Source organism: Lagopus muta, chromosome 1 (assembly GCF_023343835.1).
Source record: "Lagopus muta isolate bLagMut1 chromosome 1, bLagMut1 primary, whole genome shotgun sequence".
In the NCBI taxonomy this organism is placed as follows: domain Eukaryota; kingdom Metazoa; phylum Chordata; class Aves; order Galliformes; family Phasianidae; genus Lagopus; species Lagopus muta.
The window spans coordinates 183700250-183843490 of NC_064433.1; the positions used below are offsets into that span (position 1 = coordinate 183700250).

The 143241-nt window shown below is 46.9% G+C and overlaps 3 protein-coding genes across 5 annotated transcripts in view; 1 reads left to right on the plus strand and 2 right to left on the minus strand.

The window, feature by feature from the left end:
- Positions 1-6699, minus strand: part of ENDOD1 (endonuclease domain containing 1) — a 10585-nt gene extending 3886 nt beyond the window's left edge. Inside the window, exon 1 of the mRNA XM_048937371.1 lies at positions 4685-6699. Coding sequence (XP_048793328.1) covers positions 4685-5005 — 321 coding nt within the window. The 5' untranslated portion in view covers positions 5006-6699. The remainder of the gene's footprint in view (positions 1-4684) is intronic.
- Positions 6700-19059: 12360 nt separating this feature from the next.
- On the plus strand, positions 19060-33837 carry CWC15 (CWC15 spliceosome associated protein homolog). The gene is made up of 7 exons (XM_048937489.1): positions 19060-19163; positions 20905-21043; positions 23083-23195; positions 24338-24426; positions 25271-25381; positions 32770-32888; positions 33498-33837. The coding sequence occupies exons 2-7, from the start codon at positions 20913-20915 to the stop codon at positions 33625-33627; spliced, it is 693 nt and encodes a 230-aa protein (XP_048793446.1). The 5' UTR covers positions 19060-19163; positions 20905-20912; the 3' UTR covers positions 33628-33837.
- Positions 33838-49651: 15814 nt separating this feature from the next.
- Positions 49652-119927, minus strand: AMOTL1 (angiomotin like 1). Of its 3 annotated transcripts, XM_048958602.1 has the most exons (15): positions 119786-119927; positions 111222-111357; positions 109966-110016; positions 96100-96246; positions 92997-93891; positions 81544-81826; positions 74625-74769; positions 73468-73557; positions 66540-66685; positions 60182-60331; positions 57130-57320; positions 55742-55867; positions 53763-53989; positions 53041-53310; positions 49652-52415 (listed from the first exon to the last, which is right to left on the minus strand). In XM_048958602.1, exons 2-15 carry the CDS (start codon positions 111304-111306, stop codon positions 52312-52314), a joined length of 2910 nt encoding a protein of 969 aa, XP_048814559.1. In that variant the 5' UTR covers positions 111307-111357; positions 119786-119927; the 3' UTR covers positions 49652-52311. The 3 variants fall into 3 exon arrangements, with proteins under 3 accessions (XP_048814559.1, XP_048814568.1, XP_048814577.1); XM_048958611.1 differs by lacking the exons at positions 109966-110016; positions 111222-111357; positions 119786-119927 and adding an exon at positions 103913-103996 and having other exon boundaries at positions 49653-52415; XM_048958620.1 differs by lacking the exons at positions 96100-96246; positions 109966-110016; positions 111222-111357; positions 119786-119927 and having other exon boundaries at positions 49654-52415; positions 92997-93663; positions 93768-93883.
- Between the last annotated feature and the right edge of the window lie 23314 nt (positions 119928-143241).

Below are 143241 nucleotides of genomic sequence, written 5' to 3' on the forward strand. Positions count from 1 at the left end.
CTCACCCCCTATGGTGAAGGCACTTCCAGTCCTTTTAAGCATTTGCTGTCTCATCTTTAGTCAAATCCAAGCAATGAAGAATGAAAGGCATGATCTGTAGGATGCCTGAGGTAGGCATTTACCTGTCTCCACTGAGTAAGTTGGACACCACGGCAGATGACCTGAATTTCACTGCCTTTAACACGGTCATTTTTCTGAGCTAAGGGCTTGTCATTAGCAGTCTGAACCTGATCTTTAATGACCTCCCAGAGTCCTGTGGGTGAGGAGACTTTGTCATCACAGGTCCTCAATGGAATCTGTGCTATGAGCTTGTGTCTGCCCTTGCCACCGCGTGGAGCCAGAGGCAGTAAGAACCCCTCCCAGCACCTTGCACAGAGCTATGCAAGGAGCTCATACACAGCAGGAGCTGGAGCACTGGGGCACCATGGTGTGTTCAGGGCTTTCTCAGGTGACTGCAGCTCTCCCTGCTCCTTAGACACTCCTCTTGACACTGCAGCCTCTCCAGGTGGGTGCGCCAAATTGCTCTTTTCTTCCCCAGATCAGAGGGCAAGCATGTTGGTAGGAACTCTGTGGTGACAGGCAGCCTCTGGCAGTCGCTGCCTCCTGAAATCTGTTTCTTATCCCAGCACTGCACTGACCCCATTACATCTGCTCTCTTTGCTCCTGGCCTCTAGGCTGTTTACTGCACTGTATAACACGTTTTGGAGATGTACACAGCAGACAGTTCATATTCTGCCCTGAATCAACCCCCCAATCACTCTCCGTGATGCCTGGGATCTCCTGGAGTGTGCTTGGACACATGCCTACCATCCATGTCCTTGAAACCTTACACGGAGCTGGCACCCTCTCAGAGCTGCAGCTCCCTGCATCCCCTCCTCTATGCTCTGTGCTCGGTGTGTGCAGCTATCCAGCATCCTCACTGCACGAATCGAGGTCTGGTTGCTTCTCGCAGCAGCCAAGTCCCTGCAGCCTGGCCTCAGGGCTGTCTCTGCAGCAGGGCTGGATACAGTGCCAACATGAACCATTTCCGAGGGCTGCACTACCCCCGGCTGCCTGCTAGGAGGGATCTTGCTTCGTCTTGAAGGCTTTTTGCTTCGGGACTGGAAGAATTTCTACGTGCTGATGCACAAATCTCAGCGGTTTTTGTTTGTTTGATTGTTTGTTTGTTTGTTTGGGCTTTTTTTTTGCTCAGGCACCTACAGCCTTCTTGACAGAATAAGAAAAATGGTGAGGGGAGACTGAGGTGCTGTATTTCAAAGGCATACAGACCTGAGACTGTGCAGCTGTTTCCTTGCACAGATTCCCCAGCTGCATGGGCATAGACTTGAATTTCTCTGGTTATGGGCTGATGCATGCATACCTGGAGGTGCCTATCAAGCAAATATGTGCTTGCTTTGCTGTTCAGCTCCAGGGCTTTGCACATACCATTGGGATTGTTTGTATGCAATTAAGAAAGAACATAAAAAATGTGGCTGTGTGCTGTACATGCGTAAGACTCTGACATCAGTGAGTGCTTATAATAACTCATATCATGGTCTGTAATAACTCACTTTTCATGCCTCCTGTAATCCAGCTCCAAAGGCAAGCTGTCTCTAGCACTGTATCTAACCTGCACACAAGCTGCCTTCTGATTCCCACAGCCTTTGGTTTGTGTTGCAGCAAGAGCACATCTGCATCCACGGGCCAAGCGTGAATCCACCTGCCAAAATACCCTGCAATAGCTTGGGGTGAGGCCCCAGCAGACAGGTAAACAACTTGACCCAGTGAGGATTTAAAAATAAATTATGCATCCAAACACCTGTTTGGATTAGAGCCCAAGCATTATCAATACAATACGTGCTTCATGAAGTGGGGGTTGCCATTCTACAGAAGGGAGTGAACCTCATGCTCTCTCATGGTCTCTGTTACAGGAAGCTCAAAGTGGCTCCAGAAGCACGTTTCTCCTAATGACCAAGGCTGACAAGAACAGCAGGTCAGACGTAGCTGTGATACAAATCCTGCCTTGGTTCTCTGGCTGATGGAAGTCACCAGATGAAAACACCAGGACATTTATCCAGCCTATCCTGGACTAGAAGAGAAGAAGCACCTCCAGTGTCCTTCATTTCTGCCAAGTCAAGATTCAGACCAAACTATAGGCTTTCAGACCGAAGTGGCTTGCTCTTAAACCTAAGAATCACAGAATCATTCAGTTGGAAAGGATCTCTGAGCTCCCCTAACCCAACTGTCAACCCACCCCCACTATGCCCACTGACCATGTCCCTCAGTGCCACATCTGCACAGCTTCTGAACATCCCCAGGGATGCTGACTGCACCACCTCCCTGGGCAGCCTGTGCCACTGCCTCACCACTCTTTCTGATAAGAAGTTTTTCCTGATATCCAACCTGAACCTCTCCTGGCACAGCTATTGCCTCCTGTCCTAAAAGAAGTCAGCAACAGAGCAGGTTTGTGGACCCAAGTCTCAAGGCATCCCATCAGTATCCTGATAATCCTCCTGCCCTCTCATTTTTTAACAGTCCTGGTTGCTAGATTAACTCACTGTTTCCAGCTGCCAATCAGCTGTGGGTTGTCTTGACGTTCCTCTTACTTCTCATCTGATGACTGCCTCAGTATTACATTTGTATCTGGTACACACATTCCTGAGGAGGTAGGCATACAGGGTGTGAGACAGAGCCCTCACAACTTATATCCTGATCTATTACCAAAAAAAAGCATATGACAACCTTGAGTCACTCATCAGAGCGCAGAGAGAATTTTTATAGCAATTTTCCTCCTGCTTTGTCTATCTCCATGTGGGTGTGCATTCACACATAAAAAAGCACATAGCACTGTGCTGTTGGTACCTGGCCATCTCAGTGTCAGCCAATGTAATCCTTACAGCCTTACTGCAGAGCAGGTGTTGTGAAGACCTTTCTTCACCATTTGACTTAGCCTAACATGAGGAACGTGAGTGACAGACAAGAAATCTCTTCTCCACTTTCTCCTCTTGCATCAATCTGGACTGAAGCCTTGCTGCCCAGTGAAGGCATGATCCTTCTAGGCCAGAAAGAGCACCAGTGCCCTGTCCCACCACCAATAGTCTTGCTCTAGCCTTCATCCCACCTGCCTCTGCAGCCCCATAAAGGCTTCAGCATTGATTGAGCAATGGGCACTACATCCATTACATCCACTACATCCACTACATCCACTACATCCTGCTCATCAAAACCTTGGGTAGGGGATTATGGTAAGCAGGAGGGAGACAATCTCTGTCCTTTTTCCCTCCATAATGCCACCTGCTGTAGCACAGTTTCCTCTGTGGTGGCCATACTGGGACCTTTCCTTAGCTGACTCCTTCACTGTGGTACAAAAGCACAGCTTGTTTAGGAAGCCTTTCACTTTCATAAAATCATAAAATGGGAGGACACTCAAAGCTAACCTCATTTCAACCTTCTGCCATGGGCTGGTTGCCCCCCACCAGCTCAGGCCGCCCAGGGCCCATCCAATCTGGCCTTGAGTACCTCCAGTGATGGGGACCCACCACCTCTGTGGGCAGCAGTGCCAGTGCCTCACCACCCTCCAAGTTAAAAATTCTTTTTAACATCTAACTTAAATTTTCCCTCTTTTAGCTTAAGGCCATTCCCCCTTGTTCTGGCACTATCAGACCATGTAAAAAGTTGGTTCCCTTCCTGCTTGTAAACTCCTTTCAAGTACTGGAAGGCCACAAGGAGGTCTTCCTGCAACCTTCTCTTCTCCAAGCTAAAATTTGTGATGCTTCTTTTGCCTGGAGCCCCACATCCTGACCACCAGTCAAGCATGGCTGTACACAGAGCATCCCTTTGAATGTGCATCATCATGTCAGTTGGGAGGCTTTGTAGTTGAAAAAGAAGGAAGCAGGCAAACAAACAGCTCAGAAAACAGCAGCCAAAGGAGTAGAGAAGGAAGCAAAAGAGTCCAGGGGATTATATTTTTTCTGAGCACCTGATCCAGCTGTAGGTGTCCCTGTTCACTGCAGGGGAGTTGGACTGGATGGCCTTTAAGGGTCCCTTCCAACCCAAACAATTGTATGATTTTTCCTGCTTAGCACTAATGGCAGCAACTCCATAGAAGAAAAGTCCTCAAAGCTCTCAGCAATTTGATGCTGTCACCATCTGGCATCACCCCAGAACACAGCCACTGCCTCCCATGGGCTACACAAGGTGGGAGGCCACAGCAACTTGAGGCAGAGCCAGCCGATGGCTTCTGGGGCTGAGCAGATTTCTGAGGCAGGAAGCACAGAGCGTGGGGAGCAGGGTGAGCGTGAGGCGGTCAAAGCAAGAGGGTTGGAAAAGAAGGGAAGCCGCTGCTGGAAAGCCTCCAGGCCTGCCCGAGCAGGTGGGTGAGCCAAACCGAGGCTCAGCAGGCGGCACGTCTGCCTCAGGTGCTGCAAGTGTCAGAGCAGCCGACCCCCCCGCGCCAGTTGTGTCCCCGCGCAGCGCGGGGAAAGAAACTCCAGGCTCTGCCCGGCACGCAAAGGCAAAAGGGCAGCTGGGGCAGGGAGGGCTCTCCTCTCCCCCACGCCGCCCTCGCACCCAGCTCTCCCGACGAGCTCTTATCCATTCACTTTCAAGCACAGAAAAATCTAAGCTCGGCATCTGCTGGGGGTTCACGAGCATCCGTGGGGCTCCGTGGCTGGGAGCAGCCCCGCCGCGGGGGAAGCGGACCTACCTGCGGCTCCAGCAGCCAGCTCTCGTCCGCCTCGCTTCGGGCTGCACCCGTGTACTTGAATGCGGAATAAAGAGGGATTTTGTCCTTGGTGCTGTAGAGGGTTGCAAAGCGCGGCTCCCCGTTGTACTGCTGACAGATCTTCACGTGGAAAGGCTCGGTGAATCCTTCCGGTGGGACTCGGCCGGGGAAGAACACGTTACACTCGGCAAAGCCGGCTTCGTCCTTGCCGACGACTCTGCCCAGGGAAAAGCTCGGGAAAAGCGACAAGCAGAGCAGACACAGCGCTGACATCTTCACGGTCCGCTCCTCCGGGCCGGCCATCCGGGCTGGGTACGGCGCAGGTCTGGCGGTGCGGAGAGAGGCGAAGGCCGGCGGGCGGCGGTCCCTGCGGGCGGCGGGCGCTGCTGCCGGCGGCGGCCACGGGCGGTGCCGCGCTCACGCCCGCTGGAACGCCGGGCAAGCCGAAATCATCGCGGCTGACTGGGAGGAGGAGGAGGAGGAGGGAAGCCCTCGGCTGTGCCGTATGTAGCAGCGGGGTGTGGTGTCTGCATTGCAGCACAGTCCCCGGGAGGAATTTTGGCTGACGCAGCCAGAACTGTTCCTGGGGCTGCCGGGGGGGATGCCGCAAAGTCAGGTTCGGAGCCCAGAAGAAAGGGTGAGCTGCTGTCCGCAGCAACCAGCCTGGCCGAGGGACAGCGAGGAAGGGAGAGAAGGAGGAGGCAGCGGGGTGTCAGCGAGGCTGGGAACACGCTCTGCGGGGAGAGTAGCTCCGTGCCATGCTTGGCCAAACGTAGAGCTGGCAAAAAAAAAAAGATAATGCAAGGACTGAAGCCACTCCTCGAGTTTATGATCAGCTGTTACCTGCCTGTGAGCCTACAGCAGCTACTGCTGGGTTAAAGAATGACTGTGCTAACTGGGAAAGTTAATGTTTTCACAGCAGTGGAGTGGAGAGACTACGGAGTATCTCAAGATCAAGAAAACTTGCCTTTCCCCACCCTAGAAAGTGCGTACGACCAGATACACTGCCAATAACTCACTCCCGCAGCTTAAAAAAGCCAAGGTGCCATAAAGGACACTGTCACACAAAGCTGTCGCATTGCTACAGCGACTTCCAAGCAGGAGTCCCCAAGTGCCACCAATTCTCAGCTGCTCTGCAAGAGGCTACATGACACACAGCCTGTATTGCGAGCCATGCAGTGGGATGGATGTCAGGGAAGGAGCCTGTAAAAGTGCTACAAATAGCTCGGGCTCTGAGACTCACTTCTGCACTCAGGGATGGATTCCTGAAGCAGCATAGCAAAGAAATACGTCAGTGCCTTTTCATGTGATGTTATCAGCTCGGGGAGACAGAGGCAGGCTGGACAGGCTGGGGAACAGCAGGAAGTGCAGCCAGTAGCTTGTTTGGTTTCCAGGCAGTGGCCTGGTCACTCAGCCCTGGCAGAAAGAATTAGTCATGTGCAGAAAGATGATGGGAATGGAAACACGTGCGTGGCTCAGCCAGAGCACAGCAGCTCCAAAAGACAGGCTCAACATTTCATTCCCCTGGGTGTAAAAAAGGCTACTGAGAAATTGAATGCTGAAGCTAACTTGAGCTGTTTGGTGTTCATCAGATCCCAGGCTTGCAATTATCTGGGCAACAGAAGGAAATATTTTCCCCATGTTCTGAGCCATGTTCTACAGGGAAAGCAAGGCAATGCAGCGCTTCTAAGCATCCCACTCTGACTGATCTGCATTATACCAAGCTGAGCATGGTCCCAACCCAGTGTGAAAGCAGGTTGGGATGCCTCAAGATGGGCACAACAACCAGCAGCATGCTGAGCAGAGGGATCCTTCTGCCAGGAAACGGGGATGTCCTGCCTCCAAGGGCACCTCAGCCTCAGTGTGATGCATCAGCATTCTTTCCAGTCTCAAGGGCCTCTTATATGCTTTTGGGGAACTGCCTTTCCGGGCTGTGAGGCTGCTCTATGCCTGCCTATTTTTTGCTGCATGTACCAGCATGTAAGTAGCACTAGGGATTCTGAAGAGTGTTCAAGGCCAGATTGGATGGGGCCCTGGGCAGCCTGGTCTAGTTTTAGATATGGAGGTTGGCAGCCCTGCATGTGATTGGGGGGCTGGAGCTTGATGATCCTTGAGGTCCCTTCCATCCCAAGCCATTCTATGACTCCATGATTCTATGATTCCATTATTCTATGAAGAGTGCTCAGGATCTCCTGTTCCATGCTGACTACCAATATGGGCACCAGCATGGATCAAGGGATGATGATACTGCCATAAACCTGGTGAGGCTGGCACTGAAGGCAAGCAGTTGTGCTTGATGTGATGGAGAAGAGGGAGCCCATGGAAGGTAAAAGAGACATGCTCATAGTACCATAGAATCATGTGAGTTGGAAGGGACCCTTAAAGGCCATCTCCCCTGCAATGAACAGGGACACCTACAGCTAGATCAGGTGCTCAGAGCCCCATCCATCCTGACATTAAGTATCTCCAGGGATGGGGCATCCACCACATTTCTGGGCAGTCAAAGGGACAAGAGAAAGGTGATGTATCAGCAGCAGGTAAAGGTGCATGGGAGGAGAGGAGAGGCTGCACAGCACAGATTGCATGCATGCTGAATTTGCAAGGCATACCAGAGAGAAAGTGGGGGGAAGTGATTTGTGACAAATTTTGGAGAAAGGACAAGAAAAGAGGCTCTAGAAAATGATGTTGACCTGGAGGAAGAGAAGGAGATTGAGCAAAAATTAGTTGATGAGATACTAAGGAAAGTTTAAGAAGGGAAATGGATAGAAATAGATGTGAAGAAACCCAGAGGGGAGAATGGGAGGGGTTAAATGAACAGATGGGAGAGAGCTGAGGAAAGCTGTTTTCTGTGAAAAGAAAATGAGGAGAACAACGTGAAGATGGGGAGACAGAAAGGAGGCTTTCATCCATCTTCAGTGACCTCCTCTTCCTGAGAGTCTCAAGCACAAAGACCAAACAATCCTGAAAAACATGGCAGTATTCAGCCCTGTAACAGCAGGAGGCCACTGGCTTGTCTGCCCACTTTCCCACACTGTGCCTCCAGCCCGGTCTCTCTGTTCACATGGTTGACACTGAGTTTGCTGCAAATAACTCCTTTCTCCTCACATGCCTGACCCTGCTAGCCTAGGCTTCCCAAGCATACTTGACTCCAAGTATTTCTCCAGGGCAGATCTCTTGTCTCCAGCTATGAGCTCTGGGTGGGCACCCAGACTGCATGTGACTGTCCCATTCTATTGGGAACAAAAAGGAAGAAGAAAGTGATTCAGTGGAGACACCACTGTCAAAGATTTGGCTCAGAGCACGGCAGTCCCAGCAGACACGCCACTGCATGTCAGAGAGCACATCTGCCTCTTCCTTGTCTCATGGGGATGGAGTTTCTTGCTAAAATTAACTCAAAAGCGTGGTCTGGGAAAGGAGCCCAGTGCTGAGCTAGGGAGAAAAGAAAATCTGAAACAGTTTCTGTGTTAAAATGAAGAGATCCAAGGATGGGAGGAAGAGGGGTAGAAGGAAGATGATCATCTATTTGGGGAAGCAAGGCACTGTTGCAATTTTGATTCCCACCTTAAACCAGGTCTTTGTGCCACTCTCTGCTGCCTGCTTGTTAGATGCTCACACAGACCTCTTCACACCTTCCCCATGGCATCCCTCACGCTGGTCAGCATCACCAACAGTGCTGCTGCACTGTCCTCCTCTTGCCATGATTCTCACAGCACAGGGAGCACCAGCGAGAGTAATGGCCTCAAGCTGCACCAAGGGAGGTGCAGGTTGGATATCAGGAAATATTTCTTCTCAAAAGAGTGGGAGGCAGTGGCACAGGCTGCCCATGGAGGTGGTGCAGTCAAGAACCATGGAGCTATGACAGAGGAACATGGGCAGTGGGCATGGTGGGGGTGGGCTGATGGCTGGACTAGGTGATCTTAAAGGTCTTTTCCAACCTTCCATGATTCTATGAAAGACCACCAGACATCTCAAGGCCAGGGTATCAGGGATGCAGACTTGCACATATAACAAATAAAAGCGATAAAATCCTGAGTCCACATCCTTCAGCACTTCATCGTTAGTCTTCAGACTCAAGAAATCTCTATTAATTGAAGGAACTAGAAAATACGACCAGAGGAGTGACTGAGAAATTTGAGATTGTTTAGTTTGGAGAAAAGTAGGCCAACCTCCTTACTTGCTCCTTCCAATTGCATGGAAGGAGGCTGCAGTAAGGTGGGTATTGGTCTCTTTTCTCAGTTGAGAAGTGACAGTGATGCAAGGAAATAGCCTCAAGTAGCAGCAAAGGTTTAGAGTGGATATTGGGAAGAATTTATTCACAAATAGGGTGGTCAAACATTGGAATGGGCTGCCTGTGCTGGAGTTGCCATCCCTGGAGGTATTTGAGAGCTATGTAGATGTGATGCTAAATGATGTGGTTTTGTGGTGGGACTCAGTAGGTCACGTTGATGGCTGGACTTGGCGATCTTGAAGGTCTTTTCCAACCTGGATAATTCTATGATCTGGACAAACTCCAGGCTGTTAGAGACTAGCACAACATATCTCCAGTGTTTGACAGCCCAAGTCCTAGAGGAGAGAAGGCTGTGGGGTGACCTCACTGCAGACTTTCAGTAACTAAAGGCAGCCTATAAGCAGGAGGGGAATCAACAAGGTAGATAATAGCAAGACTAGGGGAAATGGTTTTAAGTTGAAGGAGGGAAGACTTAGGTTGGATATCAGGGGGAAGTTCTTTACTAGGAGAGTAGTGAGGTGCTGGAACAGCTGCCCAGAGAGGTTGTGGATGCCCCGACCCTGGAGGTGTTCAAGGCCAGGTTGGATGGGGCCCTGGGCAGCCTGGTCTAGTATTAAATGGGGAGGTTGGCAGCCCTACTTGCAGCAGCGGGGTTGGAGTTTGATGATCCTTGAGGTCCTTTCCAACCCAAGCCATTCTATGATTCTATGATAAGTTGGATAGATTTAGATTTTGAAAGTACATGGCAACATTTTTAATAGTGTGAATTTTAACTACAGAAATGAGTTATTTAAAGATGTGCCGAAAGCTCAACAATACAAGTTTTTAAACCAAGATTAAAAGAGATGATAGTTTGTGTGACAGGCAGTTTGCACAGCCACAGCAGTTCTTTCACATCTTAAATTTGTTTGGGACAAGAAAGTCACTCGAATGCTGTTCTTCTAGGTGCTACTACTTACTTTTCCTCATTGCCAGCATTCGATCTTTTCACAAGCGTGGCGTGGCTCAGCCAGTGCTGAGGCTGTGCTGTGTGGAAGCCAGGTGTGAGACGGCTCCTTACAGGCTGCACTGGCAGAAAACCCACGGGTGGGACCACAATGAGAGGCACAGGCTTGTTGCACTTGCATCATCTCTGAAGAGGGAATGAGCAAGCCATGATCTTTCAGAAAGCTAAACCTGCTGGGGGGGCCCAGCTGTAATCAGGAGGCAGACAGCAGCCGCACCCAGGGCTGATTGTCTCCAGCAATATTTGGCACTGAGGAGTGGGAGGAGGAGCGAGGAGGTTTTCCTCCATGTCTCGTTGCTGCAATGCACCTCGAGGCTGCTGCAGGCATATGTTAGCATCACATTTTCCACACTGTACTTCTGGCTGTGCTACTCTTGGGCAGCACTGCCTTGGGATGGATCCAGACACGAAGAGCAGAGCCACCATTCCTGGGATCCTGTCACTGCCCTGAGCACAGGCGGAGCTTCAGCCATCTGTGTGTGCACGGCAGCATGTGTGCAGTGGGGATCTTCCTCTAGAAAACAAAGGCAGCAATGCTTCTGGGCACAATAACTGACCACAGTGAGGAAGGAAATTCTAGTCTTAAATTAGTGCTTTAAATAAATGAGTGGCTGTTTGAGAACACAGGTTAAAATAGAAATGCAAAACTCCAGGTCTCTGGAGAGCAAACCTGGCAGAGCTGTGGTTTTAATTTATCTTAAAAGAAGAAAAGGATTTTGCAGCCTCTGTTCTGGGATCTGCTACAGAACTGTTACTGATTATTTACACTGCCTGTTTTGACTTTCTTTGGAGGTGTTTTAACATGTTTGTGGCTGTGTACACTTGTCATGCTTTGCAAAGGGCATGAAAACTTTGCTTGTCCTCATCTTGTGCAGCCATGAATCCTTTCCTTAATGCAGGCAGTCTGTGCAAGCCTGTTCCTACTCTCTTAACTTCAGCATCAGCAGCCAGGAGGCCAAGGTTTTAGTCCTTCCTCCTTCAGTAGGCAAGCAGGGGTTGGGGCCAACCCTCCTTCTCCACTCTAGTGCTCCAGTCACGGTCGTGCTGCTCTGAGCAATTTCTCGTGCTGTTGGGCTGTGCATGAAGCCTCCTGTTCATATCATTAAAGTACTTAAATTCTCTATTAAATGTGCAGTAAGGACATGCTCATGGCTCAGCAGGGACCACTGCAGTCCCATTAAGCATCAGCCTCTGTACCATGACATGATGCTCTCCAGGTCCTCTGTGCAGCACCCCGGAGGACAGAAGCCCTGTGCGCACACCTGATCCTCTGCACCCAGCAGTGCAGCACCACTGCATGGGACATCACTGAGCCATCCTCGAGCACAGCAGGATTGAGTTGCTAAGTGCATGCTAATGCAGCAATGAGTGAGCAGTAAGATCAAGGTGCTTCATGTGAGCTTTTGCATGTGAGCTGCAGCACAGAAGTGAGATGGGCTGCTTGTACTGTGCTCATTTCAGGCAGTGGGCCAGGGAGAGCAGGAAAGGGAGGAGAATGCTAAGCTCAGTATCAGTTGCTACTACTCAGCAGCGGTGACACGGAAGCAGGCAGCATCTCGCCAAGGAGAGGCAAACGTGCAGAATGCCTGCACAAGGCCCTGCTGGGGCACCTCCAGCTCCCACAGCACTGTGCTCAGCCCTGGCTGGGGCAGCTGGCCACTGCAAACCCTGAGCCAACCATCCATACAAGGCTCAGTGTCAAGTCTAGCTCAGATGTTGCGGTTCTTATGGTAAAAATACAAATGGAAGCACCCTCATGAGCACATCCCTGCAGCACTATGCTCAGGCCTGGAGCCCCCAGCACAGGAAGGATGTGGAGCTGTTGGATCGGGTCCAGAGGGCCATGAAGATGCTCAGAGGGCTGGAGTACAGAAGACAGGCTGAGGCAGCTGGGCTTGTTCAGCACAGAGAAGAGACACCAAGGAGACCTCATTGTGTTGTGACAGTACCTAAAGGAGCCTGCAAGCAAGATGGGGAGGGACCCATCATCAGGGAGTACAGGGATAGAACAATGTGAAATGGCTTTAAATCAAATGGGGTAGATTTGGGTTATACATTAGAAAGATTTTTTTTTGCAGTGGTGGTGGTTATATGCTGGCACAGGCTGCCCAGAGAAGCTGTGGGTGAGCCATCCCTGGCAGTGCTCAGGGCCAGGCAGGATGGAGCTGTGGTCAGCCTGGTCCAGTGGAAGGGGTCCTTGCTCATGGCAGGAGGGCTGGGACTGGATGATCACTACGGTCCCTTTCAATCCAAACCATTTTAGAATTTGGTGATTCAGTGATTCTGTTATTCTATAAAAGCTCTCTGGGCTTCGTAACACAGGAAATCAAACCACACCCTGCTGTTTTATGGGATATTGTACCTACAGGTCTCAGAGAAAAAGCCTTTGGTGCTTTATCCACCTTTTTATAAAGAAGGAACAGCGCAGGACCTTGGGAGCGGGGGTTAACTTTTGCAAGGTTCCCAAGCTAGTTGCTGTGCTGGGAGGAAATACAAGTTTCTTTTTCTTCTGCTTATTGCAGGCTTCCATAAGCAAAGGCTCCCCAGAGGTCTCAGACCTGAAATAATGTGAATTGGAACAAAGAAAAAAGGAAGAATCAACCTGGCATCTCTTCACTTCTACATCAAGAGCGCGTTGTTTTCCAAGCTGTTGTTCTTTGTTTTCACTTGACTCTGAGTGAACTGATTTCTGCCCACACCCAAAAGGAACAATGCGGGTGTTTGAGACTGCTCCTGACTCTGCATTGCCTCTAGACTGAACAAACATGTTGCAGAGTGCAGGGTCAGTAGCTAAAGGTGGGCTGTTGCAGGTTAAGAGGGATTGCTGTTGGTTGACAGCAGTTGGAATCCTCTTAGTTATTAAATTGTCATAAATTAATATGGCATCTTTGGAGGACGTGGGAACTGATCCTATGAGCTTGAGGGCTGCACTACTGAAATGCTGCTGGAAAAGAAACTCAGCCAGGTTTTAAATGGGTCAGGATGATGCATGGCTGTTTGCTCTTCTTATAAACTCTTCCTCGCATTCCTGGTTCAGAGACTCACTATAAACTAGGAGAGTCCATGCTTTCATGCTGGCTACTCGGTTCCTTGCAGCCCCATTTACAAAAAATACTTAGCTGCACCTTGAATCTTCCAGTAACAGAAATTTTAAATCCAGAAGAGTCTCATCCAACTGAACTTGTCTGGTCTGGAGAAGAGGAGGCTCCGTGCAGCTCCCTGAGCAGGGGAGGCAGACAGAGGTGCTGGACTCTGCTGCTGGGAACTGGTGGCAGGACAGGAATGGCACAGAGCTGAGCCAGGGGAGGCTCAGATTGGACATTAGGAAACATTTTGTACCATAAGGATGGTCAAACACTGGGACTGGTGGCTGATGCCCCATGCATCCCTTCTCCATTCTGCCTGATAAGCTGCTTGTGGGGTGTTTCACTGGTATTCTTTGTTCCATATCTACACAAACAGTGAAAAAACCCCAAGAGAGTCCACAGCAGCGTGTGGGCAGCAGGTCCTTGCCTCCTGGATGGGCGACACAATGCTCATTTGGGTGTCTGGGCATCCAGATACTGAAAGTCCTCCCAGACAAGCAGGGACTGAGTCATTGTCAGCCAGCTGAGAAAAGGATAAAATTAGCTTCGTCCTTAGCAGAGCTGTTTGGCTAGTAATTCACACAGTGAGGTATTTTTGCCTAACGCTGGATGCAGCTATCGAGAGAGGTATCGCCCAGCAGCTCATCTGCATATAAACATCACAGGGCTAAAATTAATTGCTTTGTCCGAGCTCAAAGAAATTATTTGATTCTGCAGAAACAAGAATTCCTCCACAGGAACGAGCGTGTGCCCAAGATAGAGAGCAGCAGAGCTGTGTGCTCTTCAGTGCCACCCATGCCCCCAGCACCCTCCTCCCTCCCTTGCTGAGTGCCTTTGGGCTGACATCACTTTGTGGGTGGGGAACTGCTCCAGCACAGCCCCACGGGCAGCAGCTCCCCCAGCCCTCCTGCCCCACTGTGGGCTCTTCTCCATGGGCTGCAGCTCTAGCCTGCACTGCTCCTGCAGGGGTATCCATGGGCTGTGCCTCCTCAAGGCCTCATCCACTGCTGCACCGTGGGCTCCTTTATGGCTGCACATGGAGACGTGCTTCATGTGGTGCCTGTGGGCTGCAGGGGGATGGCATGCTCCTCTGCGGGCCTCTCCTGAAAGCTTAGGAAGGGCCTAGTTCATGTTCTTGCCTGTGCCTTTTCTTGCAGGGAATTCTTGCTGACTCCTGGATTTTTCTCTGTTGAGAATCATTATAAAGTCTCTTCCTTATTGCAAAGCCATTGTCAGATCACGCTTACTTCAAGAAGCAAAGACAGATAGTAGTACAGGGGCTGTGACTGAGTACAGAGGCAAACAGCCAAAGAATCAGTGGGGTGGGAGGCAGATGGGAGGAGTCTGAGAGCTGGGATGATTCTGTAAGCACACAGAATAGCAGCAGCACAAAGGTTTCATAGCAGTACAAGAGTTTTATGGCCCCACAGCAGCACAGAGGGCATGATGGTGAGCAAGCCCTTGGAGATGCCTTCATCGGAAAACAGCGCCATGCTGCCTCACCAGCTGAATCACAGCCCAGCCAGACCTCTGTTCTTTTCCCAATCAAGGAAACAGAGACTTCCCACCAACTTCTTTTAAGGCTGCTGTTTGGATGCTGAGCATTCCTGTGCTGGGCTGCCACTGCTGACAGTTCCCTGCAACATCACCAGGGCAGTGAGAGGCTCAGTCCTTGAAAGAACACATGTCCCAAGGAAGGAAATGTGCTGTGGCCATGCAAGCCACGTCCTGAACAGCAAGACACAGGTTCTTACAGGAAGGGTGGCAAGGGGAAAATTCCAGCTCAGACATTTCCATTTGGGCACAAACCTCTGCTCAGGTCGAGGACATGCTGGTGTACTGCTCACAGTCCCACATGGCTTTAAAAGCACAGATCACATGCAGTGTTGCTGTACCTGAGGGTGGGCAGAAGGTGATCTCAGAGCCTACAGTGCAAGAGCCAAGGATTCAGAGAAGGAAGTTCCCTTGTTTAAGTTCCCACCCTGAAAAAAAAAAGAAAAAAAAAAAACAAACAGTGGAAAGCAACAATTAAATCTACAAGTAATGTTAAAAATGGAAGAAATGAGGAAGAGATGGCAAAAAATACACATAAGAAACTTTAAAGAACAAAAATATGACACAGGAAAGAGGGGGATAAATCCCTGCTTTGGCAAGACAAAGAGGGGCTTTTTGAAGTCCATTAGAAACGTAAGAAATCTTCATAATGTCAAAGGCCAAGAAGCAGATGAGAAAAATATTAATAAGTCTCCAAACAGGCACAAGGTTTATGCAAACGTTTTTGTTCTCTTTTAGGAAGTGATGCATTCTGCAGTCCTTTGGTAATCTCACAGAAGGACCAACATTTAAGATCCATACATATTTGCAAAAGTCCCAGCATCCTGGAGCACTGAGATAACCAGAGAATGTTGGTCTCTTGGTATGAACCTTTAAAATGTCTCTGGATACAGGAAAGCTGAAGAGAACAGAAGCCCACAGATTCTGGGGAGCTGCTGTTCTTCAGCAGGAGTTTGAGTTTGGTCATAAAGAGGCCCTGTAAATGTAACAAATGGAGAATTCATGACATGTTTGATTGGTGGTGTCATTATGATTGCAAAACAGGGACTTTGCTGTAGGAGCTGCACCCCTTGGTGTGTGTGTCAGCGCCCAGAGGAAGTAACGTGGTGGTCTCTGTATTCTGCATTTGCACTGGTGATCTACAAATGAATACAACATTGCAGTAAAAACATTAACAGGTACCATCAAGAATTTGGGAGGGTGACTAAGAGACCATGGCAGTGATACCACAAGGGTGGTTTTTTTTCAAGCCAGATGCATTTAACACAAGTAAAGATGTCAGTTCATCTAGGATCAAAGACTACATGACTTTTTTTAACCAGGAAAGCAACAGACCTGGAAAGAATTTAAGAATCAGCAAGACTTGCATCTGCATTGGAGTGCCCAGAGCAGTGGTGTGGGGAAGAAAGCCAGTGTGATTCTTGGGTATATAAACAGCTGCATAGAAAGCTATCTTTCTATCTGGAAAGGGATCTTAGATCTCCAGCTCACCTCATGTGGGGTTGATGTCGAAAGAGTTCTCATACTTCTGATGATGATAAGTTAGAAGGAGAGGAAGAAAGAGCAAATAACTGGTGGGAAGAAGGAAAGGACTAGAAGTGGCCAGTCTGCTTACCTCATGCAAAGGTAGTTACAGGACTAGCTTACAAAGTGTAAATACCTGGTGGGAAAATGGGCTTTTCACATTGTGCACAGCAGATACCCAAGGTTGAGAAGAAAGACAAATGATCTGAAATTAAAAGTAAACAAACAGCCATTTTGAACTGTGAGGATAATTAATCACTTCAGGAAATCGTTAAGGGAAGCAGTGAATTTTCCTGCTTTTCATGTTACCCGTGCAATTCAGAATCTCTCCCTAAGAGTTGCCACAGCCAAATTGCTCAGCAGAGGAATAGCCAAGGGTGTGTCTGTGGGGAAATAATTGGTGCAAAGAGGTACAAGGCTCGGAAAGACAGCAGTCTTTGGTCATGAACTGGTCTGACCAGAGCAAGCACAGGAAGGTAAAAGACCTGGGATTTTGTCATTGCTTTTTTTTTTTTTTTTAACCTTATCTGATGGTTTACGATCATGAAAACAGGGCCTGGAATGCAGAAATTCCCACTTACAGACAAGTGGCTACACCACTGAATTTTATTGTGTTGCCTTCTCCATACATGCTCTCATGAATGAATCTTTCATTCTTTCCAAGAGAAGCTATGAGAGAGCTCTCCCAAGGCTCCATCCCTCTCTCCGTGCAGTGAAGCCCCAAGGCAGGGCTGTGCTGCCCAACAATTCAGGCAGGCCCATGCTCCTCATCCCAGGAGACCACGAGAAGGCAGAGGGGCTGCCAAGGGAGGACCTTCACCAGTGCAGAAAAAGAAGAAAGCCATGCCAGGTTGCTCAGGACCTGCTCTGGGGGTCCCTGCTTGAGCAGGAGTTGGACCAGATGGGCCCAGATGTCCCTGTCAACCACAGCCATTCTATGATTCTGTAAACATACAGAGTTTGGGCCACTCTTGAACATGTTTGGGGTTAGTTCAGATCTAAGAAGCTTAGCATCCTGCTCACGCTGAAGCCCAACAGAAATGAGATATATTCCCCAGTTCAGTGAGCAGGAAGCTTTCATTAATGATATAATGATTATCAATAAAGAAATTAATTAGTTATTAGAGACCTTTAAGATTAAAAGTTGTGGACCTGTGAAGGTTCAGTTCTACTGCAGCAAGACTGAGGTGGGATTTTTATGGAGTCCAGACTCAGACACCTCAACTCCTCCAGGATCTCTTCTTCAGCACATCTTCTAAGGAAGACTTTGACCACAGAATGTGCCCATAGCTGTTTTTACCTCATATCTATACTCACAAACTGGGAGGAAACACCTCAGGGTTGCAGGGAACAATTCTGGCCAAAGACACCACAGCTTTCCTTTATTCAAAGATCAGAGCAGTCAAATTAGTGTAAGAGCTACTTCTGATTTAAGGCTCAAAGGTAGATAATAATGCATATACAAATAACACCCACCATCAGAGGTGGATGCGCTGATTCAGCTTGGAAAGCTGGGCTCCATCAGAAGAGGGGTGGCCGGCAGGGACAGGGAGGTGATTGTCCCTCTCTACTCTGCCCTTGTGAGGCCCCATCTGCAGTACTGGGTCCAGCTCTGGGGTCCCTGATACGAGAAAGACGGAGCTGTTGGAGAGGGTCCAGAGGAGGGCTATAAAGATGATCAGGGGGCTGGAGCACCTTCCCTATGAAGACAGGTTGAGGGAGCTTGGCTTGTTCAGCCTGCAGAAAAGAAGGCTGCAGGCTGACATCATTGCAGCCTTCCAGTACCTAAAGGGAGCCTAAAACAGGACGGGAATCAACTCTTTGAAAGGGTAGATGACAGCAGGACAAGGAGAAACGGGTTTAAGTTGAAGGGGGGAAGATTTAGGTTGGATATCAGGAAGATTTACCAAGACAGTGGTGAGGTGCTGGAACAGGCTGCCCAGAGAGGCTGTTGATGCCCCATCCCTCGAGGTGCTCAAGGCCAGGTTGGACGGGGCCCTAGGCAGCTTGGACTAGTATTAAATGGGGAGGCTGGTGGCCCTGCTTGTGGCTGGGGAGTTAGAGATTCATGATCCTTGAGTTCCTTTCAACCCTGGTCATTCTGTGATCCTGTGATTTCAGGTTGCTGTGATTCATAGTCTGCAGCCTGACACTGATGAATTCCTCACAGGAATTCAAGGAGGTGACACTATTTCTCTGTACAGCAGGGCCCACTTCTTCCAAGGGCTTTCTCTGAAGGCTCCAAAGGGTGTGCTCTGCCATTAGGTGCTGGGGCTCCTTGTGTAGTAGCATCTTTGGAGACCTCTCGTGGGCTCTTTTCAAAGTCGCATGCTGTGTGAGGGGCTGCCCAGGAAGAAGTTTCCTTTGGAGATGCATCGAAGTTTGACATCGCATGAATCACCGAAGTTTGATAAGCTGAAAGCAACAGCAAACACAAGAGAGAGACTGCATTTCAACTCTGGGTGATGTGCTCTCACACGATGGCTTTTTTACAGACAGCAATGAACATACCCCAGGTTAAGGGCATCAGCTGTGGGGAGCTGCTAGCTGGGAGACAGGCCCAGGTGACGCTGCTGACACAAGGACTGGAGGGCCCTGCTCCTCTCTCCAGCTCGTAGCCTGGACTCGTTCCTCCCCCTCAGTTCTCAGACTCATTTGTGACAGAAGCCCTGACAGCGGCTTGTCTACACGGGTGAGGCAGCTGGAGCTCCAGAAAGGGTGAGAAAGGCGCGAGGGGATCGGCCAGGCACAGCCTAGATGGCCAAAGCTTGAGGACAGCGGGGCAAGGAGCAGCTCGCACCGCAAGCCCAGGCCGCGCGGCAGTGGAGGCGGAAGAAAGCCGCCATCGCTACTCAGGCAGCAACAGCGCCTACTTCCGCCTCGGTAGCGAACATGGCGGACGCGCTTCCGCAGAGACGTAAGAAGTCCTTCCGGTCTCCATCTCTATGGTAGGTTCTCCTTCCGCCGCTCTGCTCTATGGCCGTCGCGCAGGGCCTTGTGGGTAGTGGGCGGGATGATGGCGGTGGCGTAGGGCCTGGCTGCTCAGCGGGAGGAGATCCTGAGGTCAGAGGCGGGGGTTGAGGGGACTGAATCGGGGGTTCTGGGCGTGGGGAGGCGGTGGGCGGCCCGGTGGGACCGGAAGGGAGGCTGAGGCGGTGGGGCGGCCTGGCTGGGCCGGGCGTGTGCCGATGGACGCGGCTTGGCCGGCCCGGCGTTGTGCGGCACTGCAGGGGCTGCTCCAGTGCTGCTCCGCCGGAACCTCAACGGAGCGAATGGGCCCGAGTGGCGTCAGGCGGAGTGCGGGTCCCTTACGGCCCAGATGAATGGATGAGCCCAGAAAGATGCTGCAGGGGCAGTTTCCGTGGGATTTGGTAATGCTCCATGGGTGTACGCAGTCGGGCCGGGGCTTGAACTCGGAGATCCCTTCCGTTACCTATAAATAACACAGATAAGTCCTGGGGTCACGTCTTTCTTTGGTCGTGGCTCTGCACCAAAGCCAACAAAGCCTGCCGAGCTCCGGTTCACCTGCACAGAGTCACTACAAGTGTCTGCAGTTGGGGGCAGTGAGTGCGGGCTCGTGCTGGCTGTCTCTCTTCATGGAATCATAGAATGGATTGGAAGGGGCCTCAGAGCCCACCCACATCCAAATCCTGCCATGGGCTGGCTGCCCCTCACCAGCTGAGGCTGCCCAGTGCCCATCTAGCCTGGCCTTGAGCAATTCCAAGGATGGGACATCACAGCTCTCTGGGCAGCTGTGCCAGGGCCTCATCACCTTCTGAATGTCTCTTGCTTTTAAGTCCTTAGGCTGTGCTTATGGATGTGTGTGTGCTGGTGAGGCAGAAATGTGTGTAGTTTCATTTAACAGACTGAAGGTGGCACTGATGGATCACCCAGGATTTTTGTTTGTCTGGTTGGTTTTATTGTTTTGGTTTTTTGGTGGGTTGTTTTTGCCTTGGTGGAATGCCCTAAACTTTTGGCTCTATGGTTTGGGCCTGCAGGTCTGCAGTGCTGAACACAGTGTGTGCTGACAGCTGTTGTGTAGCTGAAACTGAGCTGAGCCCCTTTCAGTCCTCTGCCATACCTGCACTTCTTGGCATCAGTTATTTCATTATTAGATCCTGTTGGTGCTGCGTGAGTTTCTGTAGTTTCTGTAAGAGAGTTGGTGAACTTCTGTGTTTGTCTGAGGAAGGTGTTTTGTTAATTGCTCTTAATTCACATAAGCACTTCAGAAGGTTTGCTGGCCAGCTGGAGCTTTGCTGCATTACCAGTGTTGATGCTGTGCCTGTAATGGAGAAATGAACCAGGCCAGGACAAGGACTGAAGTTTAGAATGTGTGACCATTGTCACTGTTCAGTTATCAGCACCAGCACGATACAGTCCACGTTGGCTGGCATTTGTGGTGATAATGCTAAAATATGCATAATTGAGAGATAATTTCCAATAGGCTCTCATTTTTGGCTGTGTTTTTTCCAGAGGGGAAAGAGTTATACTTCTGCCAAGACTTAAGGATAGGAGACTGGCTCCTGGTGTTTTATCCGCTTTTATAAACAGGACCTCACATTCTTATTGTAGTCTCTACCATCTTTCAGACATGTTGGAAAAGACTTCATTTTTAGAACATCTGAGTAGAAGCTGCCAATTAAAAAAGCTCCTTAAGCTTTAAGGCTCGTGTGCCAAATGATAGTTTGTATTGTGTAGTGGAATTTGCTGTTGCTGCAACAGTTCCAGGAAAATCGTAGCTTCTGGTGAATGTCTTTCACTTTAAGTTACAGTAATGACTGTTTTTTTGCCCTTGATTCTGTAGTTACTAAAATGACGACAGCAGCAAGGCCAACATTTGAGCCTGCAAGAGGAGGAAGAGGAAAAGGTGAAGGAGACTTAAGTCAGCTGTCCAAGCAGTATTCCAGCAGAGACCTTCCCTCTCATACTAAAATCAAATATAGGTAAGTACTGTTATTGTCTGCTTGCAGCAAAGCAGGCTGGGGATGTTTCACTGATCTCTTTCTTTTTGATGTGGCCAACACTCTGAATGTTTTTTTTCACCATAGATATTCGTTTGCTTGACATTCAGCAGACACAGATATTGTGCAGCGGTGCTGAAACTGCACATCTCAAAAGCAGACTTAGGAAACTGAATGGCTTGCAACTGATTTGGAAGGTTTAATTTTAGTGGTGTGGATAACTGCCTGTGGAAGTGAATCATGAGGAGGTGATGTGTAGAGATAAAGCATTTCAGGTAGTGGAGTGAAAAGGGTTGGGAGCATACAGAGACAGCTGAGCTGATAAGGTGCTGTTACTTGCTGAACAAGATGGATAAGAGATATTAAGTTGAAAATGACATGATTTTCCATCTTTTAAGACATATGTTGGCAAAGAACTGCTGGAAAAGAGCACTAAGAAGAGGCAGGGCAGCATGAAACAGCACTTGGACATTAGTAGGTGTTGGAAGAGCTGATGTTAAATACTGGAAGAGGTTCTAGAAGAGTCATTTGCTTCAATTGGTGTGAAAAATAATGGGATTTTATATGATTATTATCCTGTGTTTGGAATGCTTAATAATTTGTTTATATTCTTTTAAGATAGCATGAAATCTGTAGTCAGTGTGCCACTTGGATTTAACTGAATTGTATCAGCCTAAAAATAGTGTGGTTTTTTTTCTAGCTTAAACTATTGCTTGGGTTTTACTTTCTTAATGCAGATGTTCACCCTTTCACTGCTTCCCTCCTGCCCATTTGAATAACTTTGAAGGTGACATGGATATGGGAGTTGGAATGTTTGGAGAATACCAAAAGCAGGAGCACAAAACGTGCTGTTAAGGGAAAAATGGCTGGTGGTTTGTCTCTTTAAATAGAGCAGGAGTGTGGAACACCAGTCTTGTTCTGAAAGGAGTGTGTGGGGAGAAATACATACAGGAATATGCAATGTGTGTGGTAACAGATCCCTGTGAGTCTGTGTGTGTGTGAGGGGGCATTAAGTGTCTTAAGTTCATTCTGGTAAATATCTGATACAAAGTTGTGTTTGCTAATTTGCCAGGACTGCATCAGTGAAATCAGGAAAGATTTGGTATTTCAGTCCCACTCTCCCATGCCTCATTGGCACAGGGCCTGGGGGGATTTTTGCAGCCATGTCAGGGATTCTGAATTCAAGTTTTTAATTATAAAAGCAAATGAAATGCTTCAGCATAAAGGCAGCTTGTGCACACTGTGTATTTGTAATGACTGGAGCCTGGGTTTCTTCCAGGCACTCTTATTTCCAAACCTGAGTTCACAGTAAGGTGAAAGGAATTGCTGCTTGTTTTTATTCATCAGTTCTTCTCAAGTCTTCCAGAGAAGTTCAGCATGTTCTACATGGAACTTAGTGTGACTTGAATATAAGTAGTCTGTTGATTTTTGCCTATGTGTATTATATAAAAGAGGGGAAAAGATGCATTTGCAATGTATTTCACTAAAGCTAGTGTTGTGCTCATTCCCTTCATATTCCCTCTGTATTTCCTTTTTTTTTTTTTTTTTCTTTTTTTCTTTTTTTCCCCTGCAGTGGTACATTGTCTCTTCTGTTTTATGGGGAGAAAAGATTAGAGAACAGCAAGCTCTAATTTTGGTCTTGCAAGCCTGGGAGATTTGTTTGCAACAGCAGTGTGAGATGATAAAATGGCAAAGAGTAAACCAGAGTGTTGGTAGGTGTCAGGTTGGGCACTGAATTTGTACTGCAGAGAACAGATGTAGAACTACCTGCAAAGATCTAGGCATGTGCAAAAATGTGTGTAGATCTTTAAAATTCATTTGAGAGCCTCTGGAAGGAGTGTGTGTGTGTTTGGTGCTCTTGTGTGTGTAACGCAGACAGAGAAAGAAGCGTGTGTCCACGTGGTACCCAGCTATGTGCAGAGAGTAGAAACGTTCACCACTGGATTTATTGGCCTCGTTTGATAAATTGCTCTTAGTTCCTGATTGTCATCTTCAGCCTTTTCCCCTCGTTGCTGTTTCAGACAGGCCACTCAGGATGCTCCCGAAGAGGTGCGTAACCGTGACTTCAGAAGGGAGCTAGAGGAGAGAGAGCGGGTTGCTGCGAGGGAAAAGAACAGAGACAGACCAACCAGAGGTAAAGCCCAACCCCTAACAACCAGATCTCAGTACCTTCACGTGACGCTGCTCTCACACAAAGTTCCATGTTGTAAGTTTCTGAGTTGGACACTGTTAGAGAGCACAGTGTGGGATATTGGCCTGACTTTTCCAAGCTGTGGACCTGCAAGGGAGTGCTCACTGGCTTCGTGCTAGCAAAAATCCTAGGCCAGCCAGCAGGGAAGCATCAAGCAGGCCAGCTGATACAGAATGGCTGTAATGAATTGGCAGCAAGTATGTACAGTTAACAGAGAGCTTTTTCTTTGTGCTTGGACAAACAAGACAGGAAGGAAAAGGGGAATGACTCATCTTCAACTGTTAGAGCAGCAGAGAAGTAATAAATTGCTTTTTAAAGTATCTGATTCAGTTCATGTACTGTGAAGTGGGAATTAAAACAAAAATTAAAGTTGTTTGTTATTTGTTTGAGAAATATTCATTTTTTTAATACAAAGCTTGACCAAATTTAGGTACTTCAGTACCTAAATTCTGAAGTGTACAGAATCACAGAATGGCCTGGGTTGAAAAGGACCACAGCGATCATCACGTTTCAACCCCCTGCTATGTGCAGGGTCGCCAACCACCAGACCAGGCTGCCCAGAGCCACATCCAGCCTGGCCTTGAATGCCTGCAGGCATGGGGCATCCACAGCCTCCTTGGGCAGCCTGTTCCAGTGTGTCACCACCCTCTGTGTGAAAAACTTCCTCCTAACATCAAACCTAAACCTCCCCTGTCACAGTTTAAGACCATTCTCCCTTGTCCTACCACCATCCACCCTCACAAACAGCCATTCCCCCTCCTGTTTATATGCTCCCTTCAAATACTGCAAGGCCACACTGAGGTCTCCCTGCAGCCTTCTCTTCTCCAAGCTAAACAAGCCCAGTTCCAGGCTAAAAGATAAGGTTGGGGATGTTAGTGCTTTGTTTGGGGATGCCTGCATGGGAGGAATTGGCATAGGTGTCAGTGCTGAGGGGTGAGGAGAAACTAAGCATAAGCTCGTATTTCTTACTCTAATGCAAGACAACTTATTGATGATTTTTTTTTATCAATTTCTGACTTTAGATGCTGTTAAATTAATTAATTTAAAACAGCACAAAGCCATTTTCACTTATTTTAATCTTATAGAACATACAACATCATCTTCTGTGTCTAAGAAGCCTCGGCTGGACCAGATTCCTGCAGCAAACCTCGATGCAGATGACCCTCTAACTGATGTATGCATTCTTCTCTGTCGTCTTCCTTTCATTGTCCTGTTTTGGGGTTTTGCCACTGATAGAACATGAGCTTCTAGATATTTAAGAATATATATATAAATTAAGAGTTGTAACTGAGAACTGGTTTGGGGGTACTCTACATCCAGTTCCTCTGTTCTGATGGAAGTCCATAGTAGTTTTACACTGCAATCAATGGTCTTTTTAGAAGGGGGGAAGGATGCTGTGACTACTAGCATACAAGAACTGGGGAATTGAAGGTACTGCTTAAATTATTGGTGTTTTTTTTAGCCTCAGTCAGAATTCCCCAAAGGTAAAGCAGTCGAGATACGCTGATTGTCTGCATAAATAAGGAGTTCTTGGCTCCTTTCCTTGTGTTGATGTGTTGGAGTTGTTCAGGTACTGACAGCATGCTGATGTTTGTTTTGTTTCTAACAGTGCTATATTTGGTCCCAGCAATACTGGATGAGGTATTTAGGCATACAATTATAATGACTTGTGTTTCAGTGATTCAGAGTGCCAGCTCTCTGGGATCTGTCAGGAACATGGCGTTTGAATGATTAAAAGATAAGAACTGCAGTCATCTAAAAACACAAACACTTATATTTTTCTCTTTATGGTGTAAGAGCAAACGAACCATCTGTATTATATTTGCTGCTCCTACGAGCACTGGTCCCAGCTTCAGAAGTCAGCCTTAGCTCAATGCACCTGAACTGTCTGGGGAACTTCTCATAGTTCTTTTTTCTCAAACAAGAGGGACATCTCTGCAGTCAGTGTTCAGAATGAAAAGCTGCGTCTATGAATTTCACATAATAAACTGTTTCTTCTCTGCTTTTGTTGCTGATAGGAGGATGATGAGGATGATGACCTGGAAGACAGTGATGATGATGACACTGCAGCTCTTCTGGCTGAGCTGGAAAAAATAAAGAAGGAGCGAGCTGAGGAGCAGGCTCGGAAGGTAACATCTCACTCATTCCCATTAAGGAGCATCTGGTTGTTTTTGCAAATGTGCGTAGTAAAACTGTTGTGCCTTAAATTCTGAGCACAGGTGAGAACTGGTAAAGTGAGTGCCAAGCTCAGAGCTGGCACAGTACCTCAAAACAAGCTTCTCGGGTCAATCTGATGGCTTTGTTCTTATGTCTAATGTATCAGAAATACTTTCTTTAGCAGACATGTTTATGGGTGTTTTGCTAAAATGTTTTATTTACTTTCCAAATGCTTTGTAGAGGCATTTGAGTTAAGTTAATCTTGCTTTTGACGTGCAAGTCTTTCTCTGAAGACTGGTGTCATACCAAACTGTAATTGTACTGGTGACCTACCCATGGCATCATCCAGTGGAACATTTCCTTTGTTAATCAGCTTTTTTGAAGCAAGAAATGAGATTTTTAGAAAAGAATTAAAAATACCAGCATATTCTTTGATGCTTCTGATCTTCTTACATTACTACTGTGTTGCCTTGGCAAGGAATGCCAATGGAAACTATAAAACTGGAACTGTTTTGATATGATTATACACAGGTGACTGTATTTTGAAAATATATCCACAAAAATGAAATGAATTAATTTCCATAGCATAATATACAGCCTTGTAGTTTAACTGCTGGTGTGGTTTTTCAGGAATGCTCTCCACTAGAGACAACTGGCAGTAAACTGGGCATGGTGTACAGCAGGAAGTAGGAACAATTAGGAAAGAATAGTGTTTTAGCTGCTGTAGGCACAAGTGGCCACTCTTGAACCTAGGGAGTTCTAGGCCAGGTTGGATGGGGCCCTGGGCAGCTGGTCTGGTATTAAATGTGGAGGTTGGTGGCCCTGCCTGTGGCAGGGGGGTTGGAGCTTTGTGGTCCTTGAGGTCCCTTCCAACTCTGTGATCCTGTGTAAGGAAGTCTGCAGTGGTAAAACACTTCAGAAGGTTAAAATGTGTACCGTGCTCCTTCAGTGTAGAAGCTTTCCTGTAGAAGTCTTTTGATTCTTGAAAGTAAATCACATTGTGCAGAAACAAGCACCTTTCTCCATTGGCCTGTAAAAATCGGGAGTGTTACACCTACAAAACTCTGAACTTGTCACTAGAGGGTGCTAAAAGCTCTGAATTCTTTAGTTTGGCACTCGTTCTGTTTTGCTGTGGTTTGACTGGTGTTGCTCTTTGCTTTCCTGGCTGTTCCCCACCCACCAGAGGTAGGGCTTGTTACAGCGCCCAGGGCTACATGCAAACTCCATACACACAATGACTCCCCTATTTCATCTGTAAAGTGACCATTAGCCATTTGTAGTAGTGCATATTTTTCATTGAGTGACAGTTAATTAAAATTAACCTTAAAAATTACCTCATGAGAGATGACGTCTTGTTGAATAGTGGGCACTGTACTGTAGTTGGAGTTGTATTTTCCTGGGGTTCTTTGGAGTGTAGAGAACAGTGATGAAAAGCAAAGACCAAAGCAGAGTGCAGCATTGGAGTCTTCAGTAGTAAGGCTCTCCTGAGAGAAGGTCTGATATTTATGCTGGCTTTAAGGGTGTGATCTCTAGATTATGCTGTTACCCCTGTCCTTAGCATAAGGCATTACTGACAAAAAGCTTTGTGACCAATTTGTGTAAATCTTTTTCCTCATGATGTATGTAGATTTCACATTACCATGTCTTGCAAACTGTGATTTAAGCCTAATTTAGTAGGTAACTTTATGTTTGTTATCTGGTTGACTTCAGGATAACATCTCATGTAAACTCTTATGTGTAGCTGCTGTTAATCCTAATCCACTTGGAAAAAAAATGCTTCATCTACTGAATAGTAGGCAGCTTGGGTAAAGTAGTGGCAAGGCCAAAGGGAAAGAGCAGAGTGAGTTCTTCACATTCTTACCTTGTTCTCCAATCTGTGCTGTTCTGTGGGCAGATGAGTTTGCCTGTGAGCGTTCTTGGAACAGGACAGAACGGGTTGAGTATAGTACTGTATCCCAAATTTGTGCTGTATGTTATTTTTTTCCCTGATAATTACCCTAAAATGCTAGTGCAGTTATTTCTGAGACTCCATTTAAGGTAAATGGCTTATTTTAGTGAGCTCCTTTTGCTCATTGCTTTGGTGTCTCCTGCTTAAGGATCCGCGGAAGAAGGGCTGTTTATTCCAAAGCACATTTCTGCTCAGGCAGCTGAAACTGGAAGCCAGAGGCAATGCTGTCTTTCACTTTGTCGTGTTCTCTGGTCGATTCTCTCCTGTGGTAGTACCAGTTTTCCTCAGAAACCTCTAAACCTAGTTTTGGTAAATGCTGGTATTAAGAGATTCTTTCTTCATGGCATAAACAGAAATACCGGAGTGAAGGAAGTCGTTTGTCAACCAAATAAGAGACTACTCAAAACCTGCTCATTTCTCAAATTCCTTTGTATTCTTTAGAAACGTAAAATAATCATCACAAATTAAAAAGCTGACGGAGAATGGCATTTGTTCTGGCTTTCTTCCTGCCCTCTGTCTCTTCAACCCCTCTGGTTGTTCCCAGTGGAGATGGAGCCGACCAGAACACTTCAGTTCTGGGAGCTGTTTGTGTGCCATAGTTCTGCACGTGTCTGGAGCTGCCCAGCATGAGGACTGCTATGTGTGCTGACCATCCATGGTAGGGTCTGCTGGGAATATTCCAAATTCAGCATTGCAGCAGTCTTAATTTTCAGTTCTCGAGTGTTTCCTTAAAAGGTAAATTGAAATAATTAGAAACAAACTCAAACCATTGAGCAGCTGAACACATGTGCACTGCTCCAGCAGAGCTGTTTCAGCTTCCGATCCTTCTATGCTTATCTGAGAACAGACTGAAAGTTTTGGCTTTGTTTTCTCGCAACTTTATTTCACAAAGTGCTGTTCTATAAGTAAATGTCCCACTTTACTGATGGCTGAAACAGACCTTTGCTCTGTTCTGTGTTTTAGCCACATCCTCAACTTCTTCCATCTAAAACATGAAATGAATTCCTATGCATGAACTCTTTCACTTAAATTAAAAGTGTATAATTAAAACTAAAGTAAAAGGTAATGATTAAGAAGGATTTCAGTGAAGAGGCCAAGGAGATGATCAGGTGTATTTCTTCATAAAGTGTTTGTGAGATGTGCCAGCAATCCTCATCCTTGTCAAGAAGTAATGGTAATGGCCCATCTTTTGTGGGAAGGATGGCATCAACTCTGCATAGAGACACCACAGTTACAAGTGCCTTGTATGTTTTTTTTGTGGAATTTCAGTCCATTATTTGAGTAGAGTTAGTGACTTACGTAGGATTATATTACTGGCATGGATTAAGTCTTTTATTAGGTATTATTAGATCTTATTCCCCATTGCTAAAGGCAGTGCTGTTGTTTGTTGGTCAAAAATGAGCATTGGAATAACATTGTGTTGTGTGAGTTTTAGCCTTCAGTGCAGTACAGATATTTTGGGTTTTTCTTGCAGCAATTCAGAGTCTGCAGAAACTGAGCAAGGTAACTCATGGTAATACAGTGGAATCATTTCAGCACTTCCCTTTGCTCTGCACTTAGGATTGGAACAGTGCTAAAAAAAAAAATAAAAACTGTGGTAACAATGTTGTTTTTCTTTATTTTGTGGTCAGAAACAAATATGCCATGGGACTGTTATTCTTGCAGCAAGATAAGGAATAATTTCGGTTTAGATTTAGTTTGGATATTGTGGGGAAGTTCTTTACCAACACAGCAGTGAGGTGCTGGAACAGCTGCCCAGAGAGGCTGTGGATGCTCTGCCCCTGGAGGTGTTCAAGGCCAGGTTGGATGGAGCCCTGGGCAGCCTGGTCTGGTATTAAATGGGGAGGTTGGTGGCCCTGCATGCGGCAGGGGGTTGGAGCTTCATGATCCTTGAGGTCTCTTCCAACCCAAGCCGTTCTATGGTTCTGTGAATAACTGTTCAGTTAAGGTTAATGTAGTTCTGTCTGCTTTTTCCCTAACTGATGTTGCATAGCAAGTTCAGCTGCAATGGATGCTTGCTGTGACGTCCCATCCATGTGGCGTCATCTCCATCTGCTTCCTTGGTTTGTGGGACTCCCTCTGCCTGCTGACCCCTCACACCGTAATGTTCCTGTTCTGTTGCCTTTACCACCTGCACAGTGGCAGCAGAGGAAGGAGTTACTTCCCAACAACAGGGCTGATTTCTGGTTCATCCCTGCACAACACACTGCTGTTGCAAAGCACAACGCAATGGAAACGCAGACAAAGGTGTCATTTTAAAAAAGGATGATCTGAATAGGGATGCACTGTTTGCTCCCTTAGGCCTTTCTTCTGTTGTAGGCTTGCTGCATCCATAGTGTTTTAGCTTAATATGCCTTTGTTCGAGCACACAAAAGAACAGTGCTGGCTTTGGAGCACCCTGAGCCTGTTTTACCAGCAGCTGTGCTTTATCTGCCCCAGAGGTGTGAAGCTCAGACAGCTGGGAAGGTTCTGTCTGCTCTGTTCCATTTGATACAGCCCGTGCTGTACCACTGGGAGCATCCCAGCTTTCAGTAGAGGAGTGGGCAGTGCATGATTTATGTGGAAAATTCTGAAATGTAATGAAAACCTTTTTTGGCTGGAGGTGAGGAATTCTACAGCTCTGGCCAGAGTGCATAAATCAGTTTAAGTGCAAATGTCAACTTTACACCACTGTGAGTTATACCTTGTATTTCCTCTGTGTCATGTCTCTAGGATACAAGCTTTAATAAATAACCCATTTCTTAATTCTTGCATACCTTCTTTGGGAGGTTTTGCTGAAGGCAAATAATAGAGAACTCCTGAAGGCTAATCTTCAGAATTAGCCTGCTGTCTAATGCAGCAGCTCTGTTGAGATGTCATCCAGCCTTGTGATGAGTGAGCTAGCAGGAGTGCTGGGACGTCGTTGTTAAGTGACTGAACCTGATGATGTCTTACTCAACACCTCTGTTCTCTGTGTGCTTCCAGACTCCAATCTGTTGGCCTTTAATCACAAAGATAAGTCAGTGTGGTTTGTTACTGCTTCTGCTTGTGCTGCCTCTGCAGGTCAAAAGGAAGCTGGGGTCTGTGTGTGAGCAGAGCTGGGAGGCAGCCAGTGGTGGCACCAAGTGCCATGGGGCTCTGCAGCATCGCTGTCAGCAGATATGGAAATGGATCTTTGAAAAGAAGATCTGTAGATGTTTTCAGTCGCTGCCATCACTATAGAAGAGCCAAATGGGGATGCACATACAGGTTGTTTCTGCAAGCTTCCGTTCCACTGCGATGGAGGTGCAGTCAGTGCAGCAGCAGAGCCTGGAGCACAGTGAGCTCCTGGTGTGTGAAACTCATGGGGAGCAGCACAGCTCCTTTAGAACCTCACTGTATTGTACTGCTCCCTGCTGAGCTGTGAGCTTGGGTGCCTGCAGGCACATAGCTGGATGTCGATGTCTTCCTCTGGAGCTGCGTCCTGCCCTTTGACCACTGCTTGCAGCATGACACTTACAGGTGCTGTGGCATTCTTCAATTTCAATTTTTTTGTCACCACATTTTTACTCTTGAGTCTGACAGTACTTCTTTCATTATCAGAAAGCAAACTCCGTGATTGATGGAGATGGAAGGATATTATGTGGGTTACGCAAAACAGATAAAGTTATGATGATGCCTAGCATGCTGCTTTAATGTCTGATTATGGAAAAATGAGACATGCAGCTGTGTGACTCTGGGTCAGTAACTCTGGGTCACTGCCAAGGTTCATGTCACAGAAACCTGATGTATCGTGCTCTGTGTACTGCCTTGAGAAGAGTTTCCCTACGATTCAGCTCTAAGACAGGCAGCTGCTGTGGCAGCTTGAGAAGAGTTCTTTCTGTAGAAGCATTTGTCAACTGAGAAATACTGAGTTCTTATATTGAATCATATCATAGAATCATAGAATGGCCTGGGTTGAAAAGGACCACAATCATCATCACGTTTCAACCCGCTGCTATGTGAGGGTCACCAACCACCAGACCAGGCTGCCCAGAGCCACATCCAGCCTGGCCTTGAATGCCTCCAGGCATGGGGCATCCACAGCCTCCTTGGGCAGCCTGTTCCAGTGCGTCACCACCCTCTGTGTGAAAAGCTTCCTCCTAATATCTAACCTAAACCTCCCCTGTCTCAGTTTAAGACCATAGGAGAGGTGCTCCAGCCCTCTGATCATCTTAGTGGCCCTCTTCTGGACTCTTACTGCAGCCAGTTTCTCATGAGTATTGTCCAGTATGATACTGGACAACACAGGGGAGCATTTGCATGTTAACATCCTGCTGTAGGTTTACCTAATGGCCTTAACAAAGAATCTGATCACCTCTACCTGTAAATCAGCACTGATTTATTTTATTTGTTAATATATTTTAAATCCAGCCTGATATATATTTTATATAATTTAAATATATATTTAAATTTAATTTATATATATAATATATAAATTTATATATCATTTAAAAATATATATATATATATATTTTAAATCTGCACTCAGAAAATCACCTTAATTTATTGTCTCCATCTTTTCATTTCTATAATAGATACAAGCAATGCATTGAGCTTCCTGCTGCTCTAATGAGTCTTGAGGATATTCTTTTAAACTGGATGCAGAGAAGGGAAACGTGGTCATCCCAATGAGAGAATTCTGCTTTCCTTCTTGTAATCCAAAGAGCAGCCCTTGTGATGCATTTCAAAGGGCCCTGAAAAATGTATTGATGTAAAATGAATGTTACACAATCATTTTGAAGTCTGTGAGCGTGTAAGTCACCAATTTAGTGATACATCTTGAAATGTGGGCAGTGAAATCCAGTTTGTGTTGCCAGTAGTGCAGAGCTTGGCTTATGCCTGAGATACACTTCTAACAGTCGATCTTTCTGATCCTTAATGTTGGAACTCTTAAATAGTTTTTATTTATCCACTTAGTTTTCACCTTACATTTCCTAGTGTTCTTTTTAATTGGTCCCTGTGGAACTGGTACTTGTCAAAGCCAAGCAGAGTGCTCAAGGTGATAGCGGAGTTCCACGTTGCTGGAAGGTTCCTTCCACCTACTGAATATTGTATAATGCATCTTCTTTTCTCATGAGGATAGGGAAAATCTTTTAATCTGTATGCAGTTTTTCTTATAATAAAAATGTAAATGGTAAATCTAGGATTTGACTGAATGCTTGATGGAACATTCGAAATAAGTAGAGCAGAAAAGAGTACTGCTAGATCAACAGTTTATTAGCGGTGTTAAGCTCTGTAGTGTATCTTCTGTCCTTATTCTGCTCATGTGCAAGTGTCACATGCTCTGAGAAGGCTGAGCTGGGAATTAAAGCTATGAATGTATTTGCAGCTAAATTATGTTTATCTTTCCCTATCAACTAAACTTAAAAAAATGGCCCTGAAATGTAATATCTGTCAATTTCTGGTTCTCAGGAGCAAGAGCAAAAGGCTGAAGAAGAAAGGATTCGGATGGAGAACATCCTGAGTGGGAACCCACTGCTGAACCTCACCGGCCCAGCACAGCCCCAAGCAAACTTCAAAGTGAAGAGGAGGTACAGTGCAGTCTGTGCTGTGATATCCATCCCTGATTCTCTCTTGTTGCTCTGAGAGTCTGTTAAATGTCATCATTTCCTTGCTCGAGTCTTGCAGCAATGTGATGTGAAATGAGAACACTGCATATAGTGGTTTCTCTTGCTCATTTCTCAGACGTTGTTCACATTACTATGAAAAGCAGGAGGACCAGTTTTCCTCAATTTGATGTCATGCTTCCATTTAAAAATACTACTTTTATTTTTTGAGTGACCAGAATTAGTAGATGATGATCTTTTCCTAAAGAGGATTCTTGTTTACACATTACATTACTTTTGTGTTCAGTAGAAATCGGGAGCATTGAAGGCTTTCTCTGCTCTGTTCAAGTGCCTGCTATTTTCTGCAAAGTTAAGGTAACCTTCAGTGCACTGATATTATTGCTTCTAACTCAAGACCATTTAAGAGATGACTCGCTTCAGAAGAGCAGATCTTTTCTTTGTGAAGCTTACAGTTCTCTCCCAATGACGAATTGCTTGTAATGCATTGAAATAGGAAAGCCAGACTGTACTTAAATGCTTTTTGTAAATAGCATCACGTTGATTTACCAAAGTTAAAAACATCTTTCTTTTCAGGTGGGATGATGATGTTGTCTTCAAGAATTGTGCCAAGGGCATAGATGAAACAAAGAAGGACAAGAGGTTTGTGAATGACACTCTGAGGTCAGAATTTCACAAAAAATTCATGGAGAAATACATCAAGTAGTGCAGTTTTATGTGCTGTGGTGCTGACGGATTCAGCAGGTTGTTCCCCCACTCTCCCTTGGAATTCAAGGCTGAATATTTGGTCATAAATTCCTAAATGCTGTATCGAAATTGTCAACAGCTTCATAAATAATAACTGCTGTGTATGGAGTTTTATTCCTTCAGTATGCTTTCCTTTTTGTTTTAATTAAACCAGTTTGTGTTTCGTGAGTGTTCTTCTGTTCACAAGAATTTACTTCTACTGTCCTTCTTGTAAATGGTGGCAAAAACTGTTTTGCAGTACATATTGCAGTTGTGTGAAGTGCTTTCCACAACTGCCTGCATTTGTGGCAGTGGTGGTTTGTAATTGTGTGAGTGCTGCTCTTAACAGGGAATCGCCGAATGTGATGAGCAGTGTGAGCAAAGTGGCCTTGCTTTCTCTTAATACCTATTTACACACACAGTTAATCTTCACTTGTAGTTTCTTTATATTAGCAACCAAATCATAGCTGTGTGGGATAGCTCTGAGTTCCCAACCCTGCAGCTTCTGGGCTGTCTTGGCTCAGTGTTTCTGGGGCAAAACAACATAGTGCTTGGGGCAGCACTGAGTGCAGAATTCTCCTGGGGGCCTCAAAGGCTTTTCCTCTTTGCTGAATGATTCCAGTCCTTCAGGCACAGCCCAAGCTCAGTTGTGTGTGTGTGGTTCAGTCGTGATGGTGTTGTTGGAACCTTGAGTGGGTGATCTCATCGAGATGTCATAGTACAGTGACATATTGAAGTGGACATTTGAAAGATGACAACATAACTCAAGATTGATGGAAACACCTCAGTTGTGAAGGGATTTCTTTCTTTTCCTCTCAAGTCACTTTGGTTGTGTTTCGAATCTTGGCCAAGTGACGCGCTGGATACAAACACAGCCTTTACAAAAGGTGGTGTAACACTCAGTGTAGTTCATTCTGACCATCTTTTATAGTAATAGCATTCTTTGCAAGCTTTTAGTTTGAAAATACACCTAAAGTCAGGTGTTTTAAGTGAGTAAAGGCTAAGAATATATATATATACTTGTATCCTGCGAGAGGTTTTGCTCCTTACAGCTGTATTTCCAGCCCCATGAAGCAATGCATAGCATACTCTTGCCAACAGCTTATACCCATGTTTACTTGGAAGAAAGATTTTCAACGTGCTTAGGGTCATGTGAGCTCCTGCAGCTACTGGAGGAATATGTGCTTGTGTTACACGTGCTACCTGCCTCGTGACAGCACCGCTTCTCGAGTCAGAAAACACATTCATAATACTTCATAATTCTCTCTTTCCACTGCAGCCACTAAAACCTCGGTAGACAGGCAGTGTGATTAGAGGGAGGGGGGGAAGAAAGTTGGGAGCTGCACTTGTCCAAGTCTGGCATTGGGGGAGCAGCTGCTGCTCTAGGTCTGACCTAACAGCACTGCTGTCATGGCAACTACAAAAAATAATTGCTGCAGCTGTATTACGAGATGTAATCCTTGTGCCAAAGTCAGCGAGTAAACATACAGCTTCACTGGAGGGGTGCATAGCTGAAACACCACAGGTCAATGCATTCATAGAAACTGTAAGTGCATAAGCTGTCATTTCTATTCCTGAGATGCTGCAACTCTTTTTGTAGAGAAATCAGTACTTCTGGGAAGTGGGCTGGGCCCTGCTGGCTGAGCTCCTGCTCTGTACACAGCTGTTCCTGCAGGTGGAGGAGCACACGTCCCTTTCTTCTGCAGAACACAGAGGTGTGCTTGGCCGTGTTTTCCTGTAGCTCTCTCCCTCCTTTGCTCTGGAGAAAGAGCCCCACAGATCCTGCACCTCTGTGAGCTTTTGTGTTTGTACTGCTGTTCAGCAGCACCACTGAATTTGCAGATCTTGTCTCTCGCCTCCTCTCCCAGAGCTTTTGCACACAAGTAGGCAGCTAAGGAGTTCCAAGCCTTAACCCTCCCAGGGTTCTGCATGGTTGACCACTGAGTTTTCTTTATCAGTTGAGAAGTTGTAAAGCACTGGGAAGAGCACCGTGCTTTCCAGATTTGTGCTGTTACTGATGCTTCATTTTCTGTTGTGCTTCTAACGCTCATCTGAGAGAAGTCAAACAGTTTGTTGACAAGCGACTGTGAGATCTTTAAAAATAAAAACAAATCAGTTCTTGAGGTTCTACAGCTCTGCTCCTAGCATGGATTTTTCCAGGAACTTCTGTTTGGTTGGCAGATAACTTCCAACAAAGGAAGTTTGTTGTTACAGCAACAGACGTGGGAGACAGTGAATGTTGTGCACTTGAAGGAGTAATGTTTCTACACTTCTAAACATCAGGACTGCTTAATCATGCATGTTTGCAAGCACCACCTCAATGTACTGAAACTGGTGGCTCAGAACAAAGCTATGTGCTTTATCAGCTGTTCCCCTCTTGCTTATTCTTATCTCCAGCAGTACAGTTATCTTCACAGAACTGAACTATAAACTATAAATGTAGAACTGGAACTGAAAAAGAGAACCCTTTTTCTGCAGACACAACAGGAAGACTTCTAAGTACGTGGTATTTTGTTGTTATTTTTTTGATTCATTTTGTTTCCTAAAGCATTGTGTTTGAAACTTTGTCTTGAAATATGTGAAGGGGTTGTTAGCACCAGGGGTAAAATGTAATGACAGTCCTGCAGTGGGGTCAGCTGTGCTGTGTCCAGACAGAATTTTAAGATGTTCAGCATCTATTTTTATTCCTTGAGCAGATGAGTGAATATTAAAGGCTCTGTACTGCGCTCAGCCATGTTGTGATGTGCATTTGTCACAACATCACCTCATCAGTGGCACCGCTGAAGCAGAAGCATCCAACACTGACCCCCCAAGTGTTCCTATTGTGGCCGTGCTGCTGGACCTGAAGGTCAGAGCTGTGCCAGAGGGGCTGCTGGCATTTTCTTTCTTTCTTTCTCAGCATTAAGTGCTCTGCACTGCAGACTCTGAGCGTGGTAAGAAAATGCCCACAGAAATGTTCCTTGTGAGGTTCTCCGTGCCACCGCTGCGACCTTCAGAACGAGACTGAGCTAGCTGCTGCTCAAATACAAGCCTTCCTGATGAGTTTTGTCTTGCTCACTTGGGAAAAAAATTGACATGTTTTCCTTAAGAGATAAAGCCTATCCTTTGTTGTAGGTCAGCTGCTTTTTCTCTAGGCAAACTGACGTTTGTAAACTGCTCTTTCTTCAACCACTACGGCCTCACTGCTGTTCTTACCATCACCCAAGGTTTGATTTTAATGTAAAGAGGCACTTCTTGAAATGTTACACTTCCACGGGAAAGGCATCTCAGAGCTCTTCTTTTGAACTGGGGATAAGCAGAAAGGAAAACGTTTCCTTAGGTATCCCAAGTCACTTATTTAAAAAAAAAGCAACAACAAAAAGAAACACTGAATTCTGATGTCCATTGGTCAAATGTTGCTGTTATGTTGAGATACTTGAGGGCAGCTTAACAAGCAAGAGGGAGAACGAATTCTAAATGGTCCTTTCCTATGAGGAAAGGTTGAGGGAACTGGGCTTGTTTAGCTTGGAGAAGAGAAGGCTGCGGGGAGACCTCAGTGTGGCCTTGCAGTACTTGAAGGGAGCGTATAAACAGGAGGGGGAACGGCTGTTTATGAGGGTGGACAGTGACAGGACAAGGGGAATGGTTTTAAACTGTGACAGGGGAGGTTTAGGTTAGATATGAGGAGGAAGTTTTTGATACAGAGGGTGGTGACACACTGGAACAGGCTGCCCAAGGAGGCTGTGGATGCCCCATGCCTGCAGGCATTCAAGGCCAGGCTGGATGTGGCTCTGGGCAGCCTGGTCTGCTGGTTGGTGACCCTGCACATAGCAGGGGGTTGAAACTGGATGATCACTGTGGGCCTTCTCAACCCAGGCCATTCTGTGATTCTATGATATGATCCTATGATAGTGATAGGACAAGGAATCATTTTAAACTAAAAGAGGGGAGAATTAGGTGAGGTGTTAGGGAGAAATTCTCTACTCGGAGGGCAGTGAGGCCCTGGCACAGGCTGCTCAGACTGGGGTTTGGTGATTTAAAGTAAAACTGCCTGCAATTCTAGTATGTCTAATGCAACTCTTCACTGGAAGGGAGACTGAGCTAAATCTAAATGGATTAAATTTCGTAACCCAAATCTCACTTTGCATCAAACCCTCCAAAATGGAGGGAAGCTGGCAGTGTGCAGAAGATGGAGAAAAGAAGCAGAAAAACACAGGGACATCTAATTGCCCTCTGTTGGAATCTGTAGCAATCAATAGTTTGAATAGGAAAAGATGATTTCTAAATTGTGCTGTCATACAACTTTATCAGACATCAGACATCTGTTAGAATAGATTTTATGCAAACAGAGACTGTGAAGTAGGCTGTATTCTGAGGAGCTTCAGAAGTCAGGGTGGAGGGCAGGGTGGGGATGCTGCTCAGTGGCACCAAAATTGTGTCTAGGGGCTGAGTGTGAGCTCTGCCTCCTTCAGAGTGTGGCTGCTTCTGTCCCTGCAAGGCTTCTCCTCCTCTCAACTCTTCTCTTAGAAATCCTCTTGCTAGGAGGCTGCATTCTTTGTTCCTTTTGCACCAAGTTATTCCAAGGGGATGGGATTTCAAGCAGTGACAAAGGTTTGTTTTTACTGTATTGGAAGAACAAACAGTAGGTTAGAGCTGGAGGAGGATGGATTGACTTGCCAGCCTCCTTACTGTGTATGGGGTTCATCCATGTCCCCTGGAGTGTCCACTTGGACTTAGGGACAGTTGGGATTGGTGAAGCATTTGGGTGCTTCAACAGCTCTTCAAGAGGCTGTTAAGTAGACTTTCCCCAGCAAAACCTTCTGCTAGCAATGTCCATCACGTGTTTAACCACAGGCTTGCTTTGGGCTGCACAGTGCAGGTGGTTAACACTGGGATTTGTTCTGCAGGATGGTAGTGCATTAGAACATCTTTTTGGTCTGACTTCCAGGGCTGGGTTTGTGTCAGATAAAAGCACATGCAAGCTGATGGTGATGACAACAGATCAGTTCTCTGAGAGCTTTAGCAAGTATTTCATGTTGAAAACGTAGCTCTTTTATGTACAGATCCTTTATGTTTGCCTTTCAAATGTAGGCTTTTTAAAAACATCTATTTTCAACGCAGGCAGTGGGAGAGAGTTTTAGGGAATCAAGGACCAATAACTAAATAAACAAAGCAGATTAAAGTCCTTCTTTATGTAATACCCTTTCTGCCATTTGCTCCAATAACAAATAAGAGCTAGCTGGTGCTAGATGGAGGCGTTAGAGCAGCAGATGGTGATCAGGACTCCTGCCATCTATTTTCAGCCACCAGCCCAGGATGGTGGCCTGGTTTTCATTCCCCTGGTCTGACTCACACTGCAGAGCTGCGTTATTTGTGGAGCTGGGATCTTCCCTCCTTCTGGGCCTCTGCTGAGCTACAAACGGAGATGAATCCTGCCCTGTGAGGGGTGCTGGGTGTCATGGCACACTGCTGCGTTGTGCACTGCGCCCCAGTGGCATCTCCTATGAGACATGAGGGTGCAGGAGGTCTGAGCTAACCCTGCAGAGGGTGGAAGCACTCATCTCCAGTCCCTTGAGTGAGGGATTGGTGCACCCCTGGGGCCTCTGGGGACTGCTGGCACCCCAAGGTCTGCTTCTCAGCAGAGGGCAGAGCTTGAGAGGGTCCCAAGTTAAATGGAAGGGGATGGGAGACGCTGATCAGGGCAGGGATGGGTCTACTTGATTCACACAGACATAGTGCCTGCAGCGTATAATGCTGCTGAGCAGAGGAGTCACCATGAATGGCGTTGCAGAGACCAAAGCCCATGTGGCATTGCCCATCTGAAGCTGCTCAGGTGTTTGAGTGAGAAGTGAGCTGGGCGGAACACTGGAGTGAAGGGCGAGTGGGAAGAAGCCTCACCTCAGGTCTCTCTGGTTTCCTGCCCTTTTCCAGGCATCCATTTGCTGCTGAGTTGCCCAATGGGTTCAGCTTTAGCAGAGGTTGGGTGTGTGACAGGGCCTAGCAAACAAGAACTGCCGCTGCCTTTGGCACAAGGTTATATTGAAATCACACGCTGTCAAAAGCAAATAGTTCAGCTCCATTAGCAGCAATCTGTCCTGGGAACTTGTTATAAATTGTGCTCTTCCTTCTTACAGAGAAAGATTAACAACTCCTGACTGCAGATGGGTACGGACAAACCTTTTCTTTTTGCTCTGCTGTGGGCTTGGCTGGCTCCTCTTTGGCTTTTTGTGGTGTGGTGCAGTTTTGTCACTTTCTTTGGCCCATTTCTCCCTGTTTCTCACTGTTTCTTGTCCTTGCTTCATTTGCATGCTGCCTTTCTGACTTATCTCTGACCAACAGTGTTTGTCTTGCAGGACAACTCAGTAGCAACAAAGAGCAGCACTGGATTATTCTGTTTAAACATCAGTTTAAACATCATTGGCATGTGTTTTCCTTACAAAACATCTCAAAAGCAATGGAAGGACGGTTGAGGCCGCTGCAGCACACACTTATCCACGTGCCTCAGGCTGCCCGTCCCTGGGGCTCCTCCTTCCCCATTGCCCCCCTCAGCAGCCCCTGCACTTCTTAAGGGTTTGTCATTTTAGGAGCTAAAATGAAATTAAAAGTGCTGAGCTGAACACACATTTCAACTCGCTGCTTTAGAAGGGTCAAAGAAAACCCAACTCCAAGAATGAAAAAGTGAGTGTTCAGCTTTCATCAAAGCTGCTGGCATCTAGGAAGGCAGTTGGGTCATTGCAAAGTAGACAGATACTCCAAGTGTAATAACATTTAGAATAACACATGCTTACCCAGCGGTCACGTTGTATATGAAGTTCATTTCTATTGAGTGAGGACCTTTTCCAGGAATAGAACTCTTTTTCTTTGGCAATTCAGAACTGCACTTCCTTTGATGGTGGGGGCAAACACACAAATAACTGTGCTGTGGGCAAATCTGAGCTGACCACAGTCCTCTCCTGTTTGGAGGTGGAAATATCACAGAGAGGGCTGTTCTGGCACACATCTGATGTTTCAGCATGCAGGTGTTGGTTGGACCGGGTCCCCAAGGTTGCACCAGGCCAGTGTGGGCTCACAAGGCACAAGGATTCCAAATCACTGCTCCAGATCCTCTGCCTCCCCCCCAAGCATTACTTTGATAGCTCTGTGGATTAAAGAAATGGGTTTTGCTTTATCCACAGCGGGGAGCCAGCTTAAGAGCTGCACCAGTGCTTCAAGCCCCTCCAGGAGAGCAATTAAAGCCATGGAGTCATGGGCCTGCTTCCAGCCTCGAGGCATTGCTGGCTGCTCCAAGGTGTGCTGCCAGGAGTCAGAGCTGATTCTGCACCTCTGGAAACTGCGTGGATTTAGGAGTCTGGCTCTGAGCACCTCCTGCCCTCATTGCAGGCGCTTGGTGCTGCCCAGGTGGGACTGAGTGGTCCTTAGGCTGTTTCTGCTGTGGCTGTATGACATACCATGATGAATTCTCAACTCCCTTTTCAGTTTTGCTCTGCTGGACGGCCTTGCCTTGTTGCCCATAGCAACATCTGCTTGAAAATAAGAGCTGTGACAAACGGATGGGTTTGCTGGTGGCCATGTGAGAATGGTTGACATTATTAATGATAGCTGTTACTACTACCACTGCTATTTATAGCTGTTGGGGCCATGCAGCAACTATTTTTGCTGGGGATGTGGCAGTGTGTGACTCAAAACAGGGTCACCCAGATGGCATCTCTGCGAGCAGAGCAGCAGTCTGGGGCAAAGGCTCAGCAATCACGGAGGGGCTGATTTCTCTCCTGTTGCCTCAACAACTGCTTTTCTTGGCAGGGAGCTGGTGGAAAGAAGCCTGCAGTGTCAATAGGGAATCCTTTTTTTCCTGGAAAAAAGACATATACACGTCAATGTGTCCAGGAGAGCCAGAGTGGCACATCATCAGGGCTCAGGCTGTGACTCAAAAGGGACAATACTGCTTGGTGCACAAGTCAGAAACGTCTTCAGATGAGCTGAGCTATGCGAAGTGGCTCATGGCTTTGGACATCTTGGTTTCTAGGAGACCCTGGTTGAGCTGTTGAAGACTGCTCTGTGCAGATAACCTGTCTTCTCCAGTCCCACAGAATGTTTATGATCGTGGCCCCGTTAGTCCCCTTTCACAAATTACAGCTGGGTTGTGGCATCCATCAATCCATACTCAGAGGGCACTGATGCCCTGGCACAGCTGCCCAGAGAGCTGTGGTGCCCCATCCCTGGAGGTGCTCAAGGACAGGTTGGATGGGTCCTGGGCAGCCTGAGCTGGTGGGGAACAACCAGCCCATGGCAGGGGTTGGGCCTGGGTGAGCTTTGAGGTTCCTTCCAACTCAGGCCATTCTGTGATTCTGTGATTGCAGCCAGATAAATGGGCACAGAGGCACAAGTGCTGCACAGGCAGGCTGGATCCAGGTGCAGCTCTGGATTCCCAGTTTAACTCATTTGCTCAGGGCTGCCCAGTCAGAGGAGGAGCACAGCAAAAGCTGGCTTCATCCTTCTTGACAGCTTGGGGTGCTCCTAAACTTCCATTTTTCTGCATGCAGTTAAAAAGCAAGTTACTGTTGACAATGATGAGCTGACAAGTTCTAATTAACAAATGATAGTTGGTTTCAGAACAAATCATATTTTGAGGGAATGTGCTTAGAGGAGGGGATAGACTTTGGCCTCACCAGCTTTCAGTTGTGATCATTTTCCTTTTGACTGTTCACCTCTAAGCAATTTAGTCTGTGAAGCTGAGGTTACTCATCCTCAAGTGAAGATGCTCATGCTCACCTGTGGCTCTTCCTCTCCCCTCCAGGACACTTAGCAAACATAAGCTGTCAGAAGGCATCACACCAATCCACAGCTTTCTTAGCATTTATATTTTTCAACACATTTTTCCCAAATCACCTTAAGATCCTTCTGGAGGGGCGCAGAACAGCACCCAAATCTCTGTGGCACCATCTCCTGCTCCACTACCCTGGCACACACCAAGCTCTTGGTGTGCAGGAGAGAGGACCACAGCGGTGTCCACCTGGAGGAGGACGGAGGTGGCCACCACCTGTCCCCAGGTCTGGTGAAAGCAACAGTTCCATTCAGATGTCCCTCTGGTTGTTCCCATCCTGTTGGGGTTACTCATCATGTTGGGTTACCCACCTGCTGTAGTTTCGAGCTCTGCCATCCTGCACTTGCTCTGGAGGGTCCCAGACAGGAACTGAGGTATTTACAAATGGAAAAACTGCAGAAAAGGAATGTGTTAATTTGGTGTTTTCTTTCTTCAGCACTTGAAACTGCTATATATTTGCCAATCTTCTAATGGACATTGCCAGTATCTATGAATTCGGGATTTTTGTCCTGCTAAATTCATCCTGTTTCTATTATTCCACTTTACAGGATTGTTCAGTTCCTCCAAAATGAAATGCTTGCTGGTTGGTTGTTTTTTCCTTTTTTGTTTTGTGTTTTCCTTCAACTATTACATATTTATGTTACCACAGATTCCATCAGCATGTTATTCATTGCACCAGCAGCATTTCCAGAAATATTAAATATAACCCCAAATTCACCTTTGAGGCTCTCCAGTACGTTTCTCCCTTCAAGTTGAGAAAACCTTTCTGAAGCTGAGCACTGATCTCCCTCTTAGTCCCTGTGCTTCCCCTCTCAGTTTCCTCCCACTGGGGATGGTCTTCTTCATTTTAACTGACAATTTCTCATGGGACAGCGTAACAAAAATTTGGCCAGGCCCAGATAGAGTTGACTGACTGCCTCTCCTTTGTCTAGAAAATCAGTTATTCAGGAAAGCTCTCAGAGTTCTTGGGCAAGAATTTCATTTGGCAGACACCATAGACAAACGCAGAAGTAGTTGCCCAAGGCATCTTCCTTGCTTTCTTAAATTACTGTTTTCCAATACCGCTTCTGAAACATCATAGATTAATTTCAGATACTTGCTGTTGGACTTAAAACTCGATGACCTGACTCTTCCCTGTCTCTGGGGTGGAGCTGGTCCAGTTCTTGCAGTTTGTAAGCACTTAGCTCTTTCAGATTTTCATTCCCTTCAGATGTGGTCATTTCCATATCCTGATGTCCCTCATTCATCTTCACTTTGTGCTGGGATCCAAGATCCTTTTTCTTCCCAAAGGCTGACACAAAACAGCCACCTCATTTGAGGGATGGAGTTCAGTATCTTTAAGCTACACCACATCCTGGGCACACAGAAACCACATTTCTTTGTTCTCTTCTCATTTGTGACTCATGAACATTTTACTAGTTGTTTTAATTTCCTCTGCAAGATCGAACGCAGCTTGACTTTGGTGATTCTCATGTTACCCCTACACTTCCTGACCTTTAACATAAAATTCTCTTTGCTGGTTAATTAATCCCTTTTTCCATCCACTGCAGGCTTGTGGTTATTCCTAATTTTGTTTTTCTGGTAATTCTTCATTCAATTAAGGCATTAACCTTTCCCCTGAGAGCTTTCCTCTCTTGCCTGGGATATACGATCCATATTGTTGTAAGTTCAGTTGATTTCTCTGAATAATTCCCTTAATTTCTCTAAATTCCCCCTCTGAAATGTTAACTTCTTTTTGATTTGAAGGGAGATGCCTTGAGGGCTCCTGATCCAGGATATTTTCTATGACAAAACAGTTCTGCGAAGTCTTTATCTCTTAGCAAAGCAAGTGCAAGGTGTTGCACTTGAGTTGAGGCAATCCCAGATACAAGTACAAAAAGGGAGAAGAGCTCACTGAGAGCAGCCCTGCAGAGCAGGATTTGGGGATCCTGATGGACAAGATGGACATGAGCCAGCAGCGTGCACTTGCAGCCTGGAGGACCAGCAGCAACTTGGGCTGCATCAACACAGAAGTTGCAGCAAGGAGAGGGAGAGGTTTGTTCCCCTCTGCTCTGCCCTCATGAGGCCCCATCTGGACACTGTGCCCAGGACACAAGACGTAGAGCTGCTGGAGTGAGTCCAGAGGAGCGCCATGAAGATCAGAGGGCTTGTGGACCTCTCCTATGAAGAAAGGGGAGACCAACCCCTTTTTTTACACAGTTTGATAGAGACAGGACAAGGAATCGCTTTAAACTAAGAAGGGAGGTGTAGGTTAGATGTTAAAAATAAATTCTTTACTCAGAAGGTGATGAGGCCCTGGCACAGCTGCCCACAGAGCTGTGGTGCCCCATCCCTGGAGGTGCTCAAGGCCAGGCTGGATGGGCCCTGGGCAGCCTGAGCTGGTGGGGGGCAACCAGCCCATGGCAGGGGTTGGGGCTGGGTGGGCTTTGTGGTCCCTTCCAACCCAAACCATTCTGTGACGCTGTGATTCTATGATAAAAACAAGTAAGAAAATAATTTCCTTTATCAGATATTTCAGGGAAGAAACCAAACTGCTGTGTCCAGGAGTTGCTGCATCTCACAATGGCCAGCAACATGACGATTCATTCAGATCTTCATTAGAGACTTCCGTGCTTGGTATCATCAGCTGTATGACAACAGCACAGCACTCCCTGTCCTTACCTGCATCTAATGACAGAGGAAAATGCCACCACTACCCTCATGCTGACTTTTTGTGCTCCCATTTCCTTCCTGTCACTGCTGACACCACCTAGATACCTCCTAGACAAGGCATGCAGGATGTTGTTCCTCTCACACAGACTCATGCTCTCACTAGTGCATGTTTCTGAGTAGCCATAAGGTCCACTTAATCTTCTCCACCTCTGCAGCTGAGTTTGTGTCCCAGCCATCATTTCCCACACACTTGCCCAGCCTGACCCCTGCTGTTTGCCTGATCTGCAAGCTGCCATGACAAAGACCAGTTCTGCTTGATAAAACCTGCCCCTTTGAAAATGGTTCTGTCGGCTTTTCCTTTCCTCCACCAGGAATCTTCATCAACCTAAGATCCTTACATCATGCTTTGCCTTTAATGAAGCTGTCACCTCGGAGTACCTGTAGGTAATTGGTTGGAATCTGGGTCCCATCCCCAAGCTCAAGGCTACAGATGGTTCCAGTCCAGCTTCCATCTTCACTCTTGTCTTCTGGCCTCCTCCTTGCCTTTCCTATGTTGTTAAGCTTTGGAGCTCCCTCAGTCTGCAGCAATCAGAGAGTTTAAGGGGCTTTGAGGCTTAAGGAAAGGCTGAATCCTTCCTTCTTGGGGCCTAGGAAGCAAGGTTCTGTCAAAAATCTGCCCCACTGCTGCCACAAGTCAGTCTCTGCTGCTAAGCTGAGCGGAACTCTGTGCCTTGCCAACCTGAGACCAGCTCAGTCCTGTGGCCTGAAACCTCCAGGGACTTTACACAGGGGCTGACTGCCCCCATCTTCTCAGTGTTACGGTTCTTTTCACAGCTCTATGACCTCTGCTGGTGAGGGGCCCAGACACAGGTCTGGAAGGAGCGGCCTGGAAGAGATGGGAGGATCTGACAGGGACATGCTGATAGAAGTGGTTGCTCACACCACCGTGCCCCATGCTGCCCACCACACAACACACAGCCCCTTTGCCCACTCAGTTCATCCTCTTTTCCACAAAGAACTGCCAAGAGAAACCTTCAACGCAGAGATCCCCCAGAGGGACAGTCCACGTAATTGCGTTTGTTGTGCAACCAAACTCACCGCTCCTTATCCTCCGATAAGCTGCCTTCAAAAAAATGGTAAGGAAAAATAATGCAAAATACCAGATTTGGGCTCTTTAAGAAAAGCAATTGCTGCTGTTGATGGGACGGTTCTCCCTCCCCTGCCCCCTGGGCTCCTGCCAGCAAGCTGGGGAGGAGCTGTGCGTCCCAAACATCTCCTCTGCTTAGGGCTTCAAGTGCATTTTTCACATGGGAAAAAATCTTGTAGTGTAGTGTCCAAAGGGAAAGCTGACGTGCTTTGGGTCAACATTGCCAACTCCGAGCAAATGTTTGCTTTAAGGAGGTGTGTGACATTCCTTTCCAAAACCAAAGGGAACCTGGTCTTCAGGAGCTCTCTTGAGTTTTAACCAGCTGAGTGGACGAGGAGGCAAAGAGGACTTCCAGGACTGCGTAGTTAAACAAAAAGTTTTAAATTACCAGCCAATTCCTGTGAGCATACTGTTGTGTTCCCTGCATGCAGAACTCAAGCCCAGCGCTCAGGCCCAGGTGTTCTACCTGGATAGGTGCAAAAGGTGCTGATATGGCCACAGCCCCTGGTCACAGAGGGGTGACAAGTCTGGACAGACAGCTGAAGCCAAAATCAAGCTCTTCTCCTTCAAATGTTTCTTTTCCATTTGCAATGAACTGAGTTTCTTATTCTTTCTCTTACAGTTCCCTCTCCTCTCCTCTCCTCTCCTCTCCTCTCCTCTCCTCTCCTCTCCTCTCCTCTCCTCTCCTCTCCTCTCCTCTCCTCTCCTCTCCTCTCCTCTCCTCTCCTCTCCTCTCCTCTCCTCTCCTCTCCTCTCCTCTCCTCTCCTCTCCTCTCCTCTCCTCTCCTCTCCTCTCCTCTCCTCTCCTCTCCTCTCCTCTCCTCTCCTCGTTACCATTTCATTTATTAAGGATGGGGATTAAGGAGGCCAGTGGGGTGGGTTAGGCTGGGCCAGTGACATCTGGGTACATCTGGGTAACATAATAAGGAGCCTCCAAAAGCAGAGGCTTGCCCAGTGATAAAAAGCCCTGTTGTGGCATGGAGGAGCACTGTGCAGCACCTAATGATGAAGGTGCTTTCAGAATGAACAAGCCAAGGGAGCACCCAACTTCACTCACCCCTCTCTCTCCCACCACTTCATCCCAGAGGGATTTTGCCTGCGTTCATGCGTTAAATCCCAGGCACAGACCCCATTCAGGCGCTGTGCCCAGCTGTCCCACAGGAAGTCTGGCATTCCCACAGGGTCACAGGTTCAGACATAGATGGGGACTGAGACAGGCTGGAGTACTGCAAAATAAAGAAGTACATTAAAAGACATTGCAGCAGAGCAGGTTTGTGCATTGATGTGCTACTCTCCATGCTCCTCAGTGAAGGAGTTCTCCCCCAGGCATTCACAGCCCTACACTTTCTGTTCCTGTATAGGGATCAGTGCTGAAAAATGCCATTTTTTGTTTGTTTGTTTTAAATGTTATTCATATTTCAGCTCTTGGCAACACCCATTTGCTTTAATGGGCAGCGGTAGATTCCCGTGCCAGGTTCTCGGACTCAGCTGCTACTTTTCACTCTACTTCTTCAGCTAAGGCAGATGCTCCTTGCGCACCCCCCAGCATGAAGGCACAGACCTTCAGTTCTGCTTGGATATTCCTCTGCCCTACAGCAGCGTGGATGTGCTGCCCTGCTTCAAACCAGCACTGGCTGAGGACCAAGAAGGGCCACGCAGGGTTACCCCGGAAAATATGTGCTCTGCTATTTTATTCATCTGGAGCTGAAGTGGTTGGTATGAAAGAAAACACCCCGTGGGGCTTCATGCCTCGAGTCAATGGATTCCTGCTCCTTTTATAGCTCAGGAATGCCAGCGAGCTCGGTTGGTGTTTCAGGGCTGTGAAGGCACAGCTTACAGTCTGGATAACCATTAATCACAGCAGCACAGTGACAGCTGTGCACCTTCTGCTGTGCTTTCAGATGTGGGCAAGGATGAGTGCTTCCCAGCCAACTGAGATCTCTGTCCTAAAAGCAACAGAGCCACAAGGAGATGGGCTTCAGAGTCTGTGCGTAAAGGGTCTCAGCTCCCCACAGGCCTCTGCTATATCACGGCAGTGCTGTGCATTTTCTGGGTAGGCAATCCATCAGAGTACCCATGTCAGAGGGTGCTGAGAGCCCCCAGCAGGATGCTCAGAGCCCAGCTTCACAGGTTGGGCTGCATCCAGCTCCCAGATTCGGGACACCTGGCAATGACCATCCTCCCAGCAAGGGAGATGTTTATGCTTGGAGTGTTTCTACCATGGTGCTGACAGCACTGGTGGCGCTAGCACAAACCTCGGTGGGTGATGTGCTCCGTCAAGTCCAGCTCAGAGCTATTTAAAGACACGAGGAATCAGAGCTTCTCAAGAATGCAGCTCACCGGTGGTTGGACGTTTGTTCCATTACAGCATGGGAGGAGAAAGCCTCTATCCCAGCAACCGACCAGAAGAGGAGACACGTAGCTGTGCAGCATGCTGAATCCAAGTGGATCATGAAAAGGTCTCCTCATTTGGGGCTGGATTGCTCTTGATTTCGGAATGCTTCTAAATGGTGATTTTGTTGATGGCTTTAGCTCTTCCGAGTTCTGTCCCTGTCTGTGCTAAGAGGACGCTGCCCCTCGCTTACTTCTGGGAAGCCTCAGTCATTAGTGACTTGGACATTTCAACAGATCACCTCTGGAAGTTTGCTATGTTGCACTATTTTTTCCAGAGGGTAATATGCAAAATGTACTTAACCTGCAGCCTTAACCTGTTACCGAGGTGAAGGCACAATGCAAAAATGGGATGAACCATTACAGCTACATACCTGAGTGCAGCTGGTGTTGAGGCTTTTCCCACCCCAATTCTGCTGTTGCCTCCATTGTTTTTTTTTCTTTTTTCTTCAATGAGAAAACAAAGAAAAGAAGCTCTGAATAAAAGGAGCTAACTCCCCAGCCTTGCTGCTCAATCCTGACTCAAAGAAAGATGAAAAGCCAAAATCTAAGCAACCATAGATTTCTATTCTTGGTAGTAAAAGGCCATCACAAGTACCCAGATATAGGAGGATTTTAGGTATCTTTCCCACATCGATCCAATGCCTGTCAAGCAAAGAAGTCCCAGACTCACAGGAATAATGAAAAAAAACCTACAAACAATGGGAGTGCTATGCTTAATGGGAATATCTTAATGGGAATATAGGGCCAAAGTATATTCTGATGCTCACCAAAGCACCTTGACATTCCAGCTTGATTTCCTTCAGGTAAAGCTGATCTGACTGAAACCATCTCAGGCTTGGCAAAGCTCTCTGCTTTACAGACCTGCTGACTCGGTGCCCACACACCACTGGTGCCAACAGCCATGGAAAACAAAGGAGGTGCAGCCTATGGTCAGCCAGGTCTGACCACTTCACTTAGCACACTGGGTGAACTGTTTACAAATTCCTTTCTTCTTAGGGACCGAATATACTCACGTTGGAAAAGTGAAGAAAGAAACACGTTTATACATTTATTATATACAATATTAAGGCACGAGTTTAAACAGCAAAGAATTGGAAATCTTTGGCTGACCAACAGTATCTATATTTGCTGTGGGTGACACGTAATGCTGCTCGTTTACCCACCTATGTACAAACGACCCTCCAGCTGTACAACACTGTACACCAACTCCTCTATACAACCAACAACAATAAAAGAATGACAGTATTTTACAACGAGTTCCCAACATTGCCTGGAACGGCTACAGCACCATTTCCCAAACCACCATTCAGTTCCAGGAGCTGGGAAACCCAGCAGGAAGGCAGCAGTGCTCCATGCAAACTATTCATGGTTGGTCTGCTGGGCAGCACTGGCTGTGAGCACACCTTTGATGGCACGTCCAGCTGCCTGCCTCTACAGAAGTCATTAAGCAGTTCCATCCAAAGAAATAATACAGCCAGTAATGACGTGCTGTGGGACTCCCAAGCAGCTGGGTATCCTTATTTCTTGGAGCAAAATGATGGCGTATTTACTGTCATTTTCCTGCTATCCCCTCGCTTTGCCATCCTCCTGGCCCAGTCCCAGCTGGGCAGCGCTGGCATGCGTGGGGTTGGGAGGTGCCCACCTGCAGCCAGCCACAGCCACACGCAGGCCTGGCCTTTCCTTACGACCTTTAAATTAACTTTAGAGGAAAAATAAAATTATTTCACAAGGCATATATTAAGCGGCACAGCATCTTCAAAGGAGTTTTACACATTTGGTTTTGCAAAGCTGCTACTACTGGAAACACACAGCTCTCCTGACGGCACGACCCACCTAGCACTGCTGCATTAACAAGTGCAAAAACCAGAAGGAAGGCAACACCAACACATCTGACTACACACACACTCAGGTAAGTGCATGGACTCAGCATAGCAATTTTGTTTTACAATGAAGGTATCTCACAGCCATGGGGCTCCAGCACCTGCAGCCTTTGGGGTTGCAAGGACTTCAGTTTTCAGCAAAAGTACAGAGTAAAGTGCCTGATGTTCTCTCAGTGTTTCTCCTCCTCTTGATGCCTACAGGAAGGGAGAGCCTTGAGCCAGTCCTGCACACACGTGTATCCAGGAGCACCCATTGCTTTTCCACTCTACACAACTTGGCATAAAATCCCACCACCCTTTCGCCAAAGCTAAATTCTTCCTGATGCCATAGGGGCACACTAGAAGATTTGGGAAGAGAAAAGCCAATAGAAAAATATCCTGGAGAGGAAAAATTCCCTACCAGCTTTTTTTTTCCCCTACTAGGAAACAGAAGATATGTTTTGAGTAACATTGCTGTGAGCTGACTGTCTTACAGACAGGTGCTACCTCCTACAGAAACCAAGGGCTTAGCTAAAAATCAGAAACGTTTTGTCTTGGGTGAAGCAGGCTGAAAAGAGCCCACAGCTCAGCACACAACAGGTGATGCTCATGCACTGCTTTGCAGTTAAACATTCCAGGTTCAGTCCTGCACCTCTTAATGCAGAGTCCCACGTCAACCCAAAAGGCAGGTCTGTTTGCACAGGGAATGTGAGACTGAAAATAAGGAACTGTTCCTGTCCTGTCTGCAGACACTGCACAGTAAGAAATATCTTCTGACCTCACATGCAAGCTTGGCTTAGTTCATTGAAATAACCGCAGAAGGCATCAGTGGTTTCTGTTTTCTTCCCATCTCTCCCGTGTAAACAGCCCTGAAGAGTTCCTTGGGCTACACTCTGTTACAGTTTTGTGCTCAGATTCTCACTTGCTGAAACCTATGTGTAGCATCTGGCTCTGCGTTGGGGCAGCAGAAGATGCACTGAGGCACCTCACCTCCTCCATCTCTGCCCTGCACAGCCCTGTGGTGGAACTGGCTGGATCCTCCTCTGACTTTCCTTCCTGAAACTTTCCCAATGTTACAAAAGGGAACAGCAGGGTAATCTCCCTCCTTCACGTTCTTCCTCTGTGGAAATTCCAATGAGCAACTGCTCCTATCAAAAAACAGAAGTCTCAGCAGACTCGGAGTTTGCAAGACACGAATATTTGCACTGTAATCCGGCTCCAAGAGTAATACTTGCCTGGCCAGGCAGAGGCACCTGACCTGCATGTCAGGAAAACCACACCACACCACTTCAAATGAATACTTACAAGAACCTGCCGTGTACATCCACACACCAATAATTCACTAAAATCCAGCAGTGAATACTTTTGAGAAAGGAATCAATACTGAGGAAGATGCAAGTTTCTCCAATTATTGTCAGATGCTCTGCTGGCCTCGGAAAAGCCAGGATTTGGCTCCTGTCCTGGCTGCAGAGGCAGCAGAACAGAAGCACCCTGTACACCCAGTCTGTAATCTTCCTTCTCCACCAGAAAATGCAGTTTCCTCTTTCCTCAATGACCATCTTCTCGGGCCACCTTCGGTTTTCAAAGTCCCCTTCCACTCAGAAAGTCCTGAACACTCATCTCATCTCTCCTCTTGGGTCCTCTTTATCTCTCGCCCGGTCCCAAGTCTCTGTGTAACAGACTCAAGCTTCAATTCAGGCACAAACTTTCTCCTTCCTTCTTCAAATTCTCAGTCAGTTTTTAAGGTTGGCACACCAACGATGTCCTTGGACGTGGATGTATGCCCACGAAAGCCCAGACACCATCCTCTGCTCAGATGAGGACTTCCATCATGTCTGTGTCTGGAAATTCAGGCTTGTGGAGCAAGCTGCTCACCCTGCCTTTGCTGTCGGGCAGCTTTCCGTGGCTGGAGTTCTCTGCAATGGAAACAAGGCAAAGTCAGTCTTCAGCTCAAATCCAGTAACGAATTGCCCGAAGTAAATACAAGACCTTTTTTTTTTATTTTCCAAGGGAGAGGTACAACTGCGTGGCCTAAAGACTGAAGGCCAACTGGAGGGCAGGAGTCCCATAAGCCTCCCTGCACGAGGAAGGCCACAGTAACCCAAAGTTTCAAGCAGTTAAGGTATTCAGCCTCACTAGTGGCAAATAGGAAGTTTCTAGGGGGAGATTTGCTTTTAAGTAGAAAAAAGTATAAGAAACTGACTTTTTCAAAATTGCATTTGCAAAATATGTCTCTCCTTGATAAGGATGCATGCCAGCAGTTTCCATATTCCAAGAATAACTGAAGTTGTATTTCTTTACAGAAAAACCCAAACCGTAACAACAAAACATTCTCCATTTTACTTTTTAGCCATATGTTTCTTTTAAAAACCAGGTGGTGCTTTCACTAACCATGGTTTAACCACTGGTCTGTATCCTCATTAGCATGAATGACGACATTTGTCACCCTGAGGTATCTCAGGGAACAAGCCAACAGGTCAGGGGAGCTGACACTCCACCGCCGGCCCTGCTGCCCCCAGGTGTGCTCCTGCCAGCACTCACCCAGTTTCTCCCCAGCTGGCCGTGCCCCCGGGGGCCGTGGTACCGGGCTGTGTGTCGGGGTGGTGCCCAGCCGGCCACGGCCGGGGAAGGAGGCGGTGGCGGGCCAGAAGAGCTCGGTGTTTTTGTCGGTCTGGGTGCTGTTGTCCTTGCTGCCCGTCTTCACGTGGGAGGCTGCTGGTGCCGGCACGGGTGCACACGACAAGGAGGGCAGAGGGGGAGGCAGCGTGGGGCCCGGCGGGAGCTCGTGGTGCTCCTTCCCCAGGAGCAGCCCTGGAAACACACCGAGCGCAGCCATATCCAGCTCAGTCAGAGGTACTGCCCCATACTCACCCCGGAGCTACAACCCCCTTTTGCACACCCATCCCAGCCATACCCTGGGGCAGGCACACACACCTTCACACTCCCATTGCACACGGCATCAAATGCATAGTAAGATGAGAGGTAACAGCCTATAGTTGTGCTGGGGAGGTTCAGGTGGGGTATGAGGAAACACTTCTTCTCAGAAGGAGTGGTGAGGCACTGGCACAAGCTGCCCAGGGGGGTGGTGCAGCCACCATCCCTGGAGGTGTTCAGGAACTGTGAGATGTGGCACCGAAGGACGTGGTGAGTGGGCATAGTGGGGGTGGGCTGGGGTTGATCTCAGAAGTCTTTTCCATCCTTAACAATTCTATGATTCTCTGAAGCGATGGACTAGCCAAAGCTTAACCAAAACCACAACTCACCTATGCTTCCCTTCCAGATCTTCTCCTCTTTCTTCTCCTCAGTGATCTGGTTGTTGGTGAGCGAGGTCTGGCGTGAGTGTGTGCCCGCAGCAGCAGCAATGGAGGGCACGGAGCGAGCGGGTCGCAGGCTGGCACTGTCGGCTTTGCCGGGATCCTTCCGTGAGCGTTGCTGAAGGACCTTGATCATGGCATCCTTCTCGATTATTTTTGCATGGAGATTCTTTATTCTGCCAAAATACAAATGTTGTGCTTACAGGGCTGGAAAACAAGTTTATATGGGCAGCAATCTGCAGCCAAGGGTAGCAGGACCGCTCCCCAGGTACATGCCCTGCTGCTCTGTCATCTCTGCTTTTACATGACCCGGATGAGGAAGCTCCCTGCAGGGCTTCTAAGGGATAACTATGCAGCCTGAAACAGGGAGCATTTCTGGCTATTAGCCCCAAACAGGTTTATTTTGCATGGTTAGATGAAATCACCTATTGCTGTGGCTTTACCAACACAGGAGAAGCAATGGGAGCAATATCCTGACTGCTGTGGATTGCTACCTTCACTGAAATAACACAAAAACACAAGCAACATTCCCCCACTGCCACCAAATCCGGAATCCCTCCCAGCTTGGCAGACTGCCACAGGGAGGAGTTTGCCTCAGCATTATCTGAATGAAAATCCTGAGTTAACCTCGTAATTCAGGTCTGTTGGCAGCTGGAGGAAAGATTTGTTGCTAAAGTGATGGAAGGAGTTCCCTTTGGTGCCTATGGCAGCTGGGCTGGGCTCCCGGATCCCACTTAAGCCCTGCAGAAACCATCTGTTTGTGGTGTGCAAAGCTGGGACCCCAAAGACCATAGAAAAAGTTATCTGAAAATTCTCTCTGGGAATTATTAACAACTAATCCTACTGTATCTTTGCTGATGTACAACATACGGTCAAATCAACTACGTTCTGTGGAGCAGTGAAAGCTGAAACGCCACATCTGAAAAACTTACACATGCAAGGGAGACAGACAGTAAGATGCCTTTAGTTTTCATAGTCAGATGTCTAATTTGCAATGAAAACACAAAATCCTAATCCATTCTCCATGAACTCATTGGCAAAACTATTGCTTCGCTAGAAGCAGGGTTAGCTTGCATGTGTGAGTGGAAAACAGAAACCAAATCCAGTAGAAACAATCATCTGCACTTTCCATGAGCAACACATACACTGTTTTATAGAATTGTCTGCAGACTTGTCATTTTGTGGGAAAGACAAAAACGGAGCATGGATTTCAAGTGATTTTTCATTAAAAACCTAGAGACATCCCCAAGCACTCCCAAGGGATCCTTACTCATCAGCAGACCACTTTTCTCCAAAGAACAGCTGGGATGACAAGTGCAGCCCCATGCTCTAGCACCCATGTATCTACACAGCCATGTTTACACTGGTGTGCTGAAAATGGAGAAGTGCCATTGAACATTACCTGTGTCCAAAGAAGTGTATGCTATACGTTCTTCTACTGCTGGTAAATATATATATATATATATTTAGAGGTGTTTGGGGGACTAAGTTTTGCAGGCTTACTGCTAAATGCCATGTGAATGCCACTCAACACAACTGAGTGTGCACAACTGCACAACTGAGTGTATCCGGAAAGAGCAACAAGCAGGCAACTAAGGAGAGCAGACGCTCTACTTGCTGATTATGTAGGAGTGGGATTACAACTTCAGCTTTTACAAAGAGATGCTCTTGTTTCCAGAGGGGGATTTTCAGTGAGATTAGGCAAGTATTTAGCTTCCTTGCATGCCAGCCTACTTTTAATATTGGAACAACCTCAATTTTTCAAGGTCAGTTTGGATGCAAGGCTTTGGTGCAAGTAGAGGAAGTTATCTAAGGACAGCGAGGAACCAAAGTGCATCCTGATCCCCCTTCCCAACACCCCACCCCACCACCCAAGGGAAGGAGCCCGGTGGGGTGACTCCAGTCCCAGCCCCACAGCAGTTCCTTACGTGTACTCCATGTCCTGGCAGCGCCGGTTGGCCTGCACAATTTCCTCCTCCTCCTGCCAGCCCCGTGCCTCCAGTGTGCTCTCGCCATAGCTGCCGTTGTGTGAGTGGCTGGGGGCCGAGGTGTCCCTGGCAAAGTGATGGGACACAGTCAGTTGGGCCCCTTGGACCGTGAGGATGGGTTTTACAAGAGAGGTTGGTGCTTGCAAAAAAAACCCAAGCCAAATCTCACGTTTGAAGAGTAATGATTGACTGTTGAAATGGATGGCTATTGGTTGTCTCGCTGTGGTGTACCCTCGGATCTGGGTTAGTCGTTAACGGTGTTAATAATTAGGACCAATGCTAAAATCACAACTGAGCCCTGTGAGATTAACAGCCATCCTGCAGGATGAGGTGAGACATCAAGAGGACTGACTCACCCAAACAGTCCCAAAGTCACCAAGGCTGCACCATGAATGAGAAACAAAACTGCATGCTTAGGAAGGTGAAAAACAGAGGAAGTGCTGTCCAGAAGTACAAAAGGAATGCACTGTACTGAGATCAGCACACAGCCATATTTAACAAGGCAGATCTCATCTTAGGATGTATTCGGGGGATTTGGCTCTAAAGAAACAGGGGTGAGACATTAATTATCCTGACCCATCATTGTCGGAGACTTTGCTGCAACACATTGTGTGCTTTGGGGCACCACACTTTGACACAGACAAACTGGAGACTACCCAAACAAAAGCACTGGGAATGGGAAGGGGTTCCTACAGGACGCATGAGGGATGGCTGGAGGAAGCGGCTTTAGTTCAGGCCAGGAAGATACACCAAAGAATGTGTGTCTTCCAACATTTAAAAGGCTGTTATAACGCTGCCAGTGACCTGTTATTCATCTTGCACACCTGAGAAGGACAAGAATAAATTGAAGCAATCTGCAGCCAAGAGGTTTAGTTTAATGTTAGGAGAACTTTTTTAATTTGAAGCTTAATGAGGCAGTGAAACAGAAGACTTAGGCCACAACGCTTCCCTTGTTACAGGTTTTAAAATGAGGTTATAGAAACAGCAGAATGTGGGCTGGATGCAGCTGATACCAGTAGCTCCAGCTGTGTGCTGTGCATAACCTGTGAATAACCTCACCAGTGCTGAGTAATTTGGCATCCTTAGCTTGGTTTGAGCTTGGTGCCTGGGTTTGGTAAACTTTTGGACATGACCAAAAGGGTAAATTCTGTCTTTAACCAAACTGTATTTCAGAGGTGTCACCTCACTGAGAGATGTATTAACTCTGCTGGAGAAACAGCATGGAAAGGCAAAGCAAAATCCAGCCTTGGGGAAATACCCATTCCTTATTCCTCCCCCACACTTTCTGCTGCAAATAGTGCTGCCTGCTCACAGCAACACCATCTCACCTCTCCGTTGCAGCCGTGGCTGCAGCATTCATGGCAAAGTGCCTAATGGTGCTCTCCTCCAGGTACTTCTGCTCCCACTTGGTCATGTCGGCTTCCAGGGCCAGGATCCGCTCCTCCTTCTCCCTCACCAGCTCCATCAGTGCCGGCGCATTGTACTCGGGGAGGCTGCTGGGCTGGAAGCTGCCCTGCCTCTGCCGGAGCAAACAGCCACAGGTCATAGAATCACAGGATATCCCAAGTTGGAAGGGACCCGTAAGCATCATCGAGTCAACTCCTGACTCCACACAGCACCATTCGAACAGGACAGGACCACCACCTGACAAGCACAGGAGCTACCAGCCCTCATTCTCCATATGGACAGCTCAGCCTTGCATTAGCACATCGCCACAGGGGCTGTGTTGAGCCACCTGCACAAGATATTGGATTGCAGGAGTCTGGGCAGGCTGCCAGGCTGCCAGATCCCTCGATGCACAGGGATTCTGTGGGATGCACCAAACCAAGGCAAAAAGCAATAAAGCTTTAAAACATATTCTTCTTGCCTGCCTCTGCTGGTACATCCCAGTCTAGCAGTCCCTGGAGATGCTTTGTGAGGGCAGCAGGAGACTTTCCACCCACATGGGCAGAAGATCCCCAGAAGCTGTGAGGTGGTTCCCACAGGAGGCAGACATGCAGCCATGAATGTGGAAGAGCACTCTGGATTTATTCTGATCTACACAGGTTTATTTTGCTCTGTTACAGGCACTTTTAACTACAGCACCCAAGCTGCAAGTAAAGCTGCCCTGAGCTCCTTGGTGGAGATGGGGCAGAAGAGAAAGCTCTGGGAAGATGTCATTATGGCCTTCCAGTACTTATAAACGGGAGCGGGACTGACTTTTTACATGGTCTGATAGTGGTATGACAAGGGAGAATGGCTTGAAACTAAAAGAGAGGAAATGTAGGTTAGATGTTAGGAAAAAAAATCTTTATTCAGAGGATGGTGAGCCAGAGAAGCAATGGTGCTCCATCCCTGGAGGTGCTCAAGGCCAGGCTGGATGGGCCCTGGGCAGCCTGAGCTGGTGGGGAGCAACCAGCCCATGGCAGGGGTTGGAACTGGATGAGCTTTAAGGTCCTTTCCAACCCAAACCATTCTATGATTCAGTGATAAGATCCAGCTCAGAGGCTGGGTGGAATGAGCCCATACTGGGAGAATGGGCACAAAGCTCTGTCAGAAGTCAGTATAAATAAATGGTGAGGTTTTTTTAATAAAAAAGCAATTTGTTACAGTTCACAGTGTACAATATTATGCTAAGGGGAAAATCATGTTCAGCTCTTCCTTCTAGACATTTATCTGCTGGTTACAGAAAAGAAGAGACAGCAGAGCAAGACTGCAGCTTTTGGCTTGATGCAGTAATGACATGTTTGGAAGATACTTTCTGGAATAGTGCAGTAGGGAATAACCCTTAGGAGCAACTGCTGCAACCTCTCCTGCAAACCAGCCAGTGCACTCAGATACTGTCAGACCCCCGGCAGGAAGGCAATGTTTTGGAAGTACAGTTATGGGCTGTAAAACAGAGCCCTGCGGTGCTTCACTCGCAGTCAAAACATCTGCCAGCCCTGCATGCTCAGCCTGCAACTCCAAGTCAAAAGGATATTTTTTGGTCAATGACATTTTTTTGTCAAGACAATGACAATATGCTGTTTGGACTCGCTTGGGTCAGGGAGCAGAAGAGACTGGTTCACTGTCTCCTTGCATACCACATCTCTTCTTGTTGGTGAAGAGGAGAAAAAAGCTCTTTTCCTCTGTGTTGAGAAACAATTTGAGTAGATGTAACTCTGCTAAGAGAGACAGATCCGACTGAAAACACTGGGGCATCACTGCAAGCACCACGATTTGTTGTAATGCTGTGTGTCTCATAAGGCCAGAAGTATAAAAATATCCCAAAGTCTCCCCATCAATACTGATAAGAGATGTGAAGTCAAAGAATCTTTGTTCTTCAAATTCTTTAAAGAGGACTGGTGTAGGCATGCAGGAGCTATGGCAACCTAAAATGCAGTTGCTAATTGCAGATCCAAAAAAAAAACACAAAGAAGGCAAGTTACAGAGGCATTTTTCTGACAAAATCATAGACACAGCCAGAACTCCCGCAGCAAGGACTTGGGTGGGAGTCCATCCCAGTTACCTAATCTATCCATTTGTCCTTCTGTCCCAGCCAACAAAGCCTTTTCTAGTTCCACACAGAATCATAGAATGGCCAGGGTTGGAAGGGACCTCAAGGATCATGAATCTCCAACCCCCCTGCCACATGCAGGGCCACCAACCTCCACATTTAAAACCAGACCAGGCTGCCCAGGGCCCCATCCAACCTGGCCTTGAATACCTCTAGGGATGGGGCATCCATCCAGTTTTACCTTCGCTTACATTTATTTTTCTCAAATGATCTTTCCTTTCCACCAGCATCAGCATGTTATATCCCTGAGTGACTTATTTTTTAAGTCAGAGAAGAGCAGGCTAAGAAGCAATTGAGAAAAGCTACTGAAATACAGCATACAATTCCATGATTCTGTGAAAACCCAGAGGATGTCTGTATAATCTGTTTGCAAACTCCCCAGGAGAGGTTGTTGTAACAGATGAGTTTCTTGACAGATATAGGAGTGAGCCCTCCAGGAGTTACAGCAAAATCAGCCTTACTTATGTTGCTGTCTTTTACCCAGGCAGAGGTTTGATAAATGTGGTGCATCTGCTCACTCTGCACTAAAGCCAGTACTCGTGTATTGGGTACTTGGTGCTGGCTGTGAACTGGAAATCCTCCCTGAAACCTCCTCATGCTTTTTTTCCCCCTTTTCACAGATAGCTGCGCCTGGGGACTGGGGAGAAAGAAGAGTCCAGAGTACCACTCAAAAGAACAACTGCATAGGACACAAGCTACCTCCAGCAGCCCCACAGCAGAGTTCAGCCATCATCCATTGGAAACCAAGGGCTCCATGGGCAATCCCAGCCCTAAAGCAAGGTGACTCTCAGAAAGGCTGAGAGAAGGCTCTGTGCTGAGTCCCACACAGGCTATCCCTGCCTCACCTGCTGCATGCGCAGTGAGTCCAGCTCCCGCTCCAGGCGTGTGCGCAGCCGTCGCTCCATCTGCTCCCTCTTCTCACAGGCAGCCTGAAGTTGTGTCAGTGCCTGCTGTAGCTTCTCCACCTTCTCCACATAGGCCTGCTTCCTACGCAGCTGCAGGTCACAAAATAGAATCAGAGAATGATTAAGGCTGGAAAAGACCACTACGATCACTCAGTCCAACCATGAACCCATCCCCACCATGCCCACTAACCATGTCCCTCAGTGCCACATCTACACACTTCTTGAACATCTCCAAGGACAGTGACTCTACCACCTCCCTGGGCAGAGAATTTTTTTCCAATATCCAGCCTGAACTCATACTGAAGGAAGCAAAGGTTGGTTTGGGGTGGAAGGGACCTCAAAGATCGCCTAGCCTAAGCCCCTACCATGGGCAGTGACAGCTGTCAGTAGATCAGGCTGCTCAAAGCCTCTTCCAACTCTGAACATCTCCAGGGATGGGACATCCACAGCTTCTCTGGCAACCTGTTCCAGCCTCAGAAAGTGTGGGTTCTCCTCCTCTACCCCAGCTTTCTGTCATGAATTTTGTCACTGATACTGAAAGTTTTGGGGGATTGTAGCTTCAAGCTTGAAACTTGATTTAAACTTCTGATTTGGTGAGAGTGAATGCCAGAACTTTGCCAACACCAGTCAGGCCCATCTGCAACCTGGGTGGCAATAGGGGTGTTTGGGGTCATTGCTACAACCACCATGATCCCATCTGGGGCTTCTGATCTCATTTATTAGCACTCTTGTTTGGGAAGCTTTTCAGAAGCAAGATAGGAGGCAGAAAAATGCATTAACCCTCAGTGACGCTGATGAACTACTAGATATACAAGAGACTGAGAGCTGCCTAGGCCAGAGCCAAGACAGTATTCTGGAGCCTATCTTATTTTTAAACACTTAAATTGCTACTGAACTGCAATGTGAGTTCCAACAGACATTTTTTTCCTTGTGTGATGCTGGATTTGCTTAGGTTTCCTCCCAACAACTACAGTGATAATAAAATTGATTTTTCTTAAAATTCTTCTTCCTCTATCTCAAATCCATCCAGGTCACAGATGGAGTGAAACTGCTCACAGCGAAAGCAAAACTGGTTGAAGCAAAGTTCTGGCTTCCCATCCAGAACCAGCCACCTGCAGTGTGACCTCCCTAGCCCTGCTGTAATCTGGGCTAATGCTCATACTCCCACAAACTGCAGAAAAGCACTGAGATTATAATCCCCGCTGGTGTTTGGCAGCAGTAGGAAGACTGCATTCCTTGGGAGCTGATGACTGCAAAATAGACACACTGGTGGCTTCTTAGTGAATATGCTGTTTTGCAAGTAGAAAAGTGCCTGTGCCACCTGCCAGCTGTGTGAGCACAGATCCGAGAGGTGACGTGGGCTCCCAGCCTTCATCCATGTCCCCACATCCTGCTGGGTGCTGAGCAGGATCTATACCACGTCAGCCAGAGTTTGGCCTTGCAGCAGCCTTTTAGGGCTCAGGATTCACTCACTTATGCATGAGTGCTCCTTTGTATACGTGGGTGAGGCCAAGCACGTTTACTGCCTTAGCAATCAATTTTGTTAGATACGCAACAAGACAGTTCCCACATTCATATACTTATAGGAAAGTTCTTGAACCAAATCTGACCTTTTTTCATCCTGTCTGCAGATTTGTAAGAAATATTTCATCCACGTGCACTTAAGAAGCAAAGTACAACATGTTGTCACTGAAATTAATGGGCTTGCTAGTTGCTGTGAGGGAGGAAGGTTGTAATCAGAAATACATGATTCTAAGCTCCACTGCCTTGCGGAGTCCCAGGCTCAAAGGAAAAATGGCTGGAAGTTACCTCAGCAGGTACCAGTCTATCCTCCTGCTACCAGATAGGATCAATTCTACCTAAGTCACTGGCTGGAGAGCTGGGTCAACCCAGCAGGTTGAAGGAGGTGATCTTCCCCCTCCTACTCTGCCCTGGTGAGGCCACAATGGGGGTATTGTGTCCAGTTCTGGGCTCCCCAGTTCATGAAAGACAGGGGACTGCTAGACAGAGTTCAGCAGAGGACCACAAAGACAAAGAGGGGTCTGGAGCATCTCTCTTATGAGGAGAAGAGGCTGGGAGACATGAAAGTGTTCAGTCTGGAGAAGCTTGAGAGGGGATCTTATCAATGCTTATAAATAACTAAAGGGCCAGAATCAAATGGATAGTCCTGGGGTCTTTTCAATGGGGCCAGGTTCTTTTCAGTGGTGCTCAGTGACAGACAAGGAGCAATGGGCACAAACAGCAACACAGGAAGTTCCATAAAAACATGAGGAAGAACTTCTTTACTGTGAGGGTGACAGAGCACTGGAACAGGCTGCCCAGGGAGGCTGTGGAGTCTCCTTCTACTCAAGACCCACCTGGATGCCTACCTGGATGCAACCTGCTCTAGGGAACCTGCTTTAGCAGGGGCTGGACCTGATGATCTCCAGAGGTCCCTTCCAACCCCCACAATTCTGTGACTGTATGAAAAGCTGGTGGACGTCTGTATAATCTGTTTGCAAACCCCCCAGGAACATGGACACCACAGCCTTTCCCTACAAACGACTTCATGACCTATTTTCCTTTGCTGCTTGAAAACTTTTACCCTAATGCCTAATCTGGCTTTCTCTTTTGCAATTTAAGCAAATTACTTCTTGTTCTGCTTCCAAAGTGTGATCTACTAGAGCAAGAAGCACTTAATGAAACAATTCACGTATTCACAAAATCAGCAAACTTGTCTGAATGCTGCTCTTGTCCCACTGGTTAGGAAAATAAAGATGAAGAGCTAAGGCCAAAAGGGGCTGATCCAAACCTTGTGTCCATGAAGCAAAAAAGTCTGAGAGACCAGTGGGTCTTATGAAAAAACTTCTGCTCTGGGAACTAAACTCTGGTTTGAGTTACAGAATAGTGATTGGGAAAAATCTATGGATTTGACTGTAAGAGATGGAGGATTCACTGACTTGCTACGTAGGTTGTTTCCATGTTAATGACTCTTTTCTTCTGGCCTGATTTGCTCAGGTTTAGCTCCCAAACACTGCAGCTCATTATCTCACCTCATGTTAAAAAGCGATGTTTAATCTGGCTGACAGCAATCTCTTCTTAATCTTCATGTGTACGGACCCAAGCTCAGCCGTCTCTTAACTTTAATTGTTCACAGCAAAGAACATCTTCTGGGCTTCAAATAAATTCTATGGCTCTTTCCTGACCTCGCTCCAGTTATTCAGTCGTTTCTCTGACACAATTCCAGCAGCAGTGTCTAAATGACATGTGGTGGTAATACCACCTACATACTTTTGAATTAAATCCTTCTACTAACAAGCACTCAAGATAATGTAGATTTACATAGTATATTATGTTAATTCAACTTAGCAGCTGCTGCTTATTTCTCTTGATTTGAAAAGCTTTTAAACTCAATTACATTTTGGTGCTACAAGAAATCTATGTGGAATTACAAAGCAGTGCATGAGGTACAACTCAATAATAATCATCACCTTTATGTGAGTGTTTGTTTCTTTCAGTATATCCCAAATTATAACAAGAATGCCTGGTTTGAGATGAAGACTCAAAACTTGAAGATTATCTGGTTTGCATAAGTGTCAAACTGATCTCCAAGAAGTGGAGATCGTTAAAAAAGTGGTCTCTTTTAGTGGTGGAACAGACCAAAAGCAAGGGAAAGTGCAATGAGGAGTTTGGGTACATGCTGACAGTCACAGTTTAACCATGCAGTGCCCAAGTTGCTTGGCACTGCACTGCACTGAAACCACAGTAGCTGTGAGAAAGCTCATTTAACTCCTCTTAGAATGAAAACCACGTAAGCACTACTAGCTTAACATGGGTCTGCTGAGGCTGAGGGCTCTGACTAACTCTGGGAATGTGGTTGCATCACATTCATTCACTGTCAGCCCTTGGATCTAACATGCTCTAGGGCACGTAGGTTACCACCTCTGCAACACCTAACATGCCCCAGACATGAGGTTATCATCTCTGTAACACCTACTGTGCTCCAGCCTTGAGGTTACCACCTCAGTAACACCTAACATGATCTGGACAGAAGGTCCCTAACCCACCTTGAGCAGAAGATCACTTCCTAAGGAACACCAAACATGTAGGACCTTACCAGATCTCTTCACCGGAATATTTGTCCTCTCTCAGTTTAACTTGTAATTCCCATCCAGCAAAGGCATATTTTTCTTGGAAGACTAGGCTAGGAACTGGCAACTGCAAAGCTTTAAGACACAGAGCCTCGAGACTGCAAATGTATTTACAGGTTAAGGACAGCTTTTTATACCACCTGCCTGAAAATCTGTGTTTATGCTTCTGCTGCCTTCACCAGTGTGTGATTAGCAAGTTGGTATTACCTGCCAGTATCACACTGACACTGTGGAGCAGCCAGAAGCTAAACATGTTTCTTCCCATTCCTTGTGTGATGCTGTGTTTGCAGAAGCAGATACTGCTACCTAAAGCATTTCTTTATTCAGCCACTTTATAAGAAAATGTAAACAGAAAAGCTCTGGGTACCTTTAAGGCAAACAGTATCAAGTGAATAATGGACAGATGAAAGCTATACTAGCTCCTGCAGCTATCCCAAAGGGACTGCCCTAAATACACTGGGAAGATGAGCAGTTTAACAGAGGAGCACTTAATCTTAATGGGATCCTCTTCCTGCTGCTGAGTGTATTTGCCAGAGGCAGTGGAGTTTTAAAAATGTTTTCAAACAAGAAGTCAGAATGGTCTAGTGGCCAGGAACGATACAGCATTCACCTTCAGTACTTGAAAACCACCAGGTTGTGAGTTATCATTAATCAGCCTACAGGAGGGTCTGCCTTGAACTGCACCAAGTTACTTGCCCACTCCTCGCAAGACAACTGGAAGGATTCATCCCCAGGCCAACCTCTGTGAGAGTGCAGCTAGGAAATGAGGCACCAAAGGGAACAGAGCTGACCAACCTTATTACTCTCTTCCAGTACCTGAAAGGTGCTTACAGTGAGAGCGGGGTTGGTCTCTTCTCACTGGTGACAGGTGACAAGACGAGGGGAAATGGCCTCAAGTTGCGCCCAGGTAAGTTTAGGTTGGACGTTAGGAAACACTTCTTTACAGAAAGTGTGGTTAAACATTGGAAGGGGCTCCCTAGGGAGGTGGTTGAGTCACCATCCCTGGATGTGTTTAAGAGCCGTTTGGATGTGGTGCTCAGAGAGATGATTTAGCAGAGGGTTGTCAGAGTCAGGGTATCATGGTTAGGCTGCAGTTGGACTTGATGATCCCTGAGGTCCCTCCCAACCTGAGTAATTCTGTGATTCTACGACCATGCCAGCATTCTGTGCTAGGTGAGCATTCTTCCCCTCACTGATGGAGCCTGCTCAGACAGTCAAAACTTTTAATTTATTCCCCATCAAACATCTTCCTTCTCTGTTGGTCCCAGGGACTGATATTTCAGGGTCAAAAAGTCCTATTACAACAGTCCTGTCTTATCTGCCAGAGCACACAGGCTTTCAGCTAACTATTATTTGCAACTTCTCATTGAAGGTCCGTAAGGAACACAATAAATTGAAATGTATTGCTCTCCAGTAACAGAGAACTGACATCACTCTTGGTTATTGCTAATACCGAGCATTATTTCCATTTTGAACTTGCTTAGCTTCAGATCCAGCTACTAGATGTTGTACTGTATTTGCCAGTTTGAAGAGCCCTCTATTCTTAGGATTTGTCCTCCTGTTTGAATACTGATTTTCACTATTGGGCTTACATGACCATTTTTAAGAATGCCTTGGGGGTTTTGCATAGATGACACTTTGGGAGTCTTATGGTACAACAGGTTTTTTCAGCTCTCGGATAAATACTGTAGCTCCAAATCCTGAGGGTCTTGCCTGCAGCCAGATCAGCTCATTCTTTGAAGACCACAATTCACATGCAAAGTTGCTAAGCCCTAGACTGCTGTGCTGCGGTCCTGGAATTCTCTGGGGAGATACGGGATGTACCAGGATCACATGTTTATATCACAGCTCTGAATCAGTGAGTCAGATTTTTGTTTGATATTTCTAAGCCCTACCAATACCTCAGCCATCAACTATTTCAGCTTAGAGATGCTCCTGATTACATGTTGAAAGCTCTGCCTTGAAAACATCTATGGTTGTAGTCTCCTTTAATTGCTTTCCTGGCTCAGTGCTGTACTGCTATGCATTTTCTCTGCTGGACAGACACCACATGGGAGCAGGAAAATGTGCCACATGATGGCCAGAATAGATTCCGGACTGGGATGGAATAAGTCTTATCTGCAAGCTACCATTAGCATCAGAGCAGAGGAATGATGCCCACGCCTCACCTCCTCTTCCAGTTTGATGACTTTGGCTTGAGCATTGTTTAGGGCCTGGTCAAGGATTTCAATGTGCCTGCGCTGATCCTCATTGGCAGAGCGCATGGCTGCCAGCTCCATCTCCAGCTTCTCCTTCTCTTTCAAGTGTTCCTTGTCTGGAAGAAAGACAAGAACATTGTGGATAAGATTTAAAATGACATCAAAAAATAAAGCTAAGTTCAGTCAGCTCTTCTCGCAATTTTCCCTCAGCAACAAAACTCACCATCAATTTTGCTGACAACATACATACTGAAAAGCTCAGCTCCACCTATATGAAGTTCTTTACTTAGAGGGCGGTGATGCCCTGGCACAGCTGCCCAGAGAGCTGTGGTGCCCCATCCCTGGAGATGCTTAAGGCCAGGTTGGATGGGGCACCGGGCAGCCTGAGCTGATGGGGGACAACCAGCCCACAGCAGGATGGGAACTGGGTGATCTTTAAGGTCCCTTCCAACCTAAGCTATTCTATGATTCTGTGATCTATCTCTGCTCTGACAGCACTGAGAAACCACTTCAGGAAATACAGATATTGCAATCTGACTGCTGGATCTCCAGTGTCAGACTACAAACAGTTAATAAGGAGAGGAACAGGGGATGGAAGTTTCATTCAGTGAAATCTGAGATTTCAAAATCTGGCCTTCGTTCTGAATCATGGCAAAAATAGAGCATTTGGAAAGCCTCCAAGAAAGAATATTTTCTCCAAAAATTAATTTGGCACCAATTAAACCTTGTTTTGACTTTTGACTTTTTTAAACCCGGTATTACAAAATGCATTTTTTTTAACTGAAGCAAAAAGTTGCTCCAAAACCAGCAAACTGTGGAAGATCTGCCTCTAACATCCAGTCCCCCCAGCAGGGACACTCAAGTCACGAAGGCCCTCCAGCCACCTCCCCACCAGTCACTGAGGAGGGACAGGACACCTCACATGGCTTTTTTCAGAAGCAAACTGCCCCCTGAAGGACCTTATTCTTCCTTAATCATAAGCAGGATACGATCAGCATTAATTTACTCCCTCTTCATTGTGTCTGCAGTGAGGGGAGACGAATACGGGCTGAGCCATGTGGAGGAAGGCATGAATGGCTCAGGTGAGCAAAAACCCATCTGGCCACCTCTCTGTTTGTCCTAAAAGGAGAAATACAGCACTCAACAAAAACAGACCCAGAAGCAACACAGCAGATCAGCCTCTGCACAGCACTGAGACTGCTGGGCACTCTACTTTGCCGACCAGCACTGGGAGCCATCTGAGGAGGACATGGCTTTTGGCTTTCCACACTGGCCAGGAATTTTAAATCTGACACACAGGCCTCATCATTCAACACATTTACTTTGGTCTGATTCACCAGAAGAAACATTACTGTCTATTGTATGAAAGTGTAAATCTGGGAAAATGATCAAGCAGCTCATTTCATTAGAGGGTGAAGAAGCCAGAAGACAAATGCTATTTCAGTCTTGTGGCATTCAAGCATCTCATGCTAGGACCATGCTTGCTGTGCTCTGAGCTTGAAATCTGCCATATGAGGACAGTGTGCACAACACCAGGACCTGAGACATACACTTATGACTCTCATCCAAAGCACTCCAAGTAAGTTTTCTATTCCCTCCCCTAAAATGAGGATAAGATCATGTTGTACACAGAATGACTGCTGAACCCACTGGAAAGCTGGCAAGAAAAATTTGCCTAGCAGCACTTTCCTACACTGTATTAATTTTTAGTTAGAAAGGACTTTACTGAATATACCTCAAATTCTCACACACATACAAGGCATCCTTGTAAGTAAAAAAATTAGTTTTACTGTACTACACTGTGCATATCCCTTCAATTTTGGCATGTGATTTTTACCCAACAGACTCCAGCTAATAACTATTCCTATTTTCTTATGGGTCACTGCCACATCCCATTAATAGTGGCCTTCTATGACGGTGTAACTGCGCCAGTGGACAAGGGAAGAGCCACTAATATCATCTATTTGGACTTCAGTAAGGCCTTTGACACAGTTCTGCATACAGACCTCATGCTTTAACAAAAATTTTTGATCACATCAGTCTTGAAAAGAAAAAGAGAAATGTTTTTATTTGCTTACATCAGCTGAATGAGTGCCCTCAAAGCTACCCATACCTAAACACTATATTATATCTAAATATCAACTTATCTGCCTAACTTAGCAACCATATCAGTATGCCTTGAGCTGTTTTTCTCCTTGCTGCAATACTGCAAAGCAGTGACACTGACAGCCTTTAAGGACACTCCTTGTTCCTGTGGAATGACTGCTGCTGGCGGAAGAAATTATATCAAATGACAGCAGTGGGAACAGAATTTGCCTGCAAGAGATTTGCTGAAAACAGGAATCCCTCACATACCACATTCCTTGAGGTGTTTCCAACAATCTCTTGTACACAGGTTTATATTTCCCCATGATCACTCTTTGCTCACAGCTGTTAATTCCAACGGTGCTCCAGTGACCATCACTTTCTTAAGCAAAACCTGTGAGACTTCTTAAGACTCCCATCAGTCTTGCAACTCCCAACATGGCAAGTGAGTGGAGGAGCTCCATTGCCTGACATCCACAAGTATGGGCCTATATGACAGCAGCAGTTGCCAGTCCCCAGCAATCTGGCTGATTCACCAGGATGGGTTGAGGCACCAGAGCTGCCTGTTCTGCTCATCCACTTCCATCAAGACTAGGGCAGCTCTGGTGGCCCTGTGACTCCACCTGCAGTGATCAGCAGAAGGACAGGTAAAATCTGAAGTGAGGACAGGACCTTCTTGCCCATTCTAAAGACATTAGTGATTATCATCCCAAAAATATGTAGAGTGAATGAATAAATAGATCCCATTCACTAAGTTTGGCTGTACTGAAAGGAGATTTTTCGTAGCTTTAGTAGATTCTTCACACATTAACCAGGGCCATGTTGCCAGGTCAAGACTTTGACCAGGTTTGCCAGGTCCATGGAAGCAGCACAGCCAATGTTCATCTGTCCCTCTGCCCTCTGCAGCTTGGTAGTGATAGTCTGGGCCAAGCCAAGCATGAAGCTGTAAAGTAGGACTGAGAAATGAAGCATTTCTTTCTGTTCTCACTCTCAAGTCCCAGTGAGAAAGCTGGAAAAAAATCCCACACAAAACAAAAATAAAAAGAAGATAAGAATGTCCTCCCCAGATTTATCAGGCAATGTATTTAACGGGAGGGATAACCAAAGGCTCACTCTCAAAAGAACATTTCTGAAAAGCAGGAGCACAAATGTGAGTCACCATCTCTTTTCAGCTCATCCACCATCCAGGATGGGAAGGATGAAGCCTCTCTGTACATTCACCCCAAACACCTCTGCAAGGAGCAGCTCCCCGTGGAGCAGGCTGAGCCCTGGCTGTTGTGTGCACACCACAAATGCAGCTGCATTCGTACAAACTGCGCTCCTGTGCTGCAGAAAATGAGACAACACAGGTCTCCCCCACACTCTTCTCAAGGCTGCATTAACCCCTGCATGCTGGCCAAACGCCAGAGGAGCTGGCTACAAAATGCTCCTCGTGCAGTTTTGCTCATAAATGGCACGTTCCTGGCAGCTCTTGCAAATTTCTGCCATGTAAAGATCGAGGAAAGGCTGAGAAGCTGTAGGAGTTGATGCTCGGGGGAGTTGAGGTCTCTGGATTCATTTTCTCATATGGTGATTAACGGGGATTTTTTTGTGGAATTAATAGCTGTAATGAATTTCAATGTATTTAGCAAGTGGTTCAGTGTGTGGTTACTCATGGTCACTGACCTAAGGGATGAAGAAGAGTTTCAACTCTGTCCTCCATTATCAGAGAAAGTCACTGCATGGTAGCTTTCATTATCCTACAGAAGTAAATCCAGCAGCTCAAAGATGCTTTGATTTACAGATTGGGCACTGCCACTTCCATGTAGCAGTGAAGCTGTGGTGCCCCATCCCTGGAGGTGCTCAAGGCCAGGTTGGATGGGCACTGAGCAGCCTGAGCTGGTGCGGGGCAAACAGCCCATGGCAGAGAATTGGAGCAGGGTGGGCTTTAAGGTTCCTTCCAACCTAAGGCATTCCATGTTTCTATGATTCTATGCCATGAAGCAGAAGCCAGGGAGAGTTTGACCTTCACAAGTTGAAAACTGTCACTGGTCTTCTATTCCACTTTCTTTTGGAGAGCAGGGGAAGTCATGCGGAACAGATGTTTTTTTTTATACAACACACTCTCTTCAGGCTCCTGCTCCCTGTGCACATGCCCTTGTTCTGGGGAAACGAGAGCAGCAGCTTCCCCATCTTCCACGTGTGCTCCTCAGGGCTGTGAAACAACAGAGCAAGGGTTTCCCCTTCTTTAACTCCCAGAACTTGCACTGATTATTTCCTATTTTAATACCAAAGGACTTTCAGTCTGCCCAAAACACCACTCTGAAAAACATCTACTGAGCGTTTTTTTGGCTAGGTTCATTTGATGGGAACATTTCTTCATCTGGGATTTTTAGGCTGGAGATATGTGCACAAGTGCTGCACAGCACATCCACAGCACACTGCCACGAAGCACGAGGCTTTACTATGACACTATGAAAACTGTCTGCACATCCCCACTAATGGGCCCAGAGCCATGCAGGGTAAACTCAGATGGATGCAGTCTCCAGTCTGCCTCAGACACCTGAGAAAACAGTCCCTTGGAGGAACCCCTGCTCTGACAGAGGGGCTCTAAGTCCAGAAATCCCAGAAAAATACACAACATTCTCAGACTCCACCAAAATAAATTCTTCCTGTGATACGCACGCCCTAAGTTTTCTCTTTGTCCTGTGCCTTTGAAATCATCCTCAGTCTCTCCCTTTTTGCAGCACCTGTCTCCTTCTGCCTATAGTTCTTCTGATGCTTGTATGGGCCCAGACACCTTCATCGGTCACTGCTTCATGTCTTTCCTTAAATGAGCCCTTTTAACTGAAAAAACATCACATCATTACGATGAAACTAACAGGTTGTGAGTTCTCTACTGTGCCACATACTATGGTAGCATTTTTCATTCCACACAAATGCTGAGCACTTAATTCTTTGAGGTGTGCAGCCTGGCTTATGATAAAGAATAGGAGCTGTTGTCACCTTCTGTCCCCATCTCAGAGTGCATGACTGCGCAGCACTGCTGCACTGCTGACAGGGACTGCTGCAAAGAACTGAGAAGTGATGCCTGCAAGGCATATTTCAGGGTGCTTTTCCTATTAGCAGAGTTCTACCACAATATTAATTCTGTGGTTGAAAAAACAGAGCAAGCACAAGACCGGCTTAAAAATGATAACATTTAGGAAGGTGCTAATGTTGGAGTCTTTCTATGCAGCTTTTGGTTTGGGGATGTTAAAGGCCATGTTTTCAAGTTGTTTTCCATAAACTTCTGAGCCCTCAGAGGAATGTTTGAGGCTGATACCCTGCTATCGAGCTCATCACCGTATGCCACAGCAGCCCTGAGAACATGACTGAAGGGGAACCTGCTTTACATGTGCCCACTTTTCTATTCTTGGAAGCGCTCTGCATCACATTGGTAACATTTAGCTCTCTGGCCTGGACAGGAGAACTCCAAGCATTCAGCCTGTCTTACGTGATAGGATCCAAAAAGCTATATTTGCTCATAAGCTGAGGATTGATGGCAGCAATACGCCAAGTGCACAGCACGAAGTTTTACTGCTTGATATTTAACATTAGAAGCACAGAGCATGTTTATATGCTGGAAAACAACTCAATTCAGTGCATTCTGGGGATTTACCTCCCTTTGCTGATACCATCACACATAAATACTGCCAGGCTATCTCTATATGAAGACAGCAGATCTCAATCTGCAATTTGCTCTGTGCAACGTACCCTGTTTAAACTCCAAAGGAGACAAATTGACATAGCAATGCTATTTTCTTAACAGACCAACCACTTAGATGCACAGCAGTATCTACACGCTCTGGCAGCATCTGCTAATATAGCAAAGCTAACACAGTCATAGAAAAGGTAACTAGATTCTCTTCTATTGGTGCACATACGCACCAATCTGCCAGCAGTGTTGCTGTGCTGGTGTCATTGGCACAGGTGGGAGCTACAAGGAGGTTCACCTGCACTTGGGCTGGCAGCAAGGCACACTGAGTGCTCTTAATAACTCGCAGTTAGAGGAGATGGCTGGCTCTCAGCTAACAATTTGCAGTTGCAGCTCATCTTCCAAGAAAGCTCTCGGTGCAGTAAATAAAACAGCATGAGCTGTACACTGGGTTTTGCTTCAGTAGGATTTAAGCCCACAAGGGCTTGGTCAAGCCAAGCCTTTCAGAATGCATACTACAGGTGCTCAAGATATTTAAGAGGTGATATGTGTCAGACAGCATCCAACTGCTCAGGTTTTGGTTTGCTTGGTCATCATCAGCACACAGTGGGACATGCTGCAGAACTGTGCTCAGTCATTAAGGAAGCCTAACATTTGATTAGAAGGGGCAGCAGAAACCATGAAATCTTTGTTTCTGTAGCCCTTTGAGAAAATGAAGGCCCAGCTCTGCTCTTCCACCTGCTAGTCAACCCATGGCACTGGGTTTTGACACAAGTCAAAAGAGGTTGCTCTGAGCTTTTCCCAGCCAAGAGAAGAATTTGGCATCTCTAAAAATTATGTTCTTTGAAAGATGATTCCTGCAAGCAACACTCTGCAATTTCAGATAAATATTTATCAAAAATAAACTAAGTTATGATACCATTAACTCCCACTGCCTGATTCTGGAGCTCAGATAAAAAAAAACACTCCAAAACAATCCAGTCTGCAGCTTAAATCAGAATATATGATGAATTAGCTGACTAGAACCAAGCCATAAGGAGAGTAAGAATTAATAGCAAGGCATTTACCTTCACTTCAGTACATATACATGGGTGTGTACACATATGTACCTTGAAAACAGATTAACACAGTACTCACTCTGAGTGACATAAAGGCCCTCTGTTGACTTATCCTCATGCCCATCGAAGTCTCTGCTGGCAAGCTGCCTGTTGGCTGTCTCCAGTCGTTCTGCACAAAACAGGAAATAATTTAAGTATAAATATATGTATATAAAATTGTAGGCCAACCAAAAAAATAAGATGTGTGCCAGCAGTACAGTATAAATAGACTCTCTAAAGGAGAGTGTTTAAACGGAGGCTGACACATACATAAAAGATGAGACCTTTGACCTCTTCCATGAAGCTGTGCTGTTCAGACTTACAGAAGCTGGGGAGGGGGGGGAACCTCCACCATCTGCAGCTAATATGTCCAAGCAGTTCATTTCTCATGCTGTCCAAAATGTGCAATACACTTGCCATCTGACTTCACCCAGCTCTACAGGGAGATGGGTAACTTTCTACGGTGGAATGTGGTGCTGCTAGATGCCCTGGGGGAAGGCAGACACCTTGGTGACACCAATCCTTGGGATCCTGCTCCTTTCCCATGACAGGGATTCTGCAGGCAGGGATGACTTTCTATTGGAAGGGCAGCTAGAAGAAGGACATGACTTCCCTGAACCACTGCCAGCTGCCTTTTGGCACCCATCTCCACAAAACAGACCAGTCAGACTCCTCGTAGGAGTCTACACAAAGCATTTCATTGCATGAAGACGTATCCATGTAATCCATCAGGCACCTGGACAGGTAACAGTTACTCCATTTTCATTCCCAAAAGGATATGCTCTCAATTTCAATTGTTTTCAGTACTAAAAAGAGATACCCTTTGATACTTGCTACTTCTTTGCTAAGATGCTGAACTTTGAGATATATGGGTTACACAGTGTTGGTCTACGCAGGAACTTGCTCACTAAGCTCACTAAGGTTGGATGCGACTTTGGGACTGGCAGTCAAACTGACAATTGCAAGTACTACATGCAAAGGCATCATTCAAGGCTGTCTTTCATATTTTGCCAGAAGGTTTGTCTACAACCAGCGGAGTGACAGCAGTTCTGTCTTATGCCAATAAGCAGGGCCTGATTTCTCAAGGTTATCTAAAACATGTGAAAATACTCCTCTAAAGCCTGCTACTCTGGAGTTTGTGGAAAGTGAAGCACCACGTCAGCTGTGGAAAAAATCAAACACACAAATTTAACATACCACGGAGATCCCTGTTGAAATCATGAAGTCTCCTAATTTCTCCTTCCAGTTTGTTTCTCATTGCTTTGTCCAGAGACTCCCTCTTAGTGGTGGTCTTGACCAGGCCCTCATAAGCTTCTGAAATCCTCTGAATCTCTATTTCAAACTAGAGGAGAAAGAGGAGAGAGAGCTCCCATGAAAGCCCAGCAGGAAAGCATCCCATTCTAGCATTCACAGAATCATAGAATGGCTTGGGTTGGAAAGGACCTTAAATACCATCCAGGTCCAGCCATGGGCAGGGTTGCCACCCATTAGACCAGGTTGCCCAGGGCCTCATCCAACCTGGTTTTGGAACTCTCCCAGAGCATTTTGATGGGGCACAGGTGCTGGGGCGATACCTGTGCCGAATGCCACACCAACCACTGGCTCTAAAATGAGAAATCCTACACATCACCAGAAATGTTATAGGCTTGACTCTGACCTGATTTCAGCTCTGAACTACTGTAGTCCAATCCTTTATTTCCTTGGCTGAAGACTGCTCCGCAAAGGAAGAAACTCTCTACAACAGACCAAAACAATTGTTTCGGATTTCCAATCTTTTAAACACAATCTCCTTGACTTCTGGAAAATTTGTATCATAAAACCTAAACCCAAAAGACTGACAGGAGGACAACTCCAGGCAGGCTTTTGTTGTTCTGGTCAAACAGATTCAGCTCTTTTAATCAGCTAGATTAATGTAAGGTATTACAGCTCAGCTGAACTCACCGCTGAAGGAATGATTAACATCAAGGTGGGAATCTGCTCCTGCATGCTTCACTCTTGTGTTTGTGGAGAAAAGCCTGATAATGTGCATGGGCTGGAAAACCAAGAGATATATATAGCCTTCCACATACCTTTCTAAATCTGGTGCTTTTTTAGCTCCTTCAGCCATTGGTGGGATGGACTGGTGATTTGTGAAGCCAGAGTGCAGGCCCACCTCTACCTAACTCCCTCCAGGGCTCATTAAGCTTTAGCTTTAATTTGCCAGCTGCAGCATTAGCAGAATACAAGCTCCAGCACCAGGGATGCAGTCACCCCTCAGGAACCTAAAGGCAGGCTACAGCAGCCTGAACCCACACTTCCTTGATGCCAGGGCCAGACACAGCCTTAGGCACCTCTGATCCACACACAGAGCAAAGCCTGTAGAGCTTGCACCTAAGGGATGCTGGGAATGCCCAGTTCCCCAGATTTCTGCTGTCTGCTCACTTAGGCACAAAAACTAAAACAAATGAGAAGATACAAAGCCAAAGACACCAGCACTGACACCACCCTGTGACCCCCGCACCTTTGGATCAGCAGCTGACCTTGCTCACACCACATCACCTATCTCACACAGGTGGTGATTTACCAGCTTGCAGGTATTTCACACACACAGGCTGCTTTCCTAAATGCGTGACAGTATTGGAACCATAGGCACGTTAATTTCAGCCAGTAATTCTCTGTGGCTCCATGAGGAGATTGAAGTGGTTTTATCCCATACTGTGACACTTTTTCTTAAGTGAACTACAAACCATTATTCTGACTTTCCATTTTTGTTTTTCAAAGCAGGACCACCAGGAAGTCCTGCTACATTTCAGATGATCAAACCTAGAAAAGTAGGTCCCTCCTTTTTCCACTCTGCTGGGACAAGAACAGACAACAAATGTGTTTCCACCATGGGGACAGCACACTCGGAGGAATGCTGCGTCAAACCTACCTGCATTGCTGTAAAGCACATGCAAAGATTCCTTTTATCCTTTCCTGGCAGTGAACTTATTTCCCATCAACAAGAAATCAGTATTAAAAATATCATGCACTAGAAAAAATCTTCATTTGAAACTCAGCCTGAATCTGACTGTGGTTCAAAAACAGACAAGGAGTTCTCTTTTGCATGGAATCAAAAACTGATTTGGGTTGAAAGGGACCTTAAAGACCACCGAGTTCCACCCCTCCTACCATGGATAGGGACACCTTCTACTAGGCCAGGTTGCCCAAAGCCCTATGCAATCTGTCCTTTTTGAGGGATGTGGTATCCACAGCTTCTTTGGGAAACCTTTTCCAGTACCTTGCCACCCTCTAAATAAAGCAGTTCTTCCAAAAGTCTCATTGACATCTCCCTCCTTTTAGCTTAAAGCCATTAGCTCTTGCCTTATCACTACACTTCTGGATAAAGAGCCCCACTCCAGCACCTTTCTAGTGTCATTATGTGTATTTTTCCTCACACACATAACAACACAAGCTTATACAAGCATGAACTTTCATGAGAAAATCTGTTTTGTGTGAATTTTGCAGAATCAGAGCATATCAAGTAGTTACTCAAATAACAGCACCATTGCAGCTACTTAGGGCTATGGCTTTTCCTTTGGATCAGTGTGACCTCTGCTAGCTTTACTCCTGCAAGTAGTTAGAGGCTATCTATACTCAAGCTACCCTGCATCATTCTCTGTGACCATTTACAGAAAACAAGCTTCTCTAACTCTCCCTTGGAACAAAGATTTGGCTCAGCAAAATTAATTTTCAAGGCATGCCCCTTTATTCATAACATGATCCCAGGAGGACACCGTGCTCAGTTGGGTGCCCCAAGACCTTTTGTGCTTCCCTTCTCACACTCAGCTGTTATCCGAAGCAGACGATGCCTGCTCCAGAGAGCTCCTACCACAGCAGAGCAGATTTTCCAACACAGCAGGGATTTCCCCAGCCCAACAGCCCTGCCTCACACTGCTGGTTAATGTGGGGGCTCTGCTCTGCTCAGTCTCTGCTGAGATACCCATCTTTCCCAAAGGACGTCACCATGCAAGCTTCCTCCATCCACAGAGGCAAAGACTTCAGCAAAAACCTCCATCAGCAATGAATAAAATTACAGGACAGCAGAACAGTTATAAGTTATGCTGACGTTTCTGAGCAGCTCTGAGACTTCCTTTCTTTTCTTCTGCTGAGGCTGCATCTAGAACTGACCTACTCAAACAACCTCCAGAAACAGCATGGGAAAGCACCAGCCCAGCAATTAAAGCTCAGCAAGGTTTGTCCACCAAAAAGCAGCAGAAAAAGCAATGCTCTGCTTTACTGAAAAAGCTAAAAATAATGTGCGCCCTTCCCCTCCAGCTCTTTTTGATAAGAAAACCAGACATCACATCAAGCAGCACAGGGATTAATCACTGCCTTGTACCTCTCTGCAGAATGTCTGCTCAGACATAGAATCTGACAGCCCTCTGGGTTGATCAGCTCATGTGAACGCTCGGGGAGCTCTGCGTCAAGCTGATTTTCTCTGATTTCTTCTCCTAATTCTGTTAAGAGAATAGAAGTGCAGGGAGGGCTGCCCTACCTAGAATAACTTTGGTACACACAGACAAAAAGAAGTACTTCTCATAACTTTTCCACTTTCAGCAACAGAGAAGATCTTCCACACCTAACACACAGACTCCATTGGTTTTTCAGATGTGGTGTTCAGCTGTGGGAACACAGAAGGACCTGCCCTGGCCATGTGCTCAAACACGGAAAAAAAACCCAGATAGCATAATGTGTGTGAAGGTTTTGGTTCAGGAAATTTTCCTGAAGGAAGAATGCACTTGAGCATGGGTTTTGCTTTAAGAGTCTGCTTACATTCCCGCAAAGTCAATGGGATTCGAGTCCACACTGTTGACTGAAGTGAGACTTCAGCCCCATGCCTGAATACCTTTCTGTTGGTGTCTGATGCAATCAGCTTGCAGGGCATCCAAAATAAAGAGCAAGCCATTTCTAGGAGTGTGAAAGGGAAGCTGAATGTTTTTAGGGCATCATACATAGCTTCTACTGAACAACGCAGCTTTTGTGGAATTAATAAATGGAATATTTACTTTTGCCCACAAAGGCCATGGGGAAGCCTTTACAGCTATACTCACAAGTAATGCTGCTGAAAAAATGTTTGGACTAACTTTAGGAAATTCTGTGAATACAGCACAGAGGAGGTTGCAAAGTTAGCAGCAGCTACAAAACAACATATCTCTTTTTAAACCTTTCTGGACTTTCTAGACAAAGATTTCCCCAAATCTGGGTCTTGAGACATGGTCTCTCAGTGCTGGCTCTCCTGTAGAAATGTGTCTCTGATATAACACAGCACAGAAAAACAGAACTCCTAAATTCAGAGAGAGAAGACCAGAAGCCTAATGTCATTTCTGCCTATGTGGTGGGAAGTCATAAATGAAAGAGTAGCACAGGTTCCTAAATTAGAATGGGAATTAAAATAGTTCAGTTGGAAGAGACCCAGAAAGACCATCTAGGCCAATTGCCTGACCACTCCAGGACTAACCAAAAGTGTATTATTGAGAGCATTACCTAAATGCCTTTTGAACACTGACAGCCATGGGGCATCAACCACTTCAGTGGGAAGCCTGTCCTAGTATCTGACCTCTCTTACAAGTGACCGGACGCATTCACTCGCACCCTTTGAGCTCGGCCCTCCAGCCAGTTCCCTTCCCAGCCCAGGGTGAACCTCTTCATCTCACAGTTGGACAATCCATGCAGAAGGATATTCTGCTATGAGGTACTCTATCTAATGTCCAGAAAGATTACCACTGCCTTCTTTTAATTCACCAAGCTTACCTTACCATAGAAGGAGATCAAATTTAATTAAAGGAGGACTTTGCCATCATGAAGCCATGTCGACAATGTCTGACAATAGCATTATTCTGTGCCCTTCAGTAGCACCTAGGATAACTTTCTCCATGGCTTTTCCAGGTACTGAGTTTACACTAACAGGTCCGTAGTTTCCAGAGTCTTCTTTCATGTCTTTCTTGTAGACAGACTGCTATCTTCCAATCAGCAGGAACCTTCCTGGACTCTCAGGACCTTCGGTAAATAGTTGAGAGGGATCCAGCTATAACATCTGCTAAATCTCTCTGTACTCTGGGATGAATGCCATCCGACTCCAAGGATTTACAAGCCATCAGCTGATACAACTGGTCCCTTACACTTTCCACGACCATAAATGAAAAGACACTGCTCCCCTCAGTCACAATCCTCCAACTCAGAGGACTGGGCAACTCAAGATCTACTAAGGCAAAAAGAGGCATCCTTACTTGTTAGGTGTCCATAAAGTATCAGCTCAATGTTTCCTTTTTGCTATTGACATAATTCTGTTGTCTGACACCACACTGGCCAATATCAACCCAAACTGAATTTGTTTTTTCTTGTTTTCTCCCCGCAGATGAGAACCACAGCTCTATAATCTTCCTGTGAAGCCAGATCTTGCTTCCAGAGATCATATTCTTTCATTTTCTTAATAATTACCAGGAGGAGTTCCTTATTCAGCCAGACCAGTCATCTGTCCCAATTGCTTGCCTTGTAGCACAGTGGTGATTGCTGGTTCCTGGGCTTTTAGAAGGTGGTTCTCCAAAACTGATCAGCTTTCATGAACCCCTAGACTCTCCAGAGCAGATGCAAATGAGTTCCCTGAGAAGCTTAAAGTTTGCTCTCTTAAAATCCAGGATGACAATCCTGGGGACTGTTATTTCTCATTACTCCAAAGATTTTGAACTCAACTAATTAATCCATGATCACTGTCGCCAAGAGAACTTAGCTACCTCCACATCTCCCACAAGGCCTTCCCTATTCTTAAGAAACAGATCCCAGAGGGCATCTTTCCTAGCTGGCTTACTAAATACTTGTGACAGGAAGTTATCTTCAGTGTGCTTTAGAAATTTCCCAGACTTGCCTGTCAAAGCAGCATGGTATTCAGTTTATGTAAATAATTCATACGGTCCTGGGCCCCAGGGACCCAAAGCCAGCAGGCTTGGGAGCACCTCTGCATCAACTTTGGTGAGACCCCACTTTTAAGCAACATCTGCTTTATCTAATTTTCAACTGTCTTTCCTTGTCAACCCAGGCAGTGCATGAGACATCACCTTTCTTCGCTGAAAATGCCCACTGTGCATACAGGAAAGAGGGTACAGGAGCTCTCCACAAATGGGTTTTTGAGCAAATATTTACCAGATTCATTCAGATAAAGTGACAGTTGTTTTTGAACCAAAACATTCAAACACACCTATCTAAGATTAGCTTTTAGGAATTCAGAGCAATCACTGAAGACCTCTCTGATAATCTCACTATCCAAACCATGTCTTTTGGTTGTCCAACCACACCAATCTTCAAACCACATCAACCCCATCACTGTCTGCTAAGCCTTCATAGAGTGGAGTGCCATGCTAGCTCATTGTATGAAACACTCAGGATAGCCATGGTCGTGCTCTTCAAATGCTTCTTGTATACAGCTCTACTGCCTGTGCAACTTGGCTGCCCTAGAACACCCTGCCTGCATGAGGCACATTCCAGCAAAGCTGTCACGGAACATACAGCTTGGGTTGTAAGGGACCTTAAAGATCATCCAGTTCCAATATCCCTGCTAAAGGTCAGGCTGTCACCCAGTACATCAGGGTCCCATTCAATTTGGCTTTGAAAACCTTCAGGAATGGGGCATTCACAGCTTCTCATCCAGAGGGTGGTGACACACTGGAACAGGCTGCCCAAGGAGGCTGTGGATGCCCCATGCCTGCAGGCATTCAAGACCAGCCTGAATGTGGCTCTGGGCAGCCTGGTCTGGTGGTTGGTAACCCTGCACAAAGCAGACGGGTTGAAACACGATGATCATTGTGGTCCTTTTCAACTCAGGCCATTCTATGATTGTATGATTTTCTGAGCAATCAGAGAAGGATGGAAAGTTCCCAAATGAAGGATGCTTGATGAGCTGCCTTGCTACACCCTACAGGCAGAGGAGCCTGTGGGCACCGGGGCACGGTATTACGCTTACGGGACACCACCACTGAGAGGCAGTGGTGAGAGACTGGTCGCTGGTATGTTCCCATTGCAGCAACAGAGCCATGAACAATCTCTTGAGGAACCCAAATGCAGGAGCACTGAGACTGTTCCCTATCCCCACACCTCCACGTACCTTCTGCAGCTTGTCTGCCTTCTCATAGTACCCCTCCAGCTCCTGCCGCAGCACGTGGTTCTCCTCGGAGAGCATCTCCACCATCTGCTGCGCCCTCTCCACGATGGCGAAGGCGTCGGGTGTCAGCTGCTGGCCAGGTGGCACAGGTGGCTGGGCAGTGGAGGGGGCTGGCAGTGGAGGCAAGGAGCCTGGAAGCAGAGGGCCGGCAGCGGAGGAGGCCTGCGAGGACATGGGGCTGTGCTGCTGGGCCGGCGGCGGCGGGAAGGGAGGCTGGCATTGTCGGCTGCAGGAAAGCACAGGCAGGGATGCGTTAGAGCTGCTCACCCTCAAGATGCACGCAGGGGCTTCCATATAATTACTGCAGGGTTTATTAATAGGGTTATAACTGTACAGTCATGATTTAGTCGCTCCTAAATACCAACAATCGCAGCAGGCACTGGGTAAATTGTCTCCTTGCCTGTTGTTGACACTGATGTATGCATCTGGTGCGAAGGGATAAAGGAAGCATTGAGTCAAAAGCAGCATTTTTAACAAGGTGCACAGCTAATATTTCAGCCCTCTGCCAGCCTCTCCCTGCCCCCACCTCAGCACAAACCCCACCACAGAGCAGCTTAAGCCCACGGCTGTGACTGGAGCCCAAGGGATGCATTACTCACCTTTCAAAAACTGCCCCCTGCCTGGAGCGAGCCGAGGGGCTGAGCGGCCAAATTTGGAGGTGAAAGGAAGTGATGTGAGCAAAGCAGTGTCCCTGCACGACTTTAGTGAGCATCAAAGGGAAGGGCTGCTGCAGAGCTGCTGGAAGCACAGCCTGATCAATCATCCCATGCAGTGAAAGCTGGGTGAGACCTCATTGTGTCACTCCATGACAAATGGCATCCATCACCCACCAGCCTTATACCAGGGAGAAGAGCTGGTCCCAGCCCTTGCAAACTGCTTGTGGGCTGTGCTTCCTGGTGATAGATTGCTCTTTAATCCTCCACAGCCAGTTGGCAGTGGCTGGAGGATAACCCAGGAGCACGTTTTGGCAGGGAGGGTAATCCTGAAGCTGGTGCTCAGGTAGGACCACAGTCATGGAATGGATTGTGTTGGAAGGGACCCCAAAGATTAGCTAGTTGGGCAGGGTTGCCACCCATTAAATTAGGCATTTGATCAGACCACTCAGGGCCCCATCCAACCTGACCCTGAACACCTCCAACAATATGGCAATACCTCTAGAGAGGGGGTGCAAGTCATTCCCTGACTTCCATTCTGCCTTTCACTCCCGCAAGATCAACAAGCAATGCAAACCCTCTTTACAAAGGGAGAACTGAGGCAGAGAGGAGCTCAAAGCTTCTCCCATCCCTCCAGACACACCCAGCCAGGCCAGTTTTGACCTTGGGGACCTGGCCAAGGTAGGCAGCCACACGCAGAGCTCCTCAGCCAAGACACCAAAGCTAAAACACAGGCTCCAAAATCAACATCACTTCTCATTAAGTGGCTCAGCCTAGGCCCCATTTTCTCTGCTCTACCTCAAGACCTACAAGGCATATTTTAGCTCAACCTGAAGTCCAGCAATCAAGCACTCTTTAAGAGGTGTATTTTGGCTTCACCGCAAGCTGTCGGCCTTGCACAGCCCACACTGCCCTTATCTCCATACCGTAAGGAGATCTAGCGGATGGATGCATTTACCCTCACAGATCTATGAAGACTGTTCTGCAGGCAGACAGTTTTGTGCTATGTAAATACATAATAAATATGATGACTGCTGTGTACACAGCATCTCAAACAGGGGTTTTCAAAAACTCCCAGCGTTGACCTCATTCTGCTTCCAATGATAATAACCCATCACTACCTGTAATCGCAGCAGAACAAGATGAAAAGTGAGCACACTTTTAAAATCCTGCCCTAAAAGCTAACAGACTGAAAATGAGCTCCCTCCGTCCTCAGGATGGCTTTCATCTGCCCTGAGCAGCCATGCCCTGAGGCTGGCTGTCCCCTTCTGAGGGGCGCAGCATTCAGCCATGCCTGCAGGAAGGTCTGCTGCCTTAGCACAAAGAGGGGTACGGTGGAGGCAGGGTGCCACTCCAGCACAGTGTGCCAGGAGGCCTCGGTCCCCTGCATTTGTCATCAGCCACAGCGCCAGAAAGGAAAGGAGTGTGCGCACCCCTCCCATGGTGACTTCCTGGCCAGTGGGCCTGCAGGCCACAGCCTTCAGACCGAGCTCAGCAAAGCCTGGGCTGCAAAAGGAGCCCCAGTTTCCATTAAAATGTCCTCAGCGTGATGGGTCTGAGGCAGCTCCAGAGCTACACACCAGGTTAAGATGCTGGTCCTTGCTCACCTGTTTTTGCAGTTTGCTTCCTTTGCAGGCACTCACAAAACAATGGAATGGTTTGGGGTTGAAAGGGACCGCTGGAAGTTTGGTGCAGCTCCCCTACAGCTTTTAGGTGTCTGCAAGAAGACCCAACAGCCTCTCTGGGCAAACTGTGTCAGTCCTCCATCTACCATACAGCATTGAAGCACATCCTGGAAATTCTGAAACCTCCCTATTCCTGTTTGTGTTCACTGCCTCCTGTCCTGACACTGGGCACCACTAACAAGAGTCTGGCTCCATCCTTTTTACACTCTCCCCTCAGGTATTTATGGACATTGATGAGACGGGAAGTTCTTTACTATGAGAGTGGTGAGGTGCTGAAACAGCTGCCCAGAGAGGTTGTGGTTGCCCCATCCCTGGAGGTGTTCACGGCCAGATTGGATAGGGCCCTGGGCAACCTGGTCTAGTATATGGGGAGGTTGTTGGACCTGCCTGTGGTAGGCAGGTTGAAGATTCATGATCCTTGAGGTCCCTTAAGCCTGGGCCATTCTGTGAGATCCCTGAGCCTTCCCTTCTTCAGACTGAACAGTCCAGATGTAATCCTTTCCTCATAGCAGAGGTACTCCACTCCCTCATCACACTGGTGACTCTCTCCAGCATGCCTATGCCTCTCCTGTTCTGGGGGGTGCAGAACTGCACACAGGACTCCAGGTCCAATGCTGAGCAGAGGAGAAGCATCACCTCCCTCACCCTGCTGGCAACGCTCTGCCTGATGCAGTGCAGGATGCTGCCAGCCTTCTTAGCATCAAGAGCTAACTCAGCATCAAGGGCACATTGCTGACTCATGTTCAGCTTGGGGTCTCCCAGGTCCTTTCCTGCCAGGCTGCTTTCAGCTGGTTGGCTCCCACCACATCCTTATGAAATAATCACAGGGGTTGCAGGGGTTGGAAGGGACCTCTGGAAACAATCAGGTCCAATCCTCTGCTAAAGCAGGTTCCCTACAGCAGGTTACAAAAGAATCAACCAGACAGCTCTTGAATATCTCCAGAGAAGGAGACTCCACAAGCTCTCTGGGCAGCCTGTTCCAGTGCTCTGTCACAACTGAGCCATGCTGGCATGGATTTTGCTGCTGCCATGGCCAAAGGACAAGGATACAATGCCTCGCCAAGACAGGCAGTAACTGCTCCTCTAAATCCACTGGATCTACAGAAGAATATCTGCTGCCAGCTGAAATATTTGTGCAGAAACAGACCCACAGGGGGAGAACGGATCAGTATCTGTTGCACAGAAGGGCAATGAATCTGTGAAAAGTCTGGAGCAGAAGTCTGTGGAGCTGAGGGAACTGGGACTGTTCAGTTTGGAGGAGACTCAGGGAAGTCCTTATCACTCTACAACTTACAGGAGGTTGTGGTGAGGTGGGGGTTGGCCTCTTCTCCCAGATAACTGATGAAAGGCAATAGCCTTAAGTTGTGCTAGGGGAGGTTCAGGTTGGGTATTAGGAACAATTTATTCTCAGAAAGAGTGGTGAGGCATTGGCACAGGCTGCCTAGGGAGGTGGTGCAACCACCATCCCTGGAGGTGTTCAGGACCCATGGAGATATGGCACTGAGGAACGTGGCTAGTAAGCATGGTGGGGATGGGCTGATGGTTGGACCAGGTGATATTAAAGGTCTTTTCAACCCTAACGTTTCTATGATCTGATTCAGGTGCTAGTTGTAGAGACCATTTTAATCCAGGGAAATTTCTTACTGCTCAGAGCACAGGAGGTGGAGGCAGCACTGAGATCACCAGGAAGACTGGGTACAGCATGGAAGCTGTAAGGACTGTGTTAGCGTAGCTGCTTGGCTCTGCTCCCTCTGGATTCATGGGGAAACTTGAAGCATCCATCTCCCCTTCACAAAGATGTCCTGCAAAAAGTCTGTGAGGCTAAAGCCCCAACAGCACTGTTTCTCAGAGTCCATAAGCACGCTGAAATCAGGCATGTACACAGTGAGCAGCCTCATGCAAACATCTTCAGCAGCTGAGTCCTCTCCGTCCTCACCGCTTCTGCCTGCAGCTGGGTCTGGGCCTCACAGCAGCTGCTCCAGGGGTCACAGTGAGCTAAGGGCTTGTTTTATCTCCCTGAGACCAACCAACACCACGTGGCACAGCCCTCACAGTATCTTCACAGGGATCTTGCACTCATGCAGGACTGAAATACTGTTCGCTTGAAAAACTGCACAACAAACAATACCATAAGCAGTGGAACAAGGGATGTCACTCACAGTGCAAAAGGTGCTCCACAAACTTGTGCAAATGCAGCTGACAGCCAGTCTGCACTGTGATGTGTTACCACAATTAGTGCAGCTAAGTGGGAGCTAGCTCTGTCAAAACAAAAGACAGCTGGTTTAACACATGTAAAAGCCCTGCTGTCTGGGCACAGTTATATTACTATGAAGGACACACTTGCTACAGATACAGATTTTCTCACTTCTGTATGGGCATAGCTTTGAGCAACATAACACACTTTTCAATTGATCTCTGAATCTAATCCAGGTGAGATACACTGATTTTTCTTTTCTTTTTCGTGATCAAGTACTGCGATCTCCTCTTGTAGATACACCCTCTGAACACCTGAGACTGTACTTGTGGGAAATCCAACCTCCCATCACTAACCTTTTCACACACACTTCATCTGCTTGGCTTTATTCCCAAGAGTGAGGAGAGGTGCTCAGGACCTCCATTCTCTGGAAGGGTGAATCACACACTGAGTTATTATAGGTTAGCAACAACAGTCAGACCCCAGCATCCTTACAGCTGGGGCTGCAGGAGACATTCTCTGAAGCGTTCTCCAACTTGGGACATAGAACCAGCACACACACGGCTCCTTCTGAAGCGTGGCTGTTCAACATAATGGGCATTACCCAGTTCCAGCTTCCCTTTTACTTATTTAATCTGTCCTAGTTTAATTATGACTTAGTCAACGGTGAAGTGCCTCAATGTGTATACAATAAAATCAACACAGCAAGTCAAATTAATAAATCAATATTTGTAGGAATAGGAGCTTTGTTCACATTTGACCTCCTTAGAACTCAGAAGAAACAAAGCAATCAGGATTATCCTGAACTCCTTTGGACTTAGTAAAGAATGACATTCTCAAAATGTTTTTGCTGTACTTTAAACTCTGATCTTGCTCTACATTAGAGCAGGCTAAAACCTTCCAGCCAAGCACAGTTCCATCAAAAATTGTCTTTTTTAAAAGCATGAAACTGGGGGATATCCCAAGGTTTGGATAGGCTGCAACACAGCAGCAACATTTATATTGAAAACATATAATTTTGCTGGCATTCTTCTAGAAGTAGGGCTTCTATCAATTTCTGCAATGCAATACAGAAAGTGAAAAAAGAAAGAAATTGGCTTCTAGCATAGAGAGACACAAGCAGGCAGACAGACAGAGGGCTTTCCCTGGGATCACTACATTGCACTGTCTCACATGATATACAGTTTGCAGCACATGTAACAGCTTGCAATACAGTTTCTTCAGCAAAACTCTTCACCAGGGACCTCACTGCCATAAGAAATCTCACAGAATTCAGCAAGGCCATCCACAACCCTACGTTCAGACACAGCCTTAATACTGTGTGTTGGAACTCCTTGGGAAGAGAGAGGTCAACACAAGACTGCTGAGGGCAATGTGTAACTGAATAAAGGAATCAGAAACCAACTAATGATAAAGTCTACTCACTGACTCCCAGGCAATCACAAATACAGAAGAGCTACTGCTCAATAAAGCAAGGCAGCATTCAGAAGTAATGAAACTAAAATCCTTGGAAATGTTCTGGGAGGGAAAGTCTACCTTCGCACTGGTTCAGGTACAACTCAGGTCACCTCTGTGCAGGGACAGAAAACAGACAGCTGAGTAAGGATGTAGGCTGCAACCTACCGTGATGCCCTGGAAGCATTCAGTGCCAGGCTGTGTGGGGCTATGAGCAACATGATCTAGAGAGAGGTGTCCCTGCCTATAGCAGGGCTGGATCTAGGTGATCTTAAAAGCCCCTTCCAACCCAAGCCATTCTAAGACTTACACTAGTATTTAAAATGCTCTCCTCCAATCTCTGTAGCTTATCTTTCTCTGAATGCTTTGCCTTCCCTAGCCTTCAGGGCAGACTGGCTTGTTCAGCTTTCACAGGATTTCACCTCACATCCATATCTGCTGTGGATGCTGAACCTAAATGCAGTGATACCTACACATGGGGAAAAGGCAGGACATCAGAGAAGTCAGTAAGTCCAGTCTGCTGGTCATGGTGCAAGGGAACAGCCTAGATATCCATTACTAAATGTTGATGCTGCCAGAAACAGGAGAAGACTTTCAGTAGCCAAAGCACAGTCTTTATAATATCCTGTTTTATGGGAAAAGCAACAGTCCAAGCACTCTGGTTTATTTCAAAACCAATTTGCACACTTGGACTCATCTCTAGAATTCAGTGTTTTGTTAGTGATGCCTGTTAGTGCTGGAAAGTTGTCATCCAACTACTTTGGAGGTGATTGTGTTATGTTCTGCATGGAAAAATCATTTAAAAAGACACACCATATCTGCCTTAAGTCGAACCAGAGGAGGTTCAGGTTGGATATCAGGAAACATTTTTTTCTCAGGTAGAGTGGTGATGCAGTGGCACAGGCTGCCTAGGGAGTACAGTCACTGTCCCTGGAGGTGTTCAGGATCCGTGGAGATGTGGCACTGAGGGATGTGGTGAGTGGGCATGGTGGGGTGGGCTGGGATTAAACTAAGTAACCTTAGGGGTCTTCTCCAGCCTTAATGATTCTGTGATTAAACATATCCTCCACAGTTAAAAAAAGGATACCTTATTTCATCACAAGGAGTCACATGAAGAACAAACATCCTTTCTAAAGCCCAGCTAATTTCCAGCAAAGGAAAAGGTGTGCTCCTCAGCCCCATTTTTCTGCACCTTCACAGAGGATGCAACCGGGATAAAAGCAGAGGAGAATAAGAAATGACACTGGCTTCACAAAAGCTGCTGGAACAGTTTCATCTCTTCTTTATTTTACTGAAAGGCAGACTAGACCAGGAGATGATAGAAATCTCTTCCGCAGGGACACTGTCAGCCTCCAGGACATGATGCAAGCCTTCAGCCTTCCCCATGGCTGCCAGCACCCACGCCAGCCAGCAGTGCTGCCTCAAACCATGCTTACATAGCTGCTGACCTCACTGAAACACATCAGCCAAACTCAGCGTGGGTGCCAGTGCCATCCCTCAGCTCCACCAACCCTCACTTTCCTGGGCACCTCAGGGAGTGAAAGGACCACACTGTATCTCCTCGGTGGGTGCAGACATGTGGTTGAATGAGTAACTATAAACAGGTTGTCTGAAAGCAGCAGTGACGTGTGGGGCAGGTTAAATACACACACATCTGGAGAAGCCACAGGCTGTCCCAGCAGTTAAGTATAGGCTTCTATATCCAGGCCAGGTGGAACGTTTTTGAGTATATAAAACAGTGTCATAGCTTTAAAATAGCCTAAGTCCATTTGTCAGTTTCATGCTGTCTTTTAAAATACATGGATTAAATCAGAATTAAAAGATGACCACATGAAAGACTTCCTCACATCACCACAAATGAAGACCCCTCAGCAAGGAGTGTTGTTTCAGTTTAAGGCCTCATTCACATTAATTGCATGAGGAAATCATACAGGACTGGACTGGTGCCATGGGGGGCAATGAAAAGGATTCACTGCTCACCCTGAGCGATGTGGATCGCTGCTTAAGCAGAGCATGAAGAAACAATATGCACTTGTGCACGTCCAAATACAAGCTCATCCACTCAGGAATAAATACAGCAGGCTACAAGCAAAGAGTGGGGAACCCTATCCTGGGCTGCCACTACCCTGACATGTCTGAGTGGGTAACAAGCTCAATGGTGAGCTCCTCACAGGCCAACCTCTGACATGGCAATTGTTTATGAGATACACAAACAAGGAACATTGAGCCATGTTGCAGAGGTGATGTTATGTCTTATTTGCCTCATGTCTGGTTAAGTTTTCTATGAGAAAAGGCTATGGGTTGGGTTGTTGGATTTCTTTTTTTTGGAAAGCAGTAAAATAATTAAGGGACTCCAGGCTCCATTTGTTTAATGCATTAAAGAAAGGACAGCACAGCGCTCCTCACTATCTGACAAAGATATTGCAAAATCCAGACTGGTAACTAGAAAATACAGGCTGGAACTAAGACACAGATCTGTGCCAGAAGGGGCAATTAGCGAGTGGAACAAGCCTGTGATGGATTCTCCAGCTGGAGAATGTTACAACCACCAGACCAAACGTTATGAAAACCGAAATTAGTTTGTGGTTTTGTGTGATCAAATTAGATTATTTCAAACCCCTTTTACCTGACAAGCTGTGAGCTCTCTGAGCATGCACCTCAGGAAAGTTAGCATGGATATTCTTCAGGAACAGATGTGCTAGAAGCTAGCAACGAGGAAAGGAAAAGTTTTTTCAAGACTATTACACTTGGCCAACTTGAAGCATTCAGAAGTTGTGAGTCAGGGCGCAAGGCACCATAACCAATTGAAAAATACTGATAATTTAAAATAAGAATAAATATTGGCTCCTCTTTATTTGCCTTATGGGCTTTTGGCCTTTTAAGCCGCAGGCTTTAAGCTCTGCTCTACAATCACGGTCTCCACAAAGGACAGGTCACCAAGTGTAATTTATATAAATACCATGACTCCTGCGGAAGCCTACGAATAAGAGGTCTGCAGAATAACACTGAGTATCTAGATTTAGAATAGAATAGTTGAGTTCAAAGAATCCTAGAACGGCCTTGCTTGAAAAGCATCTCAAAGATCATCCAGTTTCAACTTCCTTGCTATGTGCAGGGTCACCAACCACCAGACCAGGCTGCCCAGAGCCACATCCAGCCTGGCCTTGAATGCCTGCAGGCATGGGGCATCCACAGCCTCCTTGGGCAGCCTGTTCCAGTGTGTCACCACCCTCTATGAAAAACTTCACCCTAGTATCTAACCTAAACCTCCCCTGTCTCAGTTTAAAACCATTCCCCCTTGTCCTTTCACTGTCAATCCACGTAAACAGCTGTTCCTCCTCCTGTTTATATGCTCCCTTCAAGTACTGGAAGGCCACAATGAAGTCTCCCCGGAGCCTTCTCTTCTCCAAGTTAAAACAATCCCAGTTTTATCAACCTTTCTTTACAGGACAGTGTTCCATCCCTCTGATCATCTCAGAGGCCTTGCTGGAGGGAGCTTCTAAGATCATCTACTCCAACCCCACTACTCGTATCTGTAGTATCAAATCCTACACCCTGTTTTCAGTCCTACTGCTATTTACAGACAAGTTATGAGATTTCACCACTGTGACTATAAAGGCAGCATTCCCTTTGACAACCAGCCACAGGAGAACAAACATCAAATTAAGCAGCAGCTGTGGTTATTCCATCTCCCTCAGCAGTTACCTGCCAATATGTGTGGGTCCCTAGCCACACTTCCCTCCTCACATGAGGACATGTGGGGCAAGGCAGGGAATCAATGGCCCTACAGGTCATTTCCAATCCTGATATCTGTGGGTTTTTCCTACAGATCAGTGCAGCTTTGTGCTTTTCTCCTCTTTTCTGGCATGCAAAGCTGCATTCAATCATGAGATTTCTCAGTATCACCCCCACTGACCAGGTCCCTGGAAAAGTTTTGACACCAGCATCAAAGGGTTCCTTATTTGACAGCAGTGCCATTCCCAGTTAGCCACAGAAGTTAGCACAGTGCCCAGGTCTGCTTGGCTATATGGACTCAGCAGAACAGGCTCAGCAGAACTGGTTATTGAATCAGCATCTTCCAAGGGCGATAACAAAACCCCAAACTAACTGCTCTTATGTGCAGATGAGTCCAGTGCTGGAGATGTTTGTTAGCAGAAGGAACAGCTGCTGTAGCCTTGCTAGGGCTTCCAGAGAGCACAGCCTCAACTTGACCCTGTAGCTCTCAAGTTCCTATAGATGTCTCTCAGAATAAACAGATTTTCAATTAGCTCTTTAAAATATCATTTTGCTCTGAAAAACTACCCAGGCTCTGTGCAGGGAGCACCGGTAAGCAAAACATGATTGTCAGGGGAAGACCTGCAGCACTGCCCACTCAGAGGGACGGCACAGGTCTTTTCCAAGTTACAACCATTTTGCAGCATTTACCTAAGGAAATTCACACCTGGTTCAAAGTAAAAGCTTCACTTTTCCAACAAGAGCATTTACTCCCTGATTTTTCTACAGAAAAACAAGTGCACCAAGTCAGAGCCATCAAGATCTTTGCAGATTTTGTGTCAGTGAAAACCTAATTAAGCAGCCTCTAAAATGAAAACCACAGTTGCACAACATAGGTTCTGAACCCACCCAGCGAGGCTGGCAAAATACTGCCTAGGAGGCTGCAGGATGAAATGGAGAATCACTCGTGTTTAGGAAGAGCAAGAAAAACAGCTTTGGATGGACAGATGATGAAGGAAGCTGTGACATGGCACAGGCCAGCCCCCGCCTTAGAGCCAGGCAGCGCAGTGCTGGCAGGAGCCGTGTGGCTCTCAGCAATCAGCTCACAGGAAATAGACACTGTGGATTATTTGTAATGCGCTTGGAATAAAACCATCCTCATGCAGAGGCCCAGCACAAGGGGCCAAGCTCCATAAAAGTCTCATGTAAGCTTTGTTTGGAGGATTTAAGTAGGGCCTAAGTGATGTATACACTTTATCTAGCCCTCTTTGTAAAGGGAACAGTTTCCCCCCCCCCCCCCATCGAGCAAAGAGAAAGGCCTGAAATAAAGAGATGTCTCTATCTCACAATTAAGCTTCATGCAGGTTTTCCACTTTCTTTCCTTAGTTCGGGGTTCTGAAGATCTCAAGGATACAGGGCTTAGGTTATAAGCTCCCAAATTCTCAGAGAGCGCTCTTTGTGCAGTTACAGGTGAAATCTCATCTGCAAACTCTTCCACATGAATTACAACAGTTACAGCCCAGCTGCCACCCCGGCACTTCAACACCCAAACAAGAGCTGGACACGAGGTTGGTTGCACAGCTAGGAATTTTCCCCTTTCCATACCAAGAACTAAAAGGGTGGTGAAAGAGGAAGCCTTGAAGGCAACCAGACCCCTGTGGCCACAGGCTGCCAGGCCCGCACCCCGGGCATTACCTGGTCACCCCATACTCTGGGGGCGGCTGGTAACGGACAACGGCCACCTCGGTCCTGGAGGGCTGCGGGGCCACATAGGAGGCCTTGAGGATGTCCTGCGGCCCTGCCGGGTGCTGCTCGCCATAGAAGAGCCCATGATCAGGGGCCTTGCTGCTGGGGGACACCGCCGCCGCCACCTTGGCCTTGTAGGGGTACTCGGGTGGCGGGCCCCGCGGGTCCATGCCTTTGCTGGGTGTCGGGGCAGCCTTCGGCCCCTTGCTGCCTGTCGGGGCAGGCGGGTGCTGCTTGGCCCCGTTCCTCTCCAGTGAGAGCTGCATGATCCTCTCGCTCAGCGAGCGCACGTGGCCCTGCTTCAGCTCCTTCAGCGCATCGTCCTTATGCGCCTGCCCGCTGCCGGCCCGGCTCACCGTCGGCCTCCCCTCCGTCCTGGACTTCTGGCCAGAGGTGCCGGCGACATAAAATCCTGGCCCCGCCGGCGGCTGCCCCCGGAAATACTGCGACTGGGCCTTGGCCTCCTCGTAGGTGGGGAGCTCCTCGCTGCTGTGTGGGGGCTGTGTGGCCCGGGGCTGCTTCTCCATCGCAGCACCGTCCCCCTGGTGCTCCTGCCCCTGCGGTTCCTGCCGCGCCGACGGCTGGACCATTTGTGGGTCCTCGGGCGCGAGGTTTTCTGTGGAAGAGAGAGTGCTGGCAGTGCTGTTGGAGGGGCCGGCGCTGCCCGTTGCCTGGTGCTGGATGGCCAGCAGGTTCATGTTCTCGCTGGGGTTGCCATACCTCAGCTGCTCCTGGATCAGACGCTGCAGGACCGTGCCGGCTGCCACCTCCTCCGAGCCTCGCATCTCCACCTCTGAGCTCCGGAGGAAGGCTGGAGGGTGCAAGGTGCAGAGGGTTTCCTCAGCTGGGTGGAAGAGAAGGCAGCGGTTAGGAGAACACCTTGTTCTGGGCCGTCTGAGAACAGCACCGTTCTACTTTCAGAGGCCTCACTCCCTCTGCTCCTCTTAACCCCCCACAGCTGTACCATTCTCATCTCCTTATGGCAGCTCACCCCTAATTCTGATTAAGCTAAGTGACCCCATCCCTTCCCCAGCCCTCCCCTCAACATTCTCCACATGCCCCATACCCATGGCTCCAACCTCAGTCAATGGTGGGACAGGGAAACGTGATCTCCTCTAAGACAGGAATTGGGTAAATCTCTTCCTGGAGATGCCTGGCACAGATTACAGAGGAGCCTCCATAGCAATACCAAATCAGCGCATTTTTGACAGCTGAAGTTAGAGAGCTGAATCCCCTCACAAGTGCACTGCATGCCACAATAAGATACAACACAGGATGTGTCACAGAAAAAGCCTAAAATCCTACTGAAAATAAAAGAGCTCTGGGAGCATAATTAAAGAGGAATCTGTGCTCTGGCATTCTTTCTTAAAACTGCAATTTCCCTTCTGGCCAATAACACTAATTCTGTTCAAGTCAGTACCAACTTTTGTAATTTTGCTGGGTGAATACAAGGAAGACGTTAAGGTTGCAATGTAGTACTAGAGCTTTAAGTATCACAGATCAGACAGACAACCATAACATAGACTGAAGTAATACAGAGACAACTTCTTCATATAACTTCTTCACCCAGCCTCACAAGATGCATTTGTATGGGATAAGGTGTTACAGATGCTGTAACTGAAGTAAAGGCACACAGCTCAGGGGTTAGGTCAAAAACCAAAACAGTCTCCAGCTCCCTTCTTCATCTTAGTCCTGTTTGTTCTACACAGCAATGTGGGCATAAGTCATAGAAAGTGATGCACACAGTGAAGCTTGCCTGCAGCAAGGCACCTACTGGCATAATCCCTCCCAGCTGAATCCCATGAACCCATCCCAAAGAGGTGTAAAGCATTTGTGTCTGCACCCAAAGGAGTGCTCCTGGTGGGTGAAAATCAGCCCTCAGCTCTGCAGAGTCCTCCCATTTTCCTAGGCAAGGAGGAGGAGGTGCTGTTCTGAGTTCAGTTTTTGAGGTCATTTTTGGCAACTTTCTTTCTCTATCCCGCTGTTTCCAATTCTCAAAGGAGCTCCTCAGCAGTATTTATATTTGTTTTCTTGGCGTTCAAAAGTTGTTAAAAAGCAAAACTTTCTCCCGAGGTCTGCTATTTCCCCATGTTTCACCAGTTACTGCAGATAATGTGGGACAACTTGTATACAACCTGGATGCCAGAGGGGAAGAAAAACCCTTGACTCTTATTCTGTGACAACTGGCCATTTCCACTAACACTGTTTTTGCCATAAAAGCTTAACAATGACTGTAAAGCTTGAGGGAGGCTGTTCCACTCCACATCTGCCCTGCAGAACACATCTCTCCTCTGCCTTCCCTGAACAACATCAGTACCTGACTGGCTGGGGTGGCAACCTGGCCACCATAACTCAGAGGGTCCGCCAGCTCCCTGAGCCAGTGTTTGAGCCAACATGATGAATGGCTTAGGTCGGAAGAGATCTTAAAGATCATCTAGTTCCAATGATACAAACCCACTCAGCTAGCTGCACAATAGCCAAACATCCATCCACATATGCCCCTGAAGCTACGGTGAACTCATACTGCTGTATTTGTATTATAACACTGCACAGGAGTCTTGCCATAATAGTCGTTTTGCAGACTTGAAATAAAAAACCTCTCTTACATACAAGAAAGCTCACTGTACAAGTTATTAGACTATAAGCAAGGAAAGTAGATAAAGCCAACGTCACATACTCAAAACACTAGAAGGATTTTCACTCCTGCACTAGTCATCCATTAGATCCCTGTATTCAGGGGATGTACTTTGGTGGCCTGTTTCTGAGGTTCAGAAGGACCAGCAGTGCTGTCCTGCTGGCAAGAAGCTATGCACCTCAGTCCTGCTGCTCAGTGAAGAGCAACCGCATCCAGAAGGACAAATAGAAACAGGTGACAAATGACAGCGGGTTATAACACTTCCATCAAAGGAACCTGCCTTCTGCCTGTGCTGGGGATGAGGAGGTGACCTTCACCTCAGTAAATATTTAAAAATGATGTCTGGTTAGTTAATGCTTAGGGAAAACCCAGACATAACCGTGATGGGTTCATATGGAAGAGTGGCAACTCACTCACCAGCTTTTTCTTTAGCACTGACAGCTTCAGCTGTTAGTGGAGAAATGTCATGCCTGCCAGCAAACAACTGGTGGTCCTGATAAAGAAAGCCAGTGTCCTCCAGTATCTGGCCTGGGCTGGTGGGCTTGTAGCATGCAGCTGAGGAGCCTGCAAGGAAGAAAAGTGGGATGTCAGTAAATAAGTTATTTGAATGATAAAATATAAAGCCCAGATTAATGACAGAAGTTCAAATAATTTTTGAGCCCTGTTCGGTGTCTGAGAGGCCCTGCTGGGGTCAGGCTGAGGAACAACCAGGAGGCAATGTATCATCAGTGCCATCTCACGCCCCAGCCCACCCCAGGAACACAGCCAGGCTGACCCAGCCTGGCTTACAAGAACCAGCAGGCTTACAGGTTGGCCAGCAGAGGCTGTGGAATCTCCTTCTTGGAGGTCTTCCAATGCCGCCCGGGCTTGGCCCTGGGCACCCTGCTCTGGGTGTCCCCGCTGGAGCAGGGGTTGGAGCAGGTGGACACAGAGGGCCCTTCCAACCATTCTGTGAACAGCAACAAGGTCACAAATCAAGTCATAGCCCCAGTACACAAAGCAAACAGAACTGGCATAAAACTGAAAGAAGGAATGGGTAAAGAAGAGGAAAGAAGGTGAGGACACAGCCACATGTCCAGCGGGACTACGGTCTGTGAAAGACTTTACTGCAAAATTTGATCACAAATAACGGCTCAGTAAGACAGAAAATTACTAGGACATAAAATACAGCCAACACCCCCAAGGGAGTCAAATCCCTTTGTCCAGATGTTCTTAACATGGATGTAGCTGAGAACCCCAGGAAAATGTCCAGCAGGAGCAGAGTGACCCAGGTCACAGTGGCACCAGCAGGGTGCCCATGCATCCCAGCAGGGCATCTGTCCATCCTAGCAGGACGGGAAGCCATGAATATGGGGATGAGCTTGCACAAGCAGAGAAGCACATTCTTCTGACACACTATTGCTGACTCCACCCCCTGCACAAAGCAGGGCAGCAGGATCTAGCCCATCCTGATTACAGGCACAAAGTTGTAAAAACTATATTCTTCTATGCCCAGAGGAGAGGAAACAGGCATTTGTGCAAAATTTTAATGAATTCATTGCTTCACCATTCATGTTATGCACAGATTTGTAAGGCAGTTATCTATATTTAGAGAGCAAGGAGGAGAAGATTGTTCACTTGAGCAAATATAAGCCAAATATATTTGTCAAAATTAGCACAGAAGGCTGTTCTAGCATTTGTGCTGATAAAGATGCAGGGAAAACCTCCAAACCCCATTTTCCAACATGACTGCTGTATTGTGGCACAGAACAACATCCCAGACACCCTTCACTGCTCCTGCACACACACACAGCCCTGCCCTCAGACAGGGAATTCTGCCTGAAACAAAGAGTTGCGAGCCCAGGCTTGTTTTACAAATAAAAACTGGATTGGGATGAAACACATAGGGTAAAAAAAAAAAACGGTTTCAGGCATTACAGACAACCTAAACAGCCATCAGCTAGGCGTCACCACTCGGCAAACAAAAGCTAGAAGGAAAACTGCTACTAAAATTTTGCTTTCATTCATCTGCATGCTGGATTTTGAGTCATTAGACACCCTCGGGTTGTGTCTTCAAGTGCTGTATCTGCAGCAAAGGGCGCATGAGGAGATGCACAGCAAGATGGCTTTGTTGGGAATCACAGCTAAAGACAAGGAGTGAGATGAGATGGGGCGCAGCCATGGAATGCCACCCACATCCGGGCATGTCCTGAGCACCAGAGCAGCTCAGCTGGGCCAGGAGGGTTCCAGTGAAAGGCAACCTGCCTGGAGTGAGGGTTACCCAACTTCTGATAGCCAAATGGAGCAAAGAAAAGGCTCCTCTGCTGCAATACCCATGCACAAGGTCAGTACAGAAATCAAAAGAATTCCTTAGAGCTGTGGTCACTTGAGAAAAAACAAGCAGAGCGACATCCACTGCTGTCACTTTGCTGAGGAAGGTGTTACTGAAGCCTCCAAAGAAAAAAAATCCTGGACTTAAGGATTTAGAACCTGACCATCATTAGTTCTTGCTTAGATACCTTGGTTAGCACAGGCTCCTTCAGTCATTAGAAGGAGCTTCACCTTCAGAAGGGGACTGAGTCCACCCCCAGTGTAGAGGACTGGGATGAGGATGCTCCCAGCAGGAGGACCCTGACCTCAGGCACTGCCCAGAGGATGCACATGGAACAGACCTTCTTCCAGCACAGCTCATGCTGCAGTGAGACATTGCTCTGAGCCTCTCTTTCTCATGAAACCTCAGTCTAGAGGACCGCACTGACAATTTTATAATTTTGTAATACTTTTGGTGAATATAATGCTTTAAATTCATTTAAAGATAAAACTGAGGGAGATACAATGCGTGGCTGAAACAGTAGTTTTATGGAAACCCATTAGCACAATTAGTCAAAACCTTTCCACAAAACCACTCTGTTCGCTAACAAGCAGTGGGAATGCTGACCAACCATAAACTTAAAACATCAAGGAAAAAACTAAAAACAGCTGGAAGTCCATGCTGCATTTGATTGATCTGAACTACCACTGCAGTGCAACAGTGTCTATACACAATCTGGTCCATAGACACAACCCTCTCAGCTGCTGTATACCCAATATCTATCGCATCCACCTCCAAGACATGATCACATCTCCTGCCTTGGTCAGTCCTTGCCGAGCTCCTCCCTCATTTCTCATTTCCAATGAGTCCCTGGCCCAGCTGCCCAGAGAGCTGTGGTGCCCCATCCCTGGAGGTGCACAAGGCCAGGCTGGATGGGCCCTGGGCAGCCTGAGCTGGTGGGGAGCGACCAGCCCATGGCAGGGATTGGGGCTGAGTGGGCTTCAAGTCCCCTCCAACCCAAGACATTCTGTGATTTCTGCCTCACTACCAATTCTCCCAGATCTCAGTGGTTGCCCAACACCGATTCATGTTTCCTTTGTCGAAGATAAGCACATAATTATGCCATATCATTCTGATACAGCTACGCAATTCATTTCAAGATTCGTAACCATTTCAATGAATCATTCACTAAGATTAATGCTGGAAATGCAGCAAGGACCCACAGATGCTTAAATATTTCCTGTTTCTGATGTGGTTTTGGTCTGGTTTTGAAAGGGATCTAACCCAAAACCTCATAGGAAGCATACTGCTGTGACTTTACAGGAAAGCCACGTCTTCATAGCAATACCAGCACTTCCAGGAAGCAGATTTCCTCCTCAAAAGCTATTTGGAGTAGGCGGTGTTCTTCCAGCCAACCTACTGTGACTTACATCTTTACTGAAACACCCCAAAAATGCCCATTTTGCGTGGCCTGCTGCTATTTTGATGCAGCACTGGGCGCTGCTTTCCATGTGGCTCCTCCACCATCATCCACCGCTCCCAAAATCTTCCATCCTGCCAGACACAAGCAGTGGGTGTCCTCCAAATAATCTCCTCCCAAGCTGTGCTGCAGCTCAAAAAGAGACTGGAGCATTTCAAGCACCTTCCAAAGCAGCCATCTGAAATTAAGAAGGGAGTAAGGCGGCTTTGCGCTTTCCCATAAACTCCTCCATGGCCTGTAAGGAGGATCCAAAAATGACAGAACAAAAATGACACCGTTTCAAAGCCCACATCTGTCCTTTTGTCTCACAGCCAAGCCAGCAAGAAATATAAATACCTCATTCCACCTTTGGAATATTTCCTCTGCCCTGTTGCTGGGTAAATTACAGTTTGAGTTGGAAGGGATCCTCAAAGGCCACCCAGTTGAATCCCCCACAATGAACAGGGAAACCTACAGCTCCATCAGGTGCTCAGAGCCGCATCCAGCCTGACCTTGAGTATTTCCAAGGATGAAGCACTCATCACTTATCTCGGGTCAGTGAGAAAAGTATTGATGAAGGAAAACGAGACGAGGACAGTTAAAGCACCGCTGGTGCCACGCCAAGACTGGGCTATGATTTCCCAATGGGATACAACCATGTCCCAGACATGAGATGCCCCACCCAGCCCTGTGCTGGGCAGGATGCACAAGAACACAGTCCCTCTGCAACTTAGGGACAGAAACCTTTGCTCACAGCACTGTGCTGTTCCCCTGTCCTAAAAGAGCTCTGGGAGACTCTTGCTGGGTACTATCACTTCCCTTTCCAAAAAGGCCATTACCCAAGAGAGCACTGAACAATGGGAGAAACTATCACAGGAGGGTCAGGCTGCGTGTTAGGGAAAGGTCGTGCCCCACAGGACAGTGGGCATACAACAGAGCAGCAGGCACAGTCCCCAGCTGCTGGAGCTTAGGGGGCGTTTGGACGGCACTCTCGGACATTGGATTTGGGTGGTCCTGCATAGAGCTGGGAGTTGAATTTAATGATCTTTTAGGCTCTCTTCCAACTTGGGATATTCTGTGATTCCGTGATACAAAGGTTAATGAGAAGAGGCAACGGGGGCAGCAAACCCCCAAATTTAAATGCATATATAACCAAACGCTTTCCATTTAACTTCAGCCCAACACACTGATTTTCATATACATTTCCCCTCAGCAAAAACAAAGCGGCCGAACCCAGAGTTAGGAACAAAGCAAAGCAACCACCCTTGGAAGGCAGCTCACAGAGCTGGCAGCAGATCACATGGATGCTGTGAGCGCAGGGCCCAGGCTGCCTGCCCAGCGGATGCCCGCAGATCAGGTGCATGGGCGTGTGGGGGGCACAGATGGCAGCAGTGCTTTCATCTCGCTGGGACGTGATTTTTATGAAATTTTAATAATTCATGGGTTGGTTTTTTTTCCCTTCCACCTTCCCAGGTTGGCATGCTGTGGAGAGGTGGGCTGCAGATGGGGTATCTGACTTGCAGAGGGATGCCATGTAACCTGTACTGGGAGGAGCAAGGAGACACGCTTTTTACAAAGCTTCATTACAGCTTACAGAAAAATACGTGTCTCTACTTATTATAAGGTACAAATTTACCTCTGAGGCTACAGCACTGAGTCTACAATGCAGAGCCAGCCTGGATTTATAATAAGGATTCAAGGAATTGAATCAATAATTGAAATTTCTGCTTTGATCAAAGCGCCATGATTACAACTTGTGTTGGCGTTGCTGCTCTGAGATAAAAGGTGAGGTGCTGCTCAGAGCCAAAGCAGCACAGGAAGGAACTCTCTGACAAGGAGCGAAGCACAAAGGCTGGCACGGAGCTTGGGAATCAGCATCAACCAGCCACAACATGGACAAAGCATCAACCAAGCAGGAGCTGAAGCTACAACTAACTGTGCTGTACTTACTGCCTTTAAAAGCGATCTCGTTACAGAAATGCCCTGGCACGATCACTTTCATCGGATATTTAAGCCTTTCCATTAATTAAACAGAAGTGAAACAGGACCCAGGACTGCAAAGACACTGGGATCATTAAGGCTGGTTCCCGGGCACTTCCAGCAACCACGTCATAAAACTCCCTTCTTGCAGTGCATGGGCTGTGCCTTGATGTGGGCATTTTGTGCCCCAGTTCCTCCCATTTGGGAGCAGCTTTGGGCTCCTGTTCCTCCAGCACACAGACGTCCCCCCGGTTCCCACTCAGTCCCCAGTGCTGCTCTTTCTCCAGGCAGTTTCCTGCCAGTGGTGTCCTTTAGGTTAAATAGCTTTCTCCCTGAGTCATTCCCACAAACTTGCAAGCGTACAAAGGAGCCTGGGATACGGACAGAACAAAAATAGTACAAAGACCGTACAGTACTCTTTAACTGAAAATGCAGGCACTGAACTCTATCTTATGCATCTTCATATTTCTCAAGCTTTTCCTTTTTTACACAGCGAGCCACACAGCCAGCACTTTGCTCCATCCACACACAGAACTGTGCGATAACCCAACCCTATGCACAGCCGCTGCCTTATTCTTATCTTAACCGCCCCATCTAAGGGGAAAAGACATTAAGCCTTCTTCCCACCAGAATATATATTAAAATTATGCGCCTTCTGTTATTAAATCATTACTCGCAATTTAGAGTCAGCCGCTTTCAAAGTGCGGGAACGCAATAAAGGTGCTGCACACAAAGGTGCTAATGAGGTGACTGCCGTCAGCTCCTGCTCCCAAGTGACTGAGCAGCATCCATCCCCTGCACATCCCGCTGCTCCCACCCTCACCCTCAGCAGGATGACAGCGCTAAGACCTTCTCTTACAGACCTTCACAGACCTTCCCCCCTCTGTGCCCATAAAACACAACTAAACCCGACCTGCTGAGAAAGTCACTTCAACACCAAAAAAAAAAAAAAAGAAAGAAAGAAACAAAACCTCTTCCTACGAGCATGAAGTTTCAACAAAAAGTTGAGTGAGAACATGAGCTCGCAGCCTTCTGATGGCTTCCAGTATAGGGAGGTGCAGCAGGCACATCCTCCCATTCTCCTGCCTCCGCCCTGAGCAGCATCACACCATAGCCAGTCCACAGTGCTGGGCACAGCACCACGTGCTTTGCTCCAGTTGTGACAGACCTGTTGCCGAGGGAGGGCTCAGCACTGAGCTATGACAAGCAGAGCAGGGACTGTCGCTGGGACCCCCAAGCACTGCCATTATGCAGGGATATAAATGAGAATCAAGGGGGTGACCCCAAATGCTGCCATCCCCAGGGGCCTTGGGGCACGCTTGCTCTCCTGCAGTGCGCCCCATGGGAAGGCAAGGCTGGGGGGCACATCTTGCCTCCACACACCATCCCAGCACACAGTGACTTTGCCTCCTCGCCAAAGCCACGCTGGTTAATGTCCTTCCTCCACTGGAAGAGAGCTGTGGTGCTCCATCCCTGGAGATGCTCAAGGCCAGGCTGGATGGGCCCCAGGCAGCTGAGCTGGTGGGGGGCAACCAGCCCACGGAAGGGGGTTGGAGCTGGGAGGGCTTTGAGGTCCCTTCTAACTGAAGCCATCCTATGATTCTATATGACATTTTATTATCATAAAATCATTTTTATCTGAAAGATTCACTTGGGAGAGTGCCGTCCCTGAGGACTGAACCCCACTGGAGTTGTTCTGCTAGCTACCAACGACCACATATTCATTCACACACGCAGGTGTCCGTGAAAACCTCTACGTGGTCAGGACACAGCCAGGCACTGCCCGCGGGAAAACGAGCCCACTGCCCAGCTCCAAAGCCTCCCCAGTCCTGCCAATCTCCCCCGCCGTATTACTCGCAAGGCAACAGCAGCACAGCCCCGCGCTGCCCCCGGCCCCGCAGCTGCTCCCGGTCCAGGAAAAAGGAAAAAAAAGTGCACTTCTTTCCATCGCAAGAGGAAAACAGGCGAGCAGCGACCTTCCTGTAGTTCAACACGAATCGCAAACCGCGGCAGGAGGGCTAGGAAGGGGGAGAAGTTCACTTCGCGTACCATTTATTTATTCCTCCTGTCTCAACGCGTTTCGCTTTTACATAGAACTCGACCTCCTCTCCGTGCAGGAGAAATACCGGCTCTCCGGCGGCCCCAGCCCCGAGCCGGACCCTTGGGGACGGCGCAGAGCCGCTCCCGGTCCCCGCGGGGCTCCGCGCAGCACCGCCCGCGGACAGCCCCGTTGGAAGCCCTCCTCCTACCGCCGTGTTCGTGCGGGACAGCACCGCACCATCGCTCGGGGTGCCGCCGTCTCGCACCTCTGCTGGCGAAGCGGAGAGAAAGTCGCCCAAGCGCCCCGGGGAGAAGCACGGAGACGGGGCTCCGAAGGGTCTACCGAGCAGCCCACTTTCACCCCGGATCCCCCGGCACGACGCCGGCCGCCCCACCGACATCCCGCCACCGCCCAGTACGACCGCGCACACACGCGGATCCCGAGACCACCCGGCGCTCACCTCCGGCTCCGCGCCCCGCCGCCCCCGGCAGCACCGCGGCCATCCGCGCCGCTCCCGCCGCCCCCGGGCGCGCTCCGCTGGGGCGGGGCGGGGGCGGCACCAGCGAAGGGGCAGGGCCACGAGAAGGGGCGGGGCTAACGGGTTGTAGTGGGCGTGGCCTAGAGGTTGTGGGCGCGGTCTGGGCATGGGGGCGGAGTTTATACATGGGGGCGGGGCCTGGTGCTCGCGGGACCTGAATTCCATCCTAGGAAGCGCGCAGGGGATGGAAGCGTCGCCTCCCCCTTGCACTTCTAAAATCGTGCAATCGTTTTGGCTGTAAGGGACCCTAAAAGGCCATCTAGTGAAACTCCTCTCCAGCGAGTGAGGACACCTACAGCTAGTCCCAAATTAAAGCTTTTAAATGCTTAAATTCTCTGCAAAATTCCTCATTTTCTGGAACAGCTTTCTAAGTGATTTTCACAGCCTTTCTTTCCTGTTTGATTCCACTTTGATCTATAAACCACACAGCCATGGAGGGCAGCAGGCTGGAAAGAGAGTTTTGTAATCCCTCTGCAGTTGAGTACATCTGAATGCTACCAGGAAGGTTTTGGCCACCTGCATCGTGCCCACCCAGCAGCACCAGGCCAGCACCGCTCTGCCTTCCCGACGCTGCAGCTCCACTCTTGGTACAGAACTTCCCCAGCATGGGGAAGTAAGGATCCTCCAGCACCTGGGCACTGCTGCTGCCACCAGATCTGGGACCGGCTGTCCTGAACCGCAGGCACACCCGGGTATGGATGCTCGTTACATTTGCACCCACCCATGCGTGTAATCACTCAGATTCCTAATGCAACAAGCCAGCAAATAATTGTCCCAGGGCGCCTGGCCCTGCAGCAACCCCAAACGCCTGCAAGCAGCTTCCCTTCAAGCTGCTGTCCCCTACGATAGGAGCTTCATAGGCAGTGCTGTGTTTGAAGGAATCTCTCTGCACATCTGTTTTTCCAGCTCTGCCAAAGAGCTTTCATTTCCCCCTAAACCTGACCTGCTCGGTCACTGGCTGCTCAGCAGAGCACTGGTTCCTGGATTCACTCCAGTGCAAGATAAGGTCAGTGCAGCAAAGAAAAAGAAACAGCTGGATGTCCACTGAGCAGTGGGAACAAACAGCACGGGGACCGGGGCTTTTTTTTCCCTTCCTTTTCTACTTGTCCAATGGGATTCATTCCCTGTGTGTTCATTCCCCCAGCACACTGTATCACCATATCACCAATGCAGCATTTCCTGCAGCCTGGGGGTTGCCCTGCCTTTTCAGTCCGACTTTTTTTTCTGCCATTCAACAAGCTCATCCAGAATGGCTGCAGAACCATCTCTGATGGGGAAGGAAGGAGGTAGAAAAGTGGTAGGGGATGAGGGAATGGAAGAAGGGAAGGGAGGAGGGAAGGGAGAAAGCAAGGGGGAGAGGCAGAGGAGCCTCTGCACATGTTCCTCTATGGGGAGAGTTTCTCCCTCCCTGACCTCACTTTCTCCAAAGCCAGAAGTTCCTCCTCAGGGTTTGCCAAGGAGACAATGAAGTGCTCCTCTGTTGGACCATGCAGAGTGTGAAACGTTCTGGTTTCATCATTTGAAGAACAAAAGGAACACAGCAGTCCCAGGCTGACTCATATCTGCTGAAATCCAGCAGCCAAGCAGTGGGAGAGCAGAGAGAAGAGGAATGGAAAGAAGAGGATGCGAGGGCTGCTTGTGACTTTTTCCCGGTTCATTGCTGTGGACACAAATACCACTTTGCATTATCCCAAAATTTAAGAGCCCCCAGTGTCCTCTCTCTGTCATGGCCACTAAGCAGACAACTGCAGAGGACATATAAGGAAAAGTACAAACACAGATGATGTTTTCTCTAGTACATGAGCCCATTTTCCAGCAGTTCCTGCACTGCAGGAACTTCCTGAGCTGCATCATTGGTTCTGAGGGCCCTTCATAGACAATTTTTTCCATGTTATTTTCTAATCACTGTTTGAGCCCATTCATACTTTTGGCACCCTGGACATCCTGTGGCAATGGGTTGCACAATGTAATTGTATGATGTTTGAAGGCATACTTCCTTTGGGTTGTTTCAAGCCTTTCCTTATTTATTTCCACGTCATTCGTAACTCCAGTACTTCTACCATATCCTCCTTCACTTGTTTCTTCTCCACTCCATGAAGGCACAGGCTGCCCAGGGAGGTGGAGGAGTCCCCATCCCTGGAGGTGTTCAAGACTTGTGGAGATGTGGCCCTGAGAGTTGTGGTTAGTGGGCATGGTGGGGATGGGCTGAGGTTGGACTAAGTGAACTTAGTGGTCTTTTCCAACCATAATGACTCAGTGATTCTAAGTTGTAGTTTACCCAGTGTCTGCTTTCATGGAAGCTGCACTCTCCCTTGGTCACCACTGGCTCCCTTGTCTGCTTAGGACTGAAGAATCATAGAATGGGTTGAGTTGGAAGGGACCTTCAAAGGCCATCATGTTCCAAGTCTCTCTACACCACCTACCAGCTCAGGCTGCCCAGGGCCCATTCAACCTGGCCTTGGGCACCTCCAGGGATGGGGCAGAACAGCTCTGTGGGCAGCTGTGCCAGGGCCACACTGCCCTCATGGGGAATAATTTCTTCCTTATACCTTGTCTAAATCACTCAGTCAGTATAAAGCTGTTACCTCTTGTCTGATCACTACATGCCCTCCGTGAGTTTTCTCCAGGAAGCCCAGAAATGCACTCATTGCTCGAGGTATGGGTGAGCCATGCCCTGGTCACACAGCAGCAACCCTTGGAGGGGTTTCCAAAAGTTGGGCACAGTAAGCAGAGCTCCAGCCTTTAAGAGGCAAGAAGAAAAAAATATTAGGAAGGGATTTTCCAGCCATTGTTAATTCCATTCTTGGAAACACTGAAACAATCAAAGCCTTTGCAAATGTGGAGAAAAGGAGGATATGGGTAACAGCCAGCGCAGATTCAGCAAGAACAGAGCCGGTCAGACTAAATCAATCTCCCGTGATGAGGTGATAAATCTTGTAGATGAAGGGTGAACTGCAGATGTCCTATATGTTAGCATACATGTAAGGCTTTTTATATTGTGTCATGTGGTATTACAAGTAAGAGGGAGGGAGAAGAAAGTGAGTATGTAAATGCATGGCTGCTCAAAACCCTTCTCAGAACTGAGTTACTAATGCCACGAGGTTGCACAAAAACCTCTCCTAAATCTGGTGCTGCTCAGCATTTCCAGGAATGACTCAGAACCCAAGCAGAGCTTTTTATGTTTGCAATGGACACCAGGCTGGGATGAACTGCCAGCATGCTGGACACAGTGCTGGAGCTTGAGGCAGGCTTGCCAAGGAGGAAAAAAGAATGGGAGTTGGTGATACAGAAGTGCCAACTGAAGCAGAAGCTCTGTGTCACCTGCAGATCCTATGCACGAGCCAGGATTGTGCTCTCGAGAAAAGGGCAGACCTTGCAGAGAGGGGATGGCACTGCAGCTCTCTGCCCTCTGATGGCAGCTGGAGGGCTCGTCTAATTTGGGATAGATGCAGAATGTGGAGAAACATGAAAGAGGAGGGAAAAGCACTGCAAGGCTGGAAAAGACATCCTGTGAGACAAGGGATTGGGGTTATTTAACCCAGCAGACAGCTGTGTTAAAGTCAGAACCTTCAAGTACAAAAGACGCAGTGGAACATGAAGAGAAAGTGAACAAACCTTTTACGCCTGCTTTTGGCAGCACAGTGAGTAACTGGCTGAAATTACAGATTTAATTAGATACCAAGAAAACCTTTCCAGCCCTTGGAGCAGTGCGACTCTGGAGCTGATTCTGTGGGAAAGCCGCTGGGACTCCTGAACACAGGCTGGTTCACCAAGCAAGGTGGTGGATTTGTCAGTGAGACTTGCCTTCAGGCAGCAAGGATCCTCAGCGGTTTTTAGAGTAATGAAGCTGTGTTACAATACTACAGTTTTGTCTTAGGGTGTTACTGTTAGTAAAGCACCAGAACAGGTTGCTGAGAAAGGAGGTGGATGCCCCATCCCTGAGACACCCAAGGTCAGGCTGGACGGGGCTCTGAGCACCTGATCTAGCTGTGGGAGTCCCTGTTCACTGCACGGGGTTGAACTAAATTATCTTTAAAAGTCCCACCCAACTCAAACAATTCTATGATTCCAATAGCCTAGATGGCCTGTTTGACCAGAGAAGAGCACCAAGTTGGTGTTCTCAGGCTTACAGAATCCCTTCAGCACAGGGTACATCTGAGCTGCAGCCAAGATGGTCTTCACCCCTCTGACGTGTTGGTTCTCACCACCTCTCGCCTGGCACTGGCACCATGCAGCTGTGTATGACTAAGGTCAGGAGCAGAGCCAGCTGCAAGTCCACCCACTGGGAAGAAGACAAGGAGAGAGTTCAGTTTTCCATTACTCATTTTGCTATCTCACATGCTTTGTCTACCTCAGATGGAGTCTTGTGCTGCATTTGGAAGGCAGAGTGGAAATGTAAGGTGATGCGAGCACTGGTTTCACTAATCTTTTCCAGCCTGAGGGATGTCTGTGTAGAGGGAAGTGGTGTCCAAGGAGTTTTTGGGGGTGGGGCTGTGCAGAGGCCGTGGGAGATGTCACCAGCACAGCCAACTACCCACACTGGCTGGCTCAGACTGTTCCCCCATTAGCATAAGGAAGATGCCAGGACCCAGGTTGTCCCATGTTCCATCCCTCATTCCTACCTCATCCAGTGTCCTGCTCCTTGCCTAGAACCAAGAACCCAGCAATAAACCTTGTTCTTCACATCTAGAACATGTGCTACTCCACTAAAACCAACCAAATGTTGTTGCCTTTGTCACAGCGTTTGCCAAAACCTGGAAGAAATGGGCACATGTCCCTGCAGGGAGGCTCTAGCCAAGGGGAGATGATGCAGAAGACCAAGAAGAAAAAGAGCTGGTGGAAGCTGTGTCACAGAAAATGTGTTTTAAAGTAACTTCATTTGTTTTAAATCACCTGGGCAGTGAATGAGGCAGCCAAGGGGAAACTGCTGGCTTTATTCCCATTCCCTGTTAGACACTCGTGGCCAAATGCGTTAAAGTAGTCTCTATCCTGACACCAAGTGGAGAAGGCTCACAAGAACTTGTTTAAAATGCAATTGTATGTATGAAGCTGCCAGTGAGGGCTGTTGCTGACCCAGTCACCCCTTCTGGAGCCAGTTCATGGGCATTCTGGTATTTGTAGGACATTTTCAAGATTCTGGCTCTTAGCAGCAGTGATTTCCATCAATGCACAAGACAACAATCACCATTCTGGACTCCTGGACTTTTACCTTCCTATCTCATGTGCCTCATGCAGTGAGCAGCCCAGCACATGCACACTGAGCTTCCTTACTGGAGCCAAGATGGATTTCAAGAGCAGTGGGGAAAGCATCGCCTGTGAACTGAAGAGAAGGGAATCCTTCCCTGGGGAGGAGTGCTGATGCTCTGCCAGTAGTGATGGGCACCATGCTGGGCAGTCCCACGGCTGTCACAGGTCTGAGCCCTGCACCTCCCCAGCTGCCCTAACCTGAGAATTTCCATGTGCTACATCCATAACCTTCCTGCATGGTCTCAGGAGGGACTGATGCCTTGATGTTCCCCTGTCCACCTCACAGCTCATCTCCTTGCCCCACCTATAATTCATTCAGAGATACCTACTGATGTTAGGCTTTCTTTCCACACCTCTACTTCTGTCTCCCAGGGTTTAAAAAAAAACCCTCACTCTGTTGCAAGGTGTCAGAGAGTCACAAATTGCCAGCCAGATCTCAGAAGTGCCCGCAAGCACTGCACTGGGCAAATGGCAACTCCTCTACCAGGAAGAAATTCTGCACACATTTCACACAGAAGGATGCTGAGCACCTCTAACATTGAGCAGTCCTTCCCTCTGATGGATGGCGTTCAAAAGCAACATGGAAAAAAGAGCTTGGTAATGATGCATTTCAGCAGTGGAAAGCATTTGGCTTCTGCCCTGAGTTTCAACTGAGTCATCTCCTAATTGCTCTACTGAGCACAGAAGAAAAAAGAATTGTAAAAAAAAAGTATTGCATGTGGACTTACCCAGCTGATCCTGAGCAAACAGGGCTGGTGCACCTTCGGAAAGCTCATTGTCTGAGGGGAGAAGAAGAAATGCTTGGAAAAGTCAGCTCAGGATGTAGTGCAGGTGCCAGGTGAAGAAACTTTCTTTAGGCTCACCCTGTGAGTGCCTTTCCCCTGTCATTGCAGGTTGCTGAGATCCAACAGGATCCAGCCCTAAGCAGCTGGCTCAGACCCCCAGTATCCCCTCCATCACCCCACAGCCCTGTGGCACTGCAGGCAGGGGCTGTGAGCTGCTTGGGTAGCAGACCTCAATACAGGCAGGGTTTGGAGATGGCTCTTCTGGAGATGGTGGGGATTTCTTTATTTTCCAGAACTGCATTCAATACCCAAATGCTGCTGAATTCCAGAAACTCAGTGCAATTTTCCAAAATAATAACATTTACAGAAGAGTGCTTAGCTGGGAGATTGCACCCAGGGCTGCTGCGCTCATAATGCATGCATTTCTTTGTCTAATTCAGCTGTGATGCAAAAGGAGGTGATGCTGGGGCTGGCCCAGGGGACCCCAAGCCTCTGGCAATGGGGCATGGAGAAACACAGGTGGCTTCTTCTGCTTAACGTTTCAATGAGGATTGGAAAGCAAATCCCAGCTGCTGTCAGGAAATAAGGCAGAGAAGAACTGATGCAGGAGGTCAGTTTGTTGGCTATTTCCCATTGCCCCAAGAACACTTGTGGAAACTTTTAGAGAGCCTCTGTTGTGGTGTGATATATTAGGTTGGCTGGCAGCCCTTGTTCCTGCTGTCACTACTAGGTGTGTCCCTGAGGGTCTGTCCTGAGCAGTCCCACACAAATGTGATTGAAGAGAGAAGGGGATATTTTACCAGCTCTCCTCCTGGCTCCTTCCTGCCCACAGTCATGCAAAGTTAGGGTGGTGACACCTAGCACAAGTGGTGTATCAGCTCCCCAGAGGGTAAATTCTAATATTTTATTTTATTTTATTTTATTTTATTTTATTTTATTTTATTTTATTTTATTTTATTTTTATTTTTTAGCAGATAGTTTCAAAGAATAAAGACAAGCAGCAAATTGAACCCCTGGATCAATCTGCCAGCCCCTGCAGTTTGGATCAGACCTTTCCCACCTTTACACTAAGCATTCTCAAGCTGGTAGTAGCCTCATGTAGTCCCTAGGACTACCGCAAGCACAGGGAAGGGCAGCAGGACATGTGAAGGCTCCCAGCATCATCACTGAACAGATTAAGATCCACAGTGATGTCCTACCTCCTTTCACCCCAACAAAGGGATGGATCCCACCACGAGACAACCAGTTGGCTTCATCCAGCTCCCAGTTTTCACCAAGGTCCATCTCTGATCAGCAGCATCAAAGCTCTGCTTGCGATGCCTCCTGCAACTCTCTCTGGGGAGTAACAAAAAAAATGCACTAAATGTCTGTCCTATTTCATACCACTTCCTGCTTTTCTCAGCAGAGGAAAATGTCTATATTTCAGGAGGAAAGGAAAAGAAAAAAATCTCACGACTCAAGAGGGAGTATTGGAGCAAGGAGTAAATGATTCTGCCAAGCCATAACCCATCACATTGACAAGTCTGTTGACTGGGTCAAAAGGCTACTGATCCCTTGACCTTCTCCAATTCCTTCTAACACTGAGAAATTCCTAATCCCTTGCAACATTTGTAGGAATAGAGATTTATTTTTGAGGAGGATGGTGCACTGTGAGGGCATCAGTCATGGCTGGGAGTCATAGCACAGGGCTATGGTGGCTCATATTTTTCCTCCCTGGCCTCTTGAACCTGTGCACCCCTGATGGGGAAGGTACATGGGGGGCATCTCATTTATCCACCTTTTCTTAAAGCGAGGTTATACAGATCTGGGAGGGAATCTTACAGAACCACACAGAATTGCAGGGGTTGAAAGAGACCGCAGGGAATCATCAACTCCTGTCTCCTTGCTAAAGCAGGAACCCAACCTGGTAACCCAACGGAGCCCTTGCAGAAGCAACAATCACTAATTTATTGAGGAATCACACAACAGAAGGGATCTCATTACTGTTCATAAAGATCTGAAGTGCAAGAATCAAGTTGATGAGGGCAAACTCTTTTGGGTGGTGAGCAACAATAAAACAAAACATAAATGGGCAGAAACTGGAACACAGGAAGTTCCATACAAACATGGGGAAAAGCTTCTTTACTGTGAGAGTGACAGAGCACTGGAACAGGCTGCCCAGAGAGGCTGTGGAATGTCCTTCTCTGGACATATTCAAGACCTGTCTGAATGCCTACCTGTGCAAACTGCTATAGGGAGCCTTTTTTTAGCAGGGAGTTGGACTCAGTGAACTCCAGAGGTCCCTTCCAAACCCAATGATTCTGTGATTCCTTGAATTGTGTTGGGATGCAACAATAAGTCACTACTGAGTTTTTTTTCCATCTTCAGGAAGGTGAAGAAGAAATGACCACAGAGACTCTCCTTAATGTTGTCCAAGGTAAACCCAAATAGGGGTTGATGGGGCATCAGCAGCTTCTTTGGACATCCTGTTCCAGTGCCTCATCACCCTCAGAGTGAGACCTTTTCAGGCTAAACAAGCCCAGCTCCCTCAGCCATTCTTCATAAAAGAGATGCTTCCACCTTCTAATCACCTTCGTGACCTTCTTTTGGACTCACTCTTGCAGCTCCACATCCTTCCTGTTGTGACAGCCCCACAGAATCACAGAATCACAGAATCACCCGGGTTGGAAGGGACCCCAAGGATCTTGTAGTTCCAACCCCCCTGCCTAGCAGGGCCACCAAACATACACATTCAGATCAGGTTGCCCAGGACCCCGTCCAACCTGGCCTTAAACACATCCAAGGACGGGGCATCCACAACCTCCCTGGGCAGCCCGTTCCAGGGCCTAACCACTCTCCTAGTAAAGAACTTCCCCCTAACATCCAACCTAAATCTTCCCTCCTTCAACTTAAAACCATTTCCCCTAGTCCTGCTGTTGTCAGCCCTTTTGAAGAGTTTACTCCCCTCCTGGGTGTAGGTTCCCTTCAGGTATTGATAGGCCCAGACTTGGACACAGATGGGGCCTCAGATGAGGGCAGAGCAGAGGGAGGACAACCACCTCCCTTGCCCTGCTGGTCACCCATTGATACAGCCCAGGAAATGGTTTAATACAGCTGATAAAGATAGAGTCAGATGGGCTCTCTCCCCATGGCCAAGATCTCTCCCCCTATATCTCCTGTGCATGGGTAACTCCCAGCCACATCACAGAGCTACGCTTGGTTAAGGCTGTAGCCCCAGGTAGACTTGAAGCCCCAGTGAGGCAGGTGGGTCCCATTGGGGTGAATCATGGCTGTGCTGGTGCTGCCCTGGCTGGACAGACGTGTGAGAGGTCACTTTTGCAGGCCTCTTGCTTAACCAGCACCTTCATTAAGCAGAATTAAATCCTTGTGCGTATGTGTTTGCTGAACAGCACCTAGAACAGGTCTCTGCTGCATGCGGTGTGATTGGGTTTTTTGATGTTGCAATTTCACCTGAAGCACAATTACAAGGTGCAGAAACACTCAGCAAGTTTGGGTTGAATACACAATTAGTTTTAGCTGAAAGAGAAAAGAAAGCATTCTGAGAGAATCAGCAAGGCTCCATTTTGATGTTTTAAAAATGAAACATATTTTGTTGTTCTTTCAAATGATGTTTTCCACCTGAGAGTGACCCAGTTTGCTTTTGCTTTTCTTTTCTTTTTCTTTTTTCTTTCTTTCTTTCTTTCTTTCTTTCTTTCTTTCTTTCTTTCTTTCTTTCTTTCTTTCTTTCTTTCTTTCTTTCTTTCTTTCTTTCTTTCTTTCTTTCTTTCTTTCTTTCTTTCTTTCTTTCTTTCTTTCTTTCTTTCTTTCTTTCTTTCTTTCTTTCTTTTTTTTTTTTTTAAGATAGGAAAAACACTAAATAATCCCAACCAGAATGCCTTATGCAATGCCTATGAAAAGAAATAAGAAAATCCAGGAGAAGAAAGGAAACGTTCTCCTTTAGGGGGTGACCCAAAACAAAAAATATTTTCTATTTTTCAGTTCAGCCACTGAAATGGAAAACCTATTATTTGCACAGCTCCACTACTGGAAGGCATCCCATAAAGGCGTACTGTTGGCAATGTATTCCTTCCACCTGCCAAGGGAGAGGTTGGTCTGCAAGTTCAATAAAAGTATGAGAGGGAAAGAGCAGAAGGGAAATTTACCAACACAGTGGAGGAGATTAAATGGCTTTTCCATATTCACTCATTGCTCTAACAGAAGATAGAAGCCACCTTACAGCCTCAGCCCTTTGCCTGCTGTCCATCTCTGTTCAGTCATATAGACATGAAGCCATGTAGGCACGAGCCCTGACCTCCCATCAAGCAGAAAATTATTTGCAAATGTACAATTTCTAACTTAACTGATTCAGAAAGTCCATTCTGTACAGGAGAAAGAAAAACACTTTGGCATGGGAGGGAGGAGGCATGGACCGTAGAATCATAGAATCACAGAATCACCAAGGTTGGAAAAGACCTCTAAGATCACTCGGTCCAGCCATCCACGTACCACCAATATTTCCCACTAAACAATGTCCCTCAGTACGTCTAAATGTTTCTTGAACACCTCCAGGGATGGTGACTCCACCACCTCCCTGAGCAGCCTGTGCCAGTGCCTCACTACTCTCTCACAGAAGTAAAGGTAAGAAAGAGGCATCACCACTCAGCCCAGTGCCTGGCAGGGCTGTGAATGATGCTCTGGCTGCTCAAAGAGCTCAAGTTTGTTTCAGTCAATAGCCAGCACCTATTGCCTCCATCTTTTAAGAAGATAAAAAATCAAATGCTGTATTTCCAGAGTGCTTTCACACAGATCCTGTGCTCAGACTCCATTTAGAGCAGGGGAGCTTGTTTTACGCACCCACAGCTTGCCCCCAGTCCTCCAAAAGCACAAGATGAGCAAAGACATTGCATTCCTGCCAAGATACATGATATCCTGATACAATACAAAAAAGTAGTGGAAGGAGGGGTAAGTTAAGACCCCATTCACTTCACAGCCTTTATTATACTTCAGCTGACACCCACACGGATCACAAACCACTGTCGCTTTTCTGATTGACCTATAAAGCTCTTTCCAACTGCAGAATAAAATAGTGTCTTGCTGAATGACCATTTCAACAATATTTTACAGCCCCTCTGGTCTGTAGGAAGCTGGGAGGGAGAAAGCCTCATTCAGGCTCCTCACTGGGAATATTTCCAGTTTAAAACAATCTGCCACACAGCATCTCTGGGCACCCAGCAGCTGCGTTGGGAATTACTTCTTTAGTACCATGAACTGCAGAATGCACATTACCAGAGCAGGAGGAAAATAAAAGTTAATGACTTGAGACTAACTCAGATAGACAAGAAATTACAGAATCAAACCCTCTCTGCTCTAGTACATAGGGCTTGATCTAGGGCACAAGCAGCTGGCAGCTCTCACCCAAGCACTGCCCTCAAAAGCCACTCCATCCTCATGGCTCACCAAAATGGGTGACTGCTGACCCAACACGAGATGTTGCATGAGGGATCTCCCATTTATTTGAGTCACTGTATCTCCTTGTTTACAGTTCAGCTCCAGAACTGCTGAAAAAGTTCTATCTGTAACTATCTACTTGATGAGAAGGATGGAACAGTGGCATTTTACAGAAGCCACAGTCTGCAGGTGGCTTGCACGGTCAAGCTGAACATTTCTGGTCCTTCTTTCTTGCACAAGGAATGAAGGAGGGCACAGTTCCATGAGAAGCTTGTACCACCTCTCTTAGTGCATGGTTAGGTTTGCTGATCACCATACACATGTTGTAGGTCTGAGCCTCCAGAGGGCTGCATACAAGGATTTGTAGTTTAGTGATATGTTTATTTATATTAAGAATCTTTTGTTTTAGTTTCAGAAGACTTCACATGAGAAACATTCAGAGCAGGATTCCACCTGGGGTAATGATGCAGTGTGGGACACCTCGACAGAGGTGCAACACCAAGCCAAGCTGGTACTGCCTCATGAGGCCATCTTGGAGGATGATAGAATCACAGAAAGATTGGAAGAGATGTCTGGCTCCATCTGGTCCAAGCTCTGCTCAAACAGGGACACCCAGAGCAGGTACCCAGGGCCATGTCTAGGCAAGCTTTGGAGATCTTCAAGGAGGAGACCCCACAGCCTCTGGGCAGCCTTTGCCAGTGCTTCATCACCTGCACAGCACAGAAGTGCTTCTGGCAGACAGCGGGAACCTCTTGTGCTCCAGTTTGTGCAAAAAACAGGGTTTGGGGAAGAGCTGCACAACAGCTGAGGTGGGATCTGTAGGGAAGATGAGCTCTGAGGAGAGCAGGGTTGAGTATCAGGCACCATTTTAGAGCAGGAGAGGACATAAGGGGGTCTGAAACCAGATGATCTTTAGTTGATCTTCCAAGCCAAGCCATTCTATGATTTCATGAGAGAAATCTGTTTCTGTTCATGTTGCAAACCCCATAGCAGAGGCTGGGCATTTCTAGTCTGTTTTCCAACAAGAGAGAATATCAACCATAGCCTGGCAATTTGAGGCACTTGGGATGGACACTGGCCATCCTGCTGTTCTGCTTCATTGCCTCTCCCCTGAAGACTCCTTTAATTAGCTCCAAAGGTGACTAATGAGCTGTTTGTTAATACCATCATTTAAAAAGCTCTATCTGTAGCTGGACTTGGAGTTTTTTCTTTAAAGAAGCGTGTTTCAGCCAACTGGCAGAGCATAATCACAAGTTAATTACATGATCTCACAGAAGTTATCTTGCACTAATACATCATTAATCTGATCTTCCAACGACTATGGGAGAAGCCCAGAGCCAAGAAGCACTTGTAGGCTCCCCAGTCCCCAGGACAGAAGCCTTTTTCATAAAGACTGAGGGTTTACACTCAGCAGATGTGTCAGGACAGGATCCTCCACAAGTCGTGTCGCTCTCCTCGCCTCAGCAAAAACATCCCATCCAGGAGCTGTGAAACACATCATCTTCTCCAAAGGAAGCCTTTGCCAAAAGAGCTGTCACCTTGTCTCTTACCCAGTCTGGTATCAGGGGAGTTATTTTTCAGGCAGATGGTCTTGAGTTTCCCACACTGGTGAGGGCAGGAGCTAGAAGCTCCTCTACATTCCTTCGGGCATGCCGTAAGGATGAAGAACAAATTAATAACTACATGGCTATCTGCATGACATGACTTCACTGTTGTAGCCCAATCCTAGCTGGGGACACATATCTACATAGGTACTCAGGAACTAGAACAGTAGCCTGAACAGCTTGAAGAATATCCTTAATGTCAGCCAAGCCCTTAACCCAGGAGCCCCCAGGAGCAGCCCTGAGGCACACACTGGGATGCCCAGGGCTGCTTGCAGTACTAACTGCCCTTGCCTGAGGTTTGGGTGGTTTAAGATCTGTAAGGTCCTCCGAGCTTCTGCAGTGAATAAAATTCCTCTTACTTCTCTGTTTTCTTCCAAATACAGCAAATTAAACTGTAACATAGCGATTCAGATGTTAAAGCACTTAAAGCAAAGATTGCATTCTTTTGTATCCTCTACAGATCTGCCTGTGCTAAACTCAGACTACCAAACGCACCACACCTCATTTTTGCCAGTTATCTTCACAGGCGATTATCTGCCAGGTTATTTTACCCATAATAATCACTTATCTAGTTAAGAGATTATAATTTATCCATGCTGTTCACGTACCTCTTGGGAAGCACTGGACCTACTTTATGGTGTTTTTTTTGAGTTCCAAATAGGAAACCTTCCAGCTCCAGCCTGATTTTGTGCTCCATCTCTCAAAAAGCAGTTAAATAAAAAATGGCAGATCTTACCTCACAAAATGTCTGTATTTCTCCAGCAACAGAAAGTCTCTGCGTCTCTGTGCTGCAAGAGCAAAGCTTTCTTTCTCAGGGAGATGTTTATCCCTCCTTGGGCTCCACGAAAACTATGCAGCCATTGCCTGGACTTGCTTTGGGTTGTGTAGGTAAGTCACGGGAATTCAGCTGCTCTTGTGTGTTCAAAGAGCTTCAAAATACTCTAACCCACCTACCGGCGCTATGGTTCCCGCAGGTATGTGAAGTATGCGTTTGTCTTCCTGAGTCATGTAATTGTCTTTGGGAAAGTAAAGCCACGGAAGTGAAATGGAGGGGAAAAACAAGGACCAGCCACTGGAATTCCTTGAAGGTCAGCAGTGACCCACTAAGATCGCCTCCAACAGGTGTGGTGGAGACTTCACTAGTGCATTGTGCCAAGCATGAATCTGAGGGAGACGCTGGGCTGTCTGCTTCCATTCCTACTTTCCCTATGCAGGCAGTGCCAGGATGAAGCAGCGGCACCTCTGGAGCCCAATGCTCAGTGAATTGCACAGGTTACGGTACAGACTCTGGCCAGGGGGAAGGGAAGCAAGATGATTCGTGCATGAATGATGGTGAATGGAGGCTGAGTCACCAGTGATATGAATCGAAGAAATGGTGTGATGCATCCGTGTCTGGGCTAGTTACATCTTGATAAGGGTGGTGAGGGACTTCCTACATTTTCTGTTGAGTCAAAAGCACCTGGGGGAAGGTGGCACTAGTGAAGGGATTTGTGCTACAATCAACTGCTACCCGAGACAGTCTCAGAAAGGGAATAGACACCATAAGAGACTGGAATACCACTGAGGTGAGCTTGGCAGGAAAGTCTCTTATGCCAAGCATAGGAAAATGTAGAGTAAACAACTCCTTGATCACACTGCCATCTTGCAAGGATGAATATGGCCTTACTACAGAGCACACAGTTCCAGCAGACATTCACACATGGCACCATTTTATCAGATTTTTCACTTTTTCCAGTTGTTTTATAATGAAGACTTCTCAGAAGTGAAGCTCCAGATCACTCCAACTCATACAGGCAAACAGCCAGCTTACTTGGGCATAGCAAGGCGTCACAGGTGAGGCAATTGGAAACAGATCTCAGCTTTAGCTCCATCTCCCAGAAGACCAACTCCAACCACCATCATCTTTGGCAGCTTACAGTACTCAGGAGTTGATTTCAAAGTTATGAGCTCAGCCATGAGGAACTTCCAGCCACCAGGTTAAACAGAAAACCTCAGACCTAAGAAGGCAGCAGCTCCCTCTTCCAGGGCCAAAGGGTGGCCCAAGCAGCTATGTGTAGTGAATGACAAGGAGAAATGTGCTGTGCAGGCTTTGAGCCTTTGTGAGTCAGGAAGATTCCTGGTTCTGGGATACTCTAAGGCTGACCTCAAGTTCAGGCTCACTGAAACAGTGCCAAAGCTCGCCAGCCATCCCCAGGGTGCTGGTTACCCAGGACGTGACCCAAGGATGGAGATGACCCAAGGATAGAGGTGTCCCAAGGATGGAGATGACCCAAGAATGAGGATGCCATGCGGTCTGGACTGTACTGGGAGACACCGGGAAAAGCCTTAATGCTCAGGGAGAACTGAGCCATCAGACATTCAGTACTTGCAGTAGAGGTTTTGGATTAAGTTTGTGTAAAAGAAAAAAAAAAAAGAAAAGAAAGCAAATGTAATTACAGAGACACAGTGAGTCATTAGTTCCCCATCAGGTTTACAGCAGGCTGCACCAATCTGCCCTTTGGGCAAATGAAGCAAGCCCTTGCAGTCCAAATCCAGCAATTCCCAGTGGGCAGGGGTGTGGAGCTGACCCTGCGTGGCATCACACCACAGAGCAGGGGTTGCCTACATAGGAGCATCCCTGCTTTCCTCCCACCCTGTGCTTGAGATGAGTGTCATCAGCCTGCCCATCCTTTCTCCAGCTGCTTCACCCAAGCCTGGGGGGACTCGGTCAGTTGGGTATGAATTAACCTCACCTTGTGGTCTTGATCTCATGTCTCTTGCTGCTCCTGGTCGTTCACTGCACAGAGGTATTCTCTCTGTATTAATGAGGGAGGTCTTGCTCTCAAAGCTTCTGTCTCTTAATCCTAATCCCTGGTGAAGCACAAGAGCAGAGTGAAGAAGCTTCTCTGATCCAAAAACTAAAGTGAATCATCCAATGCACTGCAGTGCGGCTCAGGCAAGATTTCTGCTGGCAGATGGGAAATACTAGAGCTTCTTGCTGAAGCTGTGCCGTTTTTCAGAAGAACAATTTAGAAATAAAATATTAACAGCACTGTCCTCAGAGGAAGCTGCTTCTGGGGATGACACTGTGGTAAACAAAATCAGATCTCTGCAGGGAAAGAACAAAAAGGGAACCCAAGCAGCATCTCACTGAACTGTTTCACTGGGATCAGAAAAAAAGACAAAAAAGGATTTTTAAAGCAATGGTGGTGATACCATCTGTGGGAGGAGTTGTGGCAAAATCAGACCCCAGGGACATGCTCACTGGCCCATGTGAAGGATGCTTGTCCTTCCCCCCACCACCCAACTGCACACATGAGTTGTGTGGTCCTGCACCTGTTCTGGCTCCCAGCCCATACTCCTTCAATTGAGCTTCACCCAATACCATTGCTCCATGCCCTGATTCTTTCTGGCTCTTCCTGCACAGCCCTGACCTCCCCAGTGCCACATTTCACCATCCTAGGACAAGCTGGTGCTTGCTGCTGCTGTACCTCTCCCCACAGACACCCAGAGCCCCAGCTCTGGCTGTACAACACACCCTGATGAGCTGCCAAAGCTTAGATGGATGGGGCCATGCCTGGGAGGTGCCAGTGCTGCAGGCTCGCTCTCACCCTGCGCGTGTTGCAAGCTCTACCTGGAGCAAATGCCTGATGGATACACAAACAAATGGCTGCCGGTTGATGGTCCCACAATCGTCACACATGGGTTTAAGGATTTGGCTTGTGTGGGCTGGGATGGTTGAAGAGCAGAGCCAGTGGGATCTCAACGTGATGGTAAAAGGCAGGTTGGCTTGTGTCCACCACGTAGAAGAGAATGTGGAAGTACCGCCACAGCGATGAAATGATGGGAGACAAATCTTCCTGATCCTTTCTCCAAGAGAAATGTGTGGAGTACATGGTGCTGACACGAGTACATGACCTGTGGCCCCTCAGAAGAGAGAGGGAAAAGCAGAAACAGAGATGGCTGTGGTACAGTGACCTCACATTACAGAATCATAGAATCATTATGGTTGGAAAAGACCTCTAAGATCATCTAGTCCAGCTGTTCACCTATTGAAATATTGCCACTAAACCACGTCCCTAAGTACCACACCTACACATTTCTTGAACACTTCCAGTGCTGGTGACTACACTACCTTCCTGGGTAGCCTGTTCCCCTTCAGAGTGTTGTAGAGAGTGATACAGCCTCCCCTGAGCCTCCTCTTCTCCAGACTGAACAATTTCATCTCTGTCAGCCACTCCTAATAAGACTTGTACTCCAGATCCCCCACAGCTTTGTTGCCCTTCTCTGGACGTGCTCCAGTGCTTCAATGTCTTTCTTGTAGTGAGGGGCCCAAAACTGAACACAGCAATGAGCTGCAGCCTCACCAGTGCTGAGTACAGGGGGACCATCACCTCCCTGCTCCTGCTGGCAGCACTATTTCTGATACAAGCCAGGATGCCATTGGCCTTCTTGGCCACCTGGGCACTGCTGGCTCATGTTCAGTGAAGCGCTGAGCAACACTCCCAGGACCTTTTCCTCTACATAGTCTTCCAGACACTCTGCTCCAAGCCTGTAGCATTGCCTGAGGTTGTGACCAAAGTGCAGGACCTGGCACTTGGTCTTGTTGAACTTCATCCCATTGGCCTCAGCCCAGCGACCCAGCCTGTCCAGATCCCTACGTAGGGTCTTCTTACTCTCAGGCAGGTTGACACTCTCTTCCAATGCGGTGTCATGTTGATGCTGTGCCGAAGAAATGCAGCCACTTTTGTGGAGCAGCCCTCCTTTCAGCCACAACTTCATTCAGCCTGACCCCATCATCCCGATGCCAACATCCCAGCACAAAAGGACTTGAATGGTGCCACTGCAAGGAGCAGAGCAAGTGCCACATCTGGGTTTTTTGATGTAGTTTAGCTCAGGGGGCAGAGCTACACAGAGCACAGGCCTTGTTCAGGGAAAGGTTGTCAAATTCACATCATCATACAGTCATGTGCAGAGCTCCCTGATCTGAAGAAAACAAATGGTGCCCAGTGTGGCCCTTGGTGGCCGGAGGAGGACAGAGCTGGAAGCCCCACTGCTCCTGCCACCAAGCAAGGGCTTGGCCGTAAGTCTCAGATGCAGTGTGGTGGGGTGAGCCCCTGTCACCAGGCCCCAGCCTCCTTCTTCAGTTCTCAGAAAAAAACTGGAGACCGCGGTTTTCCCTCCACATAATAAATAAACCATATATAATAAAACCAAACGCTGAAATTTCTAAAACCTCATAAAAGAGAAATGCTATTTTCCAGCCAGCTCTTCTTGCTGCTTAAGAAAACAAAACTATCTTCACAAGAAACATATCGGCATGGCAATCACATTTGTTCCAGCTAAAACGTGAGCCTTGCCAGCTCCGTTTCTCCTTTCACATCACTGGTTGACTGCTCTTCAGACTTGCACTTTGCAGCAACCAGGGGCTGTTGATTTGTGCATGTTATTTAAGCTCTCAGCAAGGAACCAAAGTGACAGTTATCCATCCCATGGGGACTCACAGGAGACTCTGCCAAGCACAGTGGTGCTGCGTAAGTGTTGTGAGCTATGGGTGAGGGATGGCCATAAAGAAAATATGCTCAGGTCTATTGTGGAAGAGCAGCATCTTACAGAATGCATCCAGGTGTATCGTGGGAACTGGGGAACTGGGTAGTTTAATTGTTCCATGCAGTAATCATAAAATTATAGAATTATACAATAGTTTGAGTTGGAAGGGACCCTTAATGGTTACCTAGTGAACAAAAACACCTACAGCTAGATCAGGTGCTCAAAGCCCCATCCATCTTGAATGTCTCCAGGGACGGGGCATCCATCACCTCTCTGGGCAACACAGCTGGTTATTACTTATGCATATTGCAGATCAAATCATCAGTTATACAACACCAGTGGGTAGCAGCTTCTTGAATGGAAATGGCTCCAGCTGTATGGGCAAAGAGATGGAGAAGCACCCTGGAGTGAGAGTTCCCCAGGTTAATGATGCTGTTTCATTTCTCAAGCAATGATGGACCAGATTCCCACCTACAACAAAGCGAGGATGTGGGGGATAGCTTTATCTTTTTTACTCTTTGCTATGCAGAAATTAATAATAGCCAGAAAGAACTTGCTTCAGCTCTAACATGGTTCCAATAATGTCAGTAATCTAAATAACTTCTCTATGGCTTTACCAGGCTGTTCACTGTAACAGCCAATCCTACCCGCTTGGGTTGCTGTGATACTCTGGACAGAGGCATCTGGGACACAGATTCTTTTTAGAGATGTTGGTGGGTTTTTTGTTTTCGTTGCCGTTAGGTATTTTTTTGCTACCACTCATAAATGAAGAACAAACTTCATCCATCAGAGATATTCAGCTTTGTCTTACCCTCCCACAAAGGAAGCAACAGCTCTCATGCCTCTTTCTGCTTTGACCCACACACTGGAAGCATGCCTGAGCAGATTGGAAACACCTTCTGGGACATGGGGCAATCTCGTGACTCTTCCTAAAAAGATGACACAACAGGGGCAGCTCTCCCTTTTCCCTCCTTCCAGTAACCGCTCACTCCAAACTTCCCATCACCACAAGTGGAAGACATCTATTCTCCTTTGGGGACTGTAAATCATATTGGATATACTTCTTCAGCTATCCTAAAAGCCAGAGTTAGACTTTATTTTATATTATTTTGTGAATAACACAACATTACCTGTGTACCTTGCAGGAGAACTGAAGGGGACAGAATCTATTTCTTTTCCCCTCTTGGCGAGCTACCATTCCATTGTAACCATTTGCAGTTGGGCTGCACGCTGGGGTTTCCACTGTTTTCTTCTAGACATGTAAACCTCCACAGTTTTCCCAAGGGCTCAGGACACGGGGAGCCCCAGGGCTGCTCCCCGTCCATGAAAGGGATGTGACCACACAGCACTTGCCCACAGCACCTCCTGCACCCACTGCCCACAGCAGGTAGGAATGCCTTGATAAAGCATTTTTTTTTTTCCTCTGGAAAATATTTTTTTCAACCTCTTTTTGGGAATGTACCATTTTCAACAAAACCTCTGCCAGGAAAAGTTTCTCAGGCTGGAATTTTCAGTCAACGTGTGGAGAAGCCACCTGGGACCAGGCAGCAGCCGGCGGTTGGGCTGTGCTGCAGGGACCTCAGATGGCCTGCTTCAAATAAACATCTCCAAGCCAAGCCTGCCACATCATTAACACCACAGTTAAGATCGCGGGCTCCAACTCTTGTTCCAACAAAATTAGTAAATCAAAAAATACAAAGATGAGGCTCGGTCCTCCTGCAGAGTAGGGGGGAAGAAAAGCATAAAAATTGAAGAAACACTTCTTCCCAGCCATGCTCAGGCTATTTGCTTTCCAGGCAATGGTCTCCATGTGTTTCCCATGATCTCTGTGTGTCCCAAGCTGAGATCCAATCACTCACAGCATGGCTGCTCCCTGGAAGACATGAGGGGCGACAAGCTAAGCAGGCACACAATGACCTGAGCCCACAGCACTGTGCAGGGCTGAGGCTCACCCTGTGCTAAGCTGGCTCGAGCCTTGTGCCCACCCACGTCCTGCCCTGCCTTCACATATTCCCACACTCCCAGCACTGAAATGCCACATGTGGCCGTGACTGACATTTCCCTCATAGCACAAAGCAACTCCATTCCCACAAGTGGGGAAAAAAAACCAAAAAACACAAACCACTTAAACATCCCCGTGCCAAAAATCTCATCCCTGTCAGCTTGTCTCGGTCAGCACTTCTGAAATGATGGGGAGGCCCTTCACACCAGGGCTGGTCCTCTGCGGAGCATCTGTCCAGCTGCAAGCTCTCCAAGAAGAGCAGAGAGAATGAGGAAGAAGATTTACAGCAGGCAACTGGTTGAGAAGAGACATCCCATTATCATTAATAAATTCCAAAACCAGACACTTTTTCCTGGGAAACCTTTCATGAGATCACAGGGCAGCTCATGGCAGATCTTGGTGGCAGCTTGCCTTCCATGTCCCAGTCATGCCATGCACTGGTTAAGGCTGCACCACTAGCTCTTGAGGGCTAAGAAGGAACAAGGGCGCAGACTGGAGGCTGACATCAAGGAGCTGCCACCATTTCAAATATTTTTTTATCTGCTTACTGGCATCTACAGTGCAAACAATCACCTCCAGCTTCAGTCAGGGTTTTCTTTTGAACAGACCTTTTATCTTCTTCCATTTGTAGTCTTCATGACAACCTCTCCTCCCAAAAATGCAATATTTAATCCAAACCGAAATGGGTTTTATTCCCTCCCCCTCTCCCTCCCCCCATTTGTCAGCCCAGCAGCCAAAGCAAATGCAGCCATCCTTACACCCGCACTGCAGGCTCTGCAGGAGCAATAAATAACAGCACTGCTTCCAGCCTACCTCAGGAGGTCCCTCCTCGTTCCTCTGGCTGCATCCAGCTCTCCTGCTGTGATTTTGCCCCCACCCCCACCCCCTCATGTGCTGCTGCCTTGCACAAGGATGGCTCAGAGGTTAGTATTTGTATTGTGGAAATGGGCATCCAATGGCAGTGCTTGGGATGGGATTCAACCTTCAGGGAGTTATTCCTGGCTCCAGTCAGGCTGTGTGGGAGCAGAGGGATCTAACACAAGCCTTTGACAACAGTTAAATTTAGGATTAACACAGCTCTAAAATGGCCCTAAACCTTCAGGAGGAGCAGCTCCCACAGCCCCCACCTCCCCACCCCAGTGGCTGCTGCAGCTCTGTGTGGCCAGCACAGGGACAGGGACAGCTTCCTCCACCCAGCCCTGAAATGATCAATTTATTCTCAATCCCAGGTCGTGTGTGGTTTGTAGAGGCGGGTGGAAGCTGTGGCTATGTAAATGCAGTTTGGGTTGTTTCAGCACTCTGAAGGAAGCTTCTCGAGTTTACACCCCCTTTCATGAATACCTTACTTTTTCCCTCCTTGATTTCTTGCTCATTCTTGCAAAGCCTCTCCAGCTCCCAGGTCACCATCCTCTGCTGCTGTCACAGGGACCCAGGAGCCGGAGTGGAGCTGATGGATATGTCTCTCACAGAAGTGTCAGCCTCTATCTCCGTCTTTCCCTCTAGAAGGATGCTCTTGAAGTTCACTTTTCTGATGGTGGCTGGCTTTCTTTCAGTCTAAACACATTCATGGGCACTTCACATCCATTTTTTTCTTAAGCCTATGTTCTCTTTAATTCAAAAAGCTTACTCACATCCCCTTTTTCTAGCCTAGGAAATTATTTTGAAAAGAGCAGTCATAACCCTTAAAAACAGCACTGAGCTGTGTTATATATTTCAGCTGCTATATACTGGCTTCCTAAGGCTTTGACATGCAAAAATTCATCTGCTTAATTTTGTTTTAATATGTCAGACTATTAAAACTACTGGGACTACTCAAAAATAAATGAAACATAACTTTGCTGGGAAATTGGCTGTGTAATTAGCTGCATCTCTGTGTGTTCTGCATCTGAAAATGTATATTCTGTTCTAAAAAATCCTTGTTGAAAAGATTACAATATGTGTTTTCTGTCAGTAGAAACAAATCTCCTTTAATTTGCCTTCTTTCATTACAAAATTAGAGCTCTATGATGAATTAATACCATTACTTTGGTTTAAGGGATGTTACAAGCTTATCTAAAGCTGCAGAGCTGCCTCAATGTCTTTGCAGTGAGAGTAACACAAAGCCCACACCCAAACCCAGCCAGGTGCCCCCTGGGGCTCTCAGCTCTGCTCAGACAACAGCTAGCGTCTGTCTGTCTGTCTGTCTGTCAGCCAGGAGAGGCCTCTGGATGGGCTCTGAGTGCAGTTATGCAACTTCAGCAGTAGCAGTTCGTTTATGTTCAGTCTGCAGCTCCCTATCACTTCTGATTGCTGTGCAGTGATTTTGCATGCAGTTCAATGATAAAAAGATGACGAAACTTCAGCTTTTGTCCTTAAAAGTAGAGGAGACACCATTTTTAAATATACACGTGAGCATGTAGCATTTACAGAGCGATTCTGCAACTGACATCTCCCATCACCTGGCCACACCTGCTTCACGCTAATGAACGTTCAATACACAAATAACTATTGCAGGTAAAACTGCTTTTCTTTCCTTTTTTACCAACTTAAATTCCTAACTCTGAGCGCACAAGCACAGAATCACTGTGGAATAACTGGAAATAGGAATGGCCCATGGCCCAGCACCGTGGGCTCTTGTCCCACCAAAGTCAGCTGATAATGCTCTTTGTTCTTGGGCAGTTTAGCTCTATCAATCCGGATGCTGGGGCACAAAGGGAGCCTCAGAAGCTTCTTCCATGCTGTCCCATTGACTTCTCACTCTGTGTGGGCAACCTGGTCTGATGGTTGGCAGCCCTGCACACAGCAGGGGTGTTGAAAATAGATGATCATTGTGGTCCTTTTCAACCCAGGCCATTCTATGATTGTATGATGTGTATATCTATATACATCCATCTCCCAGCTAGACACTTTGGCTCAAGCGTTGACCTGATGCTGCACATTCACTCCATGCCAACAGCTTGGTCTAATGCCTTTGAAGCCCCATCCTCAGAGGCTGTGCTGGGAGATATATTCCTTGTTTTTTCCTGGAATCAGTGACCCCATGGGTTTGTACGTGTTCAGTGTATGAACAGTTTCCTTTTGGGTTAACTCCCACTGCTCTCAGCAGTGTGACTGCAACCACCAAATCAGTCCCAGGTTCTCCATGCACTACCAAACCCCCATATTTCTAACTCAGAAAATATTTTCTGTATTCCCAAAACGCTTTTTATTTGTTTGTTTGTTTATTTATTTAATCTTACTGTAAGCAATACACAGTTTATGGCCAGTTTTTCTTGACACTGGCTTGCCCAGACAGAAGATGTCGAGCATTTGCAGAGGGTGATTCAGCAGCCTGCCAGCTCTGCGGGTGGATGAATTGCCCTACGAGGTGCCTGTTCTTCACTGATGACAAAGAAAGCCTAAGGCAACACCTTCAAGCTTGGATTGCTCATTTCTGAATGCCCTGACGGGCATTTGGTTGAACCCCATGCAAAATGGATCTACAGCTGCAGATCACTTCCAAAGCTTTCTCACCTAACTGATGCAGTTCTGTTCCCCTGATTTAGATTGTAAAATTAATCCCAGGTGAACAGAGGTGCTTGTATTCAGGATGAGATGAATCACACCAAATTCCTATCTTGGGATGGGCTGAATCACCCTCCAAAGCCTCTATATCACTCCACCACTACCAGCAGTAGGTGACTAATTCAGATTCTCATAGAATCATTGAATGGCTTAGGTTGGAAGGGATGATTGAGCTCCAACCCACTGCCATGGGCTGGTTGCCACCCACCAAGTCAAGCTGCCCAGGGACCCATATGAACAAGATTCCCATAGCTGGGAGAAGAATTGCCATCTCTGCAATCAGTGACACATCAGGCTGGAGCCTCTACAGGCAGCTTTGTTTTCTATCTCTTGCATTTAGAGGTTAGGATCTTTCAAATTGTTTCAGTTTCTTACAACTTAGGTAGAATTTCTGTCCTATGCTTACTGACATATTTGCAGAACTACGTGAGAATGTGTGTGTGTCTCTCCTGTGCTTGCTAGGCGAAGTGTGCTGATGAGCTCAGAGGGTTTTTCCCTGTTCTTCAGACTTCCTCCAAATGTCTTCTGCGTTTTCTCTTGGATTTTTGGATGCTTTGTGCTCTCCTGTTGGATGTTCCCTCAGTCTGTAATGCTGGTGCAGACAGTCTTCAGGCAGATCCATGTGTTCATCAGCGTGATGGACAAAGATTTCATGTAGTGGCTGCATTTGCGTAGAGCAGCAGCTGCTTCTGGAATGCATGACTACGGTCTGGAGTGATGGAAAAACGTCATTCTTTTGTTTGCTATTAAGCTAAAATAATGTGCTACAGTTAAATTGCCCACCAACCTTCAGAGCAGACTGCAATTAGCTGAAGATGGTTGCAATAAACTTGAAGTCACCTGCTGCTGATGGATAGGGTGAAAGATGGCATTTCATTCTGTAGCATCATTGTTTCGCTATTGTTACAAACACACACATGCATTTTCTGCTCCTTCTCCAATTCTCTTCCTTGCATTACAGCTTAAATCTTTTTATGGTGATTTGAGTTACAGTGATATCCCTCAGTTCATGTGAACAAAACTGCCCAGGTTTGCAAAGTTCAACAACATTCAACCTGCTTAAATCCAGATAAACTGAAAAATTTTGTGGACCTCAACTTATACTGCAGGCACTCCAGAATTATGCATGTCTAGGGCTGTGCCAGTGTAAACCAGTGCAATGTTACACGTTTAGACAGAATCATAGAATCTTTAAGGCTGGAAAAGACCACTGAGATCACCTGGTCCATCCCCAGCCCACCCCCACCATGCTCACTCACTACATTCCTCAGTGCCAAATCTCCAAGGATCCTCCCTGGGTCAGCCTCTGCTACTGCATCACAACTCTTTCTGAGGAAAATTTCTTCTTAATAAACCTGAACCTCCCTGGTGTAACTTGAGGCCATTCCCTCTCATTGCTGTTACCTGAGGGAAGAAGCTGACCCCCATCTCAACCCAACCTCCTTTCAGGCAGTTGTAGAGAGCAGTAAGGTCTCCCCTGAGCCTCCTCTTTTCCACAGTTCCCTCAGCTGCTCCCCTTGTGCTTGTGCTCCAAACCCATCCCAGCTTCACTGCCCTACTTGGACACGCTCCAGGGCCTCAGTATCTTTCACAGGGGTCACAGTTTAACACAAAACATTTCATAGTGCATAGCTGGGAGCATACAAGATCTAAAAGAGTCAAAACCAAAGTACCCACAATGGAGCACGTGCCATTGTCCTCACTCGACACTGGCTTGCTTTGGTAGGTGCAGGGCAGGCGCTGCTCCTCAAAGCTCAGCGAGCTGCAGTTCTGGACCTGGGGAAGGCAGGAGGACATGGAAATACATTGCCTTTCATCTGCCTCAACTTACGGCCGCCAACACAAAATTATTTTGTGTTTTGATTTCCCAGAACACATAAAAACAAAGAGATCGGTGTGATGAGTTAAGCAGGCAAATCATTTGGGCATGGTGCTGTGAGTGAAGAAGAATTCTGTATTTCTGTGATAGTCATTGCTCTCTGGAGAATCTGGGACAGAAACCTGGAGAAATCAGCCCAAATTCCTCTACCCTGCTGCTTTGCAGAGAGGGAGAAAATTCCTACTGACCAGAAACAGGCACAGAGGAAACATTTTTGTATTGAATGGCTGTACACTTGCTGCTTTTGGAATTAGAAAGCATTTTACCTTAAGCGCTCATACGTGCAAGAAAACCATGAGCAGAAAGCCAACATGGCATGTCTAATACAAAATGAAACATGACCTTTTGAGAAGGCTTCAGCTTCTGAAGAGCAAATGTTAACTCTATATAATTCAAAGTATGTTGGCTAAATGAGATGCTGAATTCAAAGCTGTCTTGAATAACACCATCTTCAGATTCAGTTCAGTTTTTGGCTTTATTTAATATGTGTAGTTAAAAAAAAACAAAAAGGTGGGGGGTTTTCAGCATTTACTGTTATTAACCCATTTACCACATGGGGAAACCTGCTGTCTCTTTGAAAAGCAAGCAACCAAGGGTATTTATGGCATTTTCACTAAGTACGTATGGTTAGTAGCCCTGTCATACTGATTTGAAGAACTTGTGGTCCCACTGGGTGTAAAAAGATGCTGAAAATTAAAATAAATGTTGATTCTGAGACATGCCTCATTGATGAGATGCAAGAAAATTTTATTTCTTAAAGAACTACTTAAAATCTCCTGTAAATGAACAATTCTGCAACTAGAAAAAGAGCCCTTAAAAAGGAACTTAGACGCTAAATGGCAACTGGGTGCCTGCGAGTGACACGTGGTCTGTATCCATGCAGGCAGTGTCTCTGTGGACAAATGGCAAGCCCCACGTCCCACAGCATTAGTGAGGACTTTGCTCCTGGATTCCAGAAATGTGAATTTAAAAAGCAAAAGTCCTGATGCTGTGCTGCTCCGGGCACACACAGCGCTCAGCTGGCCTAATGCAGAGAACAGATTATTCCTCGCTTTAAATACAAAACCAAATATTTTCCCCTCTCCAGTGCAAGAGAGAATTGGAGCAAAGCTGTGTTGGCAGTTGTGAGAAGCCAGCAAGATTTCTGAAAATCGTATTTGTGGAATGAAGTTATCCCCTTCCCCAGGCAGAGAGGCTGGGTGGCAGCTCCCCATGGCCTCTCTGACCAGAGACATCTGTGGGACAGTGCTCAGAAGCCAAACAGTCATCAGATTGCTTTCTCACTGCTAAGGGGCATGGAGCACATGGGGTCATGGATGTACAGCCAGAGTTTTCCTTCCACTATGAAAATGGTGTTTTGGAGGATATGATTTATATGTGTGGTGAAAGTCATTTTTTTTTCCAATTTTTGGACTAAGTCTCTACAAACCTCCTTAAAACTCAGCCAAGGAGAAGGCATGACACTGTCAGGACAACTCTTCCCCATCCCCACAATTGGACACTCCTGGAGGCTGCTGCTTCTCCTCCTGGAGCATCTTCTCACCCCACTCAGGTCACCTGCCCTGCCTGCTTGGCCCACACCTTCCTCATACATCTCTACCTTTGCTGGTTATAATTATTCTGAGACATTTCTTCATGTTTCTACTTATTTCTTTACTCTGAAACTTTTAATATTTGTACTGGAAGCTTTCTCTGATGCCTCTGAATCTGGTTCCCAATCTACATCTAATGCAGTATTTCGTTTTGGATTACCCAAGTCTCAATCTAATCAGGCCTTAAAGTAATGTACATTTTAGGAATGCACATATTTGTCTCCAGGCTCTGTTCTCATGCACGACAGCATCGTGGCTGTACAACTGTTTGTAACAGAAGGGTCCATTTAGTCTCTGGTTACACATGCATTACTTCTGCAGCAACAGGAGGGAATGAAGATACCTACTAGATTCTGTAAGAAATTTCTGCATAATACTGAATATAGTCGGCCGTCATGAGTAGCACCATATGTCTGCTGGCTCCTTACTGCTTTATAGAGAACAATTCAGGGGTGGATACCAAGCATCCACCGCATTCACAAGTTTGGTTTGCTCCCACCAGAGTTGCCCATCCCACCCAAAGATGAACCCTGCCTTTCACCAGGAACCACATCTTCCAAGACGGCTGCACTCTAAGAACAGTCCCATGCAGGACAAAGCATTACACATATTAAAATATTTGTAAGTCTGCTTAGACTGGAATGGTACACTGGATCTGCTACAAGATATGCTGCACAGGGCCACGAGTTGCTGTAAGCAACTTAGCTCTTTGTGGCTTCCTTTGCCCCATTGGGCACTAAAAAGCAGCTAAAAAGCAGGAGGTGGAAGAGCTTTTTGTGCACATCAGCATCAAACCCTCCCATTAATATTCTAGGAAAGAGGCTCATTGCATCCTTCCAGTATTTAAAGGAAGATTATCAACAGTAGGGAAATCAACTTTTAACATGGGTAGATAGTGATACGATAAGGGGGAATGATTTTAAACTAAAGGAGGGGAGATTTAGATTAGACACCAGGGGAAAGTTTTGCATAGGGTGAAGGTTTTTCATAGGAAAAACTCACATAGGTGGTGAGGTGCTGGAATGGGCTTTCCAGAGAGGTTGTGGATGCCTCATCCAGATAGGTGCTCAAGGCCAGGCTGGATGGTGCCTGGGCAGCCTGAGCTGGTGAGGGACAACCAGCCCATGGCAGGAGGTTGAAACTGGATGATCTTTGAGTTCCCTTCCAACCCACACCATTCCACGATTCTAGGAAAGCCTTTCTTACCCAGTACACTCTTCAATTCTACTTTCAAAAGTTATGAAGAAATGTTCAAGTCAACCCTTCTTCCATATATGACTTCAGAATACCTACTGCAGTGCTTATTTAATATCATTTCTTGGCCTGTGAAGTTATTACTATATTTCACTTGAACATAATGGCTCTAAGATTGAGTTGGCAGCAGCACAGAACTGCTGTAAGAAACTGAGGGATCAGGTTGATGTGAATTACTCTATGAGAAGCCCTACGGTTAGATTTTTCTCTTCAAGGAGAGAGTGTCAGGAATTATCTATAGAATCCAAGACTACACAGGTGAAATTGGTCTGTTTGCTTTATATTCTGTTTTTAATGAACTGTTTTTAACGAACTGTGATCAAAAAGCATTTAAAAAGTTAAAGTGGATTGTTGTGCACTCTTTGCAATGCAACTAACAACTGTCAGCAAGTCCTATATTGGAATTTTAATATGTACCTGTAATTTTTAAAATATGAAAATTTCCATAATGTGGAATGAGACAATGAACATTTTAGATGTTGAATGAATGATAAAATACTCATATCCTTCTTCATTCAGTGCAGGTATAGGAATTGAACGTTTTCTCTGCAATCTGAATGTTGGCAAACACCCATTGGACATCATCACTCCCCTCTGGATGGCTGGGGCCATACTCTAAAAAGCCAGTCTCCATAAAGAACTGAGAAATATTAAATACTTCAAAGTTTTTGTATTTTCAGGGGAAAAGCACACAGAGCAGGTAAGTTCTGAGGCTTCTTGGGTGCAAAAAGACATCTTGGGTCATGTTTTTGAGCCATGTCAATCTTCTTTTCAGAAGCACCTTCAACTCAGACTCTGTGTTAGCACTCACGTCACTCTCTCATGGGACAAACTCAAGATCATTTATGCACCACACTTGTCACATCAACTGTAAACATCTCACTGTTCCAACCACTTTTCTTCTGGAAATGCTTAACAATTCATAAGCAGTTAATAAGCAAACTATACCTGGAAGAGTTTCATCCATCTTCAAAGTGACACCTGTCACTTTTTTTGACACTACACATATATATCCAGAAAACAGACAGCGAAAAAGGACAACCATTCCCAACTGGAACAGCAGCGGATGAGCAGCAGGAAAGTTCTGTTTATGTTCTAGCAATGACACCAAAAATTAACTCTCTTGTTTTTGCACATATTTCCCATTTCCCATGCTGATCAAGGAAACTAAAGTTTCTTTTTATCAAGACGGTATCTAGAAGTGATAAAATATTAATTAACATAATAATCAATAAATTATTGGTTACATCCAGAAAGAGAACGATACGAACACATGGCATTTAAAACATAAATCTACCATTTAATACTTTCCATCTCAGTAATTTGCATACAAATATCACTTACAGAAAATGTGTACATGTATCAATACCTAAATCTGCCCTAGAACTACATGTGACAAGAGCCTGGCTCCATTCTTTCGGCAGGCTCTATTCGAGTATTTATGAGATCACCCTGAGCCTCCTCTTCTACAGGCAGAGCAGCACTCAGCTTCTCCTCATAGCAGAAGTGCTCCAGTCCCTTCACTGTCTTTGTGGCCCTCCATTGGACCTTTCCCAGTCCATCAGATCTGTCTGGTACTGAGTTGCCCAAGGGGGACCTGGACCCCTCCCTGCCCTCGAGGTGACATCTCCCTGGGGACACCACGGTGTCCTCACAGTGACACACTTACGGGAGTTGGACTCGGTGATCCTTCCAGTCAAGGAAGGATCCAATCCAGGCAAATCCAGTCATGGATGAAGGTAATTTGGGCCATGCTGCAACCGCAGCCTTGTCCTCTCTGCTCTTTACACATTTCCAAACATTTGGGTTAGATGCAAATTTTACGGGAGCGATTTTGCAGGTTTTGCAGATTTTCAGGCTCAGTGACAATCTGGTTCATCTGAGGTGGTTGGGGTGGAACGGAAACCTCAGCCTGCCCTAATAAGGAAGGCAGAGGCAGTGATAATAGCGGCAGTGTTTGGAAAGCCTTACCTCACCATGCAGGAATCCAGGTGGGCCACCAGCCCCGCTGCAGAGCCTCCTGCTCTGGAGGGTCTGTACCAACAGCAACCAGCTTGAGTGATGGGAGCTGTGTGATAAGGAATTTAAATTCAGAACAATTGTGATAAAGGGCCTCTGACGTGCTGCTAAAGCCTCATCCCAGGCTTGGCACGGTCGCTGTGCCAGGCTTCTCCAGCCAGGCCATCCCACCAGTGCTCAGGAGGCAGCATCTCTCTGCCAGATGGCAGTTTCGCACTGCAGGTGCTTCCTGCTGCTTGCACAATCCCCACATGCAGTTGGAGGGCTGAAGGATAGACGTGGCTTTGCATCTGGCCCATGCTGAAGCTGAGCACTTGTGTCTCCACAGGGAGACATCAGAACAAATGGGTAGACTCCAGTAGCAAGGCATCCCAGTGATGGGTTGCTTCAAACCTAGTGATGTGGCTCTGTTACACTGGTGTTTGTATTTACACAGTGATGACAGACATTTTTTTAATAAAGAAGATAGGGAAAAAGACAGTGAGGAAAGCCAGACTTACAGCTGATGCATCAGTAGCATGGAAACAGTGTTTTCGTACTACTGACACACTGAGAAAACGTTCAACACCTTATCCAAATAACTAAGCACCTCTTCATTTCTGAGGATGGATAAACATCTCTTTTTATGGTTGATCCACCCTCGAATGGCCAACGTTCCAAAGACAACACCACCAACACAACCTGTGTCAGGATCTGCTGAGATATGAGGCTCGTCACACTTCTGCGAGGCGCATGTTATTAGTTTAGTTTGGAGTCAAGATAGATAGAGCAAAGAGGAAGCACTGAGTAACTTCAGCAGCTCTGGCCTGCTCACAAAGCATAGCTTTGCAGCAAGGTGAGTTAAGGATGGGCAGCCAACACTGTGCTTACAGTGCTGGACCAGGTTAACCTTCTTAAATCTCCAACACGCCTGGCAGACCAGCAGGCCTCTTGGACTGACATGAAGGAGGGACTGATATGTTTCCAGTGCTCCTTTATGGAGGAAGTGCTGTTGCTCAAGTTGCATTATAACTAGATCATAAAACAAAGCTGATAGTAAATACTAAAGTGTTTGCAATCATACCTGTATCAGGTCGAAATGCACCTTGTGTAGAGTTTCAGAGTGTACTGGGGCCAGAAATGAACAGAAATACCAAAGCAGGAACAGGACTAATACACACATCCTTGTGAGACACAAAACTTCACATCTGGATTTCACTGAAGATTTTAACTGCTTGTTCTCTTTATGAGAAATGCTCTCATTTCCACATGTCTTTATAGACTTACTTTTTCATACCAGATGGCAGCTGGAAGACAATATCCACACGATGGGGTTGAAGGTTTCTGCCTAAATTGACACATCAAATAAACTGGTGTTTCAGCTTGAGGTCAGATCCTGCCAAGGTGAAAGGAGCTGAAGCACAGGAGAGTGAGATCCCTGTGATGTTAACACTGCCAGGCACAGGGAGCAAACATAGAACACTTCAATTTATTGCTGTTCTGGGGAAGAAAAGCAGATGTATTTCAATAGAAGATGTGTGCAGCAGGACCCGGTGCTCACTGCAGCCTCTGTGCCTGCTGCAGATCCACTGACTCCACAACAGGAGCAGCCTTCTCTTAAAAATGAAGAACTGACTGCACCTTGCACAAAAATACTTCATTTAGTTTTAAAACAGATAGTCCCAATTCGGATCAGAGCCTTGGCCCAGGCACACAGACATCAGTGCAGACTGCAGAGTAAAACTCGGCCCCTTCCTGCAGGATGCTGGTAGCAGTACCCGGCCTTTCTGCTGTAGGGTTTCCAGTCTCCAAGCTGTCAGAAAGGCAGATTTTATTCCTTCTCTGTCTCCCTCCCTAAAGGTCAGAAGTCAAGCTGTATTTTTTTCAAAAGCAGCAGACTGGTGCTCATTCAAACGGAAGGCAGAACAGCCAAGGCTCGAATTCCCCCACTGCCCGTGGGAGCACCATTGGCTGCTCCAGCTCTTCACAGAATCACAGAATGGCCAGGGTTGGAAGGGACTTCAAGGATCATGAATCTCCAGCCCCCCTGCCACAGGCAGGGCCACCAACCTCCCCATTTAATACTAGACCAGGCTGCCCAGGGCCCCATCCAACCTGGCCTTGAACACCTCCAGGGACGGGGCATCCACAACCTCTCTGGGCAGCTGTTCCAGCACCTCACCACTCTCTCTGTAAAGAATTTCCCCCTGACATCCAACCTAAATCTTCCCTCCCTCAACTTAAAACCATCTTGCAGCCTGAACAACTCATGCAGTGTAGCACATGCATCAAGCCAGGCACTGACTTCTGTAAGCAAGGAGGACACCAGTCATGAGGTTGGTTAAGAAAGCATGGTACTCCATTTATCAAATATAATACTCCAGACCCTCACAGGTTTTCTTGGTAAAACCTGATCTTTTGGGGTAATTAGTTCACGGCCACTCTGAACCTGATATGAAATCCCACTGAATGCTTGGCTCCTTTCTGACTGCTTCACACAGATCTCCAGTTCTGCTCTTCTGTAGAAATGTATGGCCAAGAGATGCACCCCAATATCTGCTCTTCAGATGCAATTTTCTCCAACACAGGACATGAGAACTTCCATGAGCTGCCTCACCTTGGTGAAAAGGGAACTGAGCACTATTGGCACAGGCTGCACAGTGACACCAGGAGTCACCATTCCTGGAAGTGTTCAAGAACTGTGGAGATGTGGCACTGAGGGACATGGTGAGTGGGCATGGGGGGATGGGTTGGGGTTGGACATGATCTTAGTGGTCTTTTCCAACTTTAATGACTCCGGAGTTCTATAATTCTCTGAAGATTGGCAGCTCCAGTTAATCTTTATTTTTCAGGACTGATCTAATCCTACAACCCAGCAGCAGCATGATGGGGACGATAATCCACATCAGAGCAGGCAGGGCCATGCAGCCACAGATCTGCGGCCACATCTCCCATCATTGGGTGCAGCCATGTCCAAGAAAGGCTGTCATAGCACTGCCTGACTTGGGAAAGCATCACCTCTACATCTGGATAACTGCCTGCATGCATGGGGTGAGGAATAAGGGTTCATATCCCAGTTCCCAGTGCCCCAGATAAGGGGCATAAGAAAATAACATTGTTAAGAGCCCCAGGCACCCACTGTCTCTGTCTTTTCCATATTTCTGATGTGTTGCAAAGCTCTTAAACTCTCCTATTTTTACCTACATTACATCTCTCTTGCTCTTTTTTTTTCCAGCTTTTATCTTATTTTACCATGTATGGTGCTATTCTAGTCTTTGTTTTCCCTGACTGTTACCAACAATAAGTACTGATTCTATATAAACCTAAGTATGCACTGTACAAAATTGAGTACTTTAAGGGGGATTAAGCTGGTTAAACACAATTGGAGCAAAAAGATGGTTTTAAAAAGCCGGTAAATCCGTGAAAACATAATAGTTTTCTACAACATGAAAAAGTAAAATGAAGCCTGGCTTTGGAAAATGAATGAATGCTTAACTCCTTCTGTCCACACAGCATAGAGGAGCAGAGAGCATCTCCCATTGTTTCCATTCAGGGAAGCAGAACCACATCCTCCCCTGGCCAGAAGCTGGCAACTGTTTGGCCACCCAAACCTTGTGATTCAGCAAGAAGCAGCTCTTCATGGTTTGTTGTTTTTTTTTTCTTTACAAAAAAAAAGTCAGAAGAGGAAAGTCATCATCAGCACCAGCACAGAGCATTGCCATTTCTCCATGCTCACCACTCTGCCATCAGCAGTGAGCGAAAGAAGCAGTGCAAACAAGATAAGTGAAGGGTATTGGGATACATGCAATCATTAATTAAAGTCATGACAACTGCTCATGTCTCAGGTACTTTTCTTTTACATGCAAACACTCTTCCCACAATGACCCTGATCTTCACAGCACTTATAATGTTAAGTATTTTAGGCAGCATCCAGATGCCCTGTTACCCTCAGGAAAATTGCTCAGAGCTTGAACTGTTGTGTAGGAGAACACTGTCCATCTTGGCACAACAAAGAATTTTGAGCTGCTAAAGAAGAAATTGCAACCCAGAGGTACACGTGGCTTTTTCTGTATGGTGCGGCCAACCTTTGAACATTGGACTATGCCAGGCTACCCAGGGAAGTGTCCACAGGAGGTAGAGTCCCCAACACTGGAGACATTTCATAGACATGTGGACACGGCTGTAAGGGACATGGTTTAGTGATAAGACTTGGTAGGGCAGGCTGACGGTTAGTCTTGGTGATCTTGAAGGTCTTTGCCAACCTGAAAGATTCCATGAGCTGTACTTCTACATCCTGTGAGGACAGTAGGTACCATACCCACCCTGCTGATTGCTCCTCCCGGGAGCTGGCGCAGACAAACAAACAAACAAACCAATATATAAATAAAGAGGTCAGCACCTTTCACCACAAAGGAAAAAGGACAAGGCATTTCAAAGAATAAAAGAGGAATGAGCAGCTGAGCATCTACAACCACTGCCTCCTATATCATAACAAAAGGACATTATCAAAGACGTATAAGCTGCTCATCCAGCTATTCCAAACATAAAATCATAGAAATCATACAATCATAGAATGGCTTTGGTTGGAAGGAACCTCAAAGCCCACCCAGCCCCAACCCCTGCCATGGGCTGGTTGCCCCCCACCAGCTCAGCTGCCCAGGGCCCATCCAGCCTGGCCTTGAGGACCTCCAGGGATGGGGCACCACAGCTCTCTGGGCAGCTGGGCCAGGGCCTCACTGCCCTCTGAGTGAAGAATTCCTTCCTAACATCTAACCTAAATTTTTGCTCTTTTAGTTTAAAGAACATCTCAGTGCCACTTGAGGTAATAAAAAAAAAAGTCATTTATAGAAAAGTCTATATAGAGAGAGCAGGTAAGAGCTTCATTTCCTGCAAAGAGAGTTGAAGAAGTGCCTTCTGCTTTCTGAATCCTCAAGATAAGAGCCTATACCTCACTAGCATAAAATGTGACAGCTTTGATGTTCCTTAAACATTACTGATATTTTAGGAACAGGAGGAAACGTGACTGCTGCAGACAGCATGGTCCTCAGACAGCAGTGCTGGGAGCCCCGACAGCACGCAGCAGGAGCCCTGCAGCAGCACACAGCCGGCAGCACAGGCGTGCAAACTGATGTGTTACCATTCTTTGAATTTCACCAGAGAAAAGGTGACTCTTGAAACACATCAAACGGGAAACCATTTCCATTTTACATCTCTTTCATATTCACATAGAAATTTGCATTTTTAGATATCACAGCACGACTTTGATCTCTCTCTGAAATGATCACGCTGGCTTCAGCTGAATTTCTTGTGATTGAATATGTCGAAGCAAAATCAACTGTAGCAAATTTCACTTTGATATACCTGTAGGTTCCTGACTTTATGGACATAAGTGCAGAGACGGCAAAGAGCAATTAAGTGGCTGTTCAGAAAAATTTCATCATCTCATACATCCTGTAACTGGTCGCTGGGGTATGGCCATCACTACAGGTTCCCAGTGGTCCCTTCTGGCTTCAGTATCTATGAATATCTACATAGGTGTAGGGCAGACTGTCAAAGCAATAATTCCACATTTAGACCAAAGAACTTGAATTCTCAGGAGGATTTTATCATGTAATCTATAATCATTGCTACTTCTCTTTCCAGCATTTTTGTGTACCTCTGTATAAACATGGTCTTTTAGCACTCAGGAGGATAAGCCCAAACAGATCCAGGTGTTCATGGAATTTCCTGCTTTAGGTTAGCTGCAGCTTGTGGCAACATGCACACTTGCTTTGGAAACATTGTGTGTGCCAGAGCCTGAGCACATGTACAACCATGGAGTGCCACCTTCTGTTTCGCCACGAACATGGAGCTGGAGGAGCACAGACACATCACTTGAAGTTTTAGATAAAAAATTAACTCCTGCTGTTTAAAAGCAGTGCAACGTCACTTACCCATGTACCTGCTGGGAATTTGCCATTTGCTATCACCTGCAATTTCTGCCTGCTTGTCAAGTGTTGTATCTTCAACAGCAATCATCCAGCAGCTGCCATTGAGCAAGGCAAAGTCAGCAAAAAACACATTTATTTTTTCTGTATATTGCACAGCAGCAGTGCAGACAAGTCTGAGCTTCCTTGGGAAAGGAGCTGGTAGTTTGCAAGTGCTGCTTAACAGTTCCTGAGTTTAACTGTGAACAATGGAAAATGGCTCATTTCCCTGCACTGTGGTTGTGAGCTGTCTTCTCCATCTGTGTTAGAGGATGGTCCATGCTTTCCCTGTATTCACAGGTGCTTGACAATGTAATGGTAGTGAAGTTTCAGTTCACCATCTCCTCAGCAAAGTTCTTTCTACAGACAAACTTATGTGAAAATCCATAAAACCCAGATACAACATTTGATTGTTTCCATAACCAAATATACCTTAGTTACCAGTTGCACTCTGTACCCACGTGAGGAGCACCAGGGGAGGGTCAGGGCTCTCATCTGCTTCATCAGTGGGATGAAAGAATAGGGGAAGGATGTTTCCAAACATCAGACCTTGTTACTTCTTATGTCTTACAGAAAGCCCCTATTAGCCAGGGCACTCTCACCCAATGGTAATCCCACAACAGTCGGCCTCTCAGCTTTTGCTCATTTTCCAATCCTCCCCATCTGCAGGGTGGAAAAAGTGGAGGGGAAATGGAAATATGGAGAAAAGCATTAAACTATTCATTCTTACTGGGTCCCATGGGACTTGTGAAGTTCAGATGCAGCATGTACTACAGTCTTCCAGTTCTGGTTTTGCAAAATGAATAGCAAATCTGAAGGTTCACTACAGTTAATTACTTTTCATTTGGCCAGCAGAGTACACAGGATCAGCAGGCAACATTAATCTTACTAGGCTTGTCCCAGTTGGCCTAATGACTATTATGGCATGATCTATTAATTCTTTTTCCAAAAAACATACAAGATAAATTATTTTATAAACAGAGGACAAAAGCAATGTTTCATTTTTAGAAAAGTAAATTGTTTTTTCTTTATAAAATTGATAATTTTTTTTACAGCATTCTATGCCTAATGCTCAATACTTACATCAGAAAGTGACATTTTACATCAGTCATGTAATCATAGAACCATTGGAGGTGGAAGGGACCTGTAAAGGCTATCTCATCCAACAACCCTGCAACAAACAGGGATGTGTTTAAATAAATCCATCACCAGCTCTACTCTGACAATGCCAGACAAAAAGCAGGGAAGAAGACAGAGAACTAAAGACACAGCCTTCCATATGACCTTTCTAGTAGTTTACCAGCAGTTTGTTTAAGTGAAGCCAGGCTTTGGAGTGAGTGTTGATGCTCCCCATAGCAATGTTGGAGGACGCTGCTTCTTGAACTCCAGTTTACATTCGGCATAATGGATCTGATGCCTCCTGGTTTACGGATAACTTCTAAGCAAACCTAACTGTGAAACTAAATTAAGGAAAAACAGCATAAGAAAAGGGATTCCCAAAGACACTTACATCTGAGATGGTCATTTTAGGCTCTTTTTCCAGTTACTGGGATGAAACAAGCCATAGTTCATCTCACCCTAAAAATAACTCATTGGAGTGTCATGGATAAATTATGCTAAAGGCTGCTAAATATCCATTCTTTGTGTGCATTTTTTGTGCAGCACAGATAAAACACAGCATTCATTGTGTTTCCACCACAATAATGTCTTTCAAGAGTTACAAGAAGAGTGATTCTCCCCCACATTAGTAGAGCTATTTTCATTTTTGTGCAGTTAGAAGAATGTAGAGCAGACCTTCTCACTAATGTCAGTGACTGGCAGGATCAGGGCTCCCATTTTTACATCTTACTACTACAACTAACCATGCTGTACTTGTTCTGTCTGGATCTGGTTTCCACTGTACCAGGGACTGCACAAGCAGGGAGAATACTAGAGAGAGTCCAAAGCAGGGCTACAAAGATGGGGAAGGGTCTGGAGGGCAAGGGGTGTGCTCAGCCCATGCAGAGCAGGCTGAGGGGAGGCCTCACAGCAGCCTGTGAGCTGCATCAGGGGAAGGCAGCTGAGGGTGAGGGAAAGGATCTGCACCAGAGGGCGGTGGGCTTGGCACAGCCTGCCCAGGGCAGTGGGCACAGCCCCGAGCTGCCGGAGCTCAGGGGGCATTTGGACAGTGCTCTCAGTGCTGTGTGGAGCCAAGAGTTGGACTCAATAATCCTCGTGGGCCCCTTCCAGTTCAGGATATTCTACGGTTCTATGATTCTCTGATTATTTTAGGTTTCAGGAAGTACGAGCAGTTTCCTTTTTGATACATGCTAATCACCATATTGCTACCAGAGGTGAGACACAGGCAGCTTTAGCCAAGCTCTTATTCATTTGTGCATGTTAATGCACAGATAAAAAAATCTGAAGGACTGCAAAACGTGAAGCA

Bases quoted from the DNA above. Each gene is read 5' to 3' on its own strand.
- AMOTL1 (XM_048958602.1), bottom strand. From the start codon at position 111,306: ATGGACCTTGGTGAAAACTGGGAGCTGGATGAAGCCAACTGGTTGTCT. The intron at 53,990-55,741 runs GTAAGGAACTGC...GTATTTTGGCAG, and splicing joins TGCCAGGACATGGAGTACAC to AATAAAGAATCTCCATGCAA. The intron at 53,311-53,762 runs GTGAGTTGTGGT...GTGTGTTTCCAG, and splicing joins GATCTGGAAGGGAAGCATAG to GGCTGCTCCTGGGGAAGGAG.
- CWC15 (XM_048937489.1), top strand. From the start codon at position 20,913: ATGACGACAGCAGCAAGGCCAACATTTGAGCCTGCAAGAGGAGGAAGA. The intron at 24,427-25,270 runs GTATGCATTCTT...TGTTGCTGATAG, and splicing joins CAGATGACCCTCTAACTGAT to GAGGATGATGAGGATGATGA. The intron at 25,382-32,769 runs GTAACATCTCAC...TCTGGTTCTCAG, and splicing joins CTGAGGAGCAGGCTCGGAAG to GAGCAAGAGCAAAAGGCTGA.